This window comes from Coregonus lavaretus (genome assembly GCF_964263955.1).
Source record: "Coregonus lavaretus genome assembly, chromosome: 10".
NCBI lineage: Eukaryota > Metazoa > Chordata > Actinopteri > Salmoniformes > Salmonidae > Coregonus > Coregonus lavaretus.
This window is the reverse complement of record NC_139997.1, coordinates 56,344,213-56,467,248: the sequence shown is the minus strand read 5'-3', so window position 1 is coordinate 56,467,248 and position 123,036 is coordinate 56,344,213. Positions and strand designations below refer to the sequence as shown.

At 43.6% G+C, this 123,036-nt stretch overlaps 3 protein-coding genes and 1 long non-coding RNA gene across 4 annotated transcripts; all 4 read left to right on the top strand.

Moving 5' to 3' along the window:
• Nucleotides 1–1,458: 1,458 nt before the first annotated feature.
• LOC311136116 lies at nucleotides 1,459–61,251 on the top strand. Its single transcript, XR_014613844.1, has 4 exons — nucleotides 1,459–1,561; nucleotides 5,801–5,878; nucleotides 55,805–55,885; nucleotides 61,180–61,251. It is a non-coding gene; the product is annotated as an uncharacterized lncRNA (long non-coding RNA).
• A 16,193-nt stretch (nucleotides 61,252–77,444) lies between these two features.
• LOC311136391 (hepatitis A virus cellular receptor 1 homolog) lies at nucleotides 77,445–81,770 on the top strand (the record flags this gene model as incomplete). The annotated part of the gene is made up of 4 exons (XM_084170488.1): nucleotides 77,445–77,495; nucleotides 77,652–77,996; nucleotides 81,603–81,713; nucleotides 81,766–81,770. The coding sequence occupies exons 1-4, from the start codon at nucleotides 77,450–77,452 to the stop codon at nucleotides 81,768–81,770; spliced, it is 507 nt and encodes a 168-aa protein (XP_084026614.1). The 5' UTR covers nucleotides 77,445–77,449.
• A 3,687-nt stretch (nucleotides 81,771–85,457) lies between these two features.
• Nucleotides 85,458–88,522, top strand: LOC311135595 (hepatitis A virus cellular receptor 1 homolog). Its single transcript, XM_084169605.1, has 7 exons — nucleotides 85,458–85,590; nucleotides 85,693–86,034; nucleotides 86,180–86,254; nucleotides 86,366–86,409; nucleotides 86,519–86,612; nucleotides 86,767–86,803; nucleotides 87,850–88,522. Exons 1-7 carry the CDS (start codon nucleotides 85,542–85,544, stop codon nucleotides 87,983–87,985), a joined length of 777 nt encoding a protein of 258 aa, XP_084025731.1. The 5' UTR covers nucleotides 85,458–85,541; the 3' UTR covers nucleotides 87,986–88,522.
• Nucleotides 88,523–88,944: 422 nt separating this feature from the next.
• Nucleotides 88,945–96,280, top strand: LOC311136440 (hepatitis A virus cellular receptor 1 homolog; the record flags this gene model as incomplete). Its single annotated transcript, XM_084170567.1, has 5 exons — nucleotides 88,945–89,005; nucleotides 89,581–89,916; nucleotides 90,113–90,175; nucleotides 95,868–95,944; nucleotides 96,092–96,280. The coding sequence occupies 5 exons, from the start codon at nucleotides 88,945–88,947 to the stop codon at nucleotides 96,278–96,280; spliced, it is 726 nt and encodes a 241-aa protein (XP_084026693.1).
• Nucleotides 96,281–123,036: the final 26,756 nt, after the last annotated feature.

Sequence of the window (123,036 nt, the reverse complement as noted above, 5' to 3'; positions counted from 1 at the left end):
GCTCCTCACATAGTAGGAAAATAAATTACAATAGATTTGATTACAAAGTAACCATATCTGAAATGTTATTCACAGTGTGTGCAGGCCTACTGTAGTCTAGGCTTTCGATTGCAGTCTAGGCATTTTGCTTTATTCTTAGATGGCACTGCCAAACTTTTTAAGATCGATTGAATACGGCAGCCTCTGCACTAGGGCCTCAGAGCAGAGAAAGTTATGGATGGTGTGTGGGTGGGAGTCTGATACATTGACACGAGAGATCAGTGCTGACCACAGTAGAAAACCAAACCAAGGCAACAGGTAACATAAAGAGGCATGATGGATATAAATATTAAACACACTATACCTCATCTCATCATATAACTCTTGATCTGTAGCCAGGATAAGTAACACATAGATGAACACCTAAAAGTGAATTAAAGTGGTTCTGTTTTCGCCCTGAACTACCTCAGGTTGATGAATGGGCGAGGGTGACTTATCAAATCAAATCAAATCAAATCAAATTTTATTGGTCACATGCGCCGAATACAACAGGTGCAGACATTACAGTGAAATGCTTACTTACAGCCCTTAACCAACAGTGCATTTATTTTAAACAAAAAAAGTAAGAATAAAACAACAACAAAAAAAGTGTTGAGAAAAAAAAGAGCAGAAGTAAAACAAAGTGACAGTAGGGAGGCTATATATACAGGGGGGTACCGTTGCAGAGTCAATGTGCGGGGGCACCGGCTAGTTGAGGTAGTTGAGGTAATATGTACATGTGGGTAGAGTTAAAGTGACTATGCATAAATACTTAACAGAGTAGCAGCAGCGTAAAAAGGATGGGGTGGGGGGGCAGTGCAAATAGTCCGGGTAGCCATGATTAGCTGTTCAGGAGTCTTATGGCTTGGGGGTAGAAGCTGTTGAGAAGTCTTTTGGACCTAGACTTGGCACTCCGGTACCGCTTGCCGTGCGGTAGCAGAGAGAACAGTCTATGACTAGGGTGGCTGGAGTCTTTGACAATTTTGAGGGCCTTCCTCTGACACCGCCTGGTATAGAGGTCCTGGATGGCAGGAAGCTTTGCCCCAGTGATGTACTGGGCCGTACGCACTACCCTCTGTAGTGCCTTGCGGTCGGAGGCCAAGCAGTTGCCATACCAGGCGGTGATGCAACCAGTCAGGATGCTCTCGATGGTGCAGCTGTATAATTTTTTGAGGATCTGAGGACCCATGCCAAATCTTTTTAGTCTCCTGAGGGGGAATAGGCTTTGTCGTGCCCTCTTCACGACTGTCTTGGTGTGTTTGGACCATGATAGTTCGTTGGTGATGTGGACACCAAGGAACTTGAAGCTCTCAACCTGTTCCACTACAGCCCCGTCGATGAGAATGGGGGCGTGCTCAGTCCTCTTTTTTTTCCTGTAGTCCACAATCATCTCCTTTGTCTTGGTCACGTTGAGGGAGAGGTTGTTGTCCTGGCACCACACGGCCAGATCTCTGACCTCCGTGTGGTGACTTAAGGGGATATACAAAGTCAGCAGTGGGATTCCATGACACAATTCTCACACAGAACTGAGAACTACAAAGAGGTTTGGAAACACACAGCTGTACATAGCTGTTCATTTTATAATCCTCCATAATCTGCTGTACACATTAGACTCAAACAGTTTCCGATTCTGATGTCCTTAAATGTTAATTTTCTGTTTGAATTTAGGATCAATCTAACGGTACAAAGTCCTTGGGACCTGTTTACTTTTTGCTCACTTTATTTATTGTACCATGTCCTAAATCACCCAGACGTTTCAGCTCTGTTGTTGCATCAGATCCTTTTAACGGCTTTTAAATGATTGTGTTGTGTTTATCCGGAAGTATTAGAGAGAGATACTCCAAAATAGTAAATATGCCCACCCCCTCTTATTAGATTTCTTTATGAGCAGAAAATACAGTGCCTTAAACTGAGATGTACTTCACAGAGGAGAACACAGCGATAAACACATAAACAGTAGATTCAGTCAGATTGAAATAGAAGGTCCTATAGAACATAAGTCAAAGTGCTATTTCTCCACTGCCTCCAATCTATTCTTCTTAAAAGAGGTTTATGGAATAGTAATCTTGTGTTCCGCAGCTGTTTTTAATTTGACAGAAATGCAGACAATCAGTGGTGTAAAGTACTTCAGTAAAAATATATTCAAGTAATACTTAAGTCGTTTTTGGGGGGATATCTGTACTTTACTATTGATATCTTTTACAACTTTTACTTTTACTTCAATACATTACTAAAGAAAATAATGTACTTTGTACTCAATACATTTTCCCTGACACCCAAAAGTACTCGTTACATTTTGAATTCTTAGCAGGACAGGAAAATGGTCCAAGTCACACACTTCTCCTGATCTTCCCTACTGCCTCTGATCTGGCAGACTAAACACACATGCTCCGTTTATAAATTATGCCTGAGTGTTGGTGAGCCCCTGGCTAACCGTAAAAAAAATAAAAAATAAAATGATGCTGTCTGGTTTGCTTAATAGAAGGAATTTCAAATGATTTATACTTTTGATACTTAAGTATATTTTAGCAATCACATTTACTTTTGATACATAAGTATATTTAAAACCAAATACATTTTGACTTTGACTTAAGTAGTATTTTACTGGGTGACATTCACTTGAGTCATTTTCTATTAAGGCATCTTTACTTTTACTCAAGTATGACAATTGGATACTTTTTCCACCACTGCAGACAATGTACTTCTGAGTTCACAACTCCCCAAATGTTTTGAGGGATAAACAAAAAGGAGCCAAACTGAATTTATCTTAATGGCTTAGTAGAGGTTTGACCCTCTTTCATCTTTAGGAAATCAAGACGTATGTAGGGGATTTGTCTGATCTGATTCTAGAGCCTTCATAACTTTAATGAGAAAATATTGATACCCCACTTTCCCTAAGTTTACAGTATAGCCGATTATGGAAATGTTTGAACTTGAAGCCATGTGGAGAACAATGATGCAGTACTTTGAACCAAGCTCAGTGTACATCTGAGCAGAAACAAATGTATCTCATCAGGAGGAGGGAGCCATGCCAAAGGTTAACTATGGGAAATGAGCCATCAGCATCACTTCTAAAGATTGATACTCAATTCAACTCAGACTTACTCCTTATTTATGTCCCTTTCCTTTAAAAACACTGAAACAAAATAACAGAAAATTGTTTAAGATTAGCTTTGTAGTCTGTATCTGTAGAGAAATGGGCATTGATTGTCTAGCAACCATCTGTGCTCTTTACTCTGTAATCTTTTAGTCTAAACGTCTGAACCTCAAACGCTCCAGGGAGTGTTGTACAACCGGTTGTAGTAAGTGAAGTGATTAGCCATGCTGGTAGTAGTGGAGTTCTGAACATGAACCATTTACTCTTTTATTTTAATACCTGGGGAAGAAAATGGTAATGGTGCCACAATGGATTTCGGTCGACACATGTAGCTAGATGCACTTAATCTGAGACGCCAAATCTGAGACTCATCTGCCAGTTTATTTCACACTTGTGATGGTGCAGGTCCATGTACAGGCGTACACACACACAATCAAACCCATAATCTCAATCAATCAAATGTATTTATAAAGCCCTTTTTACATCAGCTCCTCCATCAAAGGGAGTGCCGGGGGAATAGAAGCCGAGAGCCTCATCCTTTTACAGTCACTAAGACTGAACACTCACAGAAAGCTATTTGAATTGCATTGCATCTATAAACAGGTATCAAACAAAATTAAGAATATAAAACACAACTGAATCATCATAACTGGACGAGCGCTTCTGAATAAATGTATAGGGTGTTGCTTAACAAAAATAATTATACAGTTGAAGTCGGAAGTTTACATACACTTAGGTTGGAGTCATTAAAACTAATTTTTCAACCACTCCACAAATTTCTTAGGACGTCTACTTTGTGCACGACACAAGTAATTTTTCCAACAATTGTTTACAGACAGATTATTTCACTTATAATTCACTGTATCACAATTCCAGTGGGTCAGAAGTTTACATACACTAAGTTGACTGTGCCTTTAAACAGCTTGGAAAATTCCAGAAAATTATGTCATGGCTTTAGAAGCTTCTGATAGGCTAATTGACATCATTTGAGTCAATTGGAGGTGTACATGTGGATGTGTTTCAAGGCCTACCTTCAAACTCAGTGCCTCTTTGCTTGACATCATGGGAAAATCAAAAGAAATCAGCCAAGAACTCAGAATTTTTTTTGTAGACCTCCACAAGTCTGGTTCATCCTTGGGAACAATTTCCAAACACCTGAAGGTACCACGTTCATCTTTACAAACAATAGTACGCAAGTATAAACACCATGGGACCACGCAGCCATCATACCGCTCAGGAAGGAGACACGTTCTGTCTCCTAGAGATGAACGTAGTTTGATGCGAAAAGTGCAAATCAATCCCAGAACAACAGCAAATGACCTTGTGAAGATGCTGGAGGAAACAGGTTCAAAAGTATCTATATCCACAGTAAAACGAGTCCTATATCGACATAACCTGAAAGGCCGCTCAGCAAGCAAGAAGCCACTGCTCCAAAACCGCCATAAAAAAGCCAGACTACGGTTTGCAACTGCACATGGGGACAAAGATCATACTTTTTGGAGAAATGTCCTCTGGTCTGATGAAACAAAAATAGAACTGTTTGGCCATAATGACATTCGTTATGTTTGGATGAAAAAGGGGGTGGCTTGCAAGCCGAAGAACACCATCCCAACTGTGAAGCACAGGGGTGGCAGCATCATGCTGTGGGTGTGCTTTGCTGCAAGAGGGACTGGTGCACTTCACAAAATAGATGGCATCATGAGGAAGGGAAGTTATGTGGATATATTGAAGCAACATCTCAAGACATCAGTCAGGAAGGTAAAGCTTGGTCGCAAATGCGTCTTCCAAATGGACAATGAACCCAAGCATACTTCCAAAGTTGTGGCAAAATTACTTAAGGACAACAAAGTCAAGGTATTGGAGTGGCCATCACAAAGAGTCCTATAGAAAATGTGTGGGCAGAACTGAAAAAGCGTGTGCGAGCAAGGAGACCTACAAACCGGACTCAGTTACACCAGCTCTGTCAGGAGGAATGGGCCAAAATTCACCCAATTTATTGTGGGAAGCTTGTGGAAGGCTACCCGAAACGTTTGACCCAAGTTAAACAATTTAAAGGCAATGCTACCAAATACTAATTAAGTTCTGACCCACTGGGAATGTGATGAAAGAAATAAAAGCTACTATTATTCGGACATTTCACATTTCATCATAAAGTGGTGATCCTAACTGACCTAATTTTTACTAGGATTAAATGTTAGGAATTGTGAAAAATTGAGTTTAAATGTATTTGGCTAAAGTGTATGTAAACTTCCGACTTCAACTGTATATTCATAAATTCTGCATTCCTCAAACTCCTTACCTAATTTCCCCCTCTCCTTTGGGAGATTTGGTCTCATTTAGGATATTCTCCACATTGTGGGACGTAGTGAAATGATCTGTGTTATTCTGAGGCAGCCATTTACCCAGAATGCCCTGTTGGTGTGGAACCATGAATATGATCACAGGCTGTGGGTTTATGACACACATGGAAAGGTGCCAAACGATGAAAGGTTATGAGAACTGCTCTCTTACACTGCATGTTGGTCAAATGTAACATTTATGAGGAAACAACTAGCCAAGAATTCAGGTTTGATTTAGCCATGATGATATAATTGATGTGCTCCACTGATTTGTGTGTGTGTTTGTAGAATGCTAAGGATAATTTGGGACTGGGAATGTTTAAATTAGATTTGTTTTCTTTGTCAGAGCTAATTTCAGAGAGGATATCCTGCAACGGGCTGGAACAGAAACAAGAAGGGAGTCTTTGCAATCACTCCTTAAAATGTAAGTCTTTATCTCCCTAAAACACAATTTCAAAGATTTTACTGAGTTACAGTTCATATAAGGAAATCAGTCAATTGAAAACAATTCATTAAGCTCTAATTTATGGATTTCACGACTGGGAATACAGATATGCATCTGTTGGTCACCTGAAAAAAAGGTAGGGGCGTGGATCAGAAAACCAGTCAGTATCTGGTGTGACCACCATTTGCCTCATGCAGCGCGACACATCTCCTTCACATAGAGTTGATCAGGCTGTTGATTATGGCCTGTGGAATGTTGTTCCACTCCACTTCTGTCACGTTCGTTCATGAACGGGTCAGACCAAGGCGCAGCGTGATATGCATACATGTTTATTTGACTTATAAACACAACGACGAAACGAAACGTGAAGTCCAAGGTACACACACAACAAACCTAACACGGAACAAGATCCCACAACCCACTAGTGCCAATAGGCTGCCTAAGTATGGTCCCCAATCAGAGACAACGAGCGACAGCCGCCTCTGATTGGGAACCACACCGGCCAACATAGATCTAGACATACTAGATCTAAACCTAGAAAATACAACATAGAACATCACAACATAGAAAGTCACACCCTGACTCAACAAATAAGACTCCCCAGAGTCAGGGCGTGACAACTTCAATGGCTGTGCGAAGTTGCTGGATATTGGCGGGAACTGGAACATGCTGTCATACACGTTGATCCAGAGCATCCCAAACATGCTCAATGGGTGACATGTCTGGTGAGTATGCGTGCCATGCAGTGGCGATTTTAGCATGTAAATCTTGGTGGTGCAAATTCAAAATAATTGTTTTAGATGCATGCCAGCAAAGCCACTACACAACACAACACTAAACAATACATTAATTGGACTATAAAGGTGACAAATGGTGCCTACAAACTGTTAGGGCCTACATAAAGCTGTCCCAACAGCAGAGTCCCAACACCTTACCACTGTTACACCTGGCTATCAGCGGAGCCTGGTCTGGCAGCGAAACAGTTAATTCAGCCTCATTTACTAACTTAAAAAAAAACATAGCTGACATGGCTGACTTGTTTAAACAAATGTGGTTTCTACTGACAATTGAGATGTACAAACTATGGCATAAGGGGACGACGAGCAGATAAGAGGCAATCCGTAATTTCGATTAAGACATTAATGAGCGAGCTAGGACGGACGTAGTCAATATGACTATGTGTTCAGCACTTTTGAAATGTACAGCGACAGAATTCAGAACATGGGCCGTTCTTACAGTATTCTCCCTGTACACCAAGTCAGAACCGTAGGATAAATAAAGGGCAATGAAAGCTCTTTCACTATTCGATGATTACATTCCACTAAAACAGGGAATAGGCTACATATGCACCACCAAGTCAGAACAGTAGGTTAAGTTATGAGGGGAAAAGGGGCCAAATTATTAGGGTGAGGCACATGGGCTATTAACAGCTTACTATACAACATAGACTTGGTATTACTTTCTTAGCTACAGTATACATATCTCCCTGGGATATTACATAATTTATGCAGCAGACATTTTTGGACTCACCTTGTTGTGCTATGCTCACTTGAACAGGAAGGTGCGCGGCGGTCCTTCGTTGGCAAATTTTGTCATCAAAGTTTGTCATCAAAGTCTGGCATTTATGGTGCTTTCAAGACAACTGGGAACTCGGAAAAAAAGAAGGTCGAATCATGACGTTAGTGATCTTCAGAACGGAGCTCTAGAAAGAGGCCCAAGTTCCCGACTTGGAATTCCGAGTTGGATGACTGTTCAAAACGTATTTTCCCAGTAGGAGCTAGTTTTTTTCAGAGTTCCCAGTTGTCTTGTACTCACTGAAGTCTGAGATTTCCCAGTTCCGAGTTTCCAGTTGTTTTGAAAATGGCAGAAATCATGCTGGATTGACAGCATGGCCAATATTGAATCTTTATCCTTTTAAGCTTGGAAAAGAGAGCCTTAAACCCAGACTTGGACCACAAATCCACTCCACTGAATAGCAGGCTAGTGATTGCTTTGCAATGCTTTCAGTTAGCCACTGATTCCTTCCAAAACACTCATTGTTGAATTTGCAATTTCCAACTTGTTGTGTAATGTTTATGTCCAACGGCCTATGAGCACCGACACGCTTTATCTAATTTCTCTTCATATGACAAGAATTGAAAATAATTTGCCAGTAGATTGTTGACTTCATTCATGATGATGACTGCTAGCTTGCCAGCTAAGATTTTTAAAGTATGATGTTGACATGATCAGTCCAATCAAAGCTACTGTAGATATAACGTGATTGGACGTCATTTTATCTGTGCCCAATGACCTTGAGCCCTCTTTGATGGGCACTTTCAATGTAACTCTATGGCAGCACCCAAGGGGCTTGAATTTTCGAGCTCTCCCCGTAGATTTTGCGGCGACGTAGTGTCCCCATGAGTGACAGAACACTGAGCCAATCACAGCGCAACTATAATATAATAATAATAAGCCATTTAGCAGACGCTTTTATCCAAAGCGACTTACAGTCATGCGTGCATAAATTATTTATTTTTTGTGTATGGGTGGTCCCGGGGATCGAACCCACTACCTTGGCGTTACAAGCGCCGTGCTTTACCAGCTGAGCTACAGAGGACCACAACTAGAGAACATTACCAACCCCTACGCTCCGTATTTTCCGCTGGCTGCCCCACCACCCCAGAAAGCACTGAGCTAGGCTGAAACAACTGCATTTTGGAGCTGCCTTACTCAAGAAAGCAAAAAAGAGACCATGTTGGTATGCGGCTTTATTAACTGAAATACATATATATATATATATATACAGTGGGGAAAAAAATTATTTAGTCAGCCACCAATTGTGCATGTTCTCCCACTTAAAAAGATGAGAGAGGCCTGTAATTTTCATCATACGTACACTTCAACTATGACAGACAAATTGAGATTTTTTTTCTCCAGAAAATCATATTGTAGGATTTTTAATGAATTTATTTGCAAATTATGGTGGAAAATAAGTATTTGGTCACCTACAAACAAGCAAGATATCTGGCTCTCACAGACCTGTAACTTCTTCTTTAAGAGGCTCCTCTGTCCTCCACTCATTACCTGTATTAATGGCACCTGTTTGAACTTGTTATCAGTATAAAAGACACCTGTCCACAACCTCAAACAGTCACACTCCAAACTCCACTATGGCCAAGACCAAAGAGCTGTCAAAGGACACCAGAAACAAAATTGTAGACCTGCACCAGGCTGGGAAGACTGAATCTGCAATAGGTAAGCAGCTTGGTTTGAAGAAATCAACTGTGGGAGCAATTATTAGGAAATGGAAGACATACAAGACCACTGATAATCTCCCTCGATCTGGGGCTCCACGCAAGATCTCACCCCGTGGGGTCAAAATGATCACAAGAACGGTGAGCAAAAATCCCAGAACCACACAGGGGGACCTAGTGAATGACCTGCAGAGAGCTGGGACCAAAGTAACAAAGCCTACCATAAGTAACACACTACGCCGCCAGGGACTCAAATCCTGCAGTGCCAGACGTGTCCCCCTGCTTAAGCCAGTACATGTCCAGGCCCGTCTGAAGTTTGCTAGAGTGCATTTGGATGATCCAGAAGAGGGTTGGGAGAATGTCATATGGTCAGATGAAACCAAAATATAACTTTTTGGTAAAAACTCAACTCGTCGTGTTTGGAGGACAACGAATGCTGAGTTGCATCCAAAGAACACCATACCTACTGTGAAGCATGGGGGTGGAAAAATCATGCTTTGGGGCTGTTTTTCTGCAAAGGGACCAGGACGACTGATCTGTGTAAAGGAAAGAATGAAAGGGGCCATGTATCGTGAGATTTTGAGTGAAAACCTCCTTCCATTAGCAAGGGCATTGAAGATGAAACGTGGCTGGGTCTTTCAGCATGACAATGATCCCAAACACACCGCCCGGGCAACGAAGGAGTGGCTTCGTAAGAAGCATTTCAAGGTCCTGGAGTGGCCTAGCCAGTCTCCAGATCTCAACCCCATAGAAAATCTTTGGAGAGAGTTGAAAGTCTGTGTTGCCCAGCCACAGCCCCAAAACATCACTGCTCTAGAGGAGATCTGCATGGAGGAATGGGCCAAAATACCAGCAACAGTGTGTGAAAACCTTGTGAAGACTTACAGAAAATGTTTGACCTGTGTCATTGCCAACAAAGGGTATATAACAAAGTATTGAGAAACTTTTGTTATTGACCATATACTTATTTTCCACCATAATTTGCAAATAAATTCATTAAAAATCCTACAATGTGATTTTCTGGATTTTTATTTCTCATTTTGTCTGTCATAGTTGACGTGTACCTATGATGACAATTACAGGCCTCTCTCATCTTTTTAAGTGTGAGAACTTGCACAATTGGTGGCTGACTAAATACTTTTTTCCCCACTGTATATATATTATTTTTTACATTGTTTGTGACACGTATTAATGCCAAAATAAAATGTAAAACAGGCTCTGCTCCACCTGCCCTGAATGACAGGTCGCCACTGGTGCCATGGAAGAACTGTGACATTTTCAGCTTCCAGGAATTGTGTACAGATCCTTGCGACATGGAGCTGTGCATTATCATGCTGAAACATGAGGTGATGGCGGCAGATTAATGGCATGACAATGGGCCTCAGGATCTCATCACCGTATCTCTGTGCATTCAAATTGCCATCGATAAAATGCAATTGTGTTCGTATGTCCATAGCTTATGCCTGCCCATACCATAACCCCACCACCACCATGGGGCACTCTGTTCACAACATTGACATCAGCAAACTGCTTGCCCACACGACGCCATACACGCTGTCTGCAATCACCCCGGTACAGATGAAACCGGGATTCCTCCGTGAAGGGAACACTTCTCCAGCGTGTCAGTGGCCATCGAAGGTGAGCATTTGCCCACTGAATTCGGTTACGATGCCGAACTGTAGTCAGGTCAAGACCCTGGTGAGGACGATGAGCGCGCAGATGAGCTTCCCTGAGACGGTTTCTGACAATTTGTGCAAAAATGCTTCGGTTGTGCAAACCCACAGTTTCATCAGCTGTCCGGGTGGCTGGTCTCAGACAATCCCTCACGTGAAGAATGCGGATGTGGAGGTCTTGGGCTGGTGTGGTTACACGTGGTCTGCGGTTGTGAGGCCGGTTGGACGTACTGCCAAATTCTCTAAAACTACGGCTTATGGTAGAGAAATGAACATTAAATTCTCTGGCATCAGCTCTGGTGGACATTCCTAAAGTCAGCATGCCAATTGCACGCTCCCTCAAAACTTGCGACATCTGTGGCATTGTGTTTTGTTACAAAACTGCACATTTTAGAGTGGCCTTTTATTGTCCCCAGCACAAGGTGCACCTGTGTAATGATCATGCTGTTTAATCAGCTTCTTAATATGCCGCACCTGTCAGGTGGATGGATTATCTTGGCAAAGGAGAAATGCTCATTTACACATGTTTTGGGGAAGGGGGGATTGTTTAAATTGTGCAGTATTTGCAATCGTAATAAGAGTCCGGTAGCAGCAGTTGAGATATGTGTGTAGTGTAAATGTACTGTATATGTGTGTGTATAAAAATGTGTGGGTCTAATTCTGGATGCTGATTGGTTAAAACCGCATTCCAGCCGGTGTCTATTCCACAAGTTACCACCAGCTAAAGCTATGACGTTGAAATGCCTATTTATTCTGTTCCATCTCATTACGCAATCCACTGTCTCATCAGCCCAGCCAGACAATTTATAAACTTGGTCTCCACTGTAAAAAGCATCTAGACATTATCTCCCATTTCTTTTAGACTAGCAATTGGTTTTCAATAGTGGAGATTTGTATAAACATTGCTCTCTGTCATTTGCAACATTTTTTCAATATTGAAATTCAATCTCCAGCTGTCCCAAGAGTAGTAATCAACATGTTGGGGTCAGGAGACGGGACGAGACAGACAGGCAGAAAGCTTTTTTTCTCAGCCAGTCAAAATCATGAATCAGCATAATTGTTATGGATATAAACAAATACATGTCAATAGAAAACAGGTAAAACTAAACATAATGCAGCTAGTTTCAGTTTGAAGTGATTGTGTTAGCGGTGTTGTTGGCTAGCTCCTTTGAACAACAGTGTCCTGACAAGAGAGCACATTTTCTATGCCAGGAGAAATCACGTATCATTATCTCAAATCTTATGAATGTATCCAAATAAATGTCACTAGAAAACAGCTTAAATAAATGCAAATGCATGTTATTCTGGCTGCACTGTTTGACGTGACTGTAATTAGCCATAGATGGCTTGCTAGCAAGCAAGGGATAAGAACGTTGCCAGCCAGTATGGCAATAGAACATTTAGAATGAACGACTTGGTCGCGTCCATAGATACAGAACAAAAAGACTTAACGACTGGGTCGCGTCTCTGGCAACCGAACCGATAGAACAAACAACCAGCTGGCTTGGGTAGCAACCCTAGATTTGTGTCAGGACACTATTTCATCCTTCCACAAGATACTATGAATAAATTCTTCAAAATAACGTTTTTGATGAAAATACACTACATGACCAAAAGTATGTGGACACCTGCTTGTGGAACATCTGATTCCAAAATTATGGGAATAAATATATAGAGTTGGTCCCCCCTTTGCTGCTATAACTGCCTCCATTCTTCTGGGAAGGCTTTCCACTAGATGTTGGAACATTGCTGCGGGGACTTGCTTCCATTCATCCACAAGAGCATTAGTGAGGTCGAGCACTGATGTTGGGCGATTAGGCCTGGCTCGCAGTCAGCGTTCCAATTCATCCCAAAGGTGTTCGATGGGGTTGAGGTCAGGGCTCTGTGCAGGCCAGTCAAGTTCTTCCACACCGATCTCGACAAACAATTTCTGTATGGACCTTGCTTTGTGCACGGGGGCATTGTCATGCTGAAACAGGAAAGGGCCTTCCCCAAACTGTTGCCACAAAGTTGGAAGCACAGAACCATCTAGAATGTCCTTGAATGCTGTAGTGTTAAGATATCCCTTCCCTGGAACTAAGGGGCCTAGCCCGAACCATGAAAAACAGCCCCAGACCATTATTCCTACTCCACCAAACTTTACAGTTGGCACTATGCATTCGGGCAGGTAGCGTTCTCCTAGCTTCTCCTTGCTTCCAGAGGCAGTTTGGAACTCTGTAGTAAGTGTAGCAACCGAGGACAGGCGATGTTTACGCACTACGCTCTTCAGCACTTGACGGTCCCTTTCTGTCAGCTTGTGTGGCCTACCACTTTGCGGCTGAGCCGTTGTTGCTCCTAGACCTTTCTACTTCACAATAACAGCACTTACAGTTGACCGGGGCAGCTCTAGCAGGGCAGAAATTTGACAACCTGACTTGTTGGAGAGGTGGCATCCTATCACGATGCCATGTTGAAAGTCACTGAGCTCCAAGTAAGGCCATTCTACTGCCAATGTTTGTCTATGGAGATTGCATGGCTGTGTGCTCAATGTTATACACCGGTCAGCAACGGGTGTGGTTGAAATAGCCTTCAATTTGAAGGGGTGTCAACATACTTTTGTATATATAGTGTATGTCAATCATTATTTGAATATGTTGGTAACTCGTGGTTGACTTCGTCTCGGGCCTAACAACACCCTTGCCAATATATCCTCCAAACACCGGCTTCTCGGGCGTTATCGCTTAAATGTCTGTGTGGGTGTGTGCTAAGGTGTAGAGAATCAGAGCATGTGGTCAGTCCAGTTCAAGTGTTCAGCAGTCTGATGGCTTGTAGATAGAAACTGTCTCTGAGACTGTTGGTATCAGACCTCATGCGCCAATACCGTCTGCAGGCAGTAAGGGAGTGAACAGCTCGTGGCTGGGGTGTGTGGGATCCTTGACGATGCTGTGGGACTTTGTCAGGCACCGTTTTGAGTAGATGTCCTGGATGGGTGGGAGCACGGTCCCAGTGATACAGTATACTGGGCCATCTTCAGTTCGAGAAAGTTTTCCAGCAAGTGTTGTTGTTGTGTACCATGAAATCGAATGTTGATGCGTGAGCTAGCAGGCGGCTTGCGCACAGAGTAGAATCTAAAATGAGTGCCGGCATTATTTTAATTTCTTAAAAGGACAAATTTAATTGTTATATTTTAGGTTCAAATTCAGGTGCAATCATTTTTTATTTATATATCCTGGTGGATTGTAGGATATTGGAATAAAAGACATACACGTTATTTGTTAAATTCTGAAAACAAATTTAGTTTGTCATAACAATAGAACCTAACAATTGCATTCAGTGGAACAGAAGAAAATATGCAGCACAATAAACGGTGCAATTAACAGGACAGGAAACAGGAAGCCAACACAGCAAACTACCAGTACAGTAGATATAATGAATTAAACAACCATTAATTCATTGTACTTCAGTTATACTGCGTTATAACAGTAGTGATTTTTTGTAAGGGCATAGCCTATTAGTGCAACTTTGTTAATGTATTATTGTGCAGTACATTTAATCTTACATGCTGGTAGAACAAATGTTATGGAAGTGTATGTGCACTTTTAAATTGAGTGCTGAACTGGAATCGTCCCAAGTACCATTGGCTGGAACCCAGAGTAAAACGATTCTGCTGGTCTCGTTAATAGCTCGGCCCACATTAAGCCCCGAGTCGATGCCAAGTTTCCCAGGTCTCAAACGCAATAGGCCCAGGCCCACTGTGTCGACTGGGTCGCGACCCAACAGACACCTCAATTGGCAAAAAAGGTTTGGGAACCCCTGCTCTAAACCACAGTGCAGAAGTGCAATGTAATTACTTCAGTGTAATTTGGCTATGGCTGAAATGAAACTGCAGTAGTAAGACAGTTATAATGCAAATAAACTACACTGATAACTGCTACATTGTTTGTTTTGTATAGTTGACATCAGCCGCTAATGGCTGCGAAATGCTAACAGACATTTTGAGTCTGCTCTCACTTGTACTGTTAAATGGACACATGTTAATAATTGTTGCACTTTCTGTGAATTTCCTTTATTATGCTAACTAGGCCTGCTTTATGGCTATGCTTGCTACTTTTGTTAGCTTTATATTGTTTGTTTGCTTGCCATGCTACGCTATGTAGCCGTTGATAAATTAGCCTGCCATAGCTTTGGCCTACCATGCCGCATGCTATTGCACCCCGTTTCTGGCCATTCATTGTTAACTGCTGCTATATTTATGCATAGTTTTGCCCATTTATATGATTATTGCATTTGCTTATTCTCATTGATTATTGCCATTAACAGCCGATTAATTATATATGTTCATTGCTGTTATTGCCATTTTTTGCACCTTTCTGTGTCTCCTTTACGATAAACCATACTCCATAGAAAGCCAACCAAGTCTCAATTCAAGAAAAGCGTCTTATGTCAACAACTGTCAATTATTCTCTGCCATGTATCATCTCCATTACCTGAATTTATAAAGACTCTTAAACTGAACTGCATCTCTGCCTCTGCCTGCTCTTTAACTGGAGTCCCACAGTAGATTGGTATTACAATAACCGTCACCTAAACCTCAATCAGTTACAATCTTGTAACTGAAGAATATTGTGTGACAGGCTAGGAACCAAAGTTTTGGTCAGTGTTTCCCTGGGCACCCTTATTAGGAGAGGACATGCAGGAAATGTATATACGCATCGCTTGGTCATGTTCAGGTGAGAGCTTTGTACCTGGAAGGTCTTTTGTGTGAATAGGCTGTATGGTGTTGGTGCTGTTGGTTTATTTCTGTGAGCAACCATTTTGTGACCATGCTGTATTGAACACATTTTTGGGGTGTGGTCTATTGTTCTGAATGGTATGTGTTGAGTTTGACCAGTGTGTGACAATATTCAAGATGTTCATTATGTAAAGCCTCTGCAATAATGTCATTTAGTTTTCAGTTGGTTCGTTTGGAGAGGCTTTGCGGTTTTTGAGGTCCAGACAGTTTACTGTCAGCGCCCTCCAATAAGGTGTGTGTCTTTAAGTAATTTGTATTTCTAAAATATCTATTGTTTATGTAAATGCAGTGGTTAACTGTTCTTTCTTTTCTACCATCAGAAGTACAATATTGTTTTTCATCGTTTTGGTCATCTTGTGAACTTGGTCAGCTGAATCGCTGTGAAAGCACTGTTGTATTTCAGAAAGCTATCTAGTGGAAGTAAGACGTCATTTTGTTCTACTCATCAAACAAGCAAACCTCTAAGCTTTAAACTAGGCTAGTTCTTTATCTGCCTCTGTACCGTTTCCCTTTAAATCCGTTTCCCTTTAAATGGGCATACAACCTGTCTAACGTTTAGATGTTACAATTGTAATACATTTTTTATATTTGAGATAAGCTGTTGTCTGGTCCATTGTATTGCTCAGTGCCCAGTTTCTTGATAGCGATGGAACTTAGACTTACTAGTGTTTTAAAGATGCATCTTTCCTACAACGCCCGAAAATGTAACATGCGTTTCCCAAAACAGCACCCAGAGAGAACAGTCGCGAAGTGCATCAGAGGCGATGCTGTCGATGCTGATGTGATCGAAAGAAAGACAGTGCCGCTCTTGGATCAGCTTTCTCCATTCAAATCTTTCCTTAACATTATAATTATTCCACAATACTGACGACGGATCAGCTCCTATAGAGATATTACCACATACAGCTGCAAATATTGAGGCAGCTTATTCTAATGCTTACCCAATAAAAATGCACTAAATCACCGATTTGGCACATTATTGCGCACATGTTAGGCTAGCGCACGTTAGGCTACACATCATGAAATATCTTGAGACAAATTACAGACCGAAGCCTACAAGTAGAATTTATTGAACATTATAGTATTTCAATATGAATGGAATGGGCCTATAGCCTACTGTATGCTATTTATATTTTGATGCAGTCTCGGTTTTCATTTTAAGCATATTTTTATACGTCGGTTGTTTGTATCAATTGCAAAGGAAAGACATTGGCAACTTTGTATTTGTAGTCAACTTTGTTCTGAAGTTATCGGAGGTCATAGAGAGAATCACAAGGTTTATGTTTAGCGGCGATCTTCTGTGTATTAAGGGACGCGGGAGGGCAAAAACGCATCTAACGACGCACTTGGCTGTTCTACGAGTGGTCTGAGGCAGGCGTTAGATCCCAAGTGTTTTTCAAGTGTAACGTTAATAACGATGGTTTAGGGAAACAGCTCTGAGATTTAATGATTATACTACAAAGGTTCTAACGATTAAGTTAGCCTTAAGATGCTTTTGGGAAACCGGGCCCAGAACTGTTGACCCAACTCAATAGGTGGCCTGTCACAAACCTGTGGGTCTTATGTTCTGGTTGAGGTGTTCCCCTTATTAAACAGTAACTGGCGTAGTCTGGTAGTTGTGCCATTTTAGTTGACCCTAGTCAGCAGGTGTTACTACAATATAATACAGTCATGTCCACAAAAACCCAACAATAAATACTATAGTAATAATAATAATAATAATATGCCATTTAGCAGACGCTTTTATCCAAAGCGACTTACAGTCATGCGTGCATACATTTTTGTGTATGGGTGGTCCGGGGGATCGAACCCACTACCTTGGTGTTACAAGCTCCGTGCTCTACCAGTTACAAGCGCCGTGCTCTACCAGCTGAGCTACAGAGGATCTGCAAGGTCTCTAAAATAGGGGAGGGTTGTCCAACTTTTTTTGTTGCTGTGGGGAGGGTTGTGTTATGTTTTTGGGGGGCGAGGGAAAGGTTACTGCGCTTTTTTATTCTTCCATGATTTACATTTGCCATTTTGCAGGTTTTACTATATAATGTAGTCCATATAGCCAAATTAACTGCTGAATACTTTCTGAGTGCATACACACACACACACACAGTGCATTAGGAAAGTATTCAGACCCATTTAATTTTTCCACATTTTGTTACGTTACAGCCTTATTCTAAAATTGATTAAATTGTTTTCTTTCCCTCATCAATCTACACACAATACCCCATAATGACAAAGCAAAAAGTAAGTATTCATACCCTTTACTCAGTACTTTGTTGAAGCTCCTTTGCACTGCCTCAAGTCTTCTTGGGGCTGACGCTACAAGCTTGGCAGACCTATCTTTGGGGAGTTTTCTTCTCTGCAGATCCTTTCAGGTTGGATGGGGAGGTTGGTCCGGGCTCTGGCTGGGCCACTCAAGGACATTCAGAGACTTGTCCCAAAGCCACTCCTGCGTTGTCTTGGCTGTATGCCTAGGGTCGTTGTCCTGTTGGAAGGTGAACCTTCGCCCCCAGTCTGAGGTCCTGAGGGCTCTGGAGCAGGTTTTCATCAAGGATCTCTCTGTACCTTGCTCCGTTCATCTTTCCCTCGATCCTTACTAGTCCCCCAGTAACTGCAGCTGAAAAACATCCCCACAGCATGATGCTGCCACCACCGTGCTTCACCATAGGGATGGTGCCAGGTTTCCTCCAGATGTGATGATTGGTATTCAGGCCAAAGAGTTCAATCTTGGTTTCATCAGACCAGAGAATCTTGTTTCTCATGGTCTGATAATACTTTAGGGGCCTTTTGGCAAACTCCAAGTGGGCTGTCATGTGCCTTTTACTGAGGAGTGGCTTCCGTTTGGCCACTTTACCATAAATGCCTGATTGGTGGAGTGCTGCAGAGATGGTTGTCCTTCTGGAAGGTTCTCCCATCTCCACAGAGGAACGCTGTAGCTCTGTCACTGACCATTGGGTCACCTCCCTGACCAAGGCCCTTCTCCCCCGATTGCTCAGTTTGGCCGGGCGGCCAGCTCTAGGAAGAGTCTTGGTGGTTCCAAACTTCTTCCGTTTAAGAATGATGGAGGCGACTTTGTTCTTGGGGACTTTCAATGCTGCAGAAATTTTTTGGTACCCTTTCCCAGATCTGTGCCTCGACACAATCCTGTCTCGGAGCTCTATGGACAACTTCTTCGACCTCATAGCTTGGTTTTTGCTCTGACATGCACAGTCAACTTTGGGACCTTATATAGACAGGTGTGTGCCTTACTATGAGACTCGAAATTGAGTTCAGGTGCATCCTGTTTCCATTGATCATCCTTGAGATGTGTCTACAACTTGATTGGAGTCCACCTGTGGTAAATTCAATTGATTGGACATGATTTGGAAAGGCAGACACCTGTCTATATAAGGTCCCACAGTTGACAGTGCATGTCAGAGCAAAAAGCAAGCCATGAGGTAGAAGGAATTGTCCATTGAGGTCAGAGACAGGATTGTGTCGAGGCACAGATCTGGGGAAGGGTACAAAAACATTTCTGCAGTGTTGAAGGTCCCCAAGAACACAGTGGCCTCCATCATTCTTAAATGTTAGAAGTTTGGAACCACCAAGACTCTTCCTAGAGCTGGCCACCCGGCCAAACCGAGGAATCGGGGGAGAAGGGCCTTGATCAGGGAGGTGACCAAGAACCCGATGATCACTCTGACGGAGCTCCAGAGTTCCCCTGTGGAGATGGGAGAACCTTCCAGAAGGACAACCATCTCTGCAGCACTCCACCAATCAGGACTTTATGGTAGAGTGGCCAGTTGGAAGTCACTCCTCAGTAAAAGGCACATGACAGCCCGCTTGGAGTTTACCAAAAGGCACCTAAAAGACTCTCATATGATGAGAAACAAGATCTTCTGGTCTGATGAAACCAAGACTGAACTCTTTGGCCTTAATGCCAAGCGTCACGTCTGAGGGAAACCTGGCACCATCCCTACGGTGAAGCATGGTGGTGGCAGCATCATGCTGTGGGGATGTTTTTCAGCGGCAGTGACTGGGAGACTAGTCAGGATCGAAAGAAAGCTGAACGGAGCAAAGTACAGAGATCCTTGATGAAAACCTGCTCCAGAGCACTCAGGACCTCAGACTGGGGCGAATGTTGACCTTCCAACAGGACAACGACCCTAAGCACACAGCCAAGACAACGCAGGAGTGGCTTCGGGACAAGTCTCTGAATGTCCTTGATTGGCCCAGCCAGAGCCCAGACTTGAACCCGATCTAACATCTCTGGAGAGACCTGAAAATAGATGTGCAGCGACGCTCCCTATCCAACCTGACAGAGCTTGAGAGGATCTGTAGAGAAGAATGGGAGAAACTCCCAAAATACAGGTGAGCCAAGCTTGTAGCGTCATACCCAAGAAGACTCAAGGCTGTAATCGCTGCCAAAGGTGCTTCAACAAAGTATTGAGTAAAGTGTTTGAATACTTATGTAAATGTGATGTTTCAGTTTTCCAAAAACCTGTCTTTGTCATTATGGGGTATTGTCTGTAGATTGATGAGGGAGAAAAAACAATTTAATCCTAGAATAAGGCTTTAACGTAACAAAATGTGGAAAAAGTAAAGGGGTGTGAATACTTTCCGAATGCACTGTATGCCATTTCAGAGTTTCTTTTATGAAAAGTTGGCGCCGGACAACATGACAGGGATTTTTAATTTTTTTTTATTATTTACCGGACATTTGAGAAATGTTATGGACATCCATATGCATTCAGATCCAACCTGGCGCAGCCAGCGCCATCAATAAACATTTTACATTTTACATTTTAGTCATTTAGCAGACGCTCTTATCCAGAGCGACTTACAGTTAGTGAGTGCATACATTTTCATAAACAAGGGATGTTGGTCTAATGAGCCACTTTTACGTGTCCTTAAAAACAGCCTATAACAAATGACAAAATCACTATTCCTTGTGTTACGATGTGTAGCATATGCAAAACCTTATAGGGTTTAGGCTACTTTCCTAATTGTCCACCTCATGGTTCAGCTGTCAGAGATTTGAGTACTAAATGTATCAGTGCATTGCATGCAAAGGCCTATAGCCTTATGTGTCCACTGTATGATACAATATATATTGGAAAATCCGAGCTCTAGAAAGAGGCCAGAGTTCCCGAGTTGGAATTCTGAGTTGGATGACCGTTCAAAGCTATTTTTCTCAGTCGGAGCTTATTTGCTTCCGAGTTCCCAGCTGTCTTGAACGCACTGAAGTCAGAGATTTCTCAGTTCCCAGTTGTTTTGAAAAAGGCATTAATGCTCAGAGGGAGACAACAGCTCCTCTCTTAATGTGAAAAATCTTTCCAACACTCCCCCTTGATAACCACCAAGCCTCTGTGTGAAATAGAACATTGTCATGCTCTGATCCCATATCTCCACATAGTTTTGCGAACAGGCGTGCGCGCAGTGGATGTAGTTTACAATCGAAGTTACCTGCTGCAGTATATCTCAGAGTTCTGTGCTCAGCTCATTTGCCGCCAGTTGCTCTCGATGTATCATACAATGCGTCCATATGGCAGAGGGAGACACATTCATAACTAGAGTGCAGAGGCCTTCCCGCTGTCCCGTTTAAAGATGGAGCCCCATCTGTGCAAAAGCTCACCATTCGATCCCATGTGAAATCATTTTTTTTCGTCAATATAGCCGCGCAGCACACTGAACATCCCGTATGACATTTCATGCTTGGGAGTCGTGAGACAGAACAATATGTCCTCGTGAATAGCATCCCACGACATGTATAGCGAACAAAAATCAATGCATGGGCATATCGGCCCTCACAGTTAATGTCCATTTGGGGAGCATAAGCTGGGGAGTTTGAGTCGTTCCGTCAGTTTCCTCTTGATTGTTAAACAAAGAATGTATGCTATTGCTAGCAGTGTTATCTGACAAAGGTATTGGTGTGAGTTTCTGTGCCTCTGCCTCCCAACACATTGTTTTCACCATATCAATTGTGGCCGGTAATATCAAAGTCTCTGCAATAGTGTGTGGTTTCATAGTGTAGCAGGCCTAGCCATTCATGTGAATGATTCAAGTGCAACGGTCAAGTGCAGATTACAATAATTTTGAGATACAAAGACTATATTATATATACGTTTTTTGAGTATTTTGGAAATTCTCCCATTTTCATATCAGGTGACCCCACATGGGGTCGTGACCCCTAGTTTGGGAACTGCTGTTCTAGAGTCTATTGACGCACATGTGCATCAATCGAAGTAACATAATAAAAAAATCTCCATCAAAATCAAAATTAAGCTAGAGATATCTGTTTTTTTGCATGGGCTTCATCTCAATCCACCGCATCCGCCTATGTGAGCCTTCCGCATCTGCAGTGGAAGATGACGGAGCAACATAGGTGTTTGTTGGACCATGAGACATCCCGAAAATTGGTCTTCTCACGATAACGTCTGTAGCTTCCAAACGGTTTGGCCTACAAACTAATATGACTCTTATGAACACGATGGTGGTTTCCGTTTTCCGTACCGTTGATGTGCCAACTTCGGTTTATAGCGTCCAAACTGTTTGGGCTACAAACTAAGCGAAGATTCTCACAAACACGACGGTGTTCTCCGTTTTGATCTACAACCCCCACAAATGTCACGGGACCCGTCTGAAGGTAACCGGTACCGCTTTAAAAAATGTATGTTAGTATGGAGGTAGTTTTGCGCCTACCCTAAAAAAGGGGTTAAATATGTGTAAAAAAATAAACATATTTCCTGAGCTACCTTATCTCCTAGATATAGGACAGACACTTCAAAACCTTATTCCTCATGATTTATTTTTTGACTGTCTTTGCCATTTATGAACGTGTTATTCAATGTGTTTCTATGGGCTATAGTATTAAAGCAGTGGAGGCTGCTGTGGGGAGGACGGCTCATAATAATGACTGGAATGGAGCGAATGGAATGGCATCAAACACATGGAAATCATGTGTTTGGTGTATTTGATACCATTCCACTGATTCCGCTCCAGCTATTACCACAAGCCCATCCTCCGCAATTAAGGTGCCCCCAACCTCCTGTGTAGTAAAGGACAAATTCAATATTTTATCAAATACTTTTTTTCTATATATTTTTTTATACTTAAAGTCCTAAAAAGAGGCTTAATATGGGGCTTAGCATTTATCTGTCTAGCCAGAAGCTCAGATGATCTGTGCACATACCTGGAACATTCTTCCAAATGGGTTTTCACTTCACTGGAGGAGACAAACTGGCAAAGTAGATAGAGCCAAGAATTTAAACAAAATAAACTAGACATTAAGAGTAAAGATTGATGCTGCATCCAGAGGCCCTAAACCCCTACTTTTTGGTAGCGCGAATCATGATGTAAAGTGGTAAATCAGTGTCCCTGACAATCTTGTTGTTGTTGTTAACAAAAGGAACTCTGCTAAGGAATGTTCAGTCTGACATCTCTGACTGGGTGTTCCAATCGGTTTCATAACTCCCACAAAGAGATCTTAAACACCACTTTACACTTTAAATACACCCCATGGCCCAGAATGAGGAATGGCTGAATATTGGGTATTAGAGGCACTCCTGGCTGAGTAAATCACCTGATTCCTGGCACAGTCACAGCTATGCTTGGGAGATTAATTGTATTTCAGGAGGTGTGTTTGTACTGTACAACCAAATCCAAATACCGCAGACCTCACATACACTGAGTGTACAAAACATTAGGAACACCTTCCTAATATTGAGTTGCATCGTCTTTTGCCCTCAGAGCAGCCTCAATTCGTTGGGGCATGGATTCTACAAGCTGTCGAAAGCATTCCACAGGGATGCTGGCCCCTGTTGACCTCAATGCTTCCCACAGTTGTGTCAAGTTGGCTGGATGTCCTTTGGGTGGTGGACCCAGGAAACTGTTGAGCGTTGCAGTTCTTGACACACTTAAACTGGTGCGACTGGCACCTATTACCATACCCCGTTCAAAGCCATTTAAATATTTTGTCCTCTGAATTGCACACGTAGACAATCCATGTCTCAATTGTCTCAAGACTTAAAAATCCTTCTTTAACCTGTCTCCTCCCCTTCAACTACACTGATTGAAGTGGATTTAACAGGTGACAACAATAAGGGACCATAGCTTTCACCTGGATTCACCTGGTCAGTCGATGTTATTGAAAGAGCAATGTTTTTGTTGTAAATGTTTTGTCCACTCAGTGTATTATTGTGGTGGTTGGTGGTGTTGGGGGTTGAGGAGACAGATTGCTTGGGAAGTGACTGACTTCTAACCTCCAAGCCCATAAGTCTACATGACATCAGCTCTGGATTCAATCAACATAAGCACATATTACAGTGACAGCCACAGAAACATATGTTCACATAGACACAAACACAGTCAAATAGCCTAGCTCTAGATCATACACATGGATGACACCCTACCCTCTCAAACACTGACATCAGGGACCAAACCAGACACATTTTTTAAATAGGTACGGATGACTCTAGATTCTAGAACTATAGTGCAGTTCTATTTAAAGGAATTAAATACATTTAAACAATGAAAAAGTCCAAAGAAATTACCATGTGAGAATCACAATTAGGTCTAATTAATTGCTGTACTTTTCCACCTTCTGTGCAAAGGGTGTTGTTGCTGCTACTAAAGCTTGTTTGGAGTAAAGTAACAAGGAATTTTAGACAGACAACAAAATAAATGACTAAATCCAATTGCTCGAAAAGAAGGCAAAATCAAATTTAGTCTTATAAATAAGTTAGAGATTACACAGAGGCAAGCTAATGCCGGACCATGTTTGGTCCACGTGCTTTCTCAGAGACACTCTTGGTTGAGAGAGAAAATGGAACAGAACATCAGCACAGATGTATTCATGACAGTGGTGCTTTACAGGTCAAATCACGAGACTGACTTGTGATTAAATAAATAAATAAAGTCTGCATGATATAGCGTAGTATTAGGGTTGACCCTTATGATTCTTTGCAGAGACAGACAAATTGCTTGTTCTACACTATTTTCTTCCAATAGGATCTAATAATAAGAGAGGTGGTGGCACTATTGACCAGTATCAAATGTAATTTCAGTGAAATGCAGTGGAGGACTCTAGGCCATATTATTCCGCAATCTAATAAAATGAATAAAATAAAAATTGTGACGACGTGGGTGGGTGTCAATGTGCTGTAACTATCATGCTAGGACAACTCAAAGGCCTCTCTGTGCAGTAGGTCTGGCAACATCATAACAAACCCTCTATGATGATAAAATGGCTGCCCTGTCTCAGTCGGTAACCACTCTGAAAATAAAGGAACAAATCAGCAGAGCTGGTTATTTAATGAAAGTTTGTTTGGCTCTTATCTGTGAAAGGAATACAAAGAGCCGGTTTAACAGTTGGAAAACAAACTCACAATCAGTAGTTCAGAATAATTCTTTATTTGCTACAGCAACCTGCTATTTTGATTAATGGCTCCTTTCCAAATTGATGACAAGACGCAGAAACAAGGGCCTGTAGTGCGCATTGTGTATTCCCTGAAATATCTTCCTTGTTACTGACAACAGGATATAAACACATCAGAGATAATTGCATCTTGTTTGTCACACAGCCACGAGATGCTTGAATAATTGGCCTTTGCAGCCAAAACACATCCCTATGGATTTTTAAGAAAAAACTTATTTGACCAAACGATATGTAGGCAATGTGTTCATGAGCCCAGAGAGAAACTTGTTCAGCGCCAGAGTAATGTGACCAATATGTTTAGCCACATGAGCTAAGATTACACAATTTAAGAATGAAACGTCATAAAAAAAGTTAACATAATATGTTATTTATGTAACTGTATGACCATAACAACAAATAATGCTACTGTATACCAGATCTAAACAATAATCCCAGCAGGACAAGGTGAAACTCCACTCTAATGTAAAGGTCCTACTGTTCACGTTTCATGTTTTTTATGTCACGTGCACAAGTACAGTGAAATGCCTTTCAGGAGGCAGTACAGTATGATGGTTAACCTCCTGGCTGTGCGAAGACATCAAACACTCAAACCACCCCTCAGACCTTAAACAACCCCACTTCTCATCCACAGTGTGATATTAATTAGGACAGGTTACAGTTATAACAGCGTTGTCCTGATCAGCACGCTTCCATTATTCCAAATCATAACATTAAGCCAGAGTGGTTTCTCCTGCCAGAGAAAAATACTCACTCAGTGTGTTATTCTCCTCAGTTGTTATTGCATCTACCCATGGCAAATTGGGAGGCGATAGATGGCAGCATTGGGGAAGTGGGGCCTCTACATTTCGCAAATTAACAAAATGGCACACTTCACACCAGGCAACATGCATGGATGGAAAAGGGGACCATGTCCAACAAGCACATCTAACAGGAGTTGAAGATGTTGAGGACAGAGAGACCTCATAGCACCGTACCCTCAGGGCCTGAACCCTGCTCTCCCCAACCCTCACTATCTCACCCCCTTCACCAGACAACTAGAGACATAGCTACTGCACAAGTGCCACAGTTGGTGAATTACACTGTTAGTATTCACAGAAATGGATCAGGGCCAACGTTAGATGTGAATGAATACTTCAAGTCTGGATACAAAATGGTTAGGTGCCTTTAACCAAATCGTTAACCAACACCTTAAAATCCCATTTAACAGACCTACTTTTCTTGATCATAACATTGAGATGATGCTCTCTATATATGAATCTCTTAATTTCATGAGTATATTCTGTTGCACCTGTCAGTGAGTCACGGTCTGAATTATTGGCATGAATGGTCAAATGAGACAGAGGATTCATTTCACTACTTTAACAATGCTGTTGAAAACCCTGTGGCTAAAATGTAAATGAATTTGCCTCATTGTGAGCAAAACTAATTTCAAAGGCTAATGAAGTACATGTAAATACTTAGATAATATCACTGAATATGCATTATATGCTTATTTTGTCAATTAGGCTACTGTTCATTTATGAACATGCTAGACTTCTTTCCAACCCTTTCATAATACAAACATTTAAATATTGAAAACACTGTGGGACAGTTAGCTAATAAAAGAGATCATGTTCACAGTCACATTAGTACAGTGCATTCGGAAAGTATTCAGACCCCTTTACTTTTTCCACATTTTGTTACGTTACAGCCTTATTCTAAAATTGATTACATTGTTTTTTTCCATCATCAATCTACACACAACTCCCCATAATGACAAAGCAAAAAACAGGTTTTTAGAATTGTTTTACATTTACAAAAGTATTCAGACCCTTTACTCAGTACTTTGTTGAAGCACCTTTGGCAGCAATTACAGCATCGAGTCTTCTTGGGTATGACGCTACAAGCTTGGCACACCTGTATTTTGGGAGTTTCTCCCATTCTTCTCTGCAGATCCTCTCAAGCGCTGTCAGGTTGGATGGGGAGCGTTGCTGCACAGCTATTGTAAGGTCTCTCCAGACATGTTAGATCGGGTTCAAGTCCGGGCTCTGGCTGGGCCAATCAAGGACATTCAGAGACTTGTCCCGAAGCCACTCCTGCGTTGTCTTGGCTGTGTGTTTAGGGTCGTTGTCCTGTTGGAAGGTGAACCTTCGCCCCAGTCTGAGGACCTGAGCGCTCTGGAGAAGGTTTTCATCAAGGATCTCTTTGTACTTTGCTCTGTTCATCTTTCACTCGATCCTGACTAGTCTCCCAGTCCCTGCCGCTGAAAAACATACCCACAGCATGATGCTACCACCACCATGCTTCACCATAGGGATGGTGCCAGGTTTCCTCTAGACGTGACACTTGGCATTCAGGCCAAAGAGTTCAATCTTGGTTTCATCAAACCAGAGAATCTTGTTTCTCATGGTCTGAGAGTCAGGATGCCTTTTGGCAAACTCCAAGCGGGCTGTCATGTGCCTTTTACTGAGGAGTGGCTTCCGTCTGGCCGATTGGTGGAGTGCTGCAGAGATGGTTGTCCTTCTGGAAGGTTCTCCCATCTCCACAGAGGAACTCTAGAGCTCTGTCAGAGTGACCATCGGGTTCTTGGTTACCTCCCTGACCAGGGCCCTTCTCCCCCGATTGCTCAGTTTGGCCGGGCGGCCAGCTCTAGGAAGAGTCTTGGTGGTTCCAAACTTATTCCATTTAAGAATGATGGAGGCCACTGTGTTCTTGGGGACCTTCAGTGCTGCAGAAATATTTTGGTACCCTTCCCCAGATCTGTGCCTCGACACAATCCTGTCTTGGAGCTCTACGGACAATTCCTTTGACCTCATGGCTTGGTTTTTGCTCTGACGTGCACTGTCAACTGTGGGACCTTATATAGACAGGTGTGTGCCTTTCCAAATCATGTCCAATCAATTGAATTTACCACAGGTGGACTCCAATCAAGTTGTAGAAACATCTCAAGGATGATCATTGGAAACAGGATGCACCTGAGTTCAATTTCGAGTCTCATAGCAAAGGGTATCTGTTTTTTGTTTTTAATACATTTGCAAACATTTCTAAAAAACAGTTTTTACTTTGTAATTATGGGGTATTGTGTGTAGATTTCATTTAATCAATTTTAGAATAAGGGTGTAACGTCACAAAATGCAGAAAAGGTCAAGGGGTCTGAATACTTTCCGAAGGTACTGTATACATTAGTATGGCGTTGATTTTTATTATATATTAAATTTTTTATCGTTGGACATAAGACTGTGAAATCACCAGCAAATCAGCTCCAAGTGATTTTAATTTGAGAAAACATGATAGAGAGATATATGTGATCATATACAAATGTAAGCAAGGTTTGAAATTCTTGTTTTAGTCAACTATTATATATGTTTGGGTTTCTTGCGCCCAATTTGCAGTCTACAAATTATTTGTAATTATTTCCCGGCCCCCTGAACATCCGCCTGCGGCTGAATCTAGTTGATGATCCCTGGCATACAGGATACTTTAACTGCATTAGCTGATATTATATATGTAAATGTACCTTCAAATATGTTCTCTTATCTACATAAACATTCACCCTTAGTTAGATTCTGTAGCTTTACTGTATGACTTTGTAAATTTGTTAAAACCATCTTACTGACAAAAACAAAAGGACCATACACAAACATGTCCCTCCGTACAACAACATTTTCATAGTATACAGTAATACAGATATCCAGTGCATGTTCTCAGAATTAAGGGATGACAAGGTCTCAGAATGTAGGCTACCATAGAAAGGTTGTCCCTGGCCTTCTGTGTGAAAGCATATGTACCTGTCACTCACTGTGAGTAGGGTACACCATTACCATGGTAATCAGGTCAAGATGTTGATGTACGCATACATCTGTGGATGAAAAGTGAGGGAAAAAAGTATTTGATCCCCTGCTGATTTTGTACGTTTGCCCACTGACAAAGAAATGATCAGTCTATAATTTTAATGGTAGGTTTATTTGAACAGTGAGAGACAGAATAACAACAAAATAGAAAAACGCATGTCAAAAATGTTATAAATTGATTTGCATTTTAATGAGGGAAATAAGTATTTGACCCCCTCTCAATCAGAAATATTTCTGCCTCCCAGGTGTCTTTTATACAGGTAATGAGCTGAGATTAGGAACACTCCCTTTAAGAGTGTGCTCCTAATCTCAGCTCGTTACCTGTATAAAAGACACCTGTCCACAGAAGCAATCAATCAATCAGATTCCAAACTCTCCACCATGGCCAAGACCAAAGAGCTCTCCAAGGATGTCACGGACAAGATTATAGACCTACACAAGGCTGGAATGGGCTATAAGACCATCGCCAAGCAGTTTGGTAAGAAGGTGACAACAGTTGGTGCGATTATTCGCAAATGGAAGAAACACAAAATAACTGTCAATCTCCCACGGCCTGGGGCTTCATGCAAGATCTCACCTCGTGGAGTTGCAATGATCATGAGAACGATGAAGAATCAGCCCAGAACTACATGGGAGGATATTGTCAATAATCTCAAGGCAGCTGGGACCATAGTTACCAAAAAAACTATTGGTAACACACTACGCCGTGAAGGACTGAAATCCTGCAGCGCCCGCAAGGTCCCCCTGCTCAAGAAAGCACATATACAGGGCCATCTGAAGTTTGCCAATGAACATCTGAATGATTCAGAGGAGAACTGGGTGAAAGTGTTGTGGTCAGATGAGACCAAAATTGAGCTCTTTGGCATCAACTCAACTCGCCGTGTTTGGAGGAGGATGAATGCTGCCTATGACCCCAAGAACACCATCCCCACCGTCAAACATGGAGGTGGAAACATTATGCTTTGGGGGTGTTTTTCTGCTAAGGGGACAGGACAACTTCACCGCATCAAGGGGACGATGGACGGGGCCATGTACCGTCAAATCTTGGGTGAGAACCTCCTTCCCTCAGCCAGTGCATTGAAAAAGGGTCATGGATGGGTATTCCAGCATGACAATGACCCAAAACACACGGCCAAGGCAACAAAGGAGTGGCTCAAGAAGAAGCACATTAAGGTCCTGGAGTGGCCTAGCCAGTCTCCAGACCTTAATCCCATAGAAAATCTGTGGAGGGAGCTGAAGGTTCGAGTTGCCAAACGTCAGCCTCGAAACCTTATTGACTTGGAGAAGATCTGCAAAGAGGAGTGGAACAAAATCCCTCCTGAGATGTGTGCAAACCTGGTGGCCAACTACAAGAAACGTCTGACCTCTGTGATTGCCAACAAGGGATTTGCCACCAAGTACTAAGTCATGTTTTGCAGAGGGGTCAAATACTTATTTCCCTCATTAAAATGCAAATCAATTCATATAATTTTTGACATGCGTTTTTCTGGATTTTGTTGTTGTTATTCTGTCTCTCACTGTTCAAATAAACCTACCATTAAAATTATAGACTGATCATGTCTTTGTCAGTGGGCAAACGTACAAAATCAGCAGGGGATCAAATACTTTTTTTTACATGTATTCTTTTTAGCCTGTAAATTAAGTCTGAAGACATAAAGCCGTACACGTCCTCAACATACACTGGACAGCCTGGGAGATACTACAGGAAACAGAGATGGACAAAGGCTTCTGGAATTCCCTCTCTGTCTAATTCCCAGACATGCAGGGAGCTCCACACTAGCTGTCCTCCTAAGGGAATTAAGTTCTATTCATATGGCATTATTCATGTATCACTGGTGAAAATTCAGTAGCTCTGTTAATATTTTTGTGATGAGTTTGTAGTATATCATGTCCACAACTAGTGGGAGACGGGAGAAAAGGGCAGCATTCTGCCCTTCATCTAGGGAGAGCTCTTTGGACATACTAGATGACATGGTTGTCTATTGTGTGGGTGGAAACAACCCTGTGGGTAAAACGTAATCTATCAACATTGTGTTTTGGTTGTTGAGTCTATAAAACATAGATTTTTAAACCTCATAAACAAGTTATCCCAATATCAATTTATTTGATACATAAAGTTGATGCAATAATAAAACCTGTGAAAATGCCCACAGCGTAACCCCCTATAGTCGATATACACTGAACAGAAATATAAACACAACATGGAACAATTTCAAAGATTTTACTGTTAAAGTTCATATGAGGAAATCAGTCAATTGAAATAAATAAATTAGGCCCTAATCTATGGATTTCACATGACTGGGAATACAGATATGCATCTGCTGATGTCAATGTTCATTGTCCGTAGCTTATGCCTGCCCATGCCATAACCCCACCGCCACCATGGGGCACTCTGTTCACAACATTGACATCAGCAAACCGCTTGACCACACAACACCATACACGTGGTCTAAAATGACGTTGGAGGTGGCTTATGGTAGAGAAATGAACATTCATTTCTCTGGCAACGTCTCTGGTGGACATTGCTGCAGTCAGTATGCCAATTGCACGCTCCCTCAAAACTTGACACATCTGTGGCATTGTATTGTGTGACAAAACTGCAGATTTTAGAGTGGCCTTTTATTGTCCCCCAGCACAAGGTGCACCTATGTAATGATCATGCTGTTTAATCAGCTTCTTGATATGCCACACCTGTCAGGTGGATGGATTATCTTGGCAAAGGAGAAATGGTCACTAACAGGAATGTAAACAAATTTGTGCACCAAATTTTAGAGAAATAAGCCTTTTATTTTAGCTCATGAAACAAGACTTTACAAGCTGCATTTATATTTTTGTTGAGTTTAAGTAACATAATAAAACAATCCCCAAATCCGTCAGTTTAAGCTAGATATGTTTTTTTTGCATTGGATGCGTCTCAATCCAACGCATCCACCAATGTCACACTTCCGCATCTGCGGTGAAAGTTGGCAGAGCTAGACACTTCAAAACCTTGTTTCTTCTTATTATTTTTCTTCACAGTCTTTTTTTTGCCATTCATGAATGTGTTATTCAATGCGTTTCTATGGGCTATAGTAGTAAAGGTCAAATGTAATATTTTATGAAATTTTTGTATATATATTTTTTAATACATAAAGGGGTCCTACAATTCAAAATCAAATAGCTAAATGATCCAGAGTATGACTATCTTAAAACAATTCCAATGAACCCCCTCCCCAACGGCTTGAATTTACAGGGGTTTTAACATCCCAGAGATTAAACATCAGTGACACTGATGAAAGAAGCAAAATAGGTTAAGGTTTTGGTAAACTAATCTCTAAAAAAGTGCTATTTATTTGAGAGAGACTTTCACAGCTTTATCTGTTTTCAGTATCAACACAGGGAAGGGAAGGTAACAAACAAACCCAATTAATGAAGGATGAGATATGAATTGACAGCTGGAAACAGCCAGCAGTGGATTTTGACCCCACAGGAATAATGACTAAACTCAGCACCCTAATAAAAACCAAATTTGAGCACACAAATCAAAGATATACAAAGCCTGGTGTAGTCCATTTTCATTGAAGTTTTGGCAATTTAGGAACATACAGTGGGGAGAACAAGTATTTGATACACTGCAGATTTTGCAGGTTTTCCTACTTACAAAGTATGTAGAGGTATGTAATTTTTATCATAGGTATACTTCAACTGTGAGAGACGGAATCTAAAACAAAAATCCAGAAAATCACATTGTATGATTTTTAAGTAATTAATTTGCATTGTATTGCATGACATAAGTATTTGATACATCAGAAAAGCTGAACTTAATATTTGGTACAGAAACCTTTGTTTGCAATTACAGAGATCATATGTTTCCTGTAGGTCTTGACCAGGTTTGCACACACTGCAGCAGGGATTTTGGCCCACTCCTCCATACAGACCTTCTCCAGATCCTTCAGGTTTCGGGGCTGTCGTTGGGCAATACGGACTTTCAGCTCCCTCCAAAGATTTTCTATTGGGTTCAGGTCTGGAGACTGGCTAGGCCACTCCAGGACCTTGAGATGCTTCTTACGGAGCCACTCCTTAGTTGCCCTGGCTGTGTGTTTCGGGTCGTTGTCATGCTGGAAGACCCAGCCACGACCCATCTTTAATGCTCTTACTGAGGGAAGGAGGTTGTTGGCCAAGATCTCGCGATACATGGCCCCATCCATCCTCCCCTCAATACGGTGCAGTCGTCCTGTCCCCTTTGCAGAAAAGCATCCCCAAAGAATGATGTTTCCACCTCCATGCTTCACGGTTGGGATGGTGTTCTTGGGGTTGTACTCATCCTTCTTCTTCCTCCAAACACGGCGAGTGGAGTTTAGACCAAAAAGCTATATTTTTGTCTCATCAGACCACATGACCTTCTCCCATTCCTCCTCTGGATCATCCAGATGGTCGTTGGCAAACTTCAGACGGGCCTGGACATTCACTGACTTGAGCAGGGGGACCTTGCGTGCGCTGCACGATTTTAATCCATGACGGCGTAGTGTGTTACTAATGGTTTTCTTTGAGACTGTGGTCCCAGCTCTCTTCAGGTCATTGACCAGGTCCTGCCGTGTAGTTCTGGGCTGATCCCTCACCTTCCTCATGATCATTGATGCCCCACGAGGTGAGATCTTGCATGGAGCCCCAGACCGAGGGTGATTGACCGTCATCTTGAACTTCTTCCATTTTCTAATAATTGCGCCAACAGTTGTTGCCTTCTCACCAAGCTGCTTGCCTATTGTCCTGTAGCCCATCCCAGCCTTGTGCAGGTCTACAATTTTATCCCTGATGTCCTTACACAGCTCTCTGGTCTTGGCCATTGTGGAGAGGTTGGAGTCTGTTTGATTGAGTGTGTGGACAGGTGTCTTTTATACAGGTAACAAGTTCAAACAGGTACAGTTAATACAGGTAATGAGTGGAGAACAGGAGGGCTTCTTAAAGAAAAACTAACAGGTCTGTGAGAGCCGGAATTCTTACTGGTTGATAGGTGATCAAATACTTATGTCATGCAATAAAATGCAAATTAATTACTTAAAAATCATACAATGTGATTTTCCGGATTTTTGTTTTAGATTCAGTCTCTCACAGTTGAAGTGTACCTATGATAAAAATTACAGACCTCTACATGCTTTGTAAGTAGGAAAACCTGCAAAATCGGCAGTGTATCAAATACTTGTTCTCCCCACTGTATATCATTGCTGTTGAGGAGACACAAGTAAGCCCTAAGCAACTGTTCTATCACAGCCTTTTTAAGTTGTGTTACGATCTGTCTCAAACACTATGGGGAAGTTGGACAAACAACACTATGAAGCCTATTCCTGGACACAAAGAATTCTTCTCACTCTAGGAGTACGTTTATAAACTGGATCCTTGCAACTGCCTAACAGTTCAATAAAAAGCATCAAGTCTGATTGACTCAGATTGAGTTGAAAATTATGCCGTGTACATGATGTAACACTCTCTCAGCGGTCATCGGTTTTGATCAATGGATGAACTGGGGTGTTATACCCTCTAGTGCTCCAACACCTCAGTCATGTGTGCTCAAGAACCTCCGCACCATTTGAATCTTAATCAGCTGCTTTCCATTAGCTAAAATAGCACCTTTATCTGATTAGCTGATCAATGAAAATGAGAGGGGGGGGGGGCGAAACCTCAGTGTCAACCTAGCGTTGTTTGGAATCCAACATTCATTCATTTGGCACGCTGTTGAAGCGAATATCTTCATTAGAGATGCAGGTGCGTGTTATGGGGGTGGTGGTGGTGGCTGGCCGCTGGTGTACTGAACTCCTTTATTGAATTTGGGGCTTTGCAGATAAATGCTGCATCCTGCAGTGTCACAGCAGCCTGGTACTAGAGGGAGGAGGCTGGGGGATGAGGGGGGAGAGGGGGGTAACTGAATCAGCACTCTCAGCTGGATACTCACGTATACCTCCATGCTCCTCCCACACGGTCTAATTCACTTTCATCAGTTGGCAAAAAGTCCTAATCGTTGGAGATTCATCTTTATGGACAGCCGGGCTCACTCACTGCTCCCCTCACACACCTGCCATTCTCCAACAACATCAGCAATGTTAGGACATGTATTGATAGAAAGAAATCGTCAGTAAAGAAATAGGTTTTGCATAGAAGAGACACTCCTACCTGGTGTTAACTTCAGGTGATAATAAAGCCTGTGGATTGGACCGAGTCTCACTGAGGTGATCTAAATTGCAGACTTTAGATAACACCAACATAGGAAAAGCACTCACACATCTGAAGTTGATTCTTGCAGGTGTGTATGAATAATTTGATGATCTCTTGAAAGAAAAGTAAAGAAAAAGATAACTAACAAAAGGGTGAAAACCTTCAGTCCTGCTGTTAGATTCAGATAATCCCCATCTGGCTTTTTTGATTGGACTACTCAGGGAGCTGGGAGCAGTGCCAGGTAGCAGAGAGCGGTCTGACTAGGTGAGAGGCTGGGCACACAGGGCACACGGTGCAGGTGGGGATTCAATGGTGCACTGTACAAAGCACCACTGCAGTCAAGGCAATTAACATCAGGCTCAGCAGTTTTGTGAAACCAATTAAAAATATTCGTAGAGTTCTATTATGAGATAGGAAAAATAAAAAAAATTTGAGCATTTCCGGAGACATGTAAAAAACAAACAAAAAATAATTGAGGCACTGTTCCAATTTATGGCAAAAAAAACATTTCAATTGGTATCAATCAAGTAACCGAAAAAAGTTAGAGATATTATCAGATGATCTGAGGTGAGTTCAACAAGGAATGTGCTCGCAATAGTTAGTGGCTAACTGTGTTTTTTTCAAACCTAGTTTGTTGAACGCACCTCAGGTATCATGTTTCATTTAATCACTGTTTTAAAGACTGCTTCCTTGAAACTCTACTATTTCATGTCAGTGGGAGGATTCAATAGTGCTCAATTCTATCCAAAACAGAAAACATCAAAGAAATGTAATTCACTATTGTAATGCAAATTGACCACTGTAGTCTAAATGTACACTTCAAATAGAGGCTGTAAAATGCCTGGCCAAGTTTGCAATGTGAAGAGCCGGAACTGCAGACGGCGTAAAAATCTGTCTGGAGCAATGTTTCCCATCCAATTGGTGATAGATTTTCATGTGACTATTGTAAAATCCACATATAAGCAATACGTGCATTTTCCAACCAGAGATGTGTTTCCATCAAATTGACTTGCGGATAAAAGGCAGTGCGGGCTGACGTGGTGCACATAAAAATACCTTTTGCCGTTAAATTCCCATGTACCGAATAAAAAATACAAGTTAAATGGGTTTCCATCACATTTTCAACTCTACTGAAAAAATGTTGCGTTATATAGCGAATATGCCCATTCTGGTCTTGGCATGTGCGCTCTTGCCAACAGCTCACAGATACAGTGCGGGTAGGCTGCCGACATGCTGAGATTATAATGGACAAAAGAGCAAAATTATTTGTATTTGTTAAAACGCAGCCAAGCATCATGTCGCCAGAATAAAACCCTTGATATTTATTGAAAAGGAGCATCAAGCTCATCACCGTGCACTTTCACCACCCTGTGAAGTTCATCATAATTTATTTAATCTGTAGCCTAATAAACTGCATGGTTTCCTGAGTCATGGTGGGAGGACCACACGTTCTGAGTCAATATTTGCGCATAAAGAGGTTTCCACCGCCATTTCTTGCATAATTAATTTTACTGACACAAAAAAGATTCCATCTTGTCTAGCATATTTTGTTTTATCGACATCTGGAATGTTTACCGACAAATTAGCTGTTTCCATCTGGCCTGTAATTTTTTATCCGACATACTTTACTCGCATAAAAAGGTTGGATGGAAACTTGGTTTGGGACAGGCACATTAAAGGTGCAGAACTGAAAGGGGAAACGTTTTGAGGCCCCATACCGAAAGCTTCTGCTCAACTGAGATCATTATGAGAAGCATACTGTAGGTTGCTTACAGTCAGTTTTCCATGATCTATCTCACAAGGCTAACATCCCGCACCAGAAGGACTATATGGTGGTTGGTGACTACACTAGGCTCCCGCTCACCTGTTCCCAAGGTTGATGTCACCTGTCATCTCTATGGCAACACAGTATGCCCCTTCCAAGAGATGATGTCTTCATCATGGGTAAAGGTCCCTGGAATACACAGAAGTTGACAATTATTATAGGACAGAACCGACTATAGCTAAATTCCTGAATGTATAACCTTATTGTATTATTACAGATCGTTTAAGTAATCACTTTTGAATGAATATTTAGTTTTCATTGCCACCTTACATGTGAGATGACATCAGTAAAACACTGACATTACAAAGAGGTCAATTCCTAAAAGTCCAGTACATATCAGAGGTTTGGTGACCCTGATGGGAAAGGGAAATATTAGACTCGGATAACAAAAACAATATCTATCCAAGGCTACTACACTGTAATCCCAAACAGTTGTACTAGCTCATAAGTAATAAGGTCATAACAGTCAAATGTCGTTATGCAGTTGACCAAACTATAAAGTGTTGAGCTCTGTTGAGATTTATGCCACTTTAATTGAAGAGGGCTCAATATTTTATAGGTAATTTGTGTGGAACGCTCAAAAAGTTTAGGTAGTGTCATGACGTTATCGACGTCATGACGTTCTGGTGGGTGGGTCATCTCTCCCTCAGGAAAGCTGAGTCAGCCATCTTGAATTTGCCTTGATGCGGGGATGTTTGGGCCGCCCGTGTGGATGTGGAACACAGTTTAATTTGTTTTAATTTGTTTGCAATGCGCACTTTTATGCTGCCCGCTTGAAACCACCACCACCTCCGTTTTTATCATTAGTCTTATTGCCCTCGTTTTCTTAAGCGCCATCTTATCATCACCTCTGATTTGGTAAGTAACTCTAATGTTGTTTTTGTTGTTTTTTTTTAAATTGAATTTCGATAGTCTTAAATGTGGAACTGGGAATACATTTGTACAATGTGCACAGTGAATATTTGTTGTAAATAGTTTAAAAATCCAAGTAATTGTAACTTTAGAAGTTGTTAAATATGTGACAAATACGTTACGTTACTTCATCTTACAACGGTGTAACGTTATCAGCGGGTTTCCTGGATGAACTACATTTCCCATAATGCATGTTTGCCCGGGACATTGACGGTGGAGGAAGGTCCATGAGTTTTCGCTGTTCGCCGGTAATGCAAGTGCGTACTGTGAGTATACTTATTTCAATAAGTGTCTGCCTTACACAGTAAATATTTTACGTTATCGAGCTGTGTGTACGTGTGTGCTAGTGTGAAACGAACAATGCTAAACAACATAATGTGAGTGTGTTATCATGATGCTAACCAGGCCTGTGTTTATTTCTTCCTAGGCTCAAGTGTGTGGTTGTGAGATCATCTCGAAATCCTTTTAACAGTTCAGGTAGGATGTATTATGAAATAGTGTTACTAATAATTGGTTTTATTTTATGTGTTTCCACAGTCATTCTTTTGCTATTTCTCTAAATGTTTTTATCTCAACTGTGGGGTCAACAGTTGATCACTTGAACCCTTTATTAATACTTTGTTAAATACAAAGAACAACAACAGAAATAGCAGATCTATAAGCACACAACTTTGATGCTTTGCTTGTTAATAACTAACTTGCTTATCTTTTAACATTTTCATTTTTACTATAATTAGTGTACAATGAATGTTTTTGATAGATTTGGAAACTTTTTATCTATATATTCACATTATTATTAAAAAATTTTTTTTGAACATTAACAAATCATCTTTGTGCGCATGTTGTGTACAGATATCGGACTACAAAGAGTGCTACAGAGAGCCAGCGTTTCACCATCAGACAGGTGCTAATAGGTGAGTTTTGTAAATTGTGTACTAATAACAAATTAAAATAAAGATTTTCGCCTTGAGTTATTCACAATGTTTAGATTTTTTTTTTGCAGCAGAACAGATTTAATCAAATTACTGATGTGTTAACTGGTTGGCATCATTTTTTATTTTTTTTTAATCAACTTTTGAATAGCCAAAAGTGCAAAACAGGGCTGAAATGGTTTAGACTTTAATCGAAAATATTTAAATTGCAGGCTGAAGTTGGCCCAATGGAGTGGATGTGCAAGTTGTATTCTGCAACTTCAAATACCCGGGGGACAATTATTTTGGCACTATACTGTACTGCATAGCCAATATTCAAGAGTGTCCCCCCTGCCATGTCTCTATGACAGTTGCATTTGTACTTTTCCATCATTCGAAGCGATGAAAGCTCATCTGTCAAGATGTCATAATGATTCATGTAGAGTAGATGCAACTGAAGGAGCATGTGTTTTTTTTACATGTCCTTTGTGTAACTTCAAGCAGCCCTTTTCTGAGGAAATTCTATTGGGTCATTTGAGAAGTCATTTACGAAGTCATGAGATGGTAGCATGCCCATTCAAGAATTGTAATTACAGAACAAATAGCTACTCAGCGTTTAATGCACACAAAAGTAGAAAACATGGTGGTGATTCAGACTTTGGTGAACTTTGGCAGACAATGATAGTGCCCCAGTTGTAGTTGCAGCAGAAAGTCTTGGGGAACACGCTGAAAGTCACAGTGCAGGGTCTGCGGACACATTTGATCTTGATGAGGTGAACGGTCAGTGTGACACAGACACTTTAAGAGCCCAGTTGAAGCATAACTTGGCATCGTTATTCCTAAAGATGCAATCTATTCTTCATGTATCTGACATGGCATCTCAGGAGATAGTGGAACATTTGACTCAGATATTTTCCTTGTCCCAACCGATACTCAAACAAGATATTAGAGAGGTCTTACAGAGTCATGACATCACTGTCAGTGAAACACTTCTAAATGATGTTGTCAGTACTGTTATGGACAGTAATATTATTGTCAGTGCCACAGCTAAGGGGAAGCAGTTATCCTCAACCAAGAGAAGAAAAACCTTCATCGAAAATAATTACCCTGTGGTAAAGCCTGTACAGTATCTGCTACAGCCAGGACACACAGCAGTGCATGTTCCCATTCTGGAGATGATACAAAAAATCTTCAATCATACAGATATTCTGGACAAATTTAAAGAAACAAAAGTGGCACAAAACAGTCATTATGTAAGCCACCAAGATGGCTTGTACTTCAAAGAGAACACATTATTGTCTTCAGATGAGTTAACGATAACACTCATTTTGTACATTGATGATTTGGAAATAGCCAATCCACTTGGCACATCACGGAAAATACACAAAGTCTGTTCAGTATACTGGACTCTTGCTGATCTTGCCAGTAAATACCGATCAGCCCTGCATGTAATTCAGCTTGCAGCTTTATGTAAAGTGGCTGACATACAGACATTTGGCTATGAAAAAGCACTTGGTCCTTTGTTGAGATACCTCCGTACCCTTGAACAAGATGGTGTATTCATTGAGTCTATTGGTAAGGTAGTTCAAGGAACAGTCATGTGTGTGGTGTCTGACAATCTTGCAGCCCATGATTTGGCAGGCTTTTCAAAGTCTTTTAGAGCAGAATATTTTTGCAGATTCTGCACAGCGACACAAGCTAAACTTCAGACTCATGAAGTTGCAAGTGGCGAGTTCAGTCTTAGGACAAAAGACAGCCATAATAGTGATGTGCATGCTGTAATGCATGGGGGTAGTCAGAGTCAGAATGGTGTTCAGGCAGATTGTGTCCTGAGCCAGCATCTAGAGCATTTTCATACGGTCACTGCCCTCCACGATCTTTTTGAGGGCATTGTGCCCGTAGAGCTCGCCCTGTGTATCGGAGAGATGATCCGTTGCAAATACTTCACCCTTGAATATTTGAACGAGAGAATTCTATCGTTTCCATACCAGCACACAGACAAGCTTGACAAACCTCATAAAATACCACAGACCTTCGCTGTAAAGAAAAGCATTGGTGGTAACGGCCATGAAAATGCCACATTGCTTAGACTGCTCCCTTTGATTATTGGGACTTCAGTTCCTGAAGAGGATGGAGCATGGACTGTGCTAATGGACTTAAAAGAGGTAGTAGAGTTATCGCTGTGCACAGAATTCACAGAGGAGTCCATCCAGTATTTACAGTCCAAGATACAGGATCATAGAGAGATGCTGAAAGAAGCCTCTCCAGATTTCAAACTCCGTCCTAAGCATCACTACATTGAGCACTATCCTGACCTTGTACGCCGTTTTGGGCCCCTTGTACACTTGTGGACAATGAGGTTTGAGGGTAAACACCGTTTTTTCAAGAGAGTTGTACACGACACACAAAACTTTAAAAATGTGTTAAAAACACTTGCAGACAGGCATCAATACATGGTAGCATACCATCTCAGTGCCTCCGGATTCTTCAAACCTCACCAGCAGACATCAAATGTCTCTTCTGTACTGGTATCAATGCTTCCAAATGTTGCCAAGACATACATTGAACAAATAACAGCAAGCAATGTTATTTACAGCACATCAAAGGTCTGCATTGATGGAACTGATTATGATGTAGGAATGTTTTTGTCCGTGGGACAAGAGGGAGGACTGCCTATTTACTGTAGAATTGAACAGGTTCTCCTGGTTAACAGTAGTGTTGTCTTTCTTTGCCAAGAGCACACATCACACTACATTGAACACCTGAGATCTTACGAACTTTTCCCAAACAATCTGGCTGTTCACACCCCATCAGAGCTAAATGACAAAACACCTCTCTGCGCTTACAACATAGATGGAAGATTGCTCTTGACACCCAAACGTTTCATATTATTACACTGAAGATTAATATGTTACACTGTTTGCCTCTTCTACCTCAGATTTAATACATTGATTGTTAATAGATAAATATCACAACATTGACGTATTGCCAAGCCCAAGTTTTTGTACTGTACTTGTGGGAAACGACTGTTGAATTCATGCACTATACATGTTTAATGTTGTGTGACCTAATGCTTACCTTGATGTTGCCAGTTGAAGTACGGCACAGTAGAAACCAGTACTTTTATTTGAATGTTTTATTTAAAAAAAGTGAGTTGCAGCCTTCAAGGTACAGTAAGTGCCAAAACGTTTTAAATGGCTCCACATTCTAATAGTTGTCATTGCTGTTGAGGATGGATTATAATTAGAATCTTATTGAATTTTATCATGAAGCCTTTGTGAGTTTTTATCATAATGTTTACTGAATAATGTGATATGGAGACCCAAAATACTGAATCTACCCTCTGTAGCAATGACCACTATCAGAATATGGAACTATTAACACTTAATGTACTTTAAAACACATTTTGTTTTTATGGAGTCATTTCCTTTTTTGTTTTAATTTATGACAAGTACTTTGTTTTGACTGAGCTCCTTTTGATTCGTGCCTTTTTAAAAGCACATTGTGTTGAATAAAAAAAAAGTTAAATTGTCACTGTGGTGTCACTTTCATGTTTTCTAACATTATTCGCTGATTATAATTGTGTAATGGACCGACATCAATATTTCAGTTTAGAATAAATTTTGATTGCATGTCCCACATTATGAGTTGAAGAATATTGAACATTTTGAGTGTATTTCCCACATTATATGAGTTGAAGAATATTTAATATTTTGAGTGTATTTCCCACATTATATGAGTTGAAAAATATTGAAAATTTTGAGTGTATTTCCCACATTATATGAGTTGAAAAATATTGAAAATTTTGAGTGTGTCAGTAGTTCCGATGTGGATGTGGTGGAGGAGTCAGGCGCAGGACACAGAGGATACGTCCAAAATACTTTAATAGTCCAAAGAGCAACAAACAAAACACGACCTCGAAGACAGACGGAGGCGAGGCAATTACGCAAACACGCGTAACACGCAGCTCTGCACGACAGGCAGAAAATAACAACACACAATCAGACTAATGCAAAACAAGGAACTTATAAGACAAGTAATCAACACACAAATGGACACAGGTGTAAAAGACAGACAAAAGCAATCACACTACGAAACATAGAGCGGTGGCAGCTAGTACTCCGGGGACGGCGAACGCCGAAGCCTGCCCGAACCAGGAGGAGGAGCAGTCTCGGCAGAATCCGTGACAGTACCCCCCCCTTGAAGCGCGGCTCCAGCCGTGCGCCGACCCCGGCCTCGGGGACGGCCAGGAGGATGCGGACCCGGGCGCGTGGGATGCCCACGGTGGAACTCAGTCAGGAGGGATGGATCGAGGATGTCCCTCCTGGGCACCCAGCACCGTTCCTCCGGACCGTACCCCTCCCACTCCACGAGATACTGGAGACCACTCATCCGGCGCCTCGAGTCCAAGATGGTCCGGACCCTGTACGCCGGGGCCCCCTCGATGTCCAAAGGGGGCGGAGGGGTCTCTCCTATCTCATCTTCTTGGAGTGGGCCAGCTACCACCGGCCTGAGAAGAGACACATGGAACGAGGGGTTAATATTTTTGTACTCTATAGGCAGTTGTAACCTGTAACACACCTCGTTCAATCTTCTCAGGACTTTGAAGGGCCCCACAAACCGCCGACCCAGCTTCCGGCAGGGCAGGCGGAGGGGCAGGTTTCGAGTCGAGAGCCAGACTCGATCTCCCGGTGCGTACACCGGTCCCTCACTGCGGTGGCGATCGGCGCTCGCCTTTTGTTGACGGATGGCACGCTGCAGATGGACATGGGCAGCGTCCCACGTCTCCTCCGAGCGCCGAATCCACTCGTCCACCGCAGGGGCCTCGATCTGGCTCTTGTGCCATGGTGCCAGGACCGGCTGATAACCTAAAACACACTGGAAAGGTGTTAAATTGGTGGAGGAGTGGCGGAGAGAGTTCTGGGCCATCTCTGCCCAGGGGATGAACCTAGACCACTCCTCCGGCCGGTCCCGGCAATAGGACCTCAAAAACCTACCCACATCCTGGTTGACACGTTCCACCTGCCCATTGCTCTCTGGGTGGTACCCCGAGGTAAGGCTTACCGAGACCCCCAATCGTTCCATGAACGCCCCCCAAACTCTGGAGGTGAACTGGGGACCTCGGTCAGACACAATATCCTCGGGGACCCCATAGTGCCGGAACACATGGGTAAATAGGGCCTCAGCGGTTTGTAGGGCAGTAGGGAGACCCGGCATTGGAAGGAAACGACAGGCCTTGGAAAACCGATCCACAACGACCAAAATGGTGGTATTCCCCTGGGAGGGGGGTAGGTCGGTTACAAAATCCACCGATAGGTGGGACCATGGTCGTTGTGGAACGGGCAGGGGATGTAACTTACCCCTGGGCAAATGTCTAGGCGCCTTACACTGGCAACACACCGAGCAGGAGGAGACATAAACCCTCACATCCTTAGCTAACGTTGGCCACCAGTATTTCATGCTAAGACAGTGCACGGTCCGGCCAATACCTGGATGTCCAGAGGAGGGTGATGTATGAGCCCAATAAATAAGACGATCACGAACCTCGAGCGGAACGTACGTCCGCCCCACAGGACACTCGGGGGGAGTAGGGTCGGTACGCAGTGCCCGCTCGATTTCCGCATCGACCTCCCATACCACCGGAGCCACCAAACAAGACTCCGGCAGTATGGAAGTAGGCTCGTTGGACCTCTCCTCTGTGTCATACCGCCGGGACAGGGCGTCTGCCTTACCATTCTGGGACCCTGGGATGTATGTGATCTTAAAAACAAACCGGGTTAGGAACATGTTCCACCTAGCCTGACGAGGGTTCAATCTCCTAGCTGCCCGGATGTACTCCAGGTTACGGTGATCAGTCAGAATGAGGAAAGGGTGTTGAGCCCCCTCAAGCCAATGCCTCCACACCTTTAGGGCCTGGACTACGGCTAACAGCTCCCTGTCCCCAACGTCATAGTTGCGCTCCGCCGAGCTGAGCTTCTTGGAGTAGAACGCACAGGGGCGGAGTTTAGGTGGCGTGCCGGACCGTTGTGACAGGACTGCCCCAATACCGGTCTCGGACGCGTCTACCTCTACTTGGAATGGTAAAGAGGGATCCGGATGCGCCAGCACCGGGGCCGAGGTGAACAGGTTCTTCAGTTTGACAAATGCCCTGTCCGCCTCAGCCGACCACTGCAAACGAACCGGACCCCCCTTTAGCAGGGACGTAATGGGAGCTGCAACTTGTCCAAAACCCCGAATAAACCTCTGGTAGTAATTAGCAAAACCCAAGAACTGCTGCACCTCTTTTACAGTGGTTGGAGATTGCCAATTACGCACGGCCGATACACGGTCTACCTCTATCTCCACACCAGACGCGGACAACCGATAACCCAAAAAGGAGACGGACTCCTGGAAGAACAGGCATTTCTCTGCCTTGACATACAAGTCATGCTCCAACAGTCTTCTCAACACTCGGCGCACCTGGGCTACATGCTCGGCTCGTGTAGAAGAGTACACTAGGATGTCGTCGATGTACACTACTACACCCTGCCCATGCATGTCCCGGAAAATCTCGTCAACAAAGGATTGGAAGACTGAAGGAGCATTCATTAACCCGTATGGGTTAAACAGCTAAATGCTGTTTTCCATTCATCCCCCTCCCTAATGCGCACCAGATTGTACGCGCTCCTGAGATCCAACTTTGTGAAGAACTGCGCTCCGCGTAACGATTCCGTCATAGTCGCAATCAGTGGAAGTGGGTAACTGTACTTAACTGTGATCTGATTGAGACTACGGTAATCAATACACGGGCGCAATCCCCCGTCCTTCTTCTTCACAAAGAAGAAACTCGAGGAAACCGGGGAAGTGGAGGACCGTATGTATCCCTGTGCCAAGGACTCGGCTATGTAAGTCTCCATAGCCGCTGTCTCCTCTTGAGACAGGGGATACACACGACTCCGTGGAAGAGCCGCTCCTGTTTGGAGATTTATCGCACAGTCCCCCTGTCTATGAGGAGGTAGCCGTGTTGCCCTCGATTTGCTGAACACAAGTGCTAAGTCCTCATACTCAGGGGGAATGCGCAGTGCGGGCACTTGGTTCGGACTCTCTACCGAGGTCGCCCCTACGGAAACACCTAGACATCTCCCTACACACTGGGCAGACCACTCCATAAGAGCCCTCTGTTGCCACGCAATGGTAGGATCATGGGTGCTTAACCAGGGAAGCCCCAACACCACGGGGTACGCAGGAGAGTCAATCAGATAAAACTGAATGATCTCCTCATGACCCCCCTGCGTCGTCATCGTCAGTGGTGCTGTGACCTCCCTGATCAGGCCCGACCCCAACGGCCGGCTGTCTAAGGCGTGGACAGGAAATGGAGCTTCTACCGGCCGAAGGGGAATTCCTAACCTACAACAAAATGCCCGATCAATAAAGTTCCCAGCTGCGCCTGAATCTACTAGCGCCTTATGCTGGGAATGAGGTGCCACCTGTGGAAATCTCACAGGAATACTCATGTGACCAACAGAAAGCTCTGGGTAAGTGGGGCGCCTACTCACCTGAAATGACTCCCCAGTGCGTGACCTGTTGTCCCCTCTCCCAGGAGACCCTCCCCAGCACCTGGCCGCGGTGTGTCCTCCACGACCACAGTTGGTGCAGGGGATGGCCCCCCTCGGGTTCTCTCTCCTCCTCTCTCTAGCGCCAGCACCCCCGAGCTCCATGGGTATCGGCTCGGAGGTGCTGGAGGGTGGAATGGACGACCCCCACTCGGGACGTCCGCGGGTAGCCAGCAGGGTGTCTAGACGGATGGAAATGTCCACCAACTGGTCGAACGACAGGTTGGTGTCCCTGCAGGCCAGCTCACGACGAACGTCCTCTCGTAGGCTACACCGGTAGTGGTCGATGAGGGCCCTCTCATTCCACCCCGCATCCGCCGCTAGCGTCCGGAACTCCAGTGCGAACTCCTGTGCGCTCCTCTTCCCCTGTCGGAGGTGGAACAGACGCTCTCCCGCCGCTTTCCCCTCAGGTGGATGATCGAAGACAGCCCTGAAGCGGCGGGAGAACTCTGCGTAGGTGATGGTAGCGGCGTCTATTCCCCTCCATTCGGCGTTGGCCCACTCCAACGCCTTGCCGGATAGACAGGAGATGAGGGCGGAGACGCTCTCATATCCCGAGGGCGCCGGGTGTATGGTGGCCAGGTAGAGTTCCACCTGCAGGAGGAATCCCTGACACCCGGCTGCAGAACCGTCATATGCCCTCGGGAGCGAGAGCCGAATGCCACTGGGTTCCGGTGCTGAGAGAGGAGGACTGGCCGTTGGTGATGGGATGGTGTAAGAGTGCGTGGGCACCTCTCGAGTCACCAACCAGCGCAGAGTGTTGGACACCTCGTCCATGGCGGCCCCAAGTTGCCGGATCATGGTGTCTTGGTAGCTGATCCGGTCTTCCAGGGATTCGGGTGCCGCCGCTGTTCCTGCTGACTCCATAGTTTAGGTGTGTTGTTCTGTCAGTAGTTCCGATGTGGATGTGGTGGAGGAGTCAGGCGCAGGACACAGAGGATACGTCCAAAAGACTTTAATAGTCCAAAGAGCAACAAACAAAACACAACCTCGAAGACAGACGGAGGCGAGGCAATTACGCAAACACGCGTAAACAATAATCCCGAACAAAGACAGAGTGCAGACACGCAGCTCTGCACGACAGGCAGAAAATAACAACACACAATCAGACTAATGCAAAACAAGGAACTTATAAGACAAGTAATCAACACACAAATGGACACAGGTGTAAAAGACAGACAAAAGCAATCACACCACGAAACATAGAGCGGTGGCAGCTAGTACTCCGGGGACGGCGAACGCCGAAGCCTGCCCGAACCAGGAGGAGGAGCAGTCTCGGCAGAATCCGTGACAGAGTGAATTACTCCCTAATTATAAGTTGAGGAATATCAATATTTATAAGATAACATTGAGATAATTTAAGGCAACTGTAAATGTAATTTTTATTTTATGTAAACTTAACATTTAAAAACATCACTAAAATATTTTTGTGTAATCTGTTACAAAATAATTTTTGAGTTATGTGAACTTATTAGGGTTTACAGTGTATGTTTGACTTTGCTCCAGCATCAATTTATGTAATTTATGAGTGGGTCAGGCAAAATATGCTTTGAGTCTAAATTCTATTTTCTAACCCTCTGATCCTAAATAAGGTTTTCAGTCCAGGCCTTTCTAAAGGGTGATTCACTGCTGTCTGGGGTGTTGTGACTCACCAAGGTGTCATCCTAGATGTGAAGGTTAGACTATATAAAACTCAACCCGCACCATATAATACCCAAAAATATATTGTATATAAAAATATCAATATTTTGAATTAAGACTCAGGCGAAGTCTATTCATAATGTGTAACTAAACATACTGCTCTAGCTAAACAGATACAAATGATCTCGACTAACCTGTAACCCCGCACATTGAATTGCTACTGGTACCCCCTGTATATAGCCTCATTATTGTTATTTTAATGTGTTACATTTTATTTATTTCTTTAGTTTATTTAATAAATATTTTCTTAACTCTATTTCTTGAACTGCATTCTTGGTTAAGGGCTTGTAAGTAAGCATTTCACGGTAAGGTCTACACCTGTTGTATCCAGCGCATGTGACAAATACAATTTGATCTGTTTTAGATACACCAATTATTAATAATAAATCTGCAAACAGAAGGTGTTAACAAAATGCAAAGTGTGGCCCATATTGTTATAATTCCCTTGTTGTTGTCATGTTGTATAATGATTAGAAGACAGGCGCAGGAATACGTATTAGGGGTTTTATTACTCCACCCAACACAATATACATCATGAAAAACGACAGGGGACGAAGCCCAAAACAAACATGTGTATATATAACAGAGGGATGTAACCCAAACAAAAGAGCGAGGTGTAAACCTCTAAACAATACATAGTACTCACGAGACCAACGGACATGGGACAATGATCGACAAGGACAATGGGGAACAGAGGGCACATATATACACATACTAATCAGGGGAAATGGGAACCAGGTGTGCGTAATGAGACAAGACAGTCCGGGGTTGGTGGTAATGATCCAGGTCAGTGACGCATAGAAGACCAGACCTCCGGCGCTGGTGAACGGAGTTGACTCAAGTCAAAAAGTTGACTCAAGTTTTCCAAAAAGCACCTGGATGATCATCAAGACTCTTGGAAGAACGTTCTATGGACAGATGATTCAAAAGTATAACTTTTTGGATGGCATGGTTCCAGTAATGCTTGGCGAAAACCAAACACTGCATTCCACAGTAAGAACATAATACCAAAGGTCAAGCATGGTGGTGGTGGTGTGATGGTTTGGGGATGCTTTGCTGCCTCAGGACCTGGACGACTTGCCTTAATAGAAGGAACCATGAATTCTGCTCTGTATCAGAGAATTCTACAGGAGAATGTCAGACCATCCGTCTGTGAGCTGAAGCTGAAGCGCAGCTGGGTCATGCAGCAGGACAATGATCCAAAACACACAAATCAAGTCTACATGAAAATTGCTAAAAAGCAACAAATTGGAAGTTTTGGAATGGCCTAGTCAAAGTCCAGACCTAATCCCAATTGAGATGTTGTGGCAGGACTTGAAACGAGCAGTTCATGCTTGAAAACCCACACGTCACTGAGTTAAAGCAGTTCTGCATGGAAGAGTGGGCCAAAATTCCTCCACAGCGACATGAGGGACTGATCAACAACTACAGGAAGCATTTGGTTGGAGTCATTGTAGCTAAAGGTGGCACAACCAGTTATTGAGTGTAAGGGGGCAATTACTTTTTCACACAGGGGAATTGGGTGTTGCATAACTTTGTTTATGAAATAAATGAAATAAATATGTAATTGTTGTGTTATTTGTTTACTTATGTTCCCTTTATCTAAAATTAGGTTTTGGTTGAAGATCTGATAACATTCAGTATCACAAATATGCAAAAGTAGAGAAAATTAGAAAGGGGGCAAATACTTTTTCATAGCACTGTACTCCCTGTTCATCAACGACCATGTGGCTGCGCTGTGCTGTTACGCTGTAACGTAACAAAATGCGGAAAAAGTGATGGGGTCTGAATTATTTCCGAATGCACTGTATATGTGATTAAGGTAGCATAAAGGCTTTTTATAAATGGGCTGAAACCCATCTCCCATTGACATCAATGCATGGTCTACTCAGAAATCTGAGTTTGTATTTGTATTTATTATGGATCCCCATTAGCTGCTGCGTGTACAGACATGAATAATGCAACATCAAGGAAGTAATGTTGTTACCATGGTGATGATTACATTCAGTGGTCAGCGCTGCATGTGTTCATTTACTGTTAATCCATCTGTTATTCCCCTGAGCAGTATTCCACTGTGGCTTCCACTCTCAGTAAAAGGCAGTGTGTGTCATTAAGGGAACTGCTCCATTGTGAAGAGGGCATGCTCTCTCTGCCAGAAGCACGGAGCCACAGTAGACAGCCAGCCAGCCAGGGCAGGGTGACTGACAGACTGCTCCTCTACTCCTTGTGTTCTCTTGATAAGGAGGTGACTCTACGTTCAGGCAGCAGCACACACTGTTAGTTCCTGGTGAATTAATTATGACAAGCCATTTCATCAGACCAGGGACAGGGTAGCTGAAAATATATTTTTTTACCATTAATTGTCAGAATAGGACTCGGTAGTACTGTACGTCTTGATATAAGGGAGCAGGATAAATCAAAGCCTTTATGCTCGGAAAGGAAACTCGAAGTTCCCTTAAAGCTTGTTTTGGGCTCCGTAATAAAACACTGAGCCATCTTGGCCATGTTTCTATTGAAACTCTATACTCAAATTTAATGTATTTTAGCATCCACCCCAAACATCTACCTAGGCCACCATTAGATTTAAGCTACAACATCAGCAAAGACAACGCTTCATAAATAATAAAATCAAATGTTATTTGTCACATGCTTCGTGGACTAACAGTGAAATGCTAACTTACGGGCCCTTCCCAACAACAGAGAGAAAGAAAATTGAGAAATAATAGAAAGATAAAACGAATAATAATAAAAGTAGTAATAAATACACAATGAGTAACGATAACTTGGCTATATCACAGGGTACCAGTACCGAGTCGATGTGTAGGGGTACGAGGTAATTGAGGTAGATATGTACTTATAACTAGGAATAAAGTGACAGATAGTAAACAGTAGCAGCAGCATATGTGATGAGTAAAAAAAGTTTGTGCAAAAAGGGTCAATGCATATAGTCCGGGTAGCTATTTGGTTAACTATTTAGCAGTCTTATGGCTTGGGGTTGAAGCTGTTCAGGGTCCTGTTGGTTCCAGACTTGCTGCATCTGTACCGCTTGCTGTGTGGCAGCAGAGACAACAGTCTATGACTTGGGTGGCTGGACTCTTTGCCAATTTTAGAGCCTTCCTCCGACACCGCCTGGTATAGAGGTCCTGGATGGCAGGGAGCTCGGCCCCAGTGATGTACTGTGCCGTACGCACTACCCTCTGTAGCGCCTTGCGGTCAGATGCTAAGCAGTTGCCATACGAAGCGGTGATGTAGCCAGTCAAGATTCTCTCAATGGTGCAGCTGTAGAACTTTGAGAATCTGAGGGGGAAGAGGAGTTGTCGTGCCCTCGTCACGACTGTGTTGGTGTGTTTGGACCATGATAGATCCTTAGTAATGTGGACACAAGAAGCTCTTGACCTGATCCACAACAGCCCCGTCGATGTGAATGGGGGCATGCTCAGCCCTCTGTTTCCTGTAGTCCACGATCAGCACCTTTGTCTTGCTGATGTTGAGGGAGAGGTTGTTATCCTGGCACCACACTGCCAGGTCTCTGACCTCCTCCCTGTAGGCTGTCTCATCGTTGTCGTTGAGTAGGCCGACCACTGTTGTGTCGTCGGCAAACTTAATTATAGTGTTGGAGTCGTGCGCAGCCACATGGTCGTTGATGAACAGGGAGTACAGTAGGGGACTAAGCACGCACCCTGTATAAAAAGAGAACTGCAAGAGACATTTAAAATGGCAACAGCTAAGGAGTAGTTATGACAAGTGGCACAGTCTTTGATGAAGTGTCTTGCTGCTGTATTTCTCCATAGGTGATGTCACCTTAAGCCTGTTATCTGTGTGGCCCAGGGCTAGCTGTGACAGTGAGTTAAGCTGCACATCTGTTGTGGTCATTCTTCTAGGGAGCCACTCACATCAGTCTCCTCTTGATTTCTGCTGTTACAGAGACGATTAGAGGGTCATATTGTCTTGAAAGTGGCAGTGTATTAGGTAGGCTACATACAGTAGAATGCAGGGTTGGGCTCAATTCAGAATTGAATTGAGAATGCCTCATAAATTCCAATTAAATTCTTGAATTTGAGGTAGTAAACGGGACGTAGAATTGCAATTCGGATTCGAATTAAAGGATATAGAATTGAATTCAGTGAAATTGCCTCAAATGCCTCTTCTATTCTATATGAGATGTAGTCTATATATTCTTGTACATAAAACATGTCGTTATTTTAACAAAAATCAGTCGATACGCCATTGAGCAAGGCAATTAACCCTAATTGCTCCAGGGTCGCCGTCAATAACGGCTGAACCCTGGCAGTGACCCACTCTCCGAGGGTGTCTCAGGGGGAGTTGGGATATGCAAAAAACACATTTCCATTTCACACCTCACAGTCCTACAGGTTACCCACTTGTACATGAAGTCAAACAGGGCAAATATAAGCACCCCCTATTTGATTTGACCAAATACATGCATTTAAAAGATTTTCAGGACAAACTCATTTTCACAGTATTATTTCGACCTCAGTGTGGAAATATCATTTAAAAAAAACAGGAAAATCACAACTCTATGCAAAAGGACTATATTGAACAATTTACACAGAAAATTTGAGAAAATGAGATTACTTGAAGAACAGTGCAGATGCAAAGTTTGGTCTCAGCAAAGTCTCAGCATAATTCTGTAAGTGTGGAATAGCCCACATCCAACTTGAACAGGAGCTGGACAGAAAATAGCAAGGTAATAGACATAAGCTTTTTCTCAACTTGTCTTTTTGACACTATCAGCATTAGCGGTGCGTGGGTAAAATCACTGGGGAAGCACAGCCAGAAGAAAAAGCCATATTATAACCTGTGTTGTGATAATTGCGTTGTTTGCTCTATAACCTGTTAGTTCATATGCCCCGTGACCGTAATATATGCCTAAGGCCGAGACAATAAGAAGAAACAGTGGCAGAATAAATTCAAATTCAAAACCACACCTTTTGTGACAATCCTCTTCAAGGTTAGGAGAGTTTGTACACAAAATCACCCCAGAGAAGAACCGACGGTTCCAGCTTCCTGCTTAAAAACAGGATGGGGTGTTCCACCCGCTCTACATCTTGGGAGAGCACAGCTCCCAACCCGACCTCTAAGGCATCCGTCTGAACAACGAACTTGCGCTCAAAGTCTGGTACCACCAACACTGGATTACAGCAGAGAGCCTTCTGTAATGTTCTAAATGCTTCTGTGGCATTTTCATCCCATTTTACCATGGTTGGCCCCTTTGCTCTAGTCATGTCGGTGAGTTGGGCGGCCACTGTGGTGTAATTTGGGATGAATCGCCGGTAGTAACCTGTCAACCCTAGGAAGGCTCGAACCTGCTTCTTATTTAGTGGTCTCGGCCATCCTCTAGGGTTTGATTAACCCTCTTCTCACGGTGTATCCCAGATACTCGGTTTCCTCTAACCCCACGTAACACTTGGCAGGGTTCGCCGTGAGCCCTGCCTTCCTAAGGGCGTCTAGCACTGCTTGTACCCGGGGCAAGTGGGATTTCCAATCTGGGCTGTAGATCCCCACGTCATCTACAGTGCCTTGCGAAAGTATTCATCCCCCTTGGCGTTTTTCCTATTTTGTTGCATTACAACCTGTAATTTAAAATGATTTTTATTTGGATTTAATGTAATGGACATACACAAAATAGTCCAAATTGGTGAAGTGAAATGAAAAAACGTGTTTCAAAAAATTAAAAAACATTAATAATGGAAAAGTGGTGCGTGCATATGTATTCACCCCCTTTGCTATGAAGCCCCTAAATAAGATCTGGTGCAACCAATTACCTTCAGAAGTCACATAATTAGTTAAATAAAGTCCACCTGTGTGCAATCTAAGTGTCACATGATCTGTCACATGATCTCAGTATATGTACACCTGTTCTGAAAGGCCCCAGAGTCTGCAACACCACTAAGCAAGGGGCATCACCAAGCAAGCGGCACCATGAAGACCAAGGAGCTCTCCAAACAGGTCAGGGACAAAGTTGTGGAGAAGTACAGATCAGGGTTGGGTTATAAAATGTTTTTCCGAAACTTTGAACATCCCATAGAGCACCATTAAATCCATTATAAAAAAATTGAAAGAATATGGCACCACAACAAACCTGCCAAGAGAGGGCCGCCCACCAAAACTCACGGACCATGCAAGGAGGGCATTAATCAGAGAGGCAACAAAGAGACCAAAGATAACCCTGAAGGAGCTGAAAAGCTCCACAGGGAGATTGGAGTATCTGTCCATAGGACCACTTTAAGCCGTACACTCCACAGAGCTGGGCTTTACGGAAGAGTGGCCAGAAAAAAGCCATTGCTTAAAGAAAAAAATAAGCAAACACGTTTGGTGTTCGCCAAAAGGCATGTGGGAGACTCCCCAAACATATGGAAGAAGGTACTCTGGTCAGATGAGACTAAAATTGAGCTTTTTGGCCATCAAGGAAAACTCTATGTCTGGCGCAAACACAACACCTCTCATCACCCCGAGAACACCATCCCCACAGTGAAGCATGGTGGTGGCAGCATCATGCTGTGGGGATGTTTTTCATTGGCAGGGACTGGGAAACTGGTCAGAATTGAAGGAATGATGGATGGCGCTAAATACAGGGAAATTCTTGAGGGAAACCTGTTTCAGTCTTCCAGAGATTTGAGACTGGGACGGAGGTTCACCTTCCAGCAGGACAATGACCCTAAGCATACTGCTAAAGCAACACTCGAGTGGTTTAAGGGGAAACATTTAAATGTTTTGGAATGGCCTAGTCAAAGCCTAGACCTCAATCCAATTGAGAAGCTGTGGTATGACTTAAAGATTGCTGTACACCAGCGGAACCCATCCAACTTGAAGGAGCTGGAGCAGTTTTGCCTTGAAGAATGGCCAAAAATCCCAGTGGCTAGATGTGCCAAGCTTATAGAGACATACCCCAAGAGACTTGCAGCTGTAATTGCTGCAAAAGGTGGCTCTACAAAGTATTGACTTTGGGGGGGGGTGAATAGTTATGCATGCTCAAGCTTCCTGTTTTCCTGGTCTTATTTCTTGTTTGTTTCACAATAAAAAATATTTTGCATCTTCAAAGTGGTAGGCATGTTGTGTAAATCAAATGATACAAACCCCCCAAAATCCATTTTAATTCCAGGTTGTAAGGCAACAAAATATAAAAAATGCCAAGGGGGGTGAATACTTTCACAAGCCACTGTACATAAGGGTACCCCAAACAAATGTTTGAAAACAGTTGTTTGGGGAATCCTGAGATGATCGGGGGGGCGGGGGGGGGGGGGGGGGGGCATTCAAGGATGGAATGTAAGGTGTATGTCTCAGTCAATCACACCCTCCTCTTTGAAAGGGTCATTGTAAATATGGGCCTCTTTTAATGCTGACTTAAACAGATAAATACCCCTTAACAACCTTTTACTGCAATGGGCTAAATCAGGGGCAAACAGGGGTGTTTCTTGGTAGTCTTAAACAAATCTAATGTGAAACAAAAGTATACACCTCACACACATGGTTATGGGCTTAAAAAAGAAGACACCAGTAACATGTCAGATAAAGTGTCCAAAAATCTCTCAAATGTCACATTTTCTAAGCATCTTTATGTTCATGCATATAACTTATCAAAAAGCATTTTTATGGCCAAATTCATATTCTTTAGTGTAGAGAATCATTTTTCATGTTTTCATGAGTGTTTGAGATTAGGTCCCTGAATGGTCAAAAACCTCTTCAAATAGAAGTAATGTTTGTAGCACAAAATATCACAAAATATCTTACAGGTAGGCCCTCTTTCACTCTTTCATCATGTCACAAGCTGACAGGCTCCCAGAGGCAGGGCCATAAAAGGCCCCAGCTCACTCAACTCCCCCTCCCTACTCCAACAGCCATCAGCCCAGAACAGCATGAAGACAGAACAACTAAAATATCATCTGGGAATCCTTTCTTCATCATGGAGCTTTTTGAAGGTGAGTTGAATATTCAATGTGATGTTAGTATATAGATACAGTGGGGGAAAAAAGTATTTAGTCAGCCACCAATTGTGCAAGTTCTCCCACTTAAAAAGATGAGAGAGGCCTGTAATTTTCATCATAGGTACACGTCAACTATGACAGACAAAATGAGAAAAAAAATCAAGAAAATCACATTGTAGGATTTTTAATGAATTTATTTGCAAATTATGGTGGAAAATAAGTATTTGGTCAATAACAAAAGTTTCTCAATACTTTGTTATATACCTTTTGTTGGCAATGACACAGGTCAAACGTTTTCTGTAAGTCTTCACAAGGTTTTCACACACTGTTGCTGGTATTTTGGCCCATTCCTCCATGCAGATCTCCTCTAGAGCAGTGATGTTTGAGGCTGTGGCTGGGCAACACAGACTTTCAACTCCCTCCAAAGATTTTCTATGGGGTTGAGATCTGGAGACTGGCTAGGCCACTCCAGGACCTTGAAATGCTTCTTACGAAGCCACTCCTTCGTTGCCCGGGCGGTGTGTTTGGGATCATTGTCATGCTGAAAGACCCAGCCACGTTTCATCTTCAATGCCCTTGCTGATGGAAGGAGGTTTTCACTCAAAATCTCACGATACATGGCCCCATTCATTCTTTCCTTTACACGGATCAGTCGTCATGGTTCCTTTGCAGAAATACAGCCCCAAAGCATGATGTTTCCACCCCCATGCTTCACAGTAGGTATGGTGTTCTTTGGATGCAACTCAGCATTCTTTGTCCTCCAAACACGACGAGTTGAGTTTTTACCAAAAAGTTATATTTTGGTTTCATCTGACCATATGACATTCTCCCAATCCTCTTCTGGATCATCCAAATGCACTCTAGCAAACTTCAGACGGGCCTGGACATGTACTGGCTTAAGCAGGGGGACACGTCTGGCACTGCAGGATTTGAGTCCCTGGCGACGTAGTGTGTTACTGATGGTAGGCTTTGTTACTTTGGTCCCAGCTCTCTGCAGGTCATTCACTAGGTCCCCCCGTGTGGTTCTGGGATTTTTGCTCACCGTTCTTGTGATCATTTTGACCCCACGGGGTGAGATCTTGCGTGGAGCCCCAGATTGAGGGAGATTATCAGTGGTCTTGTATGTCTTCCATTTCCTAATAATTGCTCCCACAGTTGATTTCTTCAAACCAAGCTGCTTACCTATTGCAGATTCAGTCTTCCCAGCCTGGTGCAGGTCTACAATTTTGTTTCTGGTGTCCTTTGACAGCTCTTTGGTCTTGGCCATAGTGGAGTTTGGAGTGTGACTGTTTGAGGTTGTGGACAGGTGTCTTTTATACTTATAACAAGTTCAAACAGGTGCCATTAATACAGGTAACGAGTGGAGGACAGAGGAGCCTCTTAAAGAAGAAGTTACAGGTCTGTGAGAGCCAGAAATCTTGCTTGTTTGTAGGTGACCAAATACTTATTTTCCACCATAATTTGCAAATAAATTCATAAAAAATCCTACAATGTGATTTTCTGGAGAAAAAAAATCTCAATTTGTCTGTCATAGTTGACATGTACCTATGATGAAAATTACAGGCCTCTCTCATCTTTTTAAGTGGGAGAACTTGCACAATTGGTGGCTGACTAAATACTTTTTTTCCCCACTGTATATATTATTGAAGAATTACCCCTTTTTGCATCAGCAGTTGTCACAAAGTGTTTTACAGATACCCAGTCTAAAAACCTAAGACCAATCAATGCATATGCCGAAGCACAGCATCTAGGAAAACAATCCCTAGAAGTCATAAACCTAGGACTAAAACTATAGAGGAACCATGCTCCGAGGGCACATTTAAGAGTACATGTGCCCCTTATTGTTATTCAAGATGTTCCAACATTCGTAGATGACCAGCAGTGTCAGATAATAACCAGGGTGGCTATTTATTTAGCCTTTATTTAACTAGGCAAGTCAGTTAAGAACAAATTCTTATTTACAATGACAGCCTACACCGGCCAAACCTGGGCCAATTGTGCGCCGCCCTATGGGACTCCCAATCACGGCCGGTTGTGATACAGCCTGGAATTGAACCAGGGGGTCTGTAGTGACGCCTCAAGCACTGAGATGCAGTGCCTTAGACCGCTGCGCCACTCGGGAGATACAAAGTAGAGAGAGAGAGAGAGAGAGAGAGAGAGAGAGAGAGAGAGAGAGAGAGAGAGAGAGAGAGAGAGAGAGAGAGAGAGAGAGAGAGAGAGAGAGAGAGAGAGAGAGAGAGAGAGAGAGAGAGAGAGAGAGAGAGAGAGAGAGAGAGAGAGAGAGAGAGAGAGAGAGAGAGAGAGAGAGAGAGAGAGAGAGAGAGAGAGAGAGAGAGAGAGAGAGAGAGAGAGAGAGAGAGAGAGAGAGAGAGAGAGAGATGCTCTACGACTTCTCTGTACAGCAGCCCCAGACAATCATGTACAGTAACTTACAAGAATGGGTTTACAGGGCAGTGATGAAACAGTTTATATGAGCGCTAATTCAAACATACAATGATATGTTTGATACAATGACCCATTCAAAACTGTCATTACATGCAGTTCTCCCAGGATGGACAACTTGTTTACCATTCATATATGGATTTGCTGAGAACTCTAAAAGTTTAAAGGTTAGGCAGGTTTATTACATTCCACCCTCGGACGCTCCCGGACACAACTGTTTTCAGACAGTTGTTTCAAAGACACACATTTGGTGGCATTTGCGCTACTGAATTCAGAACAACCTAAAATTGTCACTTTGGAGTCTGGACTATATGCCACTGAAGAGATTCTTATGGCTTTCAAATCATCTCGCCCGCAGACTTCCTCTTCCAATGTGTACCCAGGTAGGGATGTTCCACTCAGGGCGTGTTCGATCTGACATAGAGCAAGTCTTATCTTAAGCCATTTTCTCATGCGAAACTCAGGAGAAAAACTCTCGGTTTTTGGCTGAAAAGGGTGTTGAGGCAGCTGTGTGTGAAAATCTTCGCTGTTGACTCGTCCGGTTGGAAAATGTAACCCATATGGCCTTCACTCATATCAATCACACCATTAAAACAATCAGGTGCATCACAAAGAATGGCATCGGTGGTTTTGTCATTGTGGCCCAGACATGAAGGGCACAATACACCTAGAATTGGTCTAGGAGACATGTTTTCTGTAGTTTTCTGTGGTTTATCTGTGTTAGACTTGTCACAGGACAAGTCTAACACTTATACTCAGTCATACCTGCCCAGAAATTACTTTTTTTATTCTACAAGGGGTCACAAGCTCACTACACAGCAGCTTCAAACACTTCAAATTCAGGCCTCCCCATTCACTACAAGAATTCCGAACTGTTTCGACTGTTCAAACACATTTTTCTTTAAGTTCAACAAGGTCACTACACCACACATCAATCACCAGGACATTACTTTTTATTTCAAACAGGTGCTTTACTTCAAAGGAATAGCTGCACTATCAAGTTACATAAGCACACCCTCAATAGCGTGAGGGTGTGCTCCCGAGTGATGCAATGGTCTAAGGCACTGCATTGCAGTGCTAGCTGTGCCACTAGAGATCCTGGTTTGAATTCAGGCTCTGTCGTAGCCGGCCGTGACCGGGAGACCCATGGGGCGGCGCACAATTGGTCCAGCGTTGTCCAGGGTAGGGGAGGGAATGGACGCCAGGGATGTAGCTCAGTTGGTAGAGCATGGCGTTTGCAACGCCAGGGTTGTGGGTTTGATTCCCACGGGGGGCCAGTATAAAAAATATAATAATAATAATTGTATGCACTCACTAACTGTAAGTCGCTCTGGATAAGAGTGTCTGCTAAACAACTAAAATGTGATGTAAAATGAGAACATTTGGACAGGATGTCATTAACAGGGTCAAACACAGGACACAGCAATGCTCATCAATCACTTTTTGACAGCAACCGTCTACTATATTCTCTCTGAGATACATCCAGCCTCTTGCGAATTGAAGGAACATTATGAGAACACAGAGAGAAGAAAGATCAATTGATTTTTTTCTTGGTACATTTTTGGGGGATGCCTGGCTTCCCTTGTCTATCAGGCCTTTTGTAGAGAAATTACGCATTATGCATTCCCTTTAGGCTAAACTCAGTAGGGGTGATTCAAAGGACAGCATAATTAATTAATGCAGGTGCGTGTCAGGTCCCAGGAATACAAAATGTTCAAGGCCATTGAAACCCTGGAAAATTGGCTTTTAAGTTTTGTTTAGGATTCAAGATGTTTGAGAAAATTAGAAAGAATACAAAAACCAAACCGTCTCCTCAAATCAACTCGATTATTCATATTTTATTTGTTCTGTCTTTTATCTAGCTACAGAATACAACTGTGAATATTCAACTTTATATTAGCATCTTGCTGGAGGGCAACTTGACAGATATCATTTTTAAAAAACTTGCTTTGATCATATATTTTGGTAAAATAACTAATTGTACTTCATGACAAAACTCTTCACAATGAGTGCTCCTATGAGTCTACCACCCCAGGCAAACGTGAAGATGTTTTCTACAGATCTGAATTGATGATCTATTACTGGAGATTCACAGGTTTGGTTTGTGGAGAAAAACTAAAGAGTATGATCAAAAGAGCCTGTTCTAATGTGCGCATGATCCTGAGGTAGCCTGCTCAAACCCATGACACTCATTAGCCTAAATATTCCATTTACCTCTGTCTGGAGATCAGACACGATTCAGAGGGACCCATGTTGCTGCTTTGACCCTAACTACTCACATTTAGACCTAAATTGTCTGCCGAGTATAAACCATAGAAAATATTGATCTGCTGATTTCGTTGAGCCAATCTCGTGCAGCAGTCCTGTGGAAAGTGGTCAATATATTTCGTGCACTAAAATCCTTTAATCTTTCTAATTATATCAAGTAATTGTAAGTACATTTGCTTTTTTGTTTGGTTTAGCAATATCCTCGTGTTTCCCTGCTTCAACATTACATCATGAGAAGAGCATCTCTCTACATTGTAAGTTTACAGAAATATATTACACTGAACAAAAATATAAACGAAACATGTAAGGTGTTGGTCCCGTTCATGAGCGTTTCTCCTTTGCCAAGATAATCCATCCACCTGACAGGTGTGGTATATCAAGAAGCTGATTAAACAGCATGATCATTACACAGATGCACCTTGTGCTGGGGACAAAAGGCCACTTTAAAATGTGCAGTTTTGTCACACAACACAATGCCACAGATGCTCAAGTTTTGACTGCAGGAATGTCCACCAGAGCTGTTGCCAGAGAATTAATGTTTATTTCTCTGCCATAAACTGCCTCCAATGTCATTTTAGAGAATTTGGGAGTATGTCCAACCGGCCTCACAACTGCAGACCACGTGTAACCACGCCAGCCCAGGACCTCCACATCCGGCTTCTTCACCTGTGGGATCGTCTGAGGGGGTGTGGGGGTGTGGGGGTGGGGGTGGGGGGGGGGGGGGGGGGGGGGGGTGGTAGTTGGTGCTGAGGAGTCTTTATATCTGTAATAAAGCCCGTTTATGGGGAAAAACGAATTCTGATTGATTTATTGACCTTACCATGAAATGCTTACTTACAAGCCCTTAACCTAAGTTTACTAAATAAACTAAAGTAAAACATTTTTTTTTTAAGTAACACAATCAAATAACAATACCGAGGCTATATACAGGGGGTACCGGTACCGAGTCAATGTGCAGGGGTACAGGTTAGGTAGGGGTAAAGTGACTATGCATAGATAATAAATACATACATAAGGGCGCTCCAGCTGGTGACGCCTCCACATACAATTTAAGAAAATCATCAAGGATAACACAATAAAGCTTAAAAGCTTATTTCCATTGTGGTCCATTTCAATTGATTGGCTGGGCCTGGCTCTCCAGTGGGTGGGCCTGGCTGCCAAGTAGGTCGGCCTATGCCCTCCCAGGCCCACCCATGGCTGCACCCCTGCCCAGTCATGTGAAATTCATAGATTACGGCCTAATTTATTTATTTCAAATGACTGATTTCCTTATACAGTGAGGGAAAAAAGTATTTGATCCCCTGCTGATTTTGTATATTTGCCCACTGACAAAGAAATGATCAGTCTATAATTTTAATGGAAGGTTTATTTGAACAGTGAGAGACAGAATAACAACAAAAAAATCCAGAAAAACGCATGTCAAAAATGTTATAAATTGATTTGCATTTTAATGAGGGAAATAAGTATTTGACCCCCTCTCAATCAGAAAGATTTCTGGTTCCCAGGTGTCTTTTATACAGGTAACGATCTGAGATTATGTCACGCCCTGGCTCTGGGGACTCTGAAATGTTGAGCCAGGGTGTGGATTTTCTATGTTTAGTTTCTCGGGGTAGCTTCTATGTTGTATTTTCTATGTTTTGGGTTTTGTTCTAGATCATATAGATCTATGTTGGTCAGGGTGGTTCCCAATCAGAGGCAGCTGTTGCTCGTTGTCTCTGATTGGGAGCCATACTTAGGTAGGCTGTTTTCAGCTATTCTTTGTGGGATCTTGTTCTGATTTGGTTTGTTTTATACCGTAGACGGCACGTTATCGTTGTTGTTTTGATCGTGTGATCATTCTAAATAAATAATATGTTCACCTTCAACGCTGCGCCTTGGTCCTCCTCTATGAATGACGATCGTGACAGAAGATCCCACCTTGACTGGATCAAGCAGCGTGACGAGGAGAGAGGATGGACGTGGGAGGAGATGAGTGCGAGTCTGGCAAGAGGGATGGAGGCCTTGGCCACGGGTAGGAGTGAAGCCCATACATTTTTTAGGGGGGGGCTAACGCCGTGGACGACGGGGCAGCAGGAGGACACCAGGTTACGGGAGTCACTGGTCACCAGGGGGAAGGAGGTTGTAGAGGCACGGCGAGAGGTACTGGCGTGTGTTGCCAGTCCGGTCCGGCCTGTTCCTGATCCCCACGTAGGGCCAGTGGTGTGTGTTCCCAGTACGGTCCGGCCTGTTCCTGCCACTCGCACCAAGTCAGTGGTGCGTTTCGTCAGCCCGGCGCGGCCCGTTCCTGCTCCCCGCACCAAGTCAGTGGTGCGCTTCGTCAGCCCGGCTCGGCCCGTTCCTGCTCCCCGCACCAAGTCAGGGGTGCGCTTCGACAGCCCGGCTCGGCCCGTTCCTGCTCCCCGCACCAAGTCAGGGGTGCGCTTCGACAGCCCGGCTCGGCCCGTTCCTGCTCCCCGCACCAAGTCAGGGGTGCGCTTCGACAGCCCGGCTCGGCCCGCTCCTGCTCCCCACACCAAGCCAGTGGTGTGCGTCGTCAGTCCGGCACGGCCCGTGCCTGTTCCCTGCACCAAGTCAGGGGTGCGCTTCGACAGCCCGGCTCGGCCCGCTCCTGCTCCCCACACCAAGCCAGTGGTGTGCGTCGTCAGTCCGGCACGGCCCGTGCCTGTTCCCCGCACCAAGTCAGGGGTGCGCTTCGACAGCCCGGCTCGGCCCGCTCCTGCTCCCCACACCAAGCCAGTGGTGTGCGTCGTCAGTCCGGCACGGCCCGTGCCTGTTCCACCGGTGGCTGGTCCGGCACCGGTCAGATGCTTCACGTCGGAGCTAGAGCAATCCGCTCCACCAGTGGTCAGTCCAGCTCCGGCCAGCAGGGCCAGACCGGACCAGGGGTACTGTGGGGGGTTAGAGAGGGAGTGGGGATCATGCCCAGAGCCGGATCCGCCGCCAAGGCGGAGTGCCCACCCGGTCCCTCCCCTGTGGTGTTCTGTTGGCGCGGTCGGAGTCCGCGCCTTTGGGGGGGGGGTACTGTCACGCCCTGGCTCTGGGGACTCTGATTGGGAGCCATACTTAGGTAGGCTGTTTTCAGCTATTCTTTGTGGGATCTTGTTCTGATTTGGTTTGTGTTATACCGTAGACGTCACGTTATTGTTGTTGTTTTGATCGTGTGATCATTCTAAATAAATAATATGTTCACCTTCAACGCTGCGCCTTGGTCCGCTTCATCATGTGTCAACGATCGTGACAGATTAGGAGCACACTCTCAAAGGGAGTGCTCCTAATCTCAGCTCGTTACCTGTATAAAAGACACCTGTCCACAGAAGCAATCAATCAATCAGATTCCAAACTCTCCACCATGGCCAAGACCAAAGAGCTCTCCAAGGATGTCAGGGGCAAGATTGTAGACCTACACAAGGCTGGAATGGGCTACAAGACCATCGCCAAGCAGCTTGGTGAGAAGGTGACAACAGTTGATGCGATTATTCGCAAATGGAAGAAACACAAAATAACTGCAATCTCCCTCGGCCTGGGGTTCCATGCAAGATCTCACCTCGTGGAGTTGCAATGATCATGAGAACGGTGAGGAATCAGCCCAGCACAGACACAGACACACACACACACACAGGCATTTTTTAAAGGAATCTTGTCCAGTGCCTCTCAAACGTTTCCCTTTGTGTCTGGCCAAGAGAGGAAATCCAAATCATAAGTTCTAAGCCTTAGTTGTTTATGGCCTTGGAAGTGCATTCCTGTGGGGGAAGCATGTGAAATATATTTCCTAGCTTATGCTTCTTCACTGATACAGTTCACAAGTATGTGGTACATTTTCACAACGCTTAGTACAAAACTCAAAACAGATCATCAAAAAGACAGTTGTTTCAAAACTCTAAGCACATTTTCAATTGACAAAGTACAACCAATGATGTATATAAACCCTGGATTGCTAATGCTATGTATTGGCCAATGAGAGGCTTTGAAACCACTGGTCGACCATATTGGCTCTCCCCAGAAGGAGCAGTCCTCCGAAAGAACGGAATTCTACAGTATTTAAATTAATGTTTCAAGGACAAAATTACATTTCAAGAAATTATACTTTAAGGAAAACATTCTTTATATGTTTTTTGTATTTAAAAAAAAATATGTTTATTTCACAGAATATAATTTACAAGTATCCATTAAGGTGTCTGTAATAGAATAAACGTGGCAAAAACAAATGTAGACATTAATAAATCATTTATATAGCTAACAAAATATATTTTACACCGGTGGGGGAGTGCCTGATGGAGGCATGGTGGTTTCAAAACAGTGCCCCTGTCAGTCATCTAGTGTATATATAAATCATTGAGTACAACACACAAAATCATTACATTTACATTTTAGTCATTTAGCAGACACTCTTATCCAGAGCGACTTACAGTTAGTGAGCGCATACATTTTCATACTGGCCCCCTGTGGGAATCGAACCCACAACCCTGGCGTTGCAAGCGCCATGCTCTACCAACTGAGCTACACGGGACTTTTTCACCGAACTTAATCTGTTTTTCATCTAGAATTGCATGTTTCACATTGCAATACATATTCATATAAAGTAATTGATTTTCACAATGCAATGCTCACAGTACTTTGATATTATTGTCTTTAGGGCTGTGGCGGTCATGGCATTTTGTCAGCCAGTGATTGTCAAGCTGTCACGGTTTCGGCCGAGGCTGCCTCTCTCCCTTGTTCGGGCAGGCTTCGGCGTTCGTTGTCTCCGGAATACTAGCTGCCACCGTTGTATGTTTCATGTTCGTTTACTTTTGTCTGATTGTTGTCACACCTGTTTTCATTTAGTGTCATTAGTGTCCTATTTAGTTCTCGTTGTGTTTGTCAGGTGTTGTGTGTTATTGATTTTTGTCTGTCGTGTGTAGGGCTGATGTTCGCTATTTCGCTCGGTTGAGCTTCCCTCCACTGCGTGGAGTGTTTGCGCACCTGTGTAGTGCGCATTTGTTTTGTTCGCCTTCGTGCGTTATTTCGCCTAAGGGCAAGTGTTCTCGTAATTTCCTTGTTGGAGAGTTACTAAAGTCTGTTGGACTATACTTCGGTGTCCTGCGTTTGATTCCACCACTACACCCACCTACAGCACGCGTGACAGAATAACACACCTTAAAATGGAATCAGCAGGAGCCGCAGCAGCCCAGATGACGCTGGAGGACCAGGTTCGGGAACAACGGGACCAGATCCTGCAGATGGGGACCGCACTGCAGGAGGTGATCACCACCATTCGAGGCTGGGGAACGCCTCCACCGCCACCCTCCCTGCCAGCACCATCGGCCAGTCCGCCCATTCCAGCACCGGAACCCCGAGGAGTCCGACTCTCGCTCCCGAGGTCCTACGATGGAACCGCGGCCGGGTGTCAGGGATTCCTTCTCCAGGTGGAGCTGTACCTGGCCACCGTGCACCCGGCGCCCTCGGGACATGAGAGCGTGTCCGCCCTGATCTCCTGCCTTTCCGGGAAGGCATTGGAATGGGCCAACGCGGAGTGGAGGAAGATCGACGCGGACACCATCACGTACGACGAGTTCTCCCGCCGCTTCAGGGCGGTGTTTGACCATCCCCCGGAGGGGAAAGCGGCGGGGGAGCGTCTGGTCTTCCTCCGGCAGGGGAGGAGGAGTGCGCAAGAGTTCGCCCTCGAATTCCGTACTCTAGCGGCAGATGCAGGGTGGAATGATCGGGCTCTCGCCGATCACTACAGGTGTAGTCTACGAGAGGACGTCCGTCGGGAGCTGGCTTGTAGGGACACCAGCCTCTCGTTCGACCAGTTGGTCGACATGTCCATCAGGCTGGATAACCTACTAGCTACCCGCGGACGTTCCGAGGGGGGTCCGTCCATTTCACCCTCCAGCGCCTCCGAGCCGTGTCCCATGGAGCTCGGGGGTGCTGGCGCTAGAGAGAGGAGGGGTCGGCTTACTAGGGGGTCCATCCCCTACACCAACTGTGGTCGGGGAGGACACACCGCGGCTAGGTGCTGGGGATGGCCTCCTAGGGGAGAGGACGACAGGTCCCGCACTGGGGATTCCTTCCAGGTGAGTAGGCGCCCCACTCACCCAGAGCTCTCTATTGCACATTTCTGTTTGCCTGTGAGTTTTCCACAGGTAGCACCTCATTCCCAGCATAAGGCGCTGGTAGATTCAGGCGCGGCTGGGAATTTTATTGATAAGAAATTTTGTTTAGCTTTAGGGATTCCCCTTCTTCCTGTTGATGTCCCTTTCCCCGTTCATGCCCTAGATAGCCGTCCGTTGGGTGCGGGCTTGATCAGAGAGGTCACTGCGCCACTTAGGATGTGTGCGCAGGGGGGTCATCAGGAGATGATTCAGCTATTTCTGATTGACTCTCCTGCGTATCCGGTGGTGCTGGGCATGCCCTGGTTGAGTACCCATAACCCATCTATTTCGTGGCAGGAGAGGGCTCTGATGGAGTGGTCTGCCCAGTGTGTGGGTAGATGTTTAGGCGTTTCCGTAGGGGCTACCTCGGTGGAGAGTCCAAACCAGGTGCCCGCATTGCACGTTCCCCCTGAGTATGGGGATTTGGCTATTGCGTTTAGTAAGTCGAGGGCAACGCAGTTGCCGCCCCATAGGCAGGGAGATTGTGCGATAGACCTCCAGGCAGGAGCTGCGCTCCCACGGAGCCATGTGTATCCTCTGTCTCAGGAGGAGAAGAAAGCTATGGAGACTTACATAGACGAATCTCTGAGACAAGGATACATACGGCCTTCCACTTCCCCTGCATCCTCGAGTTTCTTTTTTGTGAAGAAGAAGGATGGTGGTTTGCGGCCATGCATCGATTACCGTGGTCTCAATCAGATCACGGTGAAGTACAGTTATCCACTCCCGCTGATTGCGACCATGACTGAGTCCTTGCATGGGGCGCGTTTCTTCACTAAATTAGATCTCAGGAGCGCGTACAACTTGGTGCGCATCAGGGAGGGCGATGAATGGAAGACAGCCTTTAGTACCACCTCGGGCCATTACGAGTATCTTGTCATGCCATACGGGTTGATGAACGCTCCGTCAGTTTTCCAATCATTCGTGGATGAGATCTTCAGGGACATGCAGGGGCAGGGGGTCGTGGTGTACATAGATGACATTCTCGTGTACTCGCCTACCCGTGTCGAGCATGTGGCCCTGGTGCGCAGAGTGTTGCGGAGGCTGGTGGAGCACGACCTGTATGTTAAGGCAGAGAAGTGTCTGTTTTTCCAGGAGTCGGTCTCCTTTTTGGGGTATCAGTTGTCTGCGTCAGGGGTGAAGATGGAGGTAGACCGGGTGTCAGCCGTGCGTAATTGGCAAACACCAACCACTGTGAAGGAGGTGCAGCAGTTTTTGGGGTTTGCGAATTACTACCGGAGGTTTATCCGGGGTTTTGGACAGGTGGCAGCTCCCATCACGTCTCTCTTGAAGGGGGGCCCGGTGCGTCTGCAGTGGTCTGCCGAGGCGGACAGGGCATTTGGGAGGCTGAAGGACCTGTTTACCTCGGCTCCAGTGCTGGCGCATCCGGATCCCTCTTTACCATTTCAGGTAGAGGTGGACGCGTCTGAGGCCGGTATAGGAGCCGTGCTTTCACAAAGATCAGGCGCGCCACCTAAACTCCGCCCCTGTGCTTTTTATTCCAAGAAGCTCAGTCCGGCGGAGCGAAACTACGACGTAGGGGACAGGGAGCTGTTAGCCGTGGTACAGGCCCTAAAGGTGTGGAGGCACTGGCTTGAGGGGGCTCAACACCCTTTCCTCATTTTGACGGACCACCGTAACCTGGAGTACATCCGGGCAGCGAGGAGGCTAAACCCTCGGCAGGCTAGATGGAATATGTTTTTGACCCGGTTTACGTTTAAGATCACGTACATCCCTGGGTCCCAGAACGGTAAGGCAGATGCGCTGTCTCGGCGGTATGACACGGAGGAGAGGTCCGTGGAGCCCACTCCCATACTGCCGGAGTCGTGTCTGGTGGCACCGGTAGTGTGGGAGGTCGATGCTGAGCTCGAGCGGGCGTTACGCACCGACCCTAGTCCACCACAGTGCCTGGAGGGTCGGAAGTACGTTCCGCTCGAGGTTCGGGATCGATTGATCTATTGGGCTCACACGTCACCCTCCTCTGGACATCCGGGTATCGGCCGGACAGTGCACTGTCTTAGTGCCAAGTACTGGTGGCCCACGTTGGCAAGGGATGTGAGGGTTTATGTTTCCTCCTGCTCGGTGTGCGCCCAGTGTAAGGCGCCTAGACATCTGCCTAGGGGTAAGTTACTACCCCTGCCCGTGCCACAACGACCATGGTCCCACCTCTCGGTGGATTTCCTTACTGACCTTCCTCCTTCACAGGGGAATACCGCTATACTGGTCGTTGTGGACCGGTTTTCTAAGGCCTGTCGTTTGCTCCCCATGCCGGGCCTTCCTACCGCCCTGCAAACTGCCGAAGCCCTATTCACCCATGTGTTCCGGCACTACGGGGTACCCGAGGATATTGTGTCTGATCGAGGTCCCCAATTTACCTCCAGAGTCTGGAGGGCCTTTATGGAGCGGTTGGGGGTCTCGGTGAGCCTCACCTCGGGTTACCACCCGGAGAGTAATGGGCAGGTGGAACGTGTAAACCAGGATGTGGGCAGGTTTCTTAGAACATACTGCCAGGACCGGCCGGAGGAGTGGGCAAGGTACGTTCCCTGGGCCGAAATGGCCCAGAATTCCCTACGCCATTCCTCCACTAACCTAACCCCTTTCCAATGTGTGTTAGGTTACCAGCCGGTTCTGGCACCCTGGCAGCAGAGCCAGATCGAGGCTCCTGCGGTGGATGAGTGGGCGAGGCGCTCGGAGGAGACATGGAACGCTGCACACGTCCACCTGCAGCGGGCCCTCCGACGTCATAAGGCGAGCGCCGATCTCCACCGCAGTGAGGGACCGGTGTACGCACCTGGTGATCGAGTCTGGCTCTCTACCAGGAACCTGCCCCTCCGCCTGCCCTGTCGGAAACTGGGTCGGCGGTTTGTAGGGCCATTTAAAGTCCTGGGAAGGTTGAACGAGGTGTGTTATAAATTACAGCTACCTGTTGAATATAAAAGTATTAACCCCTCGTTCCATGTGTCCCTTCTCAGGCCGGTGGTAGCTGGCCCACTCCAAGAAAGTGAGATCAGGGAGACTCCTCCGCCCCCATTGGACATCGAGGGGGCACCGGCGTACTCCGTGAGGTCCATCTTGTTCGGGCAGGCTCACGTACTCCGTGAGCCTGCCCGAACAAGGGAGAGAGGCAGCCTCGGCCGAAACCGTGACAGTACCCCCCCCCTTGACGCGCGGCTCCAGACGTGCGCCGACTCCGTAAAATCGCTTTGATGGCGCAGTGGTCTAAGGCACTGCATCGCAGTGCTAGCTGTGCCACTAGAGATCCTGGTTTGAGTCCAGGCTCTGTCGCAGCCGGCCGCGACCAGGAGACCCATGGGCAGCGCACAATTGGTTGTCCAAGGTAGGGGAGGGTTTGGCCGTCAGGGATGTGGGTTCGTTTCCCACGGGGGGCCAGTATAAAAAAAAAAAAAAAAAAAAAACATGTATGCATTCACTTACTGTAAGTTGCTCTGGATAAGAGCGTCTGCTAAATGACTAAAATGTAATGCTTTTATTATAAAGGTGCATTTGTATGGTGAAATTGATCTTCCCTAAACTTGAAACTCACCCGCTGCATATGTATGCCGGTTCGGCTCTACACCCATTGTAAAGCAGATGAATGTGCAACATTTTAAGAAGTTATTTGGGCACTTTAGTTGTGATACAAACTTTATCAAAACATATAGGCCTATGGGCTTGGCTACATGAGGTGTGCGACTATGATTTGAAAAAGTTGCAACAAAAAAAGTAATGCGCTGTTTCTTGCCTTCAGCTGGGCATCATTCACAAGTGATAGGCTAATATTGTCACCCATCAGACTATTCTTGATTTAATCTTTAAATATACTAAATAATATATGTGTGAAATTTGTTTTGATTTAGAATGGACCATTATCATGCACCTGTCTTGAAATAGGGGCAGGGGAAAAAATATATGTCATCTATGCACTTAAATAGCGAATGTAGGATGCTGTTCCTGTGGTTCATTTTCATACCATCCAGGTAGGCTATACTCTTGTTGTAAAGAGAATAAATGTGCTTAATATTAGGAAAGTTGAGAAATAAATATAGTAGGCCTAGCCTATAGAAAGCTGATGGGATCCTCCTCTTTTTATTAGAGGCCATGTTTTCTCACGCAATTGCATAGCCTATGTTGCACAACATGAACTCATGAGCTCTTATGAAGTGTTTGATTACATTTTCGATGACATTTGCATTGATGTCAGAGTGAGTAGAGGGACAATAGAGTGCTGGGGAATGCTTTACTAAAATTGCATTGGCCAATACAGTACTGTAATACCATAATATATGCAATTTACCTAGCAGACACTTTTATCCAAAGTGACAACAGTGAGTCCACACATTTCCCTATGTGACCCCAGTGGGAATCAAACCCACATCTCTGGTGTTGCTAGTGACATGCTCTTACTAACAGAGAAACACATGACCACTACAATACAATACAGGTGGAAGGTGTATGATTGCCATCCCCATGAGTATGCCACCCTCTTTCAGACCATGGATGAGGCATGCAATGACATCAGTCCAGACCTATCAGGGTGATCCAATTGACATTTTAGTCATTTAGCAGACACTCTTATCCAGAGCAACTTACAATTAGTGAGTGCATACATTTTTCATACTGGCCCCCCGTGGGAAACGAACCCACAACCCTTGCGTTGCAAGCACCATGCTCTACCAACTGAGCTACAGGAGGGCACAACGATCGCTCACCATTAAAAACGCTGTGTTTTATTTTAGCAATGTTAAAACAAAGAAGGCCAATTCTAGGCCGACACGTTCTATTTTAACTTTGCTTAAATAAAACATTGCGTTTTTAATGGTGAGCATGCGTTGCGCCTTTTCCTTTCTTTAATGATGTCATTTTTCGGTTGCACCTCGACTCAAGTTGGTTGACCGTTCTCCACTTCTTTTTACATCAGTCCAGACCTACAGTATGTCAGGCTTGGATTCACAATACCAAAAGGTTTTTCCACGTGTGCATGAACAATGAGGACATTTACTGCGATGTCGATGAGAACCTTTGGCCAAATGCTCAAGACAGGCTTGATGCAAACTAGTGTCTGCTAAACGTTTTGTTTCTTTCATTCATTTAATTTGTTTCATTTGATTACAGTACCCCTACAGTGCCCTCCAGAATTATTGGCACCCAAGGTAAATATGAACAGAAAAGGCTGTGAAAAAATTTATTTGTTGTTAATCAGCTTGATCTTACACTCAAAATATCATATGAATCTAACCTTTAATTGAGATTTAAAAAAAAAAAAAAAAAAAAAAATTGTCATCAAGAAATAATAATTTTATTCAAAACCATGCATATTACATTTATTGGCAACCCTGCATTTAGTGCTTTGTGCACACTCCCTTTGCCAATATAACAGCTCTGAGTCATCTCCTATAATGTTTGATGAGGTGGGAGAACATAGGACGAGATGAGACCATTCCTCCACACAGAAACTCTCCAGATCTTTCAGAGTCCTTGGTCCTCACTTGTGGACTCTCCTCTTCAGCTCACCCCACAGGTTTTCAATGGGGTTTAGGTCAGGGGACTGGGATGGCCATTCCAAAAGCTTGATTCTATGGTCAGTGAACCATTTTCGTGCGGATTTGGAGGTAAGCTTGTCCTGCTGGAAGATCCAACGACTACCCAGTTTTAGCGTCCTTGCAGAGGCAGACAGGTTTTGGCCTAAAATCCATGATGCCATGTATCCTAACAAGGTTCCCTTGCCTTTCCCATGCTGATGGATGACTAAGGGAGTTTAGCCTGTGTGTCACCTCATATTTATACCCCAGTGAAACACGAAGTCATGGATGACCACTTGAGAGCTCCCAAAGACTCAGATGAACTTTAAAAAATAAAATCTTAATCGGAATATACATCAATTAGATTTTGTTCCAAAGAATTTCTAGGGTTGCCAATAATTGTGACATGCATGTTTTTGAATAAAAATATTATTTGTTGATGTTTTTATTTGATATTTTACAATTTTAACTAAATTTAAGGTTAGATTCATATGCTATTTTGAGTGTAATATCAAACTGATAAACAACAAGGAACATTTCCAGACTTTTTTGTTCATATTTACCTAGGGTGCCAATAATTCAGGAGGGCACTGTAAGTTGTAATTATATCTGAACAATACATTTACTTTTTGCATCAATGATTGTACTGTAAAAACGTCTTCAATGAACACACCGTTGTTTACACATGGGACAGAAATAATGGACATTTCATTTTGATGGGTAGCACAAGTGTATTGCCTAATGTGAAAACAGTGTAATGTACTGTCATTCAAAAGGGCAATTTTGAAACGTTTCTTGAATTTTTTTGCTGTTGGATTAATTGGTTGTTACAACAACAAAATTGAAAATATATAATGTGTTTTGGTGATTAAATCAATGTTCTCATGGTATTTCACAGTAAACACATATTTTGGATCAATGGTTGTGTGGTGAAAGATGTCTCCAAACTAAATTAATGCACAATTAAAGGTTTTGAATATAAGACTTGCTGCGTTACAAGTGTTATATGATTTAATACCTTTACATCTCAGCACAATAGTTATTTGATTTATTGCTATCATTTAACACTATAGAATACAGCAGGCTACTAGAAAAGTGCTTTACTAGGTTTACTGTATAGCACATCTTCAAAATAAATTACGCATTTCTCTTTTTTCAGAATGGAAATGTTATGAATTGCACAGTAGATCAGTCCTGCTTTTGGCCTCAGGGCAATATTGTTTTTAATTAGAGAGTAAGACTAATTGGCAGAGGAGGTTGGTGGAAGTCTTCCTCCTCATCAAATATGGGGATACAGTGTCCACTCTAATCCCTCATCAACATGTGGCCATAACCTCAAATCACACAACCACCTCCTAATTCACATATTTTACTGTACTTGACTGAACCAACAGTATATAAGGCTATCAGTTACAGAATCCATCGATATGGTAGATGTATGGTAGTACTATTTGTATACTACCAGGAAGGATATCAACGGTCCATTGTACTGGCATGATAAGTGGAATTATCAGAAGAAGTCACAAGTACGCAACTCTGTAATAAAACAAAAAAACAAGGAGAACAAACAGAATAATCTTGGACAAATGATTGAATTAGCCAACGAGAGAGAGAGAAAGAGAGTGTGTGAGAGAGAGAGAGAGAGAGCTGGGAAGAGACAAAAATAAGAGAGAAAAGGCTTTTTCGTATCTTGTTTTCCAGGAATGTAATCAGATTAGGGAACTTCTTATGGGTCAAATGACACAGAGAAAGTAGTTTTGCAACCTGTCTTAAAATAATGCTCTGCTTGTGGAGTAATGTGTCCTTCTGATTGTTACAACCTCTAAGATTGAAGTGTACAACCTTGTTATGGTATTAAACACACTGTTCCTCTGTCCAGATCAAACTCTGACACATCACCTGCTCTTTTGGTCTTCTTTATTAGGTTACACTGCTAATACAGATCCATTTCAAGATAATCTATTCAAGTTATGTGCGGTGCTTCAAATTTTGTGTTATTAACAAGCGTGAGAAAGCGTGACTGCATGTGTGTTTCTTGTGTGTGTGTGTGCGCACGCTTGTGCCCGTGTGTGTGTGTACTGTATTATGTGTGCATGATGTGTGTGTAATTAGGTGTGTACTTGTGATTCATCTTAATAAACGTCATTGTTACAGCCCATCTCCAAATGACGGCCACTCAGGAAGTGCCCTTCATTCCAGCCCCATAGCAGCTGACTCAGGGTTTCTGTGATGCTTACTGCTGAACCAAGATAAAAGCGGAAAGTCAAAGGGAATGACAAGAGGAGATATCTACTGGGTCTGCTCCAGAGCTTTGTCCCTCTAACCTCTCTTCTGCAGTGTCATCCGCAACACAATGACATAACCGCTTCATTAAGCCAACACTGGCTTTATCTAGACCTCAACGTTTTTCAAAGAGTTGAAAAAGGCACTGGTGCATCAGAGTTCTCCCTCACTAACTTTTCATTAAATAAATGGGATGCATCAGTGGCTTTGCTAAAAGAGGTTCTCAGTCTTTCGCAGTCTCAGTGGTCTCACTGCAATCGAAGAATTAGTATACCTGACTCATGCTCACACAGCATGTGTAGTTTGCAACCACTACAGTGCTTCCTAAACATCCCCCTTTTAGACCATGTTTCCCCTGTGAAGAGAGCGTCTCGTCTCACAGTCTGACAAAGAGCAATGGTGGAGAGCAATCATTCCGTTCAATGTTTCTGGTTAGTGGTCACAATAGGTTGTACAGAGAATGGAAGTCCCCTCTTTTCCCGCTAAAAGCAACAAAATTGAGTGGCTCAAGAGATCAAGGATAATAATATTTAGTGCCAGACTCATGGCTTCTCTTCCACAGCAGCACCGCTGTTGAAAGCAACTACCTCTACACCAACACAAAAATCACCTCCCATTTGGTGCCCTTGCTGTTCAGTGCACCCAAAGAGCCTGTAGACCAGGGATAGGTAACTAGATTCAGCTGCGGGATGATCTTTGTCAAAGCGGATGTTCGGGGGGCCGGAACATAATTTAATAATTTGTACACTGCAAATTGACCACAACTAAGCCGAAAAATAAATTGTATTTGAAAATAACAATCATTTCATACCTTGATTACATTGAGACACGATCACGTCTCTTTTTTTATTCGTGAGAATACTTGGCAACAGATTTCCAAAATTAAACTATTTTTTAGCTGAATTCCGGGTGATTTTACAGTGTTTTTTTTAAACCAAAAACTACCACCCCACCCAAAAAAATGAAACTGTTTCAGCCCCAATGTGAAATTACATACAGTGGTTGGTGTAAAATACACCAGGGCAGCAGACATTTACACAGCACCATGATGTACACGGTGTGTTCTACACAGCACCATTCTGTACACAGTAGCTGTGTTCGAATACCCATGCTAACATACTGTATACTACATACTTAATGTGTATATACCACATACTATTAGTTCATTTTAGTATACTGTAAATGAACAGTATCCTTTCAGTTGAGTGTACTAGCGCTTCGCCTGTCTACCGGAAGTTGATGATGTTGCTATGCAACTTCTTGCTAGCTTGTTAGCATAGCTAACAAATTACTAGCTAGACATCTTTCAACTTCATTAACAATGTCCATTGAGAACGCACAACGACTATCCACTTAGCTAAGCTAAGAATGACGTGAATAATCAAGTCAATAAACATTGGGTAGTTAGTTAGATAGCATATAGTTAATATACTGGCAAGTTTGATGTATTAGTAGCCAACTAACGTTAGGATGGTAGCTAGCTAACATACCGGCGGTACATACAAGCAACTGCTGTAATAATATGATATGCTATACGGTTCATAAGGCTAACAAATTGTCAGCTAACATAACATGTAACGTAACTTATTTGAAAAGGCATTACTTTATTACATTGCTCAACATTTTCTTAACATTTGTCATAATTAGTTAAAGCAATGATCTTGTATCCGCTCTCGTCGGACTTCGGCTGCTTGTTTTCCGCCATTTTCTTAAAATCTGAAAATGTTGTGAAGCCACGCCCATTTTCTGATAATTGCATTATAGGCCCCAAGAGCACGAAATATGTCAATAAGCATACTACATACTCAATTTACATCACAAATGGTATGGTTAGTGCGGTTAGTATGAGTATTCGAACACAGTATGTTCTACACAGCACCATGCTGTACACAGTATGTTCTACACAGCACCATGCTGTACACAGTGTGTTCTACACAGCACCATGCTGTACACAGTGTGCTTGGCCAAAAACCACATTTTCCAGACAACCTGCTGCTGTATTCTTAATCTGTGTGTCTGTGACTACAGTATATTAATGCAGAGCCTCTGTACACTGTGTACATCGTGTAACTATGAGACATGAGATGAATAAGGCACTAGAGGGACATGTACTGTTTGCAAATGACTGTAACACTCTCAATTCCAGTGCAGTTAGACAAACTTTCATGACTCATCTGAAACCCCCTCCTAACTTCTTTTTTAGAACAGGGACCTGGTCCTACTGCTTTTCAGTGACTAGGAACACAACTGTTCCGTAACAACAGATCTATTCATAGCTAATATACTGAGTCCCTCAGTCTTGATTTGGAATTTGGCTGTGAACAGTCTCTCAAACTATCTGTGGGATATGTCACACACACTATCTTCAAAGAAGATTACTCAGATGAAAAGGACAAGCCAAACATTTGGTCCTGACATTTCTTTCTATCCTGTTCCCACGTCAAATTAGAGATAGATTTTGTTCCTGTCTGAGTGTCTAAACAAACTGTAGGTTGAGATATATCAACCACAGAGTTATCATGGGAAACCATCACTTCACAACAACACTATGAAAGACAGTTATTATGGCATTGTCAAGTCATATTCGTAGAGATGGAGATAAACAAAGAATATGTAGTAAATCAGCCATTTCAAGATCCTGCAAATACACATTTTCACAGTAATGCTGATTTCTGAAGCGTTGGCCGTTGTCGTGGATTTAAAAGTCAGTCTCACTACTCCCCCTGGTGTGTGAATGCTGACATCCCTGGCAAGGCTTGTGGGCGATGCTAGAGAAGTGTGTGTGCCATTTGAGGTTGATTGACACACACACAGTCTGTTTTAAGCCAGCCATTATACAATCAGTTAAAAAGGGAAGTAGTGCTAGACAGTGAGAAAGACAGATTGTCTGTCTGGTTTTAATGAACACAACGAAAATGCTGTCTACACTTCATACCTTTATCACAGTCTCTCTGTTGGCATGTAAGTCCTGTCTGTCTCAATCTCTGTAAACCATGAACCTCAGTCAGTTAAAACTAATAAATCAAAAACTTAAGGAAATGTCTTCTGTTTGTCTGAGACTGGTGCACTATTGAGACCCCATTAACGTGTCTGCAATTGTGTTTTTGTTGCCTGCAGTGTGTGATGGTGTCATGGAGACGGTGGTTGGTGTTAAAGGTAGGACGGTATCTCTGACCTGCAGGTATGACGCTGCTACCCTGGGTCTGACAGCGGTGTGCTGGGGGAGAGGAGCACAGCCATCTCTCTTCGGCTGTGAGAACACAGTCATCGCTACTAATGGAGTAGAGGTGACCTACAGGAGGTCCTACAGACACAGGTTACCAGGGAATCTTCAGAGTGGAGAAGTCACTCTCATTATCTACAATGTCAGAGAGGGAGACTCTGGGTTCTACCACTGCCGCGTGGCACTAACAGGAGCGTTCAACGACTTGATGAACACCCTTCATTTAATCGTTCGACAAGGTGAGAATATGTAACTTATCGTGAATACAAAGGTTAGAGCTGGGAATTTGCCAGGGACCTCACAATGGTATCATGATATACTACATGGCCAAGAGTATGTGGATACCTGTTCGTCGAATATTTCATTCCAAAATGAGCATTGATATGGAGTTGGTCCCCCCTTTGCTGCTATAACAGCCTCCACTCTTCTTGGGAAGGCTTTCCACTAAATGCTGCAACATTGCTGCGGGGACTTGCTTCCATTCAGCCACAAGAGCATTAGTGAGGTCGGGCACTGATGTTGGGCGATTAGGTCTGGCTCTCAGTCGGCGTTCCAATTCATCCCAAAGGTGTTTGATGGGGTTGAGGTCAGAGCTCTGTGCAGGCCAGTTAAGTTCTTCCACATCGATCTCGATAAACCATTTCTGTATGGACCTCGCTTTGTGGACGGCATTGTCATGCTTAAACAGGAAAGGGCCTTCCCCAAACTGTTGCCACAAAGTTGGAAGCACAGAATCATCTAAAATGTAATTGTATACTGTAGCGTTAAGATGACCCTTCACTGGAACTAAGGGGCCTAGCCTGAACCATAAAAAACAGCCCCAGACCATTATTCCTCCTCCACCAAACTTTACAGTTGGCACTATGCATTGGGGCAGGTAGCGTTCTCCTGTCATCCGCCAAACCCAGATTTGTCCATCGGACTGCCAGATGGTGAAGCGTGATTCATCACTCCAGAGAACGTGTTTCCACTGCTCCAAAGTCCAATGGCAGCAAGCTTTACACCACTCCAGCTGACGCTTGGCATTGCGCATGGTGATCTTAGGCTTGTGTGCGGCTGCTCGGCCATGGAAACCCATTTCATGAAACTCCCGACGAACAGTTCTTGTGCTGATGTTGTTTCCAGTAGCAGTTTGGGACTCGATAGTGAGTGCTGCAACCGAGGACAGAATTTTTACGCGCTACGCGCTTCAGCAATTGCCGGTTCAGTTCTGGGAGATTGTGTGGTCTACCACTTCGCGGCTGAGCCGTTGTTGCTCCTAGACGCTTCCACTTCAAAATAACAGCACTTACAATTGACCAGGGCAACTCTAGCAGGGCAGAAATTTGACAAACTGACTTGTTGGAAAGGTGGCATCCTATGACGGTGCCACGTTGAAAGTCAATGAGCTCTTAATTACGGGCCATTCTACAGCCAATGTTTGTCTATGGAGATTGCATGTCTGTGTGCTCGATTTTATACACCTGTCAGCAACGAGTGTGGCTGAAGTAGCCGAATCCACTAATTTGAAGTGGTGTCCACATACTTCTGGCTATGTAGTGTACTTAGGTGCCGATACGATATGTATTCCGATTCTCTCGATTCTATATGTATTATGATTCGATGCTGTGATTTTATTGATTTTATGTTCCAAACATATTGCATTTGGAAAGTATTCAGACCCCTTTAATTTTTCCACATTTTGTTAAGTTACATCCTTATTCTAAAATGGATTAAATTGTTTTTTTCCTCATCAATCTACACATAATACCCCATAATGACAAAGCAAAAACAGGTTTTTAGAGGTTTTTGCTGATGAATTAAAAATAATATAAGTATTTACATAAGTATTCAGACCCTTTACTCAGTACTTTGTTGAAATACCTTTGGCAGTGCTTACAGCCTTGAGTCTTCTTGGATATGATGCTACAAGCTTGGCACACCTATATTTGGTCCTCTGTAGCTCAACTGGTAGAGCACGGCGCTTGTAACGCCAAGGTAGTGGGTTCGATCCCCGGGACCACCCATACACAAAAAATGTATGCACGCATGACTGTAAGTCGCTTTGGATAAAAGCGTCTGCTAAATGGCATATTATATTAATTATTATTATTTGGGGAGTTTCTCCCATTCTTCTCTGCAGATACTCTCAAGCGCTGTCAGGTTGGATGGGGAGTGTCGCTGCACAGCTATTTTCAGGTCTCTCTAGAGATGTTCGATCGGGTTCAAGTCCGGGCTCGGGCTGGGCCACTCAAGGACATTCAGAGACTTGTCCCAAAGCCACTCCTGCTTTGTCTTAGCCGTGTGCTTAGTGTCGTTGTTCTGTCAGAAGGTGAACATTCGCTCTAGTCTGAGGTCCTGAGCGATCTGGAGCAGGTTTTCATCAAGGATCTCTCTGTACTTTGCTCCATTCATCTTTCCCTCGATCCTGTCTGGTCTCCAAGTCTCTGCCGCTGAAAAACATCCCCACAGCATGATGCTGCCACCACCATGCTTCACCGTAGGGATGGTGCCAGGATTCCTCCAAACATGATGATTGGTATTTAGGCCAAAGGCTTCAATCTTGGTTTCATCAGACCAGAGAATCTTGTTTCTCATAGTCTGAGAGTCCTTTAGGTGCCTTTTGGCAAACTCCAAGCGGGCTGTCATGTGCCTTTTACTGAGGAGTGGCTTCCATCTGGCCACTCTACCATAAAGGCCTGATTTGTGGAGTGCTGCAGAGATGGTTGTCCTTCTGGAAGGTTCTCCCAACTCCACAGAGGAACTCTGGAGCTCTGTCAGAGTGACCATCGGGTTCATGGTCACCTCCCTGACCAAGGCCCTTCTCCCCCGATTGCTCAGTTTGGCCAGGCGGCCAGCTCAAAGAAGAGTCTTGGTGGTTCCAAACTTCTTCCATTTAAGAATGTTGGAGGCCACTGTGTTCTTGGGGACCTTCAATGCTGCAGAAATGTTTTGGTACCCTTCCCTAGATCTGTGCCTCGACACAATCTTGTCTCGGAGCTCTTCAGACAATTCCTTCGACCTCATGGCTTGGTTTTTGCTCTGACATGCACTGTCAACTGTGGGACCTGATATAGACAGGTGTGTGCCTTTCCAAATCATGTCCAATCAATTGAATTTACCACAGGTGGACTCCAATCAAGTTGTAGAAACATCTCAAGGATGATCAATGGAAACAGGATGCACCTGAGCTCAATTTCGAGTCTCATAGCAAAGGGGTCTGAAAAATAATGTTTTTTAGTTTAAATAAATGTGTAAAAATGTCTATAAACCTGTTTTCGCTTTGTCATTATAGAGTGTTGTGTGTAGATTGATGAGAAAAAACATGAATTTAATACATTTTAGAATAAGGCTGTAACGTAGCAAAATGTGGAAAAAGTGAAGGGGTCTGAATTCTTTCCGAATGCACTGTATGTCTGTTGCAGAGGGACAATAGAGAACTAGTTTTGATCAGTCATGGAAATAAAAGTGCTGAAAACAAATTGGCTCTCTTTTTAAAAAGAAGATACAGAACACGCTATGAAGGAAACATACTGGAGTTTTGGTGCAGGTACAGCCAACTAGCGCAAAAATAATATTGCAATATTGTCAAAATGATACGGTACGATATAACATCAGAAATAATATACCGGTATGTAGCTTGATCCATTTTCCTCCCCAAGTGTGCCTTCGGTTTCATTGACGCATAAATCATGAATTATTATTCGGTTGCAATAAGGGCCATCGCTACTACTACTATGCAAAATGTGCACTTTTTCCAGAAACAACAAGCCTATAAAAACCATAGATATAATTTTGAAACCGTCTGTAATGTCACCTTATTTAATGTGTTTTTAAAGAGAAATCGATGTTGTTTACTCCTGTAGCACCTGTCATCCCAACTGTCATCCCAACTGTCATCCCAACTGCACCAGCACACCTACTGCCCATCACAGACACACCTGGTTCCTCTGTTATACCAGAAAAGAGCAGACAAGGTATATTTTGTCTGTCACTGTCTTTAACGTAACCTTGTGTTTCTCCTTATAGTTTGAAGTTTCCTTCAATGTGTTAGGCTATATATTTGTAAATATAAAAAATATCCCATCAAATCTATGCTTTCATTTCTAGCACCTTTTCTCACAACCGCCCCAGCAGTGTTTCTGTTTTTAAACAGAAATCTATGTTGCTGTTTGTTTTTTTACTCCTGTACCACCTGTCATCCTAACTATTGTCCCAACTGCGCCAGCACAACCGCTGCCCATCACAGAAACATCTGGTGAGCCATTGGTATCGCCCATGATGATAGATCAGAAAAAGTAATTGATGCTACAGTTAGTCAAGGTTTGAGATGTCTGCATCTTTTTTCTTATTAGGTGAGCAAGGTCCTGATATCCTTCATGACTGCCATACAGGCCCCATAATAGGTATTGTCAAGAGAATTAAGGTACAGTACTACTGGATATGAAGTAAATTCTATCCAAAATGTCCCTAAGCTACATACAACCAGAATATTGTACTTAAAACATAAATGCCTTAAGATCTTTAATGGAGCAAAATGCAAATCTTATGCAAATACTTAAACATTTCTATTTCAACTTTGTCTTCAATCACTATGCCTGAAACAAAACTATGACTATAACCCACAGCAGAAAATGGCATCTCCTTCTCTGGAAAGCTACATAGGAAACACAGTCCGAGTGGGAGCAATCGTCTTCATCCCTGGTCTGATCTTAGCAGTTCTTCTTAGTGAGTGGTGGAGCAGTCACAACAATTCATTTTTGTTGTTGTCAATCATTGCATGAATATATTACTTTCTTATTCAATCAGGGCATTAGCTTAGTTAATGTGTTGCAACTGTCTGTTCTGAATCCTATTGTACCAATTCTTTGTTTAGGGGCTAATAATGGCAGAGATGAATTTAGCTGCTTAAACTGTTTGCCTCTCAGTGTGGATGTGAAAGAGGTGACTATTTCTGCTTAGTGTGCATTAAAAGCCCCCCCCCCCCCTGCCTAGGTCTGAGGCGGTCCAGAAATAGCAGAGCCAGAGGAGAACCTGCCAGTTCCCCCAGTGTCAGCAGCAGGAAACCTAGAGTGGAAATAACCCTCAGTCACCATGATGCAGATGCCTGGATCTATGATGCTTCTACAGACGTATAGAGTCATCAAAATATATGATCCTGTATACTATTTCACTCAATAATGTATTAGATGTTGAGAGAACTAAACACAATTTAGCGTAGGTATACTCAGTTCTTCGGTTTTTCAACAGGTTGTGTGCTACTAATGCTGCGTTTTTTGTCTTGCTCATTCAGAGGGTGAGTGGGCAAGACATAAAACTCAGTATTAGTAGCACACAACCTGTTGAAAAACTGAAGAACTGAGTACATAATCCATGTCTCAATTGTCTCAAGGCTTAAACATTCTTCTTTAACCTGTCTCCTCCCCTTCATCTACACTGATTGAAGTGGATTTATTTTATTTTTTTATACTCAGTGTATGTTATCTAGCTATGTTTTCTTGTGATGAGGTGTAAATGAAAAGATGAATAAATACCACTCAAGAGAAAGTTTGTTCCCTTGAGTCTTGATTCTACACTACATAACATTAAATGCAACCTTCCACAGAATTGACATGAGCCAATGGTTTTGGTTTCCAGAGTGGCACAGTGGTCTAAGGCACTGCATTGCAGTGCTAGCTGTGCCACTAGAGATCCTGGTTCGAATCCAGGCTCTGTCGTAGCCGGCCGAGACCCATGGGGCGGCGCACAATTGGCCCAGCGTCGTCCAGGGTAGGGGAGGGAATGGCCGGCAGGGATGTAGCTCAGTTGGTAGAGCATGGCGTTTGCAACGCCAGGATTGTGGGTTCGTTTCCCACGGGGGGTATGAAAAATAAAAAAATACTGTAAGTCGCTCTGGATAAGAGCGTCTGCTAAATGATGTAAATGTTTTAATTTCTTTTCAATTAAGAACTACGTGATCTTGCCAAAACCTGTGCAGTTCTATGTGTTACAGTGGGGAAAAAAAGTATTTAGTCAGTCACCAATTGTGCATGTTCTCCCACTTAAAAAGATGAGAGAGGACTGTAATTTTCATCATAGGTACACGTCAACTATGACAGACAAATTGAGAAAAAAATATCCATAAAATCACATTGTAGGATTTTTTATGAATTTATTTGCAAATTATGGTGGAAAATAAGTATTTGGTCACCTACAAACAAGCAAGATTTCTGGCTCTCACAGACCTGTAACTTCTTCTTTAAGAGGCTCCTCTGTCCTCCACTCGTTACCTGTATTAATGGGACCTGTTTGAACTTGTTATCAGTATAAAAGACACCTGTCCACAACCTCAAACAGTCACACTCCAAAATCCACTATGGCCAAGACCAAAGAGCTGTCAAAGGACACCAGAAACAAAATTGTAGACCTGCACCAGGCTGGGAAGACTGAATTGCAATAGGTAAGCAGCTTGGTTTGAAGAAATCAACTGTGGGAGCAATTATTAGGAAATGGAAGACATACAAAACCACTGATAATCTCCCTCGATCTGGGGCTCCACACAAGATCTCACCCCGTGGGGTCAAAATGATCACAAGAACGGTGAGCAAAAATCCCAGAACCACACGGGGGGACTTAGTGAATGACCTGCAGAGAGCTGGGACCAAAGTAACAAAGCCTACCATCAGTAACACACTACGCCGCCAGGGACTCAAATCCTGCAGTGCCAGACCTGTCCCCCTGCTTAAGCCAGTACATGTCCAGGCCCGTCTGAAGTTTGCTGGAGTGCATTTGGATGATCCAGAAGAGGATTGGGAGAATGTCATATGGTCAGATGAAACCAAAATAACACTCGTCGTGTTTGGAGGACAAAGAATGCTGAGTTGCATCCAAAGAACACCATACCTACTGTGAAGCATGGGGGTGGAAACATCATGTTTTGGGGCTGTTTTTCTGCAAAGGGACCAGGACGACTGATCCGTGTAAAGGAAAGAATGAATGGGGCCATGTATCGTGAGATTTTGAGTGAAAACCTCCTTCCATCAGCAAGGGCATTGAAGATGAAACGTGGCTGGGTCTTTCAGCATGACAATGATCCCAAACACACCGCCCGGGCAACGAAGGACTGGCTTCGTAAGAAGCATTTCAAGGTCCTGGAGTGGCCTAGCCAGTCTCCAGATCTCAACCCCATAGAAAATCTTTGGAGGGAGTTGAAAGTCTGTGTTGCCCAGCGACAGCCCCAAAACATCACTGCTCTAGAGGAGATCTGCATGGAGGAATGGGCCAAAATACCAGCAACAGTGTGAGAAAACCTTGTGAAGACTTACAGAAAACGTTTGACCTGTGTCATTGCCAACAACGGGTATATAACAAAGTATTGAGAAACTTTTGTTATTGACCAAATACTTATTTTCCACCATAACTTGCAAATAAATTCATAAAAAATCCTACAATGTGATTTTCTGGAGAAAAAAAATCTAATTTTGTCTGTCATAGTTGACGTGTACCTATGATGAAAATTACAGGCCTCTCTCATCTTTTTAAGTGGGAGAACTTGCACAATTGGTGGCTGACTAAATACTTTTTTCCCCCACTGTATATCATTTGGATGTGAAACCTACAAAAAAATAACCACAATGACCATCTCTGCCATTCTGAGTGCAACGGAAATATCTGAAAGCAGATGTCAAGGAGATTAAGTCATGTGCACAGGCGGTTCTACTTGAGTTTATTAAAGAGCTAACACATGAAAGAGAGAGAGTTCAGATGACTGTGTATATGTGCAGTAGGTATTTGAATGGCAAGGTTTGAAGTTATATAAACCCATCATGGAGACTCGCTGCGTTTTAGGCTGGTTTCTCCTCTGTCTACTTTCAGGTAAATAATGCACTTTTAGGCTGGTTATTTACTTGATAATAAGTTCATTCATAATTTACAATTTAAAGCATCTCTGCCCTCCTCTCCCTCGCTCTTTTCCAGCCAGTGAAATCATTGACCGAAAAGTCATCGGTATTGAGGGCCAGAATGTCACTCTGCCATGTAAATATAACCCCAAAACGCATGGTGTATCAGCCATATGCTGGGGGAGAGGAGCCATACCGAACTTTGGTTGTTACAAGGAAATCATCTCAACTGATGGCACTGAAGTGACAAAGAGATCTTTGGTTAGATATCAATTATTAGGTGAGCTGAAGACAGGGGATGTCTCTCTAACCATCTTCAATGTCACTGAAAAAGACTCTGGACAATATGGCTGTCGTGTGCATGTTTACGGATTGTGGAATGATGAGAAATATCATGTCAGCCTGACCATTGAGAAAGGTAAGGAATGCACAACATGCCAGGATATACAATAACTTGATGCTTTACAGATGATCATTGTCAGCCTAATGAGTGATATTATGATTTCCTAGCATCTATACTTTTCAAGCTGAGCAGTTAGTATTGTAATGCTGTCTGATTTCAGCCCCTGTCCTGACAACATCCCAGGCACCTGCTAATGTGACCATAACTCGACAGACCATGGACAACCACACACACGGTACGGAACACAGCATACAGAATAACATCAGTCCATAAAAATCATACTTTTATAGAGTTTAAATTGCAGCATTATTCTTACATCTGAAAATAAGACCTGTACGTTCTATAGAGTATTCAGACACACCCACGCCAACATACAGCAAATCAGAATCGGTAAGCATAGTTCCACACTGCAAATTTTGGCAAATAAGAAATCCCACTGTGTGATCTGGTACTATGTTGAGATGTCGTTTTAACTTAAATGAATCTGTGATGTTAACAGGAGCAGATGAGAGGCAATAATCTGCCTGTGATCCTGGTGTCCATTCTACTGGTTCTGACAGGCGTGGTGATTGTGTCTGTACTTGTTGTCTTGAGTAAGTACACACATCTCTACATTTGCCTGTATACTAAGTACTAACTCTCGTGAATATATCCCTAATGGTGTTGACAAAGTGTTACAAGAAGCAATAGTTTGCTATTTAAGTTTTTCTGAATACTTTAACACAGTCTTTGTTAATGTGGTTACAGGAAAGCAATGGAAAACAATTGCTACGGTAGTCCAAATGTAAGTATGCTGATCATGACTATACCTCTTCCAACTGACAGAGTAGATGAAATGCCACAATATGCCAATAGAATAACTGAGTCACATTACATTTTACATTTTACATTTACATTTTAGTCATTTAGCAGACGCTCTTATCCAGAGCGACTTACAGTTAGTGAGTGCATACATTTCATACTGGCCCCCCATGGGAAATGAACCCATAACCCTGGCGTTGCAAGCGCCATGCTTTACCAACTGAGCTACACGGGGCCACTCATGTGGTTTAGGCTACATTCCATTCAAATTACAGCATTTTGGAATTAACATAGCATGAAATTAATCTTCCACTACACCTTGGGATTACATTAGATTCAAATGACAGCATTTGGGATTGTATAAGAACAGTGAGTCACATATAGCCCTGGTTACAGAGTTAAGGTCAAGAGTTTCTCACTCACACCTCTTAGCCTCTTGAAAAGTAAGGACATACCAAGTGACATATCCTTGACAAAACTTCAGACAAATGCAATGTTTAAAGTATTCTCTCAAACCATGGTTGCTAAGAAATAGTCAAGCAACAGGAAGAGACTGAACTATAGACACGACAGGATGTGAAAAGGGGACGAGAATGTAATCCTATTTTAGCAAAACCATTATGGCAACTGATCTGAGGTAACACTCAAACTATGACTAATGAGACCCAAGACCACAACACACTGAGGAAGTGAAACAATAGGGCTTCTTCTGTACACTCATGTGAACATCTTGTGAGCCATTGGTACTCTTGTCTGTGTCGTTAAGAAATATGACTTGAGATGACCTAACTGGCCAATATGTCATTGCTTTTAGAATCTAATACACAATACACATACAGTATTCTCAATAGTCACAATGCAGAGCAGAATAATTATCTTAGATCAATAAAAACTTGATTTGCTATGTCAGCTTGTACACTAACCACTAGAGTGGAACTAAGCAACATAATCCAGTCAATAAAAGCACACATTTCTCCCTTAGCTTGCATGTCTCCCTTAGCTGTCATTTAATGTTCTTTCCTTTGTCAGACAACAGCACTCTGGCAGCTCAGTCCTGTACAGGAACTCAGAGTCCAGCTTGGGAGTGCATACTCGAGAGATGGAGGTAGAGAACGTCTATCAAATAGATGACAACGAGAGAGACGACTATGAGGAATGCCCTTGACAAAGCATGGACACATTACCACAGTCAGACTGTTAACACAGTCTAGTGCATAGCGCAGTAGCTCTGTGTTACGAAGCTAAGGCTGACTTATAGGCTAATGATTCAACCGGACAAGACAAGCTACTACAAAATCGGATGTTTTTTGGTGATAAATGAGTAAAACTTTACTTGATTTGTATTTTTGAAAGGTTTGTTTGAAGGGAAAGGCTCACTAATATGGCTATCTATGTGTATTCAGCACTAAGAGTGTAGTTTTGAAATAAGATGTATTATTTTGATGCAATAAAAAGTACAAAAAAATGCCATCAGCTTTAAAAGCAATGACTTTGCAGAAAGTGTGATATCGCATTTCCTTTAACCATGACATTTAGCTTCACCCATCTGCAACAGGACCCAGGCAATCAAAGGCAGCCAAGTGAAAGGTCAAAAATAACCACAGCATTCTTCGTAAATTGTCACCACCAAACTTTGTGGTATACTGTCTTGTTCAAACCCAACCTGTTGCAAGATATGAATAAAAACTCTAACTTGAAACTCAAACGTGTCTTATTATTGATAGGTTAGCAATGTTGTTCCACTTATACATTGTAATAAACTACTAAAAGCCCTACAACATCAATTTAAGGATTTTGGGCACTGGCCAGCCTTGCTTGTACTAGCCTCAGGCTAGGGGCTAGCTTTTAAAAAGTCCATCCCTGTGTACCGTGAGAGATGAGCCTCCTAACTCATCAATGCAGTTTGTTTACGCTGGAAAATGCAGATGGAAATCCCATCAACAATGGGAGGAGGTTGACAGAAGGTTCAAAGCGACTCTGGCTGTCCAGCCTGGAGATGTCACAGGCAGTGGCCCCGAGAACACAGTTTCCCATTCAGATGCCCTGTCTCTGAGCCACCCTGCCCGCGCCCAGCACAACGCAGTGTCGCGTGCACCCTCCACTCCTACACACTGGATATACAGAATGGCTGCTGGTTCTGGACCGTCTCTCCTGCTTTGGATCCTTGTCTTCCTAACAGTCTCAGGCAAGGACATTTAATCTAAAACACTACAAATAATTGGAGCTTAGGCTATTGTGTGATTGGGTACATTGGTGTAGTATCAATTGGATGCCCCCATAATTTGACTGAAACACCACAGAAAGGACAGCCTCACTCTTTGTGTTCTTTGTTTACCACTATATAGTGACAAGCTCTCCAATGGCTTTGTTCTAGACATGCAGGTTGGCAGCAATGGCCTTTGCTGTCTGTAGCTGCATTGACTAGGCCTAACTATTCAACTAGACATGGCAGTTTTTATACAATTAGGCTATGTGTTAAGATGTTACTTTGAGTATTTAGCATGGCTGTGTATTAGCTTTTTTTCCCACCTACATAGCCCTAACCTACATACTATTTCGAAGACTACCCTACTTTTAATTTAATTATAGCAACCGAATTGAGGGGCCTACCTAGCAAGCTACAAAATATAGCCTTTTGACCATAACTTCAGGAAATATTGAGAAAGTTTCGTAGTCAACCTCGGGATGTCAACATGTGTATGGAACTCGGGAACAAGGAAATAGCCTTGTCAAACCTGTGTTTCTTTACCCGTTCAACAGCCAGGTGTTCGGTGTTGGCGTTCAAGGTGATGGAAGGTGCTACTGCGACATTGTCCTGTCAATATTCAGTGGGCCGTTTGGGTTTGAGCCGTGTGTGTTGGGGCCGAGAATGTGGCACATTCTGGTGTAATAAAATCCTCGTGCAGACAGACGAACATGGGGTCATCTCCAAGGTGTCGGACAGATACAGAATGACAGGTGATGTCCTGGCAGGAGAAATGGACCTTGGAATTCTTGACGTCAAGCAGACAGACAACGGGCCATACTGTTGCAGAGTGGACATAGATGGAATTTTCAACGACAAAAAAGTTATCCAAAACTTGAGGGTCATGAAAGGTAATTTGTGCCAAAATATTATTTTATGTCACTATTCAAAATTCTTGGGCAAAAATGGGGATCGATGGACTTTCCAGCTTTCGTTTGCTTTGTACAGCAGACGTACATAGTGAACTCAGAACTTTAGGCCTATAATGCAATCGACTCTCCCAATATGTCTATTGTGAATTTGTTTTCTGTTTTCTTGCTACTCCAGTAACCATTATGCCAACAACCCCCACTGTAGGCCTACATGTCACAGAAGCTAACCCTGCCACAGGTGAGTATATTGTAAAGAAAAATGTGAACTAATGTGATCCAGGTGTGTGTGTGATGCATATTCCTTATCAGAGATTATATTAAAATGAATGTTATTTCTGCGTCGATAAAGTGCACATTCAGTGGAACCTATAGGCCTGGTTTTCCAGCCAGTTGAGTTGAAGGTCATGATGATGATGATGATGATTCATGTGTGGTTAATAGAAATCCTAACGAGATGGGGAAGAGGAAAGAGAAGAGTAATTGAAAGATGGTGGAGATCGGGAAAATGGCGGAAGAGGATGTTCTGTTTGAATCAGATGGCGTGTGGTGTAGAGATGAGAGTGAGAAGAACTGGATTGCAGTGGAGAATGTCAAAGGAAATAAGAGAAGTAAAGTGATAGTGGGAACTAGTAAATCCAAACCTAGTTCTGAGTCTTTTTTGGTTGGAATAAGGGTTTTGGACCGATGTTGTTCCCTGGGAGATCTGTTTGAAGTCTCTTTTTTGTGGATGCGTTGGATGAGGTGGCATCGATGAGAATAACAAGAAGTGGGCTTATTTTTATTTTTTTGTGTTTCTATGGAACAGAAGGCGTGTGCTCTGCGCCTCAAGGAGATGTCGGATTGGAATGTGTCGCGTGTGGATCTTTGAAGCAGGGCGCCTATCAAGGGTGTTATCTCTGGGGTGGCGCTAGAAGTAAATGCAAAGGATATACAGTACCAGTCAAAAGTTTTGACACACCTACTCATTCAAGGATTTTTCTTTATTTTTTACTATTTTCTACATTGTGCAATAATAGTGAAGACATCAAAACTATGAAATAACACATATGGAATCATGTAGTAAACAAAAAAGTGTTAAACAAATAAATATATTTTAGATTTTAGATTCTTCAAAGTAGCCACCCTTTGCCTTGATGACAGCTTTGCACACTCTTGGCATTTTCTCAACCAGCTTCACCTGGAATGCTTTTCCAACAGTCTTGAAGGTGTTTTCACATATGCTCAGCACATGTTGGCTGCTTTTCCTTCACTCTGCGGTCCAACTCATCCCAAACCATCTCAATTGGGTTGAGGTCGGGTGATTGTGGAGGCCAGGTCATCTGATGCAGCACTCCATCTCTCTCCTTCTTGGTCAAATAGCCCTTACACAGCCTGGAGGTGTGTTGGGTCATTATCCTGTTGAAAAACAAATGATAGTCCCACTAAGCCCAAAACAGATGGGATGGCTTATCGCTGCAGAATGATGTGGTAGCCATGCTGGTTAAGTGTGCCTTGAATTCTAAATAAATCACAGACAGTGTCACCAGCAAAGCACCCCCACACCATCACACCTCCACCTCCATGCTTCAAGGTGGGAACCACACATGCGTAGATCATCCGCTCACCTACTCACAAAGTCTCACAAAGTCACGGCGGTTGGAACCAAAAATCTCAAATTTGGACTCATCAGACCAAAGGACAGATTTCCACCGGTCTAATGTCTATTGCTCGTGTTTCTTGGCCCAAGCAAGTCTCTTCTTCTTATTGGTGTACTTTGGTAGTGGTTTCTTCGCAGTGCAAATAGTCCGGGTAGCAATGATTATTATTATTATTATTATTATTAGCTGTTCAGGAGTCTTATGGCCTGGGGGTAGAGGCTGTTGAGAAGCCTTTTGGACCTAGACTTGGCACTCCGGTACCGCTTGCCGTGCGTTAGCAGAGAGAACAGTCTATGACTAGGGTGGCTGGAGTCTTTGACAATTTTGAGGGCCTTCCTCTGTCACCACCTGGTATAGAGGTCCTGGATGGCAGGAAGCTTGGCCCCAGTGATGTACTGGGCCTTACTCACTACCATCTGTAGTGCCTTGCGGTCGGAGGCTGAGCAGTTGCCCTACCAGGCGGTGATGCAACCAGTCAGGATGCTCTCGATGGTGGAGCTGTATAACTTTTTGAGGATCTGAGGACCCATGCCAAATCTTTTCAGTCTCCTGAGGGGGAATAGGCTTTGTCGTGCCCTCTTTACGACTGTCTTGGTGTGTTTGGACCATGATAGTTCGTTGGTGATGTGCACACCAAGGAACTTGAAGCTTTCAACCTGTTCCACTACAGCCCCGTCGATGAGAATGGGGGCGTGCTCAGTCCTCTTTTTTTTCCTGTAGTCCACAATCATCTCCTTTGTCTTGATCACGTTGAGGGAGAGGTTGTTATCCTGGCACCACACGGCCAGGTCTCGGACCTCCTCCCTATAGGCTGTCTCATCGTTGTCGGTGATCAGGCCTACCACTGTTGTGTCGTCAGCAAACTTAATGATGGTGTTGGAGTCGCGCCTGGCCATGCAGTCATGGAGTACAGGAGGGGACTGAGCACGCACCCCTGAGGGGCCCCCGTGTTGAGGATCAGCGTGGCAGATGTGTTGTTACCTACCCTTACCACCTGGGGGCGGCCCGTCAGGAAGTCCAGGATCCAGTTGCAGAGGGAGGTGTTTAGTCCCAGGATCCTTAGCTTAGTGATGAGCTTTGAGGGCACTATGGTGTTGAACGCTGAGCTGTAGTCAATGAATAGCATTCTCACATAGGTGTTCCTCTTGTCCAGGTGGGAAAGGGCAGTGTGGAGTGCAATAGAGATTGCATCATCCATGGATCTGTTGGGGCGGTATGCAAATTGGAGTGGGTCTAGGGTTTCTGGGATAATGGTGTTCATGTGAGCCATGACCAGCCTTTCAAAGCACTTGATGGCTACAGACGTGAGTGCTATGGGTCGGTAGTCATTTAGGCAGGTTATCTTAGTGTCCTTGGGCACAGGGACTATGGTGGTCTGCTTGAAACATGTTGGTATTACAGACTCAGTCAGGGACATGTTGAAAATGTCAGTGAAGACACTTGCCAGTTGGTCAGCACATGCTCAGAGTACACGTCCTGGTAATCCGTCTGGCCCTGCGGCCTTGTGAATGTTGACCTGCTTAAAAGTCTTACTCACATTGGCTACGGAGAGCGTGATCACATAGTCATCCTTGACAGCTGGTGCTCTCATGCATGCTTCAGTGTTGCTTGCCTCGAAGCCAGCATAGAAGTGATTTAGCTCGTCTGGTAAGCTTGTGTCACTGGGAAGCTCGCAGCTGTGCTTCCTTTTGTAGTCTGTAATAGTTTAAAGCCCTGCCACATCAGACGAGTGTCAGAGCCAGTGTAGTACGATTCAATCTTAGTCTGGTATTGACTCTTTGCCTGTTTGATGGTTCGTCAGAGGGCATAGCGGGATTTCTTATGAGCGTCCGGGTTAGAGTCCCACTCCTTGAAAGCGGCAGATCTACCCTTTAGCTCAGTGCGGATGTTGCCTTCTGGTTGGGGTATGTACGTACGGTCACTGTGGGGACGACGTCATCGATGCACTTATTGATGAAGCCAGTGACTGATGTGGTGTACTCCTCAATGCTATCTGAAGAATCCCGGAACATATTCTAGTCTGTGCTAGCAAAATAGTCGTGTAGCTTAGCATCTGCATCATCTGACCACTTTTTTATTAACCGAGTCACTGGTGCTTCCTGCTTTAGTTTTTGCTTATAAGCAGGAATCAGGAGGATAGAGTTATGGTCAGATTTGCCAAATGGAGGGCGAGGGAGAGCTTTGTAGGCATCTCTGTGTGTGGAGTAAAGGTGGTCTACAGTTTATTTTCCTCTGGTTGCACATTTAACATGCTGGTAGAAATTAGGTAGAACGGATTTAAGTTTCCCTGCATTAAAGTCCCTGGCCACTAGGAGCGCTGCCTCTGGATGAGCGTTTTCCTGTTTACTTATGGCCGTATACAGCTCATTGAGTGCAATCTTAATGCCAGCATCGGTTTGTGGTGGTAGATAGACAGCTACAAAAAATATAGATGAAAACTCTCTTGGTAAATAGTGTGGTCTACAGCTTATCATGAGATACTCTACCTCAGGCGAGCAAAACTTTGAGACTTCCTTAATATTAGATTTTGTGCACCAGCTGTTGTTTACAAATATACACAGACCGCCACCCCTTGTCTTAACGGAGTCAGCCAATCTATCCTGCCGATGTAACGTATATCCCATCAGCTGTATGTTGTCCATGTCGTCGTTCAGCCACGTCTCAGTGAAACATAAGATATTACAGTTTTAATGTCCCGTTGGTAGGATAACCGTAATCTTAGGTCCTCCAATTTGTTCTCAAGTGATTGAACATTGGCAATAAGATTGATGGAAGAGGCAGTTTACTCGCTCGCCGTCGGATCCTTACAAGGCACCCTGACCTACGTCCACGATATCTCCGTCTCTTTCTCATGCGAATGACAGGGATTTGGGCCTTGTCGGGTGTCTGTAGGATATCCTTCGCGTCCGGCTCGTTGAAGAAAAAATCTTCGTCCAATACGAGGTGAGTAATCGCTGTCCTGATATCCAGAAGCTCTTTTTGGTCATAAGAGACGGTGGCAGAAAATGTGTGTACAGAATAAATTACAAATAACGCGAAAAAACACACATAATAGTACAATTGGTTAGAGGGCTGTAAAACGGCAGCCATCTTCTCCGGCGCCACTTCCACATGGTGGATGGAGTGAGGAAGCCCACATAGTTTTTTGATGAAGAGTCTCTCCCTTCTCACGTGTATTTGGGTTATATGAGATTCTCTGTGAGAGCCTTCGTGCCCAAACCCATGAAGTGTGATAAATGCAAATTATTTGGTCATGTGTCAAGTGTATGTAGACGGGAGGAGTATCGTATGCCAGCTGAGCCTAAATGCTGCAACTGTGGTGGTGAACATGCACCCCCCGAATTCCTGAAGTGTGTCTTGTTGGGGGGAAGGAGACAGAGGTGGCAAGAATAAGGGCTGTCCAGAATGTCTCCTATCCGGAGGTGGTGAGAAGTGTGGAAGGATGGAGTGATGTTGAAGAAGTAATGGTAGTAGGAGTAGAGACACAAGATGATATTCCTTGTCAACAGTGGGATTCTGGCGTGTTGCATGTTAAGAAGGTTGACTTTGTAGCATTTATTACTTTGGTTATCAACTGCACAGTGGAAATGGGAGAGGATATTGGAGAAAAATAGGGATCATTGTGAGTCCGGCTGAGCGTTTTTTGGGACTCAGAAACTTTTCTGGAGAGGCATTACAAGGAATCCTATCGATGAATGTTCCACCCTCACAGGCACCTGAGCATTGTAGGTGTAGTCTGCCATAAAACTTTAAAGAAGAAGAAGAGATAGGGAAGAAAACTGCCTACTTAAACCTTTACCCCTCATTCACATAAATGATTAAACTCCTTGCCTCCCACAGTTCCAGGATGTGCTTACTAATCAAATGGAGTGAAGTGTGCAAACAACAGTCCAACCATTATGCCTTACAAACCTTCACTTTAAAAATGACTATGAGGAGACCCTTCTCTGAGAATAGTTTCAGACTAATATTCTAACTCCTTTTCTAGGTCTGATTGATCACTGAAAGAGCCTCATCTCAAACATAACCTTGATGAAACAGGGTGTGCTGTTTTGCTGTGCAGTATTTTCTCGAATCACATTATGTTGCTCAGTGCAGTGCAGCTCTCAAGCAATTTCATAGGAAACCACAAACAGGTTCAGAAATTACAGCTTTTATTTTAAGAGCATCAAGCAGCAGTGGTCGATGATGTCTCAGGGGTGATAAAACGGCATGATTTCCTGCCAAGTGATGGGGAAGAGATGACTTGCTTGTGCCATCACCATCTCCATTGTGACGTTTCTCTCTTTGTAGAACACTGGAAAGCTGTTGAATCATCACACATAGCCATTCCAAGACAGAACACCAGTGTTCTGCATTCTGTAACACTGGTGAGTAAACTGTATACCATAAACTAACACCACCGGCACATAACCAAACTTCACTCACCCTTTACTCAGATTTATGGAAGACTATGAGAGACTAAAGAAGCCCCCGAGAGTTTAACCCACTCGCTTCTCTCTGTGCTCTGTAAACAGGTGGAGGACCCTCTCCCCAGCCTCTCTCTCCAGATCAACGCTCCAGTGCTCTCTCTCTCCCTCAGTCTACTCCTACTCATAGTGGGGTCATTGGTCATACTGGGGTTCAAACGTATGTACCACAAACTCACATCCTCTGTAGAAAGGCCTAGTGTGCCAATGATCACTTATTCAGACATATTGCTGTGATGTGAAATGTTTGCACATGGAAAAATGTATTACCACTAACTAAGTAAGAGTAAGCATTTCATTGAACTGTGTACAGTATGCTGTATGTATCCTCCTGTGCACATGACTAATAAACTTTGATTTGACTTAAGTTGATTTGAACTATTTATTTTCTTCTCAGGGGGGATTCACAGAAGAGCTCTAAAGACAGGCTGGTAAGCAAACACATGATAAGCATGACAGACATGTAAACATATTGAACACAAAACATAAATAATAATTGTCTTGGTAAATGTTTATGTTTTGTGTTCAATATGTTTACATGTCTGTCATACTTATGTGTACAAGAATGTACTGTACTAGGTTACAATTAGACCTATCTATGATCAGCATATGATGATGTTGTGCTGCTTCCCTAGTTTGCCAGCCAAGGAGCTGCCCCACATCATTTACATTTACGTCATTTAGTAGACACTCTTATCCAGAGCAACTTACAGTTAGTGAATACATATATATATTTTTGTAATATTTTTTTTTTTTTTTCATACTGGTCCCCCGTGGGAATCAAACCCACAACCCTGGCGTTGCAAACGCCATGCTCTATCAACTGAGCTACATCCCTGCCGGCCATTCCCTCCCCTACCCTGGGCCAATTGTGCGCCGCCCATGAGTCTCCCGGTCGCGGCCGGCTGCGACAGAGCCTGGATTCGAACCAGGATCTCTAGCGGCACAGCTAGCACTGCGATGCAGTGCCTTAGACCACTGCGCCACTCAGGAGACACATCATCTGTGAGATTCGCATGAGGAGACCTGTGGAGGAGAACGTCTATGCTCCTGACTAGGGTGGAGGGACCTATTTCCAATATAGTGCTAAATACAGTATATAGGACATACGGTACCTTTTGGGACACAATCACTGTGACACTCAGTCTGGCTGTCCTCACATCATCATGTTAACTGACATCCATTGGACTGATCACTGTCGCCTGACACCTGCCTCACAATGATCACCTATCTCAGAGGCTCTATTTTTACCTACTGTATTTATGAAGGAACTATTGTACAGGGAGACACCTTGAAGGATGATTCGAACTATTGAAAAAGAGTTTGGGTTTTTCCCCCATGTAAAATGTATTTATTCAACATTTTTATACAGTGTTATTGTACTGTGTGGTTTTTTTCTTGATACACAGTATTGGATTGTTTTCACAAGCTGTCTAACTTTATCCTCCTTCTAATAAAAAGAATCAAGTAAACCCAACCAGTAATTTTGTTAGTGATTAACATGGGGTTCAGCTTTAGTATTTCTAGAGGCTATTCCCCCGAGAAAACAAATAACCTATTTTTTCCTCTAGTCGTCTCTCTTTTATAACAAAGGCAGAAGCATAATGAATGTATGAGAAAAGGAATGGTGATGCATGCTAAATTCTCCTGCCAAATTCTTATTCAGAGCCACGTATTTTAAGTTGAATCGATGGTCTCCTTTTAGGAGTTTTATAAAAATGTTATGAGTCATGACAGTGGTAGTAAAATCTTGATGAGCAAGATTTAGCATCAGGAGTCAGGACACGGCTAAATGTAATGCAATTCCAGTTTTGCCCACATGATGGAAGCACTATCTTTACAGAGAGTGTTGGATAGGCAAGCATTGACTCTGTGCAAGTTCGTCTTCCTGGCAAATGTGTGTTAAAATAGATGGAACATTAGGTAACTACAGTGTAGGCTACATGGTATACTGATGCTTTCTCAGTCAGGATAGCCTAAGATACTGCCTTTATTGAAATAGTTATGAAAGTGCATCATTACAAAGTATAAGTTATTTTTAGGGTCAAAGTCATTGAGCTTTTGAAGTATAACCCTGAGGGTCTGTTGCTCAGCTGTACAGTAGGTGCTTTAACATGTCCATATGCTTAATTCTGCCTGTAACATCAACTTCTATTAGACTTTAATATGACAGTTCATTTACAGAATGAGGATACTAACCCAGTGTATATTTTTCTACAACGAATTGTTGAATCTATAATGTTTGCTGAATCTGACTACCACCCAATTCATTGTGTTTCTGACAGACAAACAAACCAATAAAATGCCTGTCTGGATGTGTCAGATCAGAGTGACCTCAAGAGCCTCAAGCTGACAACCAAGATGCCTCAGCGGCAAACTGGATGGAAAATCCAAAGGATGTACACTACCAGTCAAAAGTTTGGACACACCTACTCATTCAAGGGTTTTTCTTTATTATTTGCTATTTTTATCATTGTAGAATAATAGTGAAGACATCAAAACTATGAAATAACACATATGGAATCATGTAGTAACCAAATTAACTTTTAAGAAGGCACACCTGTTAATTGAAATGCATTCCAGGTGACTACCTCATGAAGCTGGTTGAGAGAATGCAAAGAGTGTGCAAAGCTGTCATCAAGGCAAAGGGTGGGTCCTTTGAAGAATCTAAAATATATTTTGATTTGTTTAACATTTCTTTGGTTACTACATGATTCCATATGTGTTATTTCATAGTTTTGATGTCTTCACTACTATTCTACAATGTAGAAAATAATAAAAATAAAGAAAAACCCTGGAATGAGTATGTGTCCAAACTTTTGACTGGTACTGTAGATATACATACACAGTGCATTCGGAAAGTATTCAGACCCCTTGACCTTTTCCACATTTTGTTACGTTACGTTACAGCCTTATTATAAAATTGTTTTTTTATTTTTTAAATCCCTGATCAATCTACACGCTACCCTATAATGACAAAGCCAAAACAGTTTATACATTTTTGCAAATGTATTAAAAATAAAAACAGAAATATCTTATTTACATAGGTATTCAGACCCTTTGCTATGAGACTCAAAGGATTTATAAGTTATTTCAGTATGATCAATTTGTCAATACCCTCCACTTCAATACATCACAACAAATTGTGACTAAGTCCCTTTCATCCAAAGCAAAACAGCATCATAAAGCAGCACTGCAGTGCTCTCGTCCTCTGAAGTGGAGGCTTTGAATGAAGTGGATTCAGCGGGCAGTTCGTTGACTCATCATAAACAAACACATCAGGAACATACAAACCACGAAGGTCATCATGAAGTAACATTGTGACATAACATCAGATGGAAAGACCTTGTGTGCTGCTTTGACTATCAGTATCAATACACTTTAACATGGCATAATATAATATAATATAATATGCCATTTAGCAGACGCTTTTATCCAAAGCGACTTACAGTCATGTGCGCATAAATTTTTACGTATGGGTGGTCCCGGGGATTGAACCCACTACCCTGGCGTTACAAGCGCCATGCTCTACCAATTGAGCTACAGAGGGGGCATGGCCCCGTGTAGCTCAGTTGGTAGAGCATGGCGCTTGCAACACCAGGGTTGTGGGTTCGATTCCCATGAGGGGCCAGTATGAAAGAAAAAGGAAAAAAAAAAGTATGCACTAACTGTAAGTCGCTCTGGATAAGAGTGTCTGCTAAATGACTAAAATGTCAATGTTAACATGCATAGGCCTTCTCACTCACTGCACTTTCATCTGGTTCGTGCATTCCACAAGAGGAACGCCATGTTGTACAACACATAATAACTAACCAGTAGAGTATTTGAGTCAATAGGCAGTCAGAAATCCTATCATTGCGACCCTCTGAAGACATACTTAGAGTAAGACTAGATCATTATCTCTCCAACAAAAAAGAAGTGCAGATGTCTCCTGTGCTCTTTAACTTCAGTCATAATTATGTAGCTCTTCTGTACAAAAAATGCAAGTAATGACAGCGTAGGTATAAAGTTACTGACTTTACAACATGACTCCTCTGTTATGAGGTATGTGTTTGAGGGGGAGTTGCTCCCTGAGGTAACCTTCCACCTGCGGAGTGGAGCTGTACGCCACAGCCACACCATCAGCCTGTGGTCTGTTCCACCGCAACATTGAGCTTTGTAATGTGTAGGTCACTGCTATCCTCTTTAGCAAGGAAAAAGAGACAAACAGAAAGGTGTTTCCCGCCTTTCTCTTTCAAAAGCATACACTTTTTGATATATGTTTTAATGCAGAATTACAGAATATTTCATACTGTTATACATATCATTGAGCAGATCGGTCAAATAAATGTAATAAATGAAATTAAATGGATCATTACAGCATACTCTAGCATTATGGTCAGAATAATGCTTTTATATCTAATTAATAACATTAATCACTTCTTCCTCTATTCCAATCTCTCTAAAACGTTCCACTAATCCCCTCATTCAGGGAATCGTTGAGGAGCTATTTTTGGAATAGCTGTCCACCATGTTTAAGCCCAGAAATTGCATTACAGCCACTATTTGTGGCTGGATAATGTGAAGTTTCCCCTTTGTCAACAGTTGATCAGTGAGATCAAGTAGCTAAAGGCGTACCTACAAGAACAATAATATTATGTACGGTGCATTTATTGTGATTAGAAAACATTCACAACTATTTCAATCAGGCACTTGATCTTGGTATTGCCTTTTGTCTCTCTCGCTCTCGTTCTCATTCTCTCTCTCTCTCTGTGATGCGTGTGATAGAAGGAGTCAGGCGCAGGAGAGTAATACGCATCCAAAAAGTTTATTCCGTCGATAAACAGTTGCGCAAGCATGCGACAACAAAACTCAGGCACAGGGGAAATATCTACCCTGGCAACAACAAGATAAGGGTAGCTCAACCGAGCTACACACAGCTCACAACAAACAATCACCCACACAGACAAGGAAGCAGAGGGAACACATACAATGACTAATTGGGGATAAGGACCAGGTGTGTGTGATTAATTAGACAAGACAAGTGGAGTGATGATAAATGGATCGCCAGCAGCTAGTAAGCCGGTGACAACAAAACCTGCCCGAACAAGGAGGGGAGGCAGCCTCGGCGGAAGTCGTGACACTCTCTCTCTCTCTCTCTCTCTCTCTCTCTCTCTCTCTCTCTCTCTCTCTCTCTCTCTCTCTCTCTCTCTCTCTCTCTCTCTCTCTCTCTCTCTCTCTCTCTCTCTCTCTCTCTCTCTCTCTCTCTCTCTCTCTCTGCATGTGTCTGGGCTCAGGCCCAATTCTCTGAGTTCCCATGGAAACAGATTAGGACTTTTATTGGTGGTGTTTGTCAAATATTTGACAGCTAGCTCTGACAATCTCATACTGATCTGAAATGTAGGTTTGTCGCAAGTCCTACTGCTCCTACTGATATGGTAATCTCTAATTATTTCCTAAAAACTCTCATGAGGAATCAATATGAACTTGGCAACTATCACTATTATTTCTAGACATATTCACTTAGAAATCAACACAAACTTTATTGAATAGAACAGTAGCACAATTCTAAAGATAATTCCTCTTTCCCCACTAGCCCTTTAAAGAGTTTGAGGTCATGGTGTATTGATAACAGAGCACTGATAGGGTGAAAGGGTGCTAATGGTTTAGTCTAGTTCTGGATCAGTGGGCTTTGAGAGCGACGTTGTCTGGCATAAATCGATGCGCTGCAATAAGAGGAGAACAGTGTAATCTCATGAGCTGCAATAAGAGGAGAACAGTGTAATCTCATTAAAGGATTACCACCAAAGATTAATGATCACCATCTTCCTAGATCTGGTCATTTCCATGTAAAAGGACCCATGAGCACAAACGTGAAGTTTAGAGGAGCATTTAAAATAGGGTGTCAAATGAAAGGGACTGCCCACTGGGCACAGGCATCAGTTCAACGATTTACATTTGATTGAGTTGTCAACTAACGTGAATTCAACGTGAAATCAACAAATAAATTCACCATGTCATTGGACTTAGGTTAAAAGTTGGGTGATAGAAATACGAAATTCGCTTACCTTGATTACTTTTTTCAAATCCACTCAGTTTCCCACATTGATACTTATACATATATACAGTGGGGAAAAAAAGTATTTAGTCAGCCACCAATTGTGCAAGTTCTCCCACTTAAAAAGATCAGAGAGGCCTGTAATTTTCATCATAGGTACACGTCAACTATGACAGACAAAATGAGAATTTTTTTTCCTGAAAATCACATTGTAGGATTTTTTATGAATTTATTTGCAAATTATGGTGGAAAATAAGTATTTGGTCAATAACAAAGGTTTCTCAATACTTTGTTATATACCCTTTGTTGGCAATGACACAGGTCAAACGTTTTCTGTAAGTCTTCACAAGGTTTTCACACACTGTTGCTGGTATTTTGGCCCATTCCTCCATGCAGATCTCCTCTAGAGCAGTGATGTTTTGGGGCTGTCGCTGGGCAACACAGACTTTCAACTCCCTCCAAAGATTTTCTATGGGGTTGAGATCTGGAGACTGGCTAGGCCACTCCAGGACCTTGAAATGCTTCTTACGAAGCCACTCCTTTGTTGCCCGGGCAGTGCGTTTGGGATCATTGTCATGCTGAAAGACCCAGCCACGTTTCATCTTCAATGCCCTTGCTGATGGAAGGAGGTTTTCACTCAAAATCTCACAATACATGGCCCCATTCATTCTTTCCTTTACACGGATCAGTCGTCCTGGTCCCTTTGCAGAAAAACAGCCCCAAAGCATGTTGTTTCCACCCCCATGCTTCACAGTAGGTATGGTGTCCTTTGGATGCAACTCAGCATTCTTTGTCCTCCAAACACGACGAGTTGGGTTTTTACCAAAAAGTTCTATTTTGGTTTCATCTGACCATATGACATTCTCCCAATCCTCTTCTGGATCATCCAAATGCACTCTAGCAAACTTCAGACGGGCCTGGACATGTACTGGCTTAAGCAGGGGGACACATCTGGCAATGCAGGATTTGAGTCCCTGGTGGCGTAGTGTGTTACTGATGGTAGGCTTTGTTACTTTGGTCCCAGCTCTCTGCAGGTCATTCACTAGGTCCCCCCGTGTGGTTCTGGGATTTTTGCTCACCGTTCTTGTGATCATTTTGACCCCACGGGGTGAGATCTTGCGTGGAGCCCCAGATCGAGGGAGATTATCAGTGGTCTTGTATGTCTTCCATTTCCTAATAATTGCTCCAACAGTTGATTTCTTCAAACCAAGCTGCTTACCTATTGCAGATTCAGTCTTCCCAGCCTGGTGCAGGTCTACAATTTTGTTTCTGGTGTCCTTTGACAGCTCTTTGGTCTTGGCCATAGTGGAGTTTGGAGTGTGACTGTTTGAGGTTGTGGACAGGTGTCTTTTATACTGATAACAAGTTCAAACAGGTGCCATTAATACAGGTAATGAGTGGAGGACAGAGGAGCCTCTTAAAGAAGAAGTTTCAGGTCTGTGAGAGCCAGAAATCTTGCTTGTTTGTAGGTGACCAAATACTTATTTTCCACCATAATTTGCAAATAAATTCATAAAAAATCCTACGATGTGATTTTCTGGGAAAAAAATTCTCAATTTGTCTGTCATAGTTGACGTGTACCTATGATGAAAATTACAGGCCTCTCTCATCTTTTTAAGTGGGAGAACTTGCATAATTGGTGGCTGACTAAATACTTTTTTTCCCCACTGTATATATAAAAATGTTTTAGATGACTTGGAAACAATGTTGATTCAACCAGTTTTTGCCCAGTGGGTAAGAGTCTATATTTTGGGGAAATGAAGGCATAGATACCAGTGGTACACGGGTCAGCTGTTTGTTCACCTGCACCCGCCCGCAATTGTAACCTATCCGCAACCGCCTGACTATACAGTGCATTCGGAAAGTATTAAGACCCCTTGACTTTTTCCATATTTTGTTACGTTACAGCCTAATTCTAAAATGGATTAAATAAATAAATATCATCATCAATCTACACACAATAACCCATAATGACAAAATGAAAACAGCTTTTTAGAAATGTTTGCTAATTTATAAAACCATTTAAACAGAAATATCTCAGACAGTTTGCTATGAGACTTGAAATTGAGCTCAGGTGCATCCTGTTTCCATTGATCATCCTTGAGATGTTTCTACAACTTGATTGGAGTCCACCTGTGGTAAATTCAATTGATTGGACATGATTTGGAGAGGCACACACCTGTCTATATAATGTCCCACAGTTGACAGTGCATGTCAGAGCAAAAATCAAGCCATGAGGTCGAAGGAATTGTCCGTAGAGCTCCGAGAGAAGATTGTGTCGAGGCACAGATCCGGGGAAGAGTAAAACGACGCCGGATTCAAAACTTAGAATTTTTCAATTTAAATTATTATATAAAATTCTTGCTACCAATAGAATGTTATTTATATGGGGGATACAATCTTCCCAGCTCTGCAGATTTTGCTGCGAAGAGACAGAATCATTAGATCATTTGTTTTGGTACTGTCCATTTGTAGCTTGTTTTTGGACACAGGTCCAGGAATGGCTAAAGGATTGCAATATTTACCTGGAGCTAACCCTGCAGATAGCACTACTGGGTGATCTGAAAAGTCATAGTCAATCGAGCAATAATATAATAATACTTTTAGCAAAAATGTTTATTTTCAATTTAACGATCTGTAGAAACAATGAGAATAGAAAGGTTCAGAACTTTTGTAAAACATCACAGTACAGTTGAAAAATATATGGCAAATAGAAATCCAATATGGATGGTGTTAAGAGATAGATGGGAGGTGTTGAATGGAGCTGAAGGATGGGACTAATAACAACAACTACTAACAACAAGATAACTCCTGAGTGGCGCAGTGGTCTAAGGCAGTGCTAACTGTGCCACTAGAGATCCTGGTTCGAATCCAGGCTCTGTCGCAGCCGGCCGCGACCGGGAGACTCATGGGCGGCGCACAATTGGCCCAGCGTCGTCCAGGGTAAGGGAGGGAATGGCCGGCAGGGATGTAGCTCAGTTGATAGAGCGTGGCGTTTGCAACGCCAGGGTTGTGGGTTCATTTCCCACGGGGGGCCAGTATAAAAAAATATGTATTCACTAACTGTAAGTCGCTCTGGATAAGAGCGTCTGCTAAATGACAAAAATGTAAAAATGTAAAATGTAAATAACTAATGTAAAGCATACTGTGTCCATAATAAGTATATAGGTTGACAGCTTTTGTGAAAGAGCACAGTTAGAAAAATATGGCATATAGAAGCAAACCAGATGGACAGCAAGGGTCTGAATACTAATCTAAATGTGATATTTCCGTTTTTTATTTTTAATAAATATGCAAAGATTTCTACAAACTGGTTTTTGCTTTGTAATTATGGGGTATTGTGTGTAGATTGATGAGAAAATAAGGATGTAACGTAACAAAATGTGGAAAATGTCAAGGGGTCTGAATACTTTCCGAATGCACTGTATGTGAAAATGTGAAAATCTGAGGCCTGCACCCAACCCTACACCGCTAATATACACTACTCAAAAAAATAAAGGGAACACTTAAACAACACAATGTAACTCCAAGTCAATCACACTTCTGTGAAATCAAACTGTCCACTTAGGAAGCAACACTGATTGACAATAAATTTCACATGCTGTTGTGCAAATGGAATAGACAACAGGTGGAAATTATAGGCAATTAGCAAGACACCCCCAATAAAGGACTGGTTTGCAGGTGGTGACCACAGACCACTTCTCAGTTCCTATGCTTCCTGGCTGATGTTTTGGTCACTTTTGAATGCTGGCGGTGCTTTCACTCTAGTGGTAGCATGAGACGGAGTCTACAACCCACACAAGTGGCTCAGGTAGTGCAGCTCATCCAGGATGGCACATCAATGCGAGCTGTGGCAAGAAGGTTTGCTGTGTCTGTCAGCGTAGTGTCCAGAGCATGGAGGCGCTACCAGGAGACAGGCCAGTACATCAGGAGACGTGGAGGAGGCCGTAGGAGGGCAACAACCCAGCAGCAGGACTGCTACCACCGCCTTTGTGCAAGGAGGAGCAGGAGGAGCACTGCCAGAGCCCTGCAAAATGACCTCCAGCAGGCCACAAATGTGCATGTGTCTGCTCAAACGGTCAGAAACAGACTCCATGAGGGTGGTATGAGGGCCCGACATCCACAGGTGGGGGTTGTGCTTACAGCCCAACACCGTGCAGGACGTTTGGCATTTGCCAGAGAACACCAAGATTGGCAAATTCGCCACTGGCGCCCTGTGCTCTTCACAGATGAAAGCAGGTTCACACTGAGCACGTGACAGACGTGACAGAGTCTGGAGACGCCGTGGAGAACATTCTGCTGCCTGCAACATCCTCCAGCATGACCAGTTTGGCGGTGGGTCAGTCATGGTGTGGGGTGGCATTTCTTTGGGGGGCCACACAGCCCTCCATGTGCTCGCCAGAGGTAGCCTGACTGCCATTAGGTACCGAGATGAGTTCCTCAGACCCCTTGTGAGACCATATGCTGGTGCGGTTGGCCCTGGGTTCCTCCTAATGCAAGACAATGCTAGACCTCATGTGGCTGGAGTGTGTCAGCAGTTCCTACAAGAGGAAGGCATTGATGCTATGGACTGGCCCGCCCGTTCCCCAGACCTGAATCCAATTGAGCACATTTGGGACATCTTTTCTCGCTCCATCCACCAACGCCACGTTGCACCACAGACTGTCCAGGAGTTGGCGGATGCTTTAGTCCAGGTCTGGGAGGAGATCCCTCAGGAGACCATCCGCCACCTCATCAGGAGCATGCCCAGGCGTTGTAGGGAGGTCATACAGGCACGTGGAGGCCACACACACTACTGAGCCTCATTTTGACTTGTTTTAAGGACATTACATCAAAGTTGGATCAGCCTGTAGTGTGGTTTTCCACTTTAATTTTGAGGTTGACTCCAAATCCAGACCTGCATGGGTTGATAAATTTGATTTCCATTGATAATTTTTGTGTGATTTTGTTGTCAGCACATTCAACTATGTAAAGAAAAAATTATTTAATAAGATTATTTCATTCATTCTGATCTAGGATGTGTTATTTTAGTGTTCCCTTTATTTTTTTGAGCAGTGTAGAAAATGCACTGCAGGCTACAGTCAGAGACAGCAGACTGATGGGATGCAGTATATATTTTTGCCCGATTTAGATATGTTTCTGCTTATAATTTCTGACATTTTGGTAGGCTAAATGTTAGTCAACTACATGCAACTTCTCTTCTATCATTATACACTGAGTGTACAAAACATTAAGAACACCTTCCTAATATTGAGTTGCAATTTCGTATGATATGTTACGAATTAAAGTTTGTATTATATGTTACAAATTTGCAAAACGTACAATATGTTACAAATTAGCAAAAGGTACTATATGTTACACATATGCAAAACGTATGATATGTTACGAGTTCTAGCTATGTGGCTAGCTGGCTAATGTTAGCTAGGTTAGGGTTAGGTTAGGGTTAGGGTTAAGGTTAGGGTTAAGTTTAGGAGTTAGTTTGAAGGGTTAAGCTAAGTAGTTGAAATGTTGATAATTAGCTAAGATGCTGTAGTTGTCCATGGTGAGATTCTAACTCGCAACCTTTGGGTTGCAAGACGTTTGCGTTATACATCCAACCATCCACCCCAACCAACCACCCTACTTTCGTTTTTGCCTTAAGTAACCATCTGTCTTATGTAACCACACCAAAACGTAAAATATCATACTAATTTGAGTGTCTCAGATTGACATTTACTATGTTACGTCTAGTCTATGAGACCAGGCTGGTGAGCTTGGCACCTACTATCATACCCATTCAAAGGCACTTAAATATTTTGTCTTGCCCATTTATTTTTAAATTTTTTATTTAACGTTTATTTAACCAGGTAAGCCAGTTGAGAACAAGTTCATTTACAACTGCGACCTGGCCAAGATAAAGCAAAGCAGTGCGATAAAAACAACAACACAGAGTTACATATGGGGTAAAAAAACATAAAGTCAAAAAATACAACAGAAAATATACAGTGTGTGCAAATGTAGCAAGTTATGGAGGTAAGGCAATAAATAGGCTATAGTGCAAAATAATTACAATTAGTATTAACACTGGAATGCTAGATGTGCAAGAGATTATGTGCAAATTGAGATACTGGGGTCCAAAAGAGCAAAATAAATAACAATATAGGGATGAGGTAGTTGGGTGGGCTAATTTCAGATGGGCTGTGTACAGGTGCAGTGATCGGTAAGGTGCTCTGACAACTTATGCTTAAAGTTAGTGAGGGAGATAAGAGTCTCCAGCTTCAGAGATTTTTGCAATTCGTTCCAGTCATTGGCAGCAGAGAACTGGAAGGAATGGCGGAGGTGTTGGCTTTGGGGATGACCAGTGAGATATACCTGCTGGAGCGCAGACTACGGGTGGGTGCTGCTATGGTGACCAATGAGCTAAGATAAGGCGGGGTTTTGCCTAGCAGTGATTTATAGATGGCCTGGAGCCAGAGGGTTTGACGACGAACATGTAGTGACGACCAGCCAACAAGAGCGTACAGGTCACAGTGGTGGGTAGTGTATGGGGCTTTGGAGACAAAACGGATGGCACTGTGATAGACTACATCCAATTTGCTGAGTAGAGTGTTGGAGGCTATTTTGTAAATGACATCGCCGAAGTCAAGGATTGGTAGGATAGTCAGTTTTACGAGGGCATGTTTGGCAGCATGAGTGAAGGAGGCTTTGTTGCGAAATAGGAAGCCGATTCTAGATTTAACTTTGGATTGGAGATTCTTAATGTGAGTCTGGAAGGAGAGTTTACAGTCTAACCAGACACCTAGGTATTTGTAGTTGTCCACATACTCTAGGTCAGACCCGTCGAGAGTAGTGATTCTAGTCGGGTGGGCGGGTGCCTGCAGCGTTCGATTGAAGAGCATGCATTTAGTTTTACTAGTGTTTAAGAGCAGTTGGAGGCTACTGAAGGAGTGTTGTATAGCATTGAAGCTCATTTGGAGGTTTGTTAATACAGTGTCCAATGAAGGGCCAGATGTATACAAAATGGTGTCGTCTGCGTAGAGGTAGATCTGAGAGTCACCAGCAGCAAGAGCGACATCATTGATATACACGGAGAAAAGAGTCGGCCCAAGAATTGAACCCTGTGAGGTTCAACACTGCCATAGGTCCAGACAACAGGCCCTCAAATTTGACACATTGAACTCTATCTGAGAAGTAGTTGGTGAACCAGGCGAGGCAGTCATTTGAGAAACCAAGGCTATTTTGTCTGCCAATAAGAATGGAGTCGAAAGCCTTGGCCAGGTCGATGAAGACGGCTGCACAGTACTGTCTATTATCGATCGCGGTTATAATATCGTTTAGGACCTTGAGCGTGGCTGAAGTGCACCCATGACCAGCTCGGAAACCGGATTGCATAGCGTAGAAGGTACGGTGGGATTCGAAATGGTCGGTGATCTGTTTGTTAACTTGGCTTTCAAATACTTTCGAAAGGCAGGGCAGGATGGATATAGGTCTGTAACAGTTTGGATCTAGAGTGTCACCCCCTTTGAAGAGGGGGATGACCGCGGCAGCTTTCCAATCTCTGGGGATCTCAGACGTTACGAAAGAGAGGTTGAACAGGCTAGTAATAGGGGTTGCAACAATTTCGGCGGCTAGTTTTTGAAAGAAAGGGTCCAGATTGTCTAGCCCAGCTGATTTGTAGGGGTCCAGATTTTGCAGCTCTTTCAGAACATCAGCTGTCTGAATTTGTGTGAAGGAGAAGCGGGGGGGGGGGGGCATGGGCAAGTTGCAGCGGAGGGTGCAGAGTTGGTGGCCGGGGTAGTGGTAGCGAGGTGGAAAGCATGGCCAGCCGTAGCAAAATGCTTGTTGAAATTCTCGATTATTGTAGATTTATCGGTGGTGATAGTGTTTCCTAGCCTCAGTGCAGTGGGCAGCTGGGAGGAAGTGCTCTTGTTCTCCATGGACTTTACAGTGTCCCAAAACTTTTTGGAGTTAGTGCTACAGGATGCAAATTTCTGTTTGAAAAAGTTAGCCTTTGCTTTCCTGACTGCTTGTGTATATTGGTTCCTAACTTCCCTGAAAAGTTGCATATCGCGGGGGCTATTTGATGCTAATGCAGTACGCCACAGGATGTTTTTGTGCTGGTCAAGGGCAGTCAAGTCTGAGGAGAACCAGGGGCTATATCTGTTCTTAGTTCTGTATTTTTTGAATGGGGCATGTTTATTTAAGATTGAGAGGAAATTACTTTTAAAGAACAACCAGGCATCCTCTACTGACGGAATGATTTCTATATCCATCCAGGATACCTGGGCCAGGTCAATTAGGAAGGCCTGCTCGCTAAAGTGTTTTAGGGAGCGTTTGACAGTGATGAGGGGTGGTCGTTTGACCGCGGACCCGTTACGGACGCAGGCAATAAGGCAGTGATCGCTGAGATCCTGGTTGAAGACAGCGGAGGTGTATTTAGAGGGTAAGTTAGTCAGGATGATATCTATGAGGGTACCCATGTTTACAGATTTAGGGTTGTACCTGGTAGGTTCGTTGATAATTTGTGTGAGATTGAGGGCATCTAGTTTGGATTGTAGGATGGCCGGGGTGTTAAGCATATTCCAATTTAGGTCACCAAGCAGTACGAACTCTGAGGATAAATGGGGGGCAATCAATTCACATTTGGTGTCCAGGGCACAGCTGGGGGCTGAGGGGGGTCTGTAGCAAGCGGCAACAGTAAGAGACTTATTTCTGGAAAGGTGGATTTTTAGAAGTAGAAGCTCAAACTGTTTGGGCACAGACTGGATAGTATGATAGAGCTCTGCAGGCTATCTCTACAGTAGATTGCAACTCCACCCCCTTTGGCAGTTCTATCTAGACGGAAAATGTTATAGTTGGGGATGGAAATTACATCACCAGAGGAACAGAGGAGGACTAGAATAAGGATACGGCTAAAGGCTTTAAGAACTGGTCTTCTAGTGCGTTGGGTACATAGAATAAAGGGGGCAGATTTCCGGGTGTTGTAGAAAAGATTCAGGGCATTATGTACAGACAAGGATATGGAAGGATATGAGTAAAGTGGAGGTAAACCTAAGCGTTGGGTTACAATGAAAGAGATAGCATCACTGGAGGCACCGATTGAGTCGGTCTCCGCGTGTATGGGGGGTGGGACAAAGGAGCTATCTAAGGCAGGTTTAGCTGGGCTGGGGGATCTACAGTGAAATAGTACAATTAGAAATAACCGAAACAGCAATAAGCAAACCATATTGACATGGGAGAGAGGCATAAAGCAATCACAGGTGTAATTTCAGAGAGCTAAGACAACAGCTGGTAATGACGACACAGTTTGGGCTGAGGCTAAACATAAACAGGATGCGGTACCGTAAAAAGGAACAGTCCAGCAGGCATCAGCTGTATAGCTGAGTTATCATAAGGTCCGGTGAACAGCAATATGATAGTTTGGAGGTAGTTCGGGGGCTGCTAAAGCACTAGCAAGCAAGAGGCCACGGCTAGCGTGTGCTAGTGGGCCGGGGCTAGCAGATGGAATCTTCGTGGTCGACGTCGTAACGGGAAGCCTGTTGTAACCACATCAGACGATTTCGTCGGCAGACCAGTCGTGTAGGATCGGCGGGGCTCCGTGTCAACACTAGGTGGTCCCGTCCGGTTGACAGAGAGGTAGATAGCCGGGAGATGGGCCTAGCTCAGGATGATTAGCCAAACCACAACGTCCATTTTGTTGCAGCTAGCTGGTAGCGATGAATCCGGAGTTAAAGGTCCAGTGATTCAGTGATTCCGGCAGAAAAACTGATATGTTCTGGGTCGATAACGCGCTGTGCAGACTGGCCGAATAATAGTCCAGGCTAGAGCTGGCTGGTAGGTGGTGCAGGCCACGGACAATGGTGAAAAACCGCTAACGGTAGCTAATAGCAAGTAGCTAGTTAGCTGGCTACTCCCGTCCGGTAGACCGAGAGGTAGATAGCCGGGATATGGGCCTGGCTCTAGGCTAGCTCGAGGCTAACTGGTGCTTGCATCGGGGGCAGTGGTGATTAGCCAAACAGCAACATCCATTCGGTTGCGGCTAGCTAGTTGCGATCCGGTGATTAATGTCCAGTGATTAAATTATTCCGGCAGAAAAATCCAATGTTCTGGGTGAAATACCGCTAACTGTGGCTAATAGCAAGTAGCTAGTTAGCTGGCTAGCTAGTTTCAACTGGAGATAATAGAATCCGTTCCACATTGAGTGAGGCGGGTTGCAGGAAAGTATATTTTGTAGAAGGATGAAAAGTCTGATAGGGAAATATGTACGAAAAATACAAAAAAAAACAAGGTATTTACAGGCTATTTACAGACTCACGACAAAAACAGGACTGCACTACTACACCATTCACCATCTGAATGGCACACATACACAATCCATGTCTTAATTGTCTCAAGGCTTAAAATCCTTCTTTAACCTGTCTCCTCCCCTTCATCTACACTGATTGAAAGGGATTTAATAAGTGACATCTATAAGGGATCATAGCTTTCACCTGGATTCACCTGTTCAGTCTATGTCTGTATATGTCATGTACTCTCAGGGTACTGTAAGTTGCCCCAGAAGACTAAATAAACCCTTGCTACCAGAATAATGTCATAAATCGATAAAGTTAATGATTAAATCTAGTTGACATTGGTAAAGTTTCCTCTGTCATCTCTACTTCTTTCACGGAGCAAAGACTGTTAGGGGATAAAATGCATTAACTCAACAAAAAAAGAAGGAACATTTCCAAATGATATCCAAATTTCCAAATGACATCACAGAAAGCTGTGAAAACAACCCAACATGTTTCTGATAAGATTTCAGTTTGGCTTGGATGCATAGCCTATTTTATGTGTTTTAAATACTATCAGCTTTTATGATGCTAATAAAGATGGCACCACTACAGATGGAATCTTAGTGCGCATTCACACTCAAGATGCTGAAAGAAATAAATCATATTTCTCTTGTTCCCGAGTCAAACTTTTGCCTACATTTGGTGTATAATTTTTTTCAAGAAATGCTTAATTCTGCAGGAGTTGATATTAAAGCTATATGAGAGGTTATAGACCTACAGTCAGTGTCCAGATTTCAGTTTCCATTTAACTCATCTAAACAGTAGGCTACAGTTCCCTTGACGTGCCATAGGCCTATTTGAAGTCCCCGTCTTGTGACTGTCAAATTTGTATAGCGCCTCACAAACATCACACATAACATAGACACTGCTATCATCCTCCTTTACCACTTCACCAAATCTTTTACAAACATTACTTTTCTGGCCCTCCCTTCTCTTTATTTTCAAATCTCCATTTCGCTGTATTTCTCTCATTGAAGGAACTCTGACATTGTCCTTTTTTGCCTCTGTGGATGACAATAACTTTTTCTGTCCATTCCCAAAAACATTTGTCGTTTGCATGTAGGCCTACAGTTAGGCCGTAAAGCACTAATGTCAGATAGCCTAAAAGAATGAAAGAAAACCCTCAATGTAGCCTATAGATATAAATTGCACAAGAATAATACATTTATGGATTTTTTAAAGTACGGTTTACTCTTTATTCAATCCACCCGCCTGCCACCCAGGCGGATTATGAGTCAACACACTAATAGATACTTTTTGTTTGACCATTTTCCATCTTAAAAATGAGGCATAGGTAATGGCTTTGACTTCTGGTCAAACAGAACATCTACCAGAAAAAGTCTTAAAAGGTGTTAGAAATACATCAAAACACAATAATGTTGAAGTAAAGACCACTGCCAACTACATTGAACTAAAATATAAAAGCAACATGTAAAGTGTTGGTCCCATGTTTCATGAGCTGAAACAAAAGATCCATACGCACAAAAAGCGTATTTCTTTCAAATGTTGTGCACAAATTTGTTTACATCCCTGTTAGTGAGCATTTCTCCTTTGCCAAGATAATCCATCCACCTGATAGGTTTGGCATACCAAGAAGCTGATTAAAATGCATGAGCATTACACAGGTGCACCTTGTGCTGGGGACTATAAAAGGCCACTCTAAAATGTGCAGTTTTTGTCACACAACACAATGCCACAGATGTCTCAAGTTCTGAGGGAGCGTGCAATTGTAATGCTGACTGCAGGAATGTCCACCAGAGCTGTTGCCAGAAGATTCTATGTTCATTTCCCTACCATAAGCCGTCTCCAAAGTCGTTTTAGAGAATTTGGCAGTATGTCCAACCCTGACAACCACAGACCACGTGTAACCATTCCAGCCCAGGACCTCCACATCCAGCTTCTTCACCTGCGGGATCATCTGAGACCAGCCAACCGGACAGCTAATGAAACTATGGGTTCGCACAACCGAAGAATTTCTGCACAAGCTGTCAGAAACCGTCTCAGGGAAGCTCATCTGCGTGCTCGTCGTCCTCACCAGGGTCATGACCTGACTGCAGTTCGGCGTCATAACTGACTTCAGTGGGCAAATGCTCACCTTCGATGGTCATTGGCACACTGGAGAAGTGTGCTCTTCATGGATGAATTCCAGTTTCAACTGTACCCGGCAGACAGAGTGTATGGCTTCTTGTAGGCGAGCAGTTTGTTGATGTCAACGTTGTGAACAGATTGCCTTATGGTGGCGGTGGGGTTATGGTATGGGCAGGCATAACCTACGGACAACGAACACAATTGCATTTTATCGATGGCAATTTAAATGCACAGAGATACCATGACGAGATCCAGAGGCCCATTGTAGTGCCATTCATCCACCGCCATCACCTCATGTTTTAGTATGATATTGCACAGCCCCATGTCGCAAGGATCTGTGAACAATTCCTGGAAGCTGAAAATGTCCCAGTTCTTCCATGGCCTGCATACATGTCACCCATTGAGCCTGTTTGGGATGCTCTGGATCGAAGTGTACAACAGCGTGTTCCAGTTCCCGCCAATATCCAGCAACTTTGCACAGCCATTGAAGAGGAGTGGGACAACATTCCACTAGCCACAATCAACAGACTGATCAACTCTATGTGAAGGAGATGTGTCACGCTGCATGAGGCAAATGGTGGTCACACCAGATACTGACTGGTTTTCTGATCCACGCCCTTACCTTATTTTCTAAGGTATTTGTGGCCAACAGATGCATATCTGTATTCTCAGTCATGTTAAATCCGTAGATTGGGGCCTAATGAATGTATTTCAATTTCCTGGTTTCCTTATATGAACTGTAATTCAGTAAAACCTTTGAAATTGTTGTATGTTGCGTTTATAATTTTTTTTCAGTGCAATAAGTGATTAAAACTCTGTAACAGAATTACAGGAAAATCAGTAACGGAATTACTGCAATTGAATTGGCTACAATAGTAAATCATAGTAGCCACAAACCAAAGTTGGGTCACCTGCTACTGTCCTCCCTTCCACTGGCATACTGTTATGTTCAGCTCATAACTGTTTTCTTTCTCTTTCTGTTTTCTGGTGGTGAAAACAGTCTGGACATCCCCTCCATCTCTCTGTCTGCCTCTCTCTTCTCTCTCTCTCTCCAGTTCTTTTTACCTATCCTGGCTATTATTGACGGTTACTCATGAGCCTTCTCTCTTTCCATTTATTGTAACCAGCATCCGCACCCATTGAGCACTGACCAACACCGGACGTCCATGGATGTTGAAAAGTAGTTCAATTTTGGTCAGTCCGCCCTGGCCTTGATTTCAAGATAGACAGACATAGTTTTTTGGTCCGGGCCGGCCTTGATTTCAAAGTCTACAGATGTAGACCTTCAATGCTGCAGACATTTTTTGATACGCCTTGACTTGGCACAAACATAGATGTCCATGATTGGTGACCGTACCAAATCTGAACCAATCATTGACGTCTATGTTTCACAAGTTTGGACAGCACAGCACAGTAGAGTGCATTCCAGTAAATAAAAGTAGAGTAGAGTTCAGTATAGTACACTAGATTACACGAGAGTAGAGTACAGTATAATATACTCTACGCTATTGTACTCTACTGTACTATACTGAACTCAACTGCACTTAACTCTACTGTGCTCTACTGTGCTGTACTGTGATGTCCAAACCTGTGAAACATAGACGTCTATGATTAGATCAGATTTTGTCCGGTCCAGACCAACCAAATTTGGTCTTGTTTGGAGGCGGAGCTCATTCGAATAATAGCCAGTGTGTAGAATAATACCCAAATATGCAAAGGATGACATTGCACATGTCTACCTTTGTGTACCTATTCAGGATACATCACCATGAAGAGAATGGCATTCATATCCATAATGATGCATTTCTGTGTATTACAGATCAGGGACCCATGATGTAATTCCGTTACCATAATTCTGTTACAGGGTGTAAATCCACTTCACTTACTGTAGTTTAATAACCCAAAATAGATTTTTTCAAACTCAAGGTATCATGTCATAGCTGACTCCCCATTTTTCCTGCAGACATATTTCAATCTTAATTCGTAGCAGATATTTAACCGAGTTTTTGGAAAATGTGGTCGCATAAAAAACCGAGGGAGATTTTAGCGTAATTCTGTTTCCAAACTTTGCATCTGCATATGTGTTTTTGTGACATTTTCTGTGTAAATTATTCAAAGTAGTCCTCGTGCATAGAGTTGTATGGATTGGTAAACTTTTAAAGCAATGTTTTTTGTTTGGCACACATTTTAAAGTGAAAATCTGAGTCTCAGCATAATTCTGTTACCGTGGAATTTCCCATCTGTTTTCTCTCTCTCTCTCTCTCTCTCTCTCTCTCTCTCTCTCTCTCTCTCTCTCTCTCTCTCTCTCTCCCCCCCCCCCCCCTCCTGCTCTCTCACATCTGTGTGCTGTTCTGTTCAGATCTGCCTCCCCAGCAGTTGCACTTAGAGGATTTGCCCCACAGTCATGCTTGACTACATGTCTCTTTAATGAATAATCTTGCTGCCTTTCACATGTGCCCATGCAGCTGTATGTGAATCGCTGTGATTTCTTTCCATGGTGGTGAAGGGATTCTTATCACACCAAGTAATCACTTTGTCTGAAATAGCTCCAAATAAATGTTGGTCAATAATTTGCTATTGTCACGCCCTGGCTCTGGGGACTCTTAAATGTTGAGCCAGGGTGTGGACTTGTTATGTTTAGTTTTCTATGGGTTTTGTTCTAGATCGTTTATTTCTATGTTGGCCAGGGTGGTTCCCAATCAGAGACAGCTGTAGCTCGTTGTCTCTGATTGGGGCCAATACTTAGGCAGCCTGTGTTCACTAGTTTATTGTGGGATCTTGTTCCGTATGGTTTGTTGTATTACCTAGGACTTCACGTATCGTTTTGTTGTTTTTGTTTGTGTTGTGTACACTTAATAAAAGTATGTACGCCTATCACGCTGCGCCTTGGTCCGCTTCTCATAACGATCGTGACAGAAGATCCCACCATAAAAGGACCAAGCAGCGTGCCAAACAGGAGAAGTTGGCGATGTCTCAGGTGGGCGAATGGTGGTCTTGGGAGGACATACATGGGCAAAAATAAATGCCCAGGCAGGAGAGGAGAAACGGCGCCAACCGTGCCGACGACGGACACGCGAGAGGCAACCCCAAGTAATTTTTTTGGGGGGGCACACGGCGTGGATGACGGGGCTGCTGGAGGTAGCTACAGGGCGCATCGGCGATCTAGGAGAGGAGGCCACCAGGTTTGGGGGGCTGGAAGGGTGGTTGGCGGAGCCTAGAGGTAGAGCAGAGCCAACTCCCCGTACTCAGGCTAGGCAGCGTGAGACTGGGCAGGCTCCGGGTTATGCGGAGCCACTTTCTGTGCCGCGAGTGTTCCGGCACAGTCCTGTACGTCCTGTGCGAGCACCACGCACGTGTCGTGCTAAGGTGGGCATGCAGCCAGGACGGAGTGTGCCGGCTCAACGCTCGTGGCCTCCAGTACCCCTCCTCGGTCCAAGCCATCTCCTGAGTGGCGCAGTGGTCTAAGGCACTGCATCGCAGTGCTAACTGTGCCACTAGAGATCCTGGTTCGAATCCAGGCTCTGTCGCAGCCAGCCGCGACCGGGAGACTCATGGGCGGCGCACAATTGGCCCAGCGTCGTCCAGGGTAGGGGAGGGAATGGCTGGCAGGGATGTAGCTCAGTTGATAGAGCATGGCGTTTGCAATGCCAGGGTTGTGGGTTCGATTCCCACGGGGGGCCAGTATAAAAAAGATATGTATTCACTAACTGTAAGTCGCTCTGGATAAGAGCGTCTGCTAAATGACTAAAAATGTAAATGTAAATGGATTTCCTGCGCCAGTGCCACGTGCTGTAGCGCCAGTACGAGTGCACAGCCCTGTACGTCCTGTGCTGATGCCTCACACACAGGGTGTGGAGATAGGCATTCAGCCAGGACGGGTTGTGTCAGCTCTCCGCTCCAGACCTCAAGTCCGTCTCCACAGCCCGGTCCGGCCTGTTCCTGTCCCTCGCACCAAGCCTGTGGTACGCGTCGTCAGCCCGGTCCGGCCTGTTCTTGTCCCTCGCACCAAGTCTGTGGTGCGCGTCGCCAGCCCGGTCCGGCCTGTTCCTGTCCCTCGCACCAAGCCTGTGGTGCGCGTCGCCAGCCCGGTCCGGCCTGTTCCTGTCCCTCGCACCAAGCCTGTGGTGCACGTCGCCAGCCCGGTCCGGCCTGTTCCTGTCCCTCGCACCAAGCCTGTGGTACGCGTCGTCAGCCCGGTCCGGCCCGTTCCTGCTCCCCGCACCAAGCCAGTGGTGCACGTCGTCAGCCCGGTCCGGCCCGTTCCTGCTCCCCGCACCAAGCCTGTGGTGCGCGTCGCCAGCCCGGTCTGGCCTGTTCCTGTCCCTCGCACCAAGCCTGTGGTGCGCGTCGTCAGCCCTGTCCGGCCCGTTCCTGCTCCCCGCACCAAGCCAGTGCGTAGTATGACCTACGTAAGTGAACTCTGCTCGGACAGGGCACCGTTATTTATATATGAACAGTTGTGTATGTATAGTTTGACTGTTCCTTATTACTATGTAACAACCTGTCTATGGCCCATTGTTGCCTAACCTAATATGGCTACCCCTATGGTCATATCCTAGAGGCCTACTGTTTACATATTAGCATAGCCACCTAGCATGCTAGCACTTTGCTTGCTGCTAATTGTATACTGCCATATCATTGATTGTGTAGCCTAGCCTAGTGTGCTAGCCAACAATGCTAGCCTTGCTGACTCTAGTTTCTTTGTATATACCATGCACTGTATTTAGCCTACTAGCCAATGGCCTAGTCTAGGTCACTAGCCCATTGCCAATGCATAGCTGCTGCTTTAGCTATTGTATATATTGTCTCTATTGTGTGCTATGTTTAGCTTGTTAGCATGTTGATACCATCCCTTAGCACTGTATGTACACTACCGGTCAAAGGTTTTAGAACACCTACTCATTCAAGGGTTTTTCTTTATTTTTTCTATTTTCTACATTGAGAATAACAGTGAAGTCATCATAACTATGAAATAACACATATGTAATCATGTAGTAACCAAAAAAGTGTTAAACAAATCCAAATATATTGTATATTTGAGATTCTTCAAATAGCCACCCTTTGCTTTGATGACAGCTTTGCACACTCTTGGCATTCTCTCAACCAGCTTCACCTGGAATGCTTTTCCAACAGTCTTGAAGGGGTCCCACATATGCTGAGCACTAGTTGGCTGCTTTTCCTTCACTCTGCGGTCCGACTCATCCCAAACCATCTCAATTTGGTTGAGGTCGGGGTATTGTAGAGGCCAGGTCATCTGATGCAACACTCCATCACTCTCCTTCTTGGTAATGTAGCCCTTACACAGCCTGGAGGTGTGTTGGGTCATTGTCCTGTTGAAAAACAAATGATGGTCCCAATAAACCCAAACCAGATTGGATGGTGTATCGCTGCAGAATGCTGAATTCTAAATAAATCATAGACAGTGTCACTGCAAAGCACCCCCACGCCATAACACCTCCTCCTCCATGCTTTACGGTGGGAAGCACACATGCGGAGATCATCCGTTCACCCACACCGCATCTCACAAAGACACAGCGGTTGGAACCAAAAACCTCCAATTTGGACTCCAGACCAAAGGAAACATTTCCACCAGTCTAATGTCTATTGCTCGTGTTTCTTGGCCCAAGCAAGTCTCTTCTTCTTATTGGTGTCCTTTAGTAGCGGTTTCTTTTTAGCAATTCGACCATGAAGGCCTGATTCACACAGTCCCCTCTGAACAGTTGATGTTGACATGTGTCTGTGACTTGAACTCTGTGAAGCATTTATTTGGGCTGCAATTTCTGAGGCTGGTAACTCTAATGAACTTATCCTCTGCAGCAGAGGTAACTCTGGGTCTTCCATTCCTGTGGCGGTCCTCATGAGAGCCAGTTTCATCATAGCGCTTTATAGTTTTTGCGACTACACTTGAAGAAACTTTCAAAGTTCTTGACAAAGTTTCTCTTTGCTTATTTGAGCTGTTCTTGCCATAATATGGACTTGGTATTTTACCAAAGAGGGCTATCTTCTGTATACCCCCCCTACCTTGTCACAACACAACTGATTGGCTCAAACGCATTAAGAAGGAATGATATTCCACAAATTAACTTTTAAGAAGGCACACCTGTTAATTAAAATGCATTCCAGGTGACTAACTCATGAAGCTGGTTGAAAGAATGCCAAGAGTGTGCAAAGCTGTCATCAAGGCAAAGGGTGGCTATTTGAAAAATCTCAAATCTCAAATATATTTTGATTTGTTTAACACTTTTTTGGTTACTACATGATTCCATATGTGTTATTTCATAGTTAGTCTTCATTATTTCAACAACGTAGAAAATAGTAAAAATAAAGAAAAACCCTTGAATGAGTAGGTGTTCTAAAACTTTTGACCGGTAGTGTATATAAGCCATTGTCCCTTACTGCATATATGTACACTACTGTTATACCACTGCCACCATAGCACATTGCTATCACCTTATTACCACTGTGTAATATGCTCTTTATTCTCTTTGTTCATAGAAACCACTACCACTAGTTCCCTCCTACTTGCTGTTTGCTGTGTGGGTGTGCCTGTTTTGTGGGTGCAATAAAGTGTGTTCTGTACATATGTCTCCTACTGGTCATTGCCACACCTTCTAACAGAGGCACTGGGTGTAAGGTTCTGTATTTGTTTTCTTAGTTCACCTTTTGTTCTTGTACGTAGCCCTGTTTCTTTGTGTTCTTGAACGTAGCCCTGTCTTTCATTTTTGTTCATTGATTTCACCCGTGTTAGTTACTCACCTGGTCTCATTAGCTCCTTATTTAGTTCAGTTCTTTCTGTTTGTGCCTTGTGAGGTATTGTTTGTTTTGACTGTACTAAGCCTTTTTATAGCTTGTTTGTGAGAACAAGTTATAGCCTTCAGTCCTAGTTTTTGATACTCCTGCCTGTTTGCCTACCTGTGTATGACCATTGCTTGCCTGTGACCACGATTCCTGACTTTTGCGAAGGCGAAATAAACACTTGCCGCGCTCTTCGCGTGAATCTACACCTTTTTCTCCCTGAGTATTCATTACAGAATACCTCACCAAAAAACGGAATGGATTCAGCGGAGCTACAGTGGCGCCTAAACCGGCAAGAGGAGCGTATGGAGGTAATCGGCCATCTTGTCCGCCATCCTATCCCTACTCCTCCGATGCCAGGTATCGTAACCCATAGCCCTCCTTCATTCTTATCCTTGCCTGACGGTTCACCTGGGAAATGTCAGGGATTTCTGATGCAATGCAGCAAATACATTGAGTACAACCCCACTAACTTCGCCACCGACAAGAGCAGGGTGGATTTTGTTGTGTCTCTACTCACAGGCAAAGCCCTGGTTTGAGCCACCGCAATATGGACTGACAACAGCACAGAACTCGGATCCGAGACCCATTTCCACACCTCTTCAAAGAGGTATTCAATCACTCTCCTTCCGGTCGTCCTATAGGGGACCTCCTTATAGACCTTCAACAAGGACGCAATTCAGCTGCCGAGTATGCCCTCGAGTTCCGCACTATGGCTGCAGGGAGTGGATGGAGTGAGGCTGCTTTACTTACCGTCTAGCAAAGAGGGCTCAACAGGGAACTTCAGGCGGAGCTGGCCTGTAGAGGTGACCTTCAGGATTTAAATCAATACATTTGTATGTCCATCTCCATCGACCACCTCATCGCCGAAGAACTCTGCCTCCCAGGAACCCAAAAACGTATCTTTCCATGATTCCGTAATCCCGTCCGAGTCTTCCAGAGCCCATGCAGTTGGGTCATGCTCCTCTCCCGTGTATCGAACGTCAAAGGCGGATCCAAGAAGGGCTCTGCCTATACTGTGGAGGGAAAGATCATCCACTCAGCCATTGCCCTGTTCACCCCCCACGGAGAGATGAGAAGGTCCCTCCGCTGCCATGCAGGTAGGCGGGTCTGTATTTCTAAATATTTCCCAGAAGCAATTCTCCATCCCAGTATTGATAACCGTGAAGGGGGTTACGAAGTACGGGGGCTTGATAGATTCGGGAGCAGCAGGTAGTTTTATCGATCACCAGCTAGTACATGAGCTTGACATTGATCTTACACCTGTCACCCCTCCCTTAAGGATTAACACCCTGGACGGGCAGCCATTCGGCACGGGCTTCATTACGCACCTGACACAGAGCGTTACCCTCCAGATTGGAGTCTTACACTGAAACCATTCAACTCATGGAACTCTCATCCCCCAAACAGCCACTCATCCCCGGACACCCCTGGTTTGTCGTCACGACCCTGCCATCTCGTGGCGACAAGGTGAACTACTGTCCTGGTCTTCTACCTGCCTCACCAGTTGTCTCAGCCTACCCCGTAGAGCCACCACCATTGAGGACCACCCACTATACCATCTGAATACGCCCAGTACAGCAATGTCTTCAGCAAAATCAAGGCCTCCACTCTGCCACCACATTGCCCAGGGGACTGTGCTAATGACTTACTCCCTGGAGTGTCCCCACCAAAGGGCCGTGTTTACCCCCTATCTATCCCGGCAATGGAGAACTACATTGATGAAGCACTCGAAAATGGTTTCATTTGTCCTTCTTCTT

What these genes read in the sequence shown, in the direction of transcription:
- LOC311135595 (XM_084169605.1), top strand. Translation starts at nt 85,542, where the DNA reads ATGGAGACTCGCTGCGTTTTAGGCTGGTTTCTCCTCTGTCTACTTTCA. An exon ending in CAGCCTGACCATTGAGAAAG is followed by an intron (nt 86,035 to 86,179) that starts GTAAGGAATGCA and finishes GTCTGATTTCAG; the next exon opens with CCCCTGTCCTGACAACATCC. An exon ending in CATACAGCAAATCAGAATCG is followed by an intron (nt 86,410 to 86,518) that starts GTAAGCATAGTT and finishes TGATGTTAACAG; the next exon opens with GAGCAGATGAGAGGCAATAA.